This window comes from Emydura macquarii, unplaced genomic scaffold, assembly GCF_026122565.2.
Source record: "Emydura macquarii macquarii isolate MOO-44397 ecotype Brisbane River unplaced genomic scaffold, CSIRO-AGI_Emac_v2 contig_2676, whole genome shotgun sequence".
Lineage (NCBI taxonomy): Eukaryota > Metazoa > Chordata > Testudines > Chelidae > Emydura > Emydura macquarii.
Genome location: NW_027132813.1, coordinates 40,231,601 through 40,375,779, shown reverse-complemented (window position 1 = coordinate 40,375,779; position 144,179 = coordinate 40,231,601). Strand labels below are relative to the sequence as shown.

General features: G+C 39.5%; 1 long non-coding RNA gene across 1 annotated transcript; it reads left to right on the top strand.

Annotated features, from left to right (window-relative positions):
* Positions 1-68,013: 68,013 nt before the first annotated feature.
* On the top strand, positions 68,014-121,012 carry LOC137164366 (uncharacterized). Its single transcript, XR_010923012.1, has 3 exons — positions 68,014-68,045; positions 119,460-119,565; positions 120,878-121,012. It is a non-coding gene; the product is annotated as an uncharacterized lncRNA (long non-coding RNA).
* Positions 121,013-144,179: the final 23,167 nt, after the last annotated feature.

Here is a 144,179-nt window from a genome sequence, read left to right as displayed (position 1 = left end):
GGTACTGGATATGGCAAATGTAGACTGCCATCCAATAAGCCCACAGTGAATCACAGCCTACCAGGCCATGTCATTGCCCTTCCAGAAGTACTCTGGAAAGGCAGAGGAACCATGAGGGAACAGCAGCATTCACTAGGAGAAGAAACTCCAAACTTACACCTGCATCCACATTTGTTGCCCTACTCATTGGAGTTACTGCACCAATATGGCACATGGATTGAGAGGGAGACTAGAACTGCACATAACTTTCCTACTATAATCCAGTCACGGTACAGGTGATACAACAATGCAACACTGACTCTGTAACCCCTTAATCCAAGTCTTGTCGCAATGGAGGCATGGTGACGGAGACAGGCACAGGATGCTTCTGGAAGCATATTCACAGTCCTGCACACAGGTGGCCTGTGAGTGATGGTTGTTTGTCACAGACTGGAGCAGATGCCATGTTCATATCCTTCCTAGATCTCAGAGAAGCCTTATCTAGGAACAGTGCTGTTCTCCTTGAATAGTGAAGGGAATGGAAAAAGATCCCTAAAAAATGTTTATCCCATCCAAACCCGTCCAACTGCTGCAACTGACTAGTCATTCAGCTTTTTTTGTGGTCTAAATATAGGAAAACCCAAACACATTTGGAATGTTCATACACACTCCTCAACAGAGATGATGGACCAGAGCATAGAACCGTTACAGTTGGTAAAGTATCGGTGCTTTACAATACAGATATTGCTGTGCTGTGAAAGACAAGTTTTGCTGGTGAGTTACAGCTAGAAGAAGTGAGTTCCGGTTACAACTTTCACTGGACAGGCAAATCTGAGGATCAACACAGATGCGCTGGTGTGCGGTTTCCCATCTGCTCTTTGATTGCCTGCAAATTTGAATCACTGCTGATGCGAGTGTTAATGACAGACTTGTGCTCCTTCACATTGGCCTCGCTAAAGGTTGTTATGCTTCTGTCATCAGCACATATGCACCAACAATGATCAATCCAGACAAAGATAAGGAGGACTTCTATTAAACTCTTGATGTCATCATGAGATTGGTCCCATGTAATGATATCTTGATCATTTTAGGTGAAAGCTCATGGCAATTGGGGGAGATCCCTGATGAATGGAAAAAAGCAAATATAGTGCCCATCTTCAAGAAAGGGAGGAAAGAAGATCCAGGGAACTATAGACCGGTCAGCCTCACCTCAATCCCTGGAAAAATCATGGAGCAGGTCCTCAAGGAATCCATTTTAAGGCACTTAGAAGAGAGGAAGGTGATCAGGAACAGTCAACATGGATTCACCAAGGGAAAGTCATGCCTGACCAACATGGTTGCTTTCTATGAAGAAGTGACTGGCTTTGTGGATGTGGGGAAAGCGGTGGACGTAATATACCTTGACTTTAGCAAAGCTTTTGATACCGTCTCTCACAGTATTCTTATTAGCAAGTTAAAGAAGTATAGGTTGGATGAATGGACTATAAAATGGATAGAGAATTGGCTAGAGCATAGGGCTCAACAAGTAGTGATCAGTGGCTCCATGTCTAGCTGGCAGCCAGTCACAAGCGGAGTGCCCCAGGGGTCGATCCTGGGGCCGGTTTTGTTCAACATCTTCATTAATTATCTGGAGGATGGGGTAGATTGCACCCTCAGCATGTTTGCAGATGACACTAAGTTAGGGGGAGTGGTAGATACCCTGGAAGGTAGGGATAGGATACAGGTAGGGATAGGGATAGGTAGGGATAGGCTAAACAAACTGGAGGATTGGGCCAAAAGAAATCTGATGAGGTTCAACAAGGACAAGTGCAGAGTCCTGCACTTAGGATGGAAGAATCCCACGCACAGTTACAGACTGGGGACCGATGAGCTAGGCAGCAGTTCTGCAGAAAAGGACCTGGGGGTAACAGGGGATAAGAAGCTGGATATGAGTCAGCAGTGTGCCCTGGTTGCCAAGAAGGCTAATAGCATATTGGGCTGCATTAATAGGAGCATTGCCAGCAGATTGTGGGAAGTGATTATTCCCCTCTATTCGGCATTGGTGAGGCCGCATTTGGAGTATTGTGTCCAGTTTTGGGCCCCCCACTACAAAAAGGATGTGGAGAAGTTGGAGAGAGTCCAGCGGAGGGCAACAAAAATGATTGGGGGGCTGGAGCACAATACTTATGGGGCGAGGCTGAGGGAACTAGGGTTGTTTAGTCTGCAGAAGAGAAGAATGAGGGGGGATTTGATAGCAGCCTTTAACTACCTGAAAGGGGGTTCCATGGAGGCTGGAGCTAGGCTGTTCTTAGTGGTGGCAGATGACAGAACAAGGAGCAACGGTCTCAAGTTGCAGTGGGGGAGGTCTAGGTTGGACATTAGGAAAAAGTTTTTCACTAGAAGGGTGATGAAGCACTGGAATGGGTTACCTAGAGAGGTGGTGGAATCTCCATTTTTAGAGGTTTTTAAGCTGCGGCTTGACAAAGCCCTGGCTGGGATTATTTAGCTGAGGTTAGTCCTGGTTAGTCCTGCTGTGTGCAGGGGGTTGGACTAGATGACCTCCTGAGGTCCCTTCCAACTCTATGATTCTATGTTTTCAGTGTCCTGGTTGATCGTGACTACACATCATAGGGCAATGTGATAGGTCATCGTGGAGTCGATAATCTGAACGTGTACAGCTTGCTACTACTTTCCAAATAGCGAGTACAACCTAGTCATCACCAACAGTGTTTCAACAGGCCAAGAAGTATAAGATGACTTGGATGCACCCTCATTCAAGTCACTGGCACATGATCAATCGTATTATTGTACACCAAAGAGATCTCCATGATGTCAGACTCATTTTCATCATGAGAAGCTCCAACTGGTGGCCAGACCATAGACTTGTGAGAAGTCAGATATCCCTCCATAGTGTGCTCAAGCAACTTAGATGGCAACTCAAGCTAGTGAAGCAAATCAATATTTCAAGCCTATTAAACTGAGACAAACAGTTTGAATTGCAGCAGAAATGTATAAAAGCATTTTCCACAGTTCCAGAAGTCTCAGTGAATGTTTATGCAGCCTGGAAACTTTTGGGGACATGGCATGTAATATGGCTGCTGAAGTTCTTGGCTTTAAGAGGAAATATCAGGACTGGTTTGATGAGGATGACTCCAATATATGTTGGCTTTTGAACTCATTGCATGCTATCCATTGAGCCTACATAGTGGACAAAGATTCAGCATCTAGGAAGGCAGCATATTATCAAACAAAGCAGATGGTTCAGACCAGACTTTGGCAAAGGAAACACCAGTTGCAGGAAAAGAAAGTGGCGGAGTTACAGTGACAGCAGACTGCAAAGACACCAAAACCTGTTCTGTTGGCCTTCATGCTGTGTATGGACCTAGATTTAATGGGATAACCCCGATATGCACACTGAACGGCAATGAGCTCTTAACTGACAAAAAAGAAATTCTTGACTGATGATGGAGCATTTACTTTGCTTCTCAATCACACTTCCAACACTTCCAAAGAAGCTATTAATGCTCTTTCATAACACCCATTAAAAGAAGAATTTGCACTTGCTTATATGAGTGACATAGGCGAAACCATGCCAGCAGTCAAGCAGACATCACAAGGAAAAGCACCTAGGCTGAATGGCATTCCAACAGAGACCTAGAAGCAGGACAACACTGCAGGTAGCTCAGGTGGCTCTTCTGCATTATCTGGGAGCAAGAGTTGGTGCCACAGGATTTCAAGGATGCCACCTTGTTCATCTCTGTAAATGAACGAGCAATAGAGCAAACTGTGATAATCACCCTGGCATTTCCCTATTCTTTGTTGCTGAGGTAATTCTTTCATGCATCATATTGAATACATTTAATACCTACCTTGTGGAAACCATCCTCTTCAAGTCTCAGTGTGGATTTCGGTCTGAACAGGGCATTATAGACATCCTCTACAGCATAGTTTCTCAACTTGTGGTACACATACCCCTGGGGGTACGTGAGACACAGGTAGGGGGTACCCGGGGAAAAACAGAGTGAAGGAGAGGCGGGCGGCAGCTGCTGACTTCTGGGGAAGGCGGGCGGCAGCCCCCCGCTTCCCGCTCAGTCACACCTCCCAGCTGGGAGGCAGGTGGCAGCCGCCACAGTCCCAGGAAGCCAGGCTGCAGCCACCTGCTTCCCGTCCGGTCCCAGCTGAGAGGCAGGTGGCAGCTGCTAGCTTTTAGGAAAGGCGCATGGCAGCTGCCCACTTCCCGCCTGGTCACAGACCCCAGCTTCTGGGGAAGGTGGGCGGCAGCCCCCCGCTTCCTGCCCAGTCACAGCTCCCAGCTGGGAGGTAGGTGGCAGCTGCCAGCTTCTGGGGGAGGTGGGCAGCAGCACCCCACTTCCACCGGGTCCCAGCTCCCATATATAAATTTGCATACAATGTTTGTTGAATCCTCGTATGTTGACATCAACTTGAGACTCTTTAACCGTCTATATATATCAAAAGAGGAAATTTAAAAGCTGAGATTTTTCTCTTGGTCAAACCTCTACCTCCCTTCTTGGTGTTCTCTGTCATTTTTTTTTTTTTTAAAGAAAATATCTAGTACGTTTGTTTTTATATCACATACTTCCAATGAATCTCAATAATAGTGTGTGACTCAGAACATGAAGAACAGTTTTCTTTGTGGCCTGCCTGGACAGGACCCATCACTCTAGTTGGGATGAAAAGTGCCAAGTATTATTATTGCTATGATTCCATCTCTGTGCAGTGTCCTTTTAACAGTTGTGGCATCTCCTCCTGTGGTATCTGTATATTCACAGCTGCAGCACTCCTGAAAGTTCAGAGTCCCAAAAGTGCTACCTGGAAGCAGTTCTGATAGCCCCCCCAAAGCTTGTGTCTTAGTCCAAAAGTCTCAGGGTGGATAAGTATAACTTATGGACATTTTAGTGACAGAGGGGTGGGTTTGCTCATGTTCCATGAGTGGAGATGTGTCTCCCGAGGCAGGGATGTTCCAGTTCAAGTGGGGAAATGGTCCAAAAAGCTTAATCTCGTCTCTCCAAGAGGAGGCCACAATCCTAGAGGCATTGTGTTCACGCTGGGAGTATCCTTACATGCGGCCAGTAAGAGGATATAATGGAGAGCAGCTGCTTCTAATGAATAACCTCTTGAGCCTGCTGCACAAGTTTACAAAGTTTTAAGATTTTTTTCAGCATTTAAATCAGGTAGTAATTCTGTGAGTTAAAAAACATTTGTAAAAAGCAGTTCTAAAAGGTACCAATTGCATCATTTTTTAGAAGCCAAATCCTTGCAGTGGTTGTAAGTATTTTTAAATCGATCTAAGGTAATGTTTGCAGGTCTATTGTACATCACATTACACACCACTTTGAGCTTGACTGAGTGCACCCAGTAAGTTGAGCCTCAGAGAATAATTTAGGTCTGGAAGAACCAAAGGCACAACTTCTTTACAGCACCTTTTGGATTTGTAAATTATTCCTGATAGTTTGTACATCCTGTGTTAAAGTTTTTCCCTGAAGCTGGGGCCTTTTCATTTGTCGCTATTTGTTTATATGGGGTCTGATCCAAAGCCCACTGCAGTTAGTGAGAATCTTTTCATGACTTTCATTGGGCTTTTGGTCAGTACCTTAGGAATTTATTATGGCTTCTATTGCCTAGGCACCTGAGTACCTTAAGTAGAATAATTGAAGGCACAATTGTTTTCCATCACATAGCAGGGAAATATTTTATACATCTCAAACTTCTCAACTCTCACTTCAGGAAATCTTTCATTGCCACATTGTGGGCTCTCTGGTTTATATACCCTAATCTAGGGTAGCATTCCACAGATAAGAAATAGGAGGTGACCAGTGTAGAAAAAAGAGCCTTTTCCACTATGGAATAAATGGGAAGAGGAACTGCCTTACAGGGTATGATCACAGGAAAGTTATGTGTGTTGGTCAAAGAAAGAAGGATCTCCTTGCAGAAAAGAGGCATTGGGTAAAATTTTCAAAAACTCTTGAGTGGATTAGGAACCTAGGCCCTGATTCTTAAAGGTATTTTGGTACCTAACCCCATTGAAATAAATTTAAATCTGGCCCCTAACTCCCATTGACTTTCAATGAGACTTAGTCTTTTAAGTTCCTTAGCTACTTTTGAAAATGAGACTTAAACTCCTAAATAATAGGGTGCTTTTGACAAATTTACCCATTGACATCACAGGGTTTTTAAAGCGGTTCTAACTGCTGTGAAAGATTCAGAGTTGGGGGAAAAGGGCAGCTGATTCAGGCTAGATTCAGTAAAACCAGAGGACCACTAGCAGTTATAGGTATGAGTGTTTTGTTTTGCTTTTTAAAGTAGGAATTTTAAAAGAAGGACAATTTGTTCAGAGTAAAACAAAACATTAAACGGACTTTGTCCTTTTTAAGTCAATCTCGATGTTTTTGGTTGTACTAACATTAAGAAGTACTTTATTTATGAGGCTGTTAAACTGTTTCAAGATCCAAATGCTAAATTAATTTTGGAGGAAGAACAAACTATGGATACTTCATCTGTAATACAGGTTCAGTTACAGGATAATTTCTACCTTTGCCAGTTTATCCATCAACAAAATGCCTTTCACTGTTCTAGAGAGCCCCCTGAGGCTTGCATAAAACTGAGGAGATGTGATAATAACAAGTGAGATTATGAAGGTAATTAGGTACTCTTTATTTGTCTTTTCTCTTTCTATTTTTTTAAGTGTCTCCAAAGTAAATATTTAGTCAAAATAAAACAGACTCCACAGGTCAAATAACTTTTTGCAGGTGGTTTTTCGTCTGTTTGTTTTTGTGTTTTGGTTTGGTTTGGTTTTGATCACTTGTATAACAACATCCATCACCACAGGTGGTTTTAATGGCATTGATTGAAAAACATAGCAAAATATGAATGTTCATGTCCTCAGTCTGAACACAGATATTTTGTTTTTCTTGTTCCTCTGGAGACTGATCTAAAGCCCACTGAATTTCATGAGGGACTCATCAGCAACCTCAGGCAGTTTTGGATCAGGCCTATAGTTCCTTAATTTTGAAGGGCATGTGTGAGAAAGAGAGAGAGTTTCATAAGGATGACTTTTATAAAACCCTCCACAAAGTCATGCTGGATTATACCGTTCTCACAGAGGTTTTTTTTTACTCCCCTTTTTTTACCATAAGTTCACATCTTTAAGCATAGCGCCCCCACTGGGATACTGTAAATTAGTGACAGTTCATAAACTGGGGAACAAAGGCTAAGTTTACTTCAGGTGAAATAAACTGCCTCAGTCAGCAGGGGAGCACTTAGGTTTCCTGCTGGGCAAGCAGCTGCTCTTCTCCACAGGCTGTGACTTCATCGCTTGTGACACATAATGCAGTCCAGCCACAACACAGAACAGATAGAGAAGTTTAGATGACCCATATTCTGTCCATCCCAGTGGGAGGGACTGTGAAGTCAAAGCAGCTGAAAAAATCCAAACAAGGCAGCACGTTTGAGCTACTCTGCTTTTTGGTAACCCCCCCTCTGGGATTTACATATACTCTGGAGTGATAAATGACTGAGTTTGGGAGTAGAGGCGGTATAACTGGGGTAATAATCTTCCTTTGTGTAGGAAGTAGCTTGTGACAAAAAACAAAAACAAAAAAGGCCTTTGACTATGTAGAATTTTTGCTTTTTATCCATCTATGTCTCATCTGCTCTTTTGCCCACAAACCTTTATTTGGAGATTTTCTAGAGGCCCTGATTAAATCTTATTAGCGGTTGCACACAATACATGATAAAGATGAATCAGTTAATCTATGAAGACTTTAAAATAAAATCATAATAATCTTCCAAATTTTTTTTTAAAAAATGTTATTACGATCATAAATAAATACATTAGGCTTGTTCTCCCTATGAAATAGATACAGATCATTTATCTTGAGAAAGGACTAAGCACCAAAATATTGATCAGATTTCTTTTTCTAGGATCATTGGCACAGTGCAGTTGCCTTACTTCTCAGGCTTACAAAAGAAGCAAGGCCACATGAAGCCCATGAATAGGGTTATAATTCAACACGTATGATTAACAACTTTTATTTGCACTGCTTCAAAACTTTCCTTAGTTGTCACATTGTGTGTAGTGGGTATGGGCTTTTGTATAGCAATCTTTTATTGCATATAGCCTTATGTAAGTCACCTGTAGCTAAAAAAACTTCCACACTTCAGATGATTATGTTGATTTTGTAGCTTTTGTCATCACCCCAGCTTACACAGGCTTCCAGAAGTGTGAGCAATATGCTTTCTGTGTGTCAAAGCTGTTGCTGTTTTATGTCTCATTCCTTCTCCACACTCTGCTTTCTCTCGAAGTCCCTGTTAGTGCCGTCTTTTACCCTCTCCTCCTCAGATTCAGGATTCTGAGATTTCAGGTTCTGAACTGCCAGTGGGACAGTTGCTGTGAGTACCTCACAATAGAACACACCCTTGTTATCATTAAAAGAGCCCTTTCTGGCTCTTTCAGTAGATGCAGAGGATGGGATCCATTACTGTTGCTGTTGATCAGGGCTATTTGTCTCCATTTATTGTCTAGCATTAACATTGTGCCCTTCTCCAGGTGGTGTTCTTTTGATGGTTTAAAATCTCAGGGAAGCAGAGGTGCCAGTATGTGGTGTTTTATCTCAAGTTTGGTAAAAGGGGACCTGCAATTAAAAAAAATAAATTCTATTTCTTTCAGCAATATTCGTTGCATTTGCACACTAGCCTGCATAATGTCCACCAAATATCACTTGCTAAACAGGGTTGGACCAGTTCAGGTGTGCATAGGAAACTTCCAAAGAGCACTTAGGTGAGGCAGAAAGTGTCGTTCCTGTGTGAGTAGGTGGCATTCATACCCCTCTGAGTAAGTAATGAACCAATATCCTATTCCTGCATCATGGGACTCTGTGCTGCTGGAGCTGCTCTCTATAAAATGAGATGTAGATGAGATAAGCTCTTTGTCACTTTTGGTCATTAAAAATGTGAAGGAGCTTTCTGAAGAATAGGACACGTTACTTAAATTACCTGCATGTTTCAGTTGGAATTGACGGGCTCGCTTACGCTGTTGAATACGGTGTTGAGAGCTATAGAACAGACGTTGTATCTCAACCCAGAGGTGACTGCTCTTTTTAGTAATTTGTGACACACTTTGAAAGATTAAAATGTGTTATTGAACTGGAAAATATCATTGTGGTCCACCATTTTAAATAATAAATAAAAAGTTGTTTTTGTCTTGTTTAGGTCACTCAGAGGCCTGTCATATTCTGTCTCTGAAACTTTGAAAACTTTCTTCAGGCTGACTTTATCCTGGCACTGAGGCTCCTGGTTAATACTCTGATTTTCCAACATGGTGCTGGCTGAAACAAAATCAGAGCAGGAACCAACATAATTTCAAGAAAGATATGTTTTTAATTTTCCATTTGCTCAGCTCCTTCCTAGCCTCTTGGTTTGGAGTATTCAGAGATACTGCGGAAGCAAATTGCATTATCAGTGTTGTTTGCATGTGGAAATAGAACTAGGTTACAAATCTGCGCTTGGATCTAAAGTTTGGGGGTGTTTGAATCTGGACTTTTTTCGGTTTGGGCAAGTTTTCACTGTAGAGGATCTCCAGTTTACTCATCCTCGAATTGCCATGCATGTTAGCTAAGGACTGTGTGCCAAGAGTGCACAGCATCAGCTTTGTCATTTGTCTTTTTTCCTCGTGTTTGAGATTAAGATTGATCTTTGTTTCAATTATGATCATGTGCACATTGTAAGAAGGGAAACAAAGCCAAAAAAAAGTTAGTTAGTTATACTGAGAGACCTTCAAAGGCACAGAGGGCAGCTAGAGGCCTGGCTCTCACTGAGGGTCGATGGGAGTTGGGCCACTAACTGCCATTCATGCCTTTGAAAAACTACCCTATTGTGATTAGTCAACCAAGTCCGGACTACATCACCAGTCTGATAGGGTGTTGTTAGAGTACCCAGGTGGGTTCAACATGGGCAGGAGTTAATCATGTGATGGGTGAAATGATAAGCCTCCCCACTGTCACATGTCTCGGTAGCAGCTTGTCCCCCACAAGGAACTTGAGTGATATTTTGGCCTTGATTTTGCAAGCTTTTGTGGAGTGTGCAATTAGGAACACGAGCTTGTTACTCTCCCATACAAGTCTGAGCGGAGGCTACGCATCCGCACAAGAAAGCTAACCACTCGGAGAAGTCTGACATTAAGTGGAAATAAATCTTAGTCTCATGATGCACACAATTCTCTGCCCTCACATGTGCAGAGTAAAAAAGGGGCCCAGTATGGGTAGATAATGGGCACCACTGAGGCTATATCAGTTTAATATGACCTTCAGCATGCAAATTGGGTGCCTCGTTACTAATTCACTATTGTTCCTGGTTGTACGGAGAATATAGGCATTCCTCATGTCAGTCTGTCTGCACCCACCATGATGCAATTGAGGTTCTTTGTAGCAGTGTTACTACGATGGGCTCTACAAGACAGATAAGGAGTCAGCTTATTAAGAGAGCAGCAGCAGTTCAGTGAGTAGGCGATATGAGCTAGTTCTTAGTAATGATAGGACAACCATCAGTGCTTTGAAATTTGAGGTAGGCCTGAATAAATATCTAAAAATACAGATGATTGTTCAAAGTTTATCTAATTGGCCCAAAGCTTTGGAAAGAATTCCAGTGATCCCTTCTTCTGTGTGCTAGGCCTCCTTCCAGCAAACAGCCTTCGGTTTCCCCCAGCTAATTTTATTTTTGCAAGAGGTCTTGAGGATGCAGAATCCTCAATACAATTTTCAGAAGTCAGCAAGCAAGTTACACTCCTGGCTCTTCCGAAGATGTCTGGAAAGCCACTTCCTGGATTTTTGAGGGGGTCCAGCAAGCTAACTTTGCCCTTCTCCTTTGCTCCCTCCAGATTTCTTGCTTAGCATCTTCTGGGGGAATCAGAAGTGGAAACAAGGAGTGAACTGCCTGCTTCCCTAGCGTGGCCCAAAAACTCTCTGCTAGGTTCTGCTGCTTCACAACTGTGAACGTTTGAGCACTGCGTCATCCACTCACCAGGGTAAAATGGGGTATTCTTGAATTCTCTGATAAGATCAGAGAATTCTATATACCTTGTAACACTGGGAGGTGTCTTAGCTCAAGAGTGATTTAAATTTAAATGGACAGAAGTGGTGACATTCAGCAGAGAAGTTCTGGGTCATGTTCTTCTGCAATGAGGGAATGGGCAGCCAGCTATGACCGTTTACACATGGCATATTTGTAGTAGCAGATCCAGCAATAAGTGCACCCACCTGAAGAATCAGGATGACAAAGGTCAGTTTCTGAACATCCATAAAGAGGCCTGCTGGTCACCTTTTAAGAACTTTAACTTGGGAAGGACCCCATGTGGAAGAGGAAACAAATCTTCCAGTTATTTCTAACACCCTGGAAGGAGAGTAGCAGGCTGCTGTGCCTATACACAAATAGACCCATACATGTGCAAAGAAGACACTCCACCAAATCAGGAGTGAATGGGGGAAAACTGTAAGAACTCTTCTGTCTCCCTTCAGAGGGAAGGAAATGAAGGTCGCTTCACCAAACATTGCAGAACCTCTAATTAGTTCCTAGTTACACTCCACAGAGCGATGGAAGTCTTACTTTTTCTGATCTAGTTTACCTGTCTCTAGTTATTACATGCCAGTAAGAACATATACAGAGCATTAGGACTAGTAAAACATGGCCATGGACTGGAGAGTCGGCAGTTCACTGAGATGTGAAAGAGCATCATTCCAATCAAAAAATGTGCATTGAAATGGAAAGCTTCTAGCTCATTAGTTTTAAGGCAGGTTGGGTAATTTTAATGTAACTAGGCAAAATACCAAGTGTGACTTCATTTTTGGGATTTAGTTCTGAACTGCTTACACATTTTCAAGTCAGAGTTACACGAAAAGCACTGATAACTAAATAAACTGAGCAAGTGCATGATTAATGTTTTTAAAATAGTAAACTTCCCATTTGCAACATTTCTGTAACAGATTGGCTTGGCAAGTCTTATTTTTATTCCTGCTTTGCAAGGCCGTCTGTGTTTTATTTATTTACTACATACGTTCTTCTTATGTTCAATGCCTCTTTTCTGTTTAATTCACAGGAGAGTTTTGGTCACTGGCAAGATCATTAAATTACACTAATATATGTTTAATTAAATGCTAGTACAAAATATGTATGATAAATTATTGTGTATGAAATTAAAAGCAGCCAAAAGGCTGAGTAATGCTGAAACATGAAAATTAAATTACCTGGATGAGTAAGACCAAGTGTAATAATGATAAGGAAACATTCATAGCAGTTTTTTGTGCTTTCTGAGAAGATAGTTTCCTTTTTTTTTTTTTTTTTTTTTACTGTGCAGCACATTTATTCCATGAACAATGGTGTCAATTTTTTATTAGTTATTATTTGTTGGTGTCCACTCTATGCTAAGCACATTCCATATAGAAAAGAAATGCTATCCTTGCCCACAGGAGCTCCTGCTAGCTTTGGTCCTGACAGTTAAACAATTGACTGTAGCCACTGGTAATGAAACATGCCGTCTTTCACGTCTGGTTCACCACTTGGAATCTGATTCAGGCCAATAATGACTGAAAGTTGTTACTGTCTGATGAATGCTAAGTAGCCTATGTGTAAGGAGTAGGTGGCCTCAGTCCAGTTTCTAGTAGACATAAGACACCATGACAAAAATCACTGCTATTGGCACTGACTGACAATCTCAGCAGAGCAGCCAGAGACTTTGTTCCTGATTCAGCAGAGAACATAAATAAGCACATGCTTAAATCCTGCTCACAGAAGTTAAACACATGCTGATATGCAGTGATGAATCAGGGCTCTAATCAGTGTGAAGACTGCATGACCCTCCCAGCACTCATGGCTGTGAGTCCAGGTCAGAGTTGAGGCATGTTGGTAGGACATTCTGAGATGCTCATACTATACATGTTCTGGTGGCTAAATATCAGACCTCAGTCATTGCCTGTGCAGCACCATTCGTGTTCAATAAAAACACTGGAAGTTATTAAAATTGAAGACTTTTTAAATGTGGGTTCAATTTACTCATTTATAGATATTATTTTATTTCAATTGATATAAAAATTTGAAAGTTCCCTCCAGTGCTCTAGCTAATTTTGATAAATATTTAAAATAACAATTACTGCAACCTGTTGAACTTCCCATTGCTCTGTCAGATATGGAAGGCAGTATAGTCAAAGCATAAGTTATTGGACTTGTAATCTATTCCTGGCTCTGCCATTGGCCTGCTGGGTGACCTTGGGAAAGTCACTTAATGGATCAATGCCTCAGTTTCACCATCTATAAAATGGAGATAATGATCGGACCTCCTTTGGAAAACTCTTTACGATCTGCAGATGAAAAGTGCTATATAAGTGCGAGGTATTATTTATATAAAGATAGCATGTATTCTACAGTAATAGTTCAAAACATAATATCTTATAATAATGGTTAATATTAATGGTATAGGGCCGCAATGTACTGTTTTTATTAGGATAATAGCATATCTAATTCTGATCCTGTGATCCAATTACAGTAAAATAGTGCAGAAAAGAGAGCGAGACATTTCCTATCAATATTGTAAAACAGAGATGGGCATCCACATTTGGATCAGAATCTGTTCCCCTCAGTTACACCATTGTAAATCAAGAGTTACTACAAAAGCAAGATCCTAGATCTAAACACTTCTGAATTTGGGTGTTCTTAACCCAGTCTCAAATATCATTTTTCCCAAAGTTCAGGCTGTTTGGATCCAGTGTTTGAATACATCCCATTGCACAGAAGTTCAAGCCACAACACCCAGATTAAAGATATCTAAATGTCTTCTTAAAGCAGTGCCATATTTGGCAGTTGGGTTCAGATGGGGTTCTGTAGAACTTTCTTGGGGTAGTTTAGTTTGCATTCTGTGAGTTTTGCTCTGAGGTTCAGGTTCAATTAAATCTGAAACTCAAAGCAGTACTCGGTCCCAGCGAGTGAGTTTTGCGTGATTGGTGTCTGAAAGCATTCATCCTTCCTACGAGTGAGAAGGGCAATCTTCAGCCCTCATTCACCTGAAAGGTTGGCAGAATATTCCATGAAACTGGATTTAACCTTGGTTTGTAAGAACATTCCTTCTTATCTGAGAAATGTTCACACCACTCTAGGATGTAATTCCAGCCCCACTGAAGTCCGGGAAAGTTTTGCCATTGACTTCAATGGAGCCATGATTTCAACCAAAGTTCTGATTGATTAGTTACAGTGAGCTAAATCTTGAGAGCCTCACTCAGCTTTTACTCATTCCTTACTTAGGGCAAAACACCCACTGACTTCAAAACTGAGTTTCAAAATCTCAAGATTTGATTCCGTATTTAATGCCCTTCCCTTTCCTCTCTAATTCTAATACGACAGAAAGAGCTTAAAGTTGTCAAGTACACTAATGACCTTGTAGAGTTTGAAATTCAATTGAGAAGGTGTAGTTCACTGAGGGCATATCATTTTCTGTATTTATTCCCCCAGTGTACACTAAGGCCAATCAGATAATTCATTTTGTGCTTCACTTTCCGTTTTCATCACACAGTCTAAACACACACTTATCTGGGCATTTTCAGTGTTTAACAAAAGATTTTTGGATGCCTCAAAAAATCCAAATGCCCAGTATAGCAGCACTCACGGTGCCATCTGTACACACAGCACATCGGTACCCTTCTGATTAAAAGAGCATTGTGCTACTATCTAACCTGCAGCCTGCTGTACTAAGTAGCTGTAGTGAAAACCTTCTGTCTAATCGAACCTTATTTAATAAACAATGTTATCGATGCCTGTGAGACAGCTGTACAGTGCTTGACATAGGGACATCACAACATTCATTGGATTGCATTAATTGGCACACTCGTTCATCCCCTATGTGCATGGCAACGTTGAGTCTTTTTGGCCTGGCACACAAAACTGAAAATTGAATTTACAAAATCAAACTGTAGTTATCTACATTCCTTGATGTCCTCCCAGGTGAGCTACTGGGCTTCATGCTAATAACTTCTAAAGCAAGCAAACTTTAGCTAATTATGTGCTAGTTTATTCTCCCTTGCTAAATTTTGGCAGGTTGCTTCTGTAAATTATGAAAAATAAATGTGAAATATGCAGATGTCTTTTGTTTGAAGCAGATGTTTGGTCCTTCTTGCCAGAATCTAATCAGCTGTTTCCCCTGAGTTTCTTTCTTCCCCCCACTCTTAATATTGTCCAAGAGCGGTTGGAAAACATGAAAGTTTGTAGACTGTTGATCACAAAGAATAGAATTCTGTGGTTTCTAACTACCTCACTTAAATGTATTGGGAGAAATTCAGGCCAGTGTCTTCTCTGGCAGAAACCAAAGCAGACCCTGCCACTGTTCCCTCAAGACACAAAATTCCCTGGGGACTGTGAGAGAAAGTGCCACTCTCTCCCTGACACTGAGGGAGCATAGATAGCCAGCATAATTCAAACAGCGGGCAGCACTGCCTGGAAAGGCAGAGTGTCCGGCATAGCCAGGGCACACACTGATTCATTAGATCCTCACAGCAGGCTGTGCACTCAGGGCAGCTATAGAGTTCCAATATGGTTTTAAAGCAGCTCTGCTGCAGCAGAAAAGCCCGAGGGAGAGCAGCTAAAGCATCCATCTCCCTCCCCACTTCCCACCTCATCGCAAATCCCCCTTCTAAGATATGGAGCTGAGCTGGCACAGGGCAGGTATGCTTACTTCTCCCTTCCCCAGTTTTGGTGACTGTCCGTTACTGTGGCTCAGTGGTTAACAAGAGTAATTCAATAATAAACTAACTGCTGGTGTACTGTAGGATGGTTATGTCAGATTCAGAAGAAGAGGCTGGTCCATGCTGTAGTATGCTTTACTCTTACTTTTGGTACTGGCCCTCTGTGTGCACCTCCAAGTAACCTAAAATCCATAATTATGCCCAGTAGCAGCTTTATTAAACATACTTTATTTGCCATGTCCCAGTACAATCAATCCCTTTTCCAGGGCATGTTTCCATCTAACAGCATCATTACATTTAGAAAAATACTATACCATTTATGAAAGGATCCATATGAACAAGACTAGACATTGACGTTTCCTCTTTCATCACTTTACAGCTATAGTAGACTCCGCAGAGGTTCAATAATATTAATAATTATTACTATTTATTACTATTGTACTTAATACCAACCTAGCACCTTCAATCTAAGGATCTCAGAGCACCTGGCAATTGTGAATTAATTTAAACTTCCAGCACTCCAAAGGTGTAGGTATCATTAGCTGCACTTTATAGACGAAGAAGCTGAGACACAGATATAGGTTAAATAAGTTGATCAAGAAGAGGAAGGATGGTTTTGTGTTTAAAGCCTATACAAGGATTTGTGAGAGCCACATTCTGTCCCTGCCTCTCCCCCAGGCTTCCTGGGAATGTTGTTCCTGCCCCATATTATGATTCTATAATGCAAGTTTCTCCATGCTGCCTTGCCAATGTGCTTCTGTCTTATTCCACCTCTTCGGGAAAGGAGCGTAGTTCACTCTCCATATCCTTTCATTTATTTTCCCTTAAAAATTCACATTCTTGACTGTGTTTTGTGATGTGAACAGCTGTCTACTTGAACTAGACTAACAGCTCATTTCACATAGGATAGAATCATAGAATCATAGAATATTAGAGTTGGAAGAGACCTCAGGAGGTCATCTAGTCCAACCCCTTGCTCAAACCAGGACTAACCTCAGTTATATCATCCCAGCCAGGGCTTTGTTAAGCCTCAGCTTAAAAACCTCTAAAGATGGAGATTCCACCACCTCCCTAGGTAACCCATTCCAGTGCTTCACCACCCTCCTAGTGAAAAACTTTTTCCTAATGTCCAACCTAGACCTCCCCAACTGCAACTTGAGACTGTTGCTCCTTGTTCTGTTATCTGCCACCACTGAGAACAGCCTAGCTCCATCCTCCCTGGAACCCCCTTTCAGGTAGTTAAAGGCTGCTATCAAATCCCCCTCATTCTTCTCTTTTGCCGTCTAAACAAGCCCAGTTTCCTTAGCCTCTCCTCATAAGTCCTGTGCTCCAGCCCCCTAATCATTTTTGTTGCCCCCCGCTGTACTCTCTCCAACTTGTCTACATCCTTTTTGTAGTGGGGGGCCCAAAACTGGATGCTGAGAAGCTCCTTGAGTTGGTAACAACTTTCAGTTGCTACCACTCTTTTTGGGTTGGAGCATAGATACCTAAAGGTGCAAGCCTTTCTGGCCTATGAGCAACTGCTGAATGACCTGCACTTCAACAGTGTTGTTGTTGTTGCTAATTATATCGTAGTAGTGCCTGGAAACGTTGATCAGGGATTCAATGTGCTTGACACTATAAAACCAAGTAAAAGAGTCCTTGCTCCAGAAAGCTCACAATTGAGGATTATTACAAGAAATAACATTTGGATAAGTAGACAAATTAGTGGTAGGGTGAAGACAAGGCAACCATAAAGATGAGTGCATTTTAATTGTAAGTTCACCGTGGAATCTAGGGGTGATAATAGGGGGGATAATAGATTGACAGTTCTTTGCAAGCTTCAACCTAGAGTTAAAAACATACATTTTCAGACATTACAAAAGCATCTGTTTAATCTGCTTCATGAACAAATATTATTTTTAAAAAATGAAACCTCGTAGGGATTTATGAATATATAGACCTTTGATTATTCCAAAAAATGTGCAAATCAAAATAAATTTGCCTAAGCAATTTAAAATAATTAACCTCTGACAAACCTCCCTTTTTTGGTAATGGAATAGTAACTATATGAATAAAAGATAAGTCGTGACATTCAATGAATTACAATATTCATCCCATAAATTATGGGGTAAGATAGCAATATAATCTACATTTTTATAGCAATAAAATGTTCTGAACATTAGCCCACAGTACTTTTCATTTTCATTTTAAGTTTGGCTGCTGTGTTCAAACTTTACTTATGCTGTCTTTTTAGTTCCGTCAGAGTTTCAATTTTTTCTAATTCATCTAAATGATATTAAATGTTTGTACTATGATTATCATGCCTTTGGTGCAGACCTTCCCCCTTCCAAAAGGGAGTGTCTTCTGTAATGCAAATCCATGCTGCAAAGGGATTATCCTGAACTGTAACAATAAGTACAAATGAGGATCCTGGGAGTCTCCTGCTCTGCAACCAAGTACCATGCCAATAAACCAAGAGTGTAAACCACATGAGCATATGGACAAAAGATGGTCTGAATGGCATGATTATGTTTCTCAGGCCGTAATGAATTCATCCCAAGGTGCAACTGTACATCTGTTGTAGTAATGTTCGTGATAGCAAACGCTATAGTTAAGGTTGCAGTTCAGCGCATATTACAGCCCTTTTCTTTTCACTTATAACTTTCTCCAGAATGGTTCCTTTTGGACTGACTCTTCATATTAAACCAAAGATGATGATGATTTTTTTTTTTTAGGAAAATCTGTTCAACTATTTATAGATTAGGCCAGAAGAAAAATATTATTTTTCCTCTTTAAAATAATTCTTAAGAATTTCTTTGCTTACCGATAAATCAAATCCAGTTGCTTTTAAGGGACTAATCCAATGCTCCTTGAAGTCCATATAAAGACTCCCATTCAGTAGTGGAACTACTAGGGCAACTACTCCCCTTCCCAACAGTCTTTAGGTATAGGTCAGGTGCCTTTCCTATGGAGCTGGTGAGCGAGCCTGTCCTGCACTCACCTGACAGCAGCAACTCCTGTCCCAAGAGATTGGGTCTAGCTCCCTGCTCTGGGCATTGAAACATGGCGCACCAGTGCAATTGCCCTTGTGATTCCATGGGCCATGCTGCAATGCCACTCACTCAAATATGGTCCAGCTGCCCCTTCATCATGATGGAGGGGCAGCCTGGCCAAACCTGAATGGTGCTCTGACCCCATGCACCAGGGTGTAATGCCTGGAGTGGAGAGCTGGGCCCAGCCTCACAGGATAGGAGCCGCCACTGTGACATGAGTGTGGGGGCAGGCTCACTCTCTAGCTCACCACCAATTACCCATCACCCCTGCTGGTTGAAAACCTGGCTTGCCACAGCTCCCATTGACTTCAGTAGATATTTGATTGGACTTGAAGGAACTGATTCTCCCCTCTGCTGTAACAAAGTAGAGAAACAGCCTCTAAAACTTCAGCCACTGCATGGGGATAGACCTCAGTGAGGTATAGTCTGTTTGCTACAGAATCAGAGAAGATTAGGGTTGGAAGGGACCTCAGGAGGTCATCTAGTCCTACCCCCTGCTCAAATCAGGACCACCCCCAACTAAATCATCCCAGCCAGGGCTTTGTCAAGCTGCCCTTAAAAACCTCTAAGGATGGAGATTCCACCACTTCCCTAGATGATCTATTCCAGTCCTTCACCACCCTCCTTGTGAAATATTTTTTTCCTAATATCCAACCTAGACCTCCCCCACTGCAACTTAAGACCATTGCTCCTTGTTCTGTCATCTGCCACCACTGAGAACAGCCTAGCTCCAGCCTCCATGGAACCCCCCTTTAGGCAGTTAAAGGTTGCTATCAAATCCCCCCTCATTCTTCTCTTCTGCAGACTAAATAAACCCAGTTCCCTCAGTCTTTCCTGATAAGTCGTGCCCCAGCCCCCTAATAATTTTCATTGCCCTCTACTGGACTCTCTCCAATTTATCCATATCCTTTCTGTAGTGTATGGCCCAAAAATGGACACAATACTCCAGATGTGGACTCAGCAGTACAAATAGAGGGGAATAATCACTTCCCTGGATCTGCTGGAAATGCTCTTACTACTGCAGCCCAATATGCTGTTAGCCTTTTTGGCAACCAGGGCACACTGTTGACTCATATCCAGCTTCTTGTCCACTGTAACTCCGAAGTCCTTTTCTGCAGAACTGCTGCCTAGCCCGCCAATCCCCAGTCTGTAGCTGTGCATGGGATTCTTTTGTTCTAAGTGCAAGACTCTGCACTTGTCCTTGTTGAACCTCATCACATTTCTTTTGGCCCAATCCTTCAATTTGTCTCGGTCACTCTGTATCCTATCCCTACCCTCCATAATATCTACCACTCTCCCCAGCTTCGTGTCATCCGCGAACTTGCTGAGGATGCAATCCATCCCATCATCCAGATCATTAATGAGGTTGTTGAAAAAAACCAGGCACAGCACTGACCGCTGGGGCATTCCACTTGATACTGGCTGCCAACTAGACATCAAACTATTGATCACTACCTGTTGAGCCTGATGATCTAGCCAGCTTTCTATCCAACTTATAGTTCATTCATCCAACCCATACTTCTTTAACTTGCTGGCAAGAATACTTTGGGAGACTGTATCAGAAGCTTTGCTAAAGTCAAGGTATATCACCTCCACCATGTTCCCCACATCCACAGAGCCAGTCATCTCATCATAGAAGGCAATCAGGTAGGTCAGACATGACTTGCCTTTCATGAATCCATGCTGACTGTTCCTGATCACCTTCTTCTTCTCCAAGTGCTTCAAAATGGATTTCTTGAGGACCTACTCCATGATTTTTCCAGGGACTGAGATGAAGCTGACTGGTCTGTAGTTCCCTGGATCCTCCTTCTTCCCTTTTTTAAAGATGGGCACTATATTTGCCTTTTTCCAGTTGTCTGGGACCTCCCCCGAGTTTTCAAAGATAATGGCCAATGGCTCTGCAATCGCATCAGCGTGCTTGGATGCATTGCATCTGGCCCAGGGACTTGTGCGTGTCCAGCTTTTTTAAGTAGTCCTGAACCTGTTCTTTCTCCACTGAGGGCTGTTCACCTCCTCCTCATACTGTGCTGCCCAATGCAGTAGTCTGGGAGCTGACCTTACCTGTAAAGACAGAGTCTAAAAAAAAACATTGAGCATTTCAGCTTTTTCCATACCATCTATTACTAGGTTACCTCCCCCATTCAGTAAGGGGCTCATACTTTCCCTGACCTTCTTCTTGATGCTAACATACCTGCAGAAATCCTTCTTGTTACCCTTCATGTCCCTTGCTAGCTGCAACTGCAATTGTGCTTTGGCCTTCCTGATTTCACTCCTGCATACTTGAGCAATATTTGTATATTCCTCCCTAGTCATCTGTCCAAACTTCCACTTATTGTAAATTTCCTTTTTGTGTTTAAGCTCAGCAAAAATTTCTCTGTTAAGCCAAGCTGGTCACCTGCCATATTTGCTATTCTTTCTGAGTATCGAGATGGTTTGTTCCTGCACCCTCAATAAAGTTTCTTTCAAATACAGCCAGCTCTCCTGGGCTCCTTTCCCCCTCATATTAGCTTCCCAGGGGATCCTGTCCTTCAGTTCCCTCAGGGAGTCAAACTGCTTTTCTGAAGCCTAGGGTCTGTATTCTGCTGCTCTCCTCTCTTGCTTTTGTGGAATAAAACTCACAGTTTTATTTAACAGCAATGTTATAAGTAATTAAAAAATCCACATTTGTGTGTACAAATTATCACTTAAAACTTTCAATTACAATCATAGTTGAACAATTGTCTCAGCACTGTGGAGTTGGTGCTTTAATGCTGCAGTTCACTATTTACTATTCTCCCTCCCCCCCCTTGTCTTCCTCCAATAAATAAATAAATATAAAACGCCATAACTTATGTTAATGCAAAATTGAGTTTGCAAATTTAAATCCAAAAAAGTCAGGAAATGCTAATGTTAAGGAGGTTCTCATAGTTACATTAATTTGTCCATATGGCACATACTGAAACACTGTCAATTACTCTTACATTAATATGTTGTATGTGCAGTGTGAGCAAGCAAATGGGAAGTGGGAGAACTGCTAGGAGAGGCATGATTCTTTTGTGCTTACCTTTGCAACCTTGACTTTACACTTTTGCAGGTTAGGACGTTTAGTATATTATGATGCAGTTCCACTAAATAGATCAGAAATCTTTAAAAAGCAGTGCATGGATGTCTGTTATACATAAAGGTTTTTACATGCTAAAGAGGGTGTAGGTGATATCATACAGACGATGAACACTTCAAAAGGAGCTATATATTTCAGGTAGGCCTCTACTTTGCACCCACTGTTGAGCGCCTTTTGCAGCACTTTTTCCTGTGGGGAAGATGGTATGAGATCAAGTATACTGACATTGCAGTATAGTGTGTGCTGCACTGTTTAATGTGCTGTTCTTCAAAGGATATGTAAAACCCAATCCTCTTCTGCCTGTCTCTGGCAGCTGTCCAAGTGTAAGATAAAAATTACATGGGTCTTTTTGAAAAGAGTACCGGCTAACCCGCTGTGTCATGGTCAATTCCCTCTCAATGGGGCAAATGCTGTTCCCAGCACACAGCCTGAATAACCAGGCTATACCCCAGGGAGATCCACTGGCGTCAGGGAAAAATAAATCCTTCTTCCAGGATTTCAGAGTAGCAGCAGAGCTTCACTGCAGCCTTTTCTGTGGCCTCAGGGTTGCAGTAATTTCCACAGCTGCAGTACACCCAATCTGTGGGGGAAATAACCAAAGGATCAGCCTAGTGATAGATCCTTCACCTTTTGTTCCTGGTTGACCCACTGATAAAAACATCCTGAATACTGGCCCATAGGAAGACCTCCACAATGCACAGGGAGTACATTCCCCCCAGTGTTTGCCTCCACTACTCCTGCAGTAATGATAATATTACCTAGCTTTTATATCCCAGCTTCCATGTGTGTGCTGTACAAAGGAGATGAGTATCATTACCTCCTGGTGTTCCAAATGGGAGAACTGAGGCATCAAAGGCCTCTCAGTAGGCCAGTGACAGAGGCAGGAGGCAAACACACGTCTCCTGACTCCCACACCATTGCCTTAGCCACTGAGCCACACAGTACCTCTGGGCAGCAGTCCCTTTGCCATGAAGTTCTCTGCACCGTCAGTGGTGAGAGCAGCATTTTTACCAGCAATAGATTCTAATGAAACAGCTGTGCGAGAGCTATTGTTGAGTGCATAATGGCTGCTCCATTTGTCTGCAGAATGACATCATATTAGCATGTCTTCATGTTTTTCAGGAAGGACAGTAATCAGGTAGAAATGTTGAAAACCGCTGGAAGGGTTACGGAAACATTCCTGTATATTTCAGTTTCAAATTTAGAACTCACATAATCTTTCTTGTTTACTATAGAATTAGATTATTTCTTACCAAGCTGTCATTCTCTCAGGCAAGAAAGAGGAAGATGTTGGCAAAATGGGCAGATGGCTGGCAAGCTGCCACATGGCCTGGAGCATGCAGTCCACGTTTATCTAGACCCAGAGGGTTTAGCTTAGTACCTTTTGGAGCCTAAGGAAGTCAGTCAACTTTCAGTGACTTATTTTTAATAACCTTCTTTTCCCTTATCTCATGTACTTATTGCACTTATAGTTTGAATTGTACTACTCTGTAAAGATGCATCATTGTAATTATAAAAGGATTGCAGCAGATTATAGTTAAAGCTGCTGAACAGAATATTACTCTAAAAATTAGACTTTTTTAGAGTTTGGACAGAAATGAATAAAGAATCCTATTGTAGTGACATTGCTTTTAAAAATTAGGGCAGGGTATTTCTTTCTTTCCTGATGCCGCTTACTGGTAGCAACAGGAATTATGCGATTGAGAGAGAAGCAAAGTACAGAAAAGTGTGTTCTTCAAATGTACTTTGACTGGATAATAGTCCAGCCCACTTCATCAGCCTCACAATCATGAAATGGCTTGTCTCTTGAATTTGCTGCCATAGCAAATGTCTTACTTCCCAGCATAAGGACATTTTTATGCTTTACATACAGCTATTTCCCAGGAAAGTGTTATTTACATTGAGGAATTCATGTGAGGCCATGAAATAAGCCTCACTTTCTTTTTCTAGTGGCAATCTTGAATGAATATCCTTGTTTCCTATTGAAATAACAAGGGGGAAGGAGGGAGAAGATGGAACAATTGTTTTTCTCCCCCATTACATATTCTCTCTCCTTTCTTCACATACATAGAGGCCAGAGAAAGGATGGCCATGGGGCGGATTTATTTCAGTAGTTATATTTTTCTAGATCTGAATGGTATTGCTATTATGTTGATAATAATATAATTTTTACGTTATGTGGCTTTTTTATTTTTATTTTTGTGCGAGTATTTGTAAATTGTTTTTAAATAACTGGATAGCTTAGGGGATTGGTAATTAGATACAGAACCTTTCACCTCTAGGTCATTGGTTCAGATTTGTCACAGGTCAGTAGTGCCTGGAAGTTGTTATCATGTGACAGCTGTTCAATGGGTTTGTGAAATGAGTTGGTGGACTCAGTTCATTTCCTAGTGAGCAGGTGTCTTCATTACAGAGCAAACTTGAGAGGAGTATTGCAAATCCATTGTTGGTTGAAAAGAGGAGTCAAGCCACATTTTATAATTTCAAGAGGCAATAGTTTTCTCTGTATGAATTAAAAAATTAATTAGAGGAAATATATAAGGCCAGATCTCAAATTAATGTAAATTTGGTGAAACTGCACGGATTAACACCATTTGAGGGTCTCCAGACAAATTTATATCACCAAACAAAAACGACATTAACTCAGAGTTCAGATTGAGGGTACCATACATATCAATAATTTAAGGATAACTGCTATTACAGGAATATTTTAATTTACCCCAAATGAAAAATGATAAAACTGGGGAATTCAGAGTTAAGATTAAATTTAAAAGAAATCCAGACGTGTTAAAATTTTGAAATGGACAGTTAGGGCACACAAGCAACCTTAACTACCCTGTAGAGATGCCATGAAATAATCATACAGTTATCGTCAGTGTATTGTAGTGTTTGTGGTCCCAGAGTAGATAAAGCTGAAGAACCATTTGTCCCTGTGTCGCAATGGCTCTTCTGTAAAGGTTTCCCCTGTTCTCCTACCTCATCTTCTCTTGGCAGTGAAGCCAAGGGAGCAGTTCCATGAAGAGCCTTTCAAGCATGGATACCCAGGTAAGCATCCAGCCACTGAAACTTTAAGGAGCATTGATGGTTGGGGCCAGATTATCTGCCTATGACAACTCGTGATACCTAGGTCCAGTCTCTCTCATAGCACTGATTTATTAATCAGATTAGCTGTAAAGGAAGACTGAGGATTGGTTGAGTTACCTCTGATGTCACAATGGCCTCAGTTAAGTGTGATCTGAGCTGTTGAACTAGCCTGGCCCACAGACTTCATTAGCATAACAATTAGATAAAACAATAATTAATAACTTAGTTTAGATGCAACCTAATTTCTTCTGATGTAGCCTCTGCATAAGATTTCAATGAGTTTTACAATATGGAAAGTTTGAAGAGTCTGTATTAGTCCATTATTAATATCATTTGGGACAAAAAAGGGCAGATAGAATGCTGAATTGTTTCATTTTTCAAAATTAACTTGAATTCATAAACTAATTCATATATTTATTGTATTTTATGAGAACAATTAATTCTATATTTAAAGAGTAAGTGCTGTATATAACAAAGAGGTTGACTCTGTGCTGTACGTAATAAACTCAATTCACCATTATATGGCCGTGACTGGTGCCTCCATAATTTAAAAAATGGAAGGTGAGAGATAAGCAACCTCTTCCCAGCAATTGCTTTCCCCATAATTCCTGTCTTTCTTTTCTGCTTCATCAACCCAATTCCCTTGTCCCTTTTACTATTTTAGGAGCTGACATCTTGTTGTGGTCTGTCCCCATTCCTTATCACAAAACCACATCGCAAGAAAAAAATGGGAAAGGCAGAAAGAAAGTGGGGCAGAAGGGTGGCATGTCAGTGTTAGGCAGTTCTATCCAATGAGTTGTGTGGCTTTGGAGAAGTGACAAAGAGAATTTACTGGCATATATGTGCCCTAAAGGCACTGGTTATACATAGGCCAGCAGTAAAGAATATACCACTCTATGTGAAGTCCTGGAAGAGAGGTATAGACAACTAGGTGGCAGGCAAAATGGCATCCATTTTAAACAACTAACAGAAGATAAAACTGGATGGAGAGGGGAAGGAAGAGGAAACTGAACTGAAGGGTTTCTAACATAATATATTTGGATGGAGTGGGATCATGTGACCTTGCATGAACCAATTATAGATTATTACAATTATTACATTAATAAAAGCACAGCATGAATTAAAACTTTTTTTGTAAATTAAAGGGCCAGGTTTGATTTGCTATAATTCCTGCGGTTAGATTATTAATTAATCACTAGGATTTGGACAACTATTATGTATTTGTGACAATGTTCATTCCATAAGTTTCAAGAATTTCTAAAGAGCAGGTGATGCACCCAAAAAATTATACCACATTGAGCTGCTCAATATTTGCTGGGTTTTGTATGTTATTCTCCTGTTTTAAAAAGCTCATCAGCCAATCAATGTGCAGAAACAATGCTATGGGATGCCACACGAGACCAATCCCGGAATGCAGTAGTCAAAGCAGTCTGGCAATAACAGATTTTCTGAAAATTATTCGTGCAGTGTATCAGACCAATATTTACTAGTAATGAATGCATGTGAACGTAGTCAGAATCAGTTCACAAATGATTGTGAGCAAAAATGAGTCAAACATTAATTGTACACATAGTTCAACTAGGTTTAGGCTTAATAAGCTATATATATTATATATGGCGCAGAAAAAAGGAAAGTTTCTGATATGCAATTCAGCTGCATCCTTGTGTCTCACTGACATTTGGAGGTACAAGGGCATAGCTAAGTGTACCTTATTCACTCACCCAGAAAAAGACACCATTTGAATGCACTCCTTGAATAGAAGGCATAATAATAATATCATATAACAGAATGGCTACTGCCAAATCACTTTAGCTTTTTTACGTGATCATCAGGACCAACAATCTGTTAACCAGTCTATTCAATATTTTTTTGGTTCACAAGCATGTTTAGATTTAAAATTATTATTGCACCTAATGAGAGAAGAAACAGTTCTAGAGAGATTGTAGCATAACCAGAAAGATCAAATATGAAAAAAATAGGAAGAAATTGCCTGTTACCGAACTTCATTAAAGTCATTTATTAGCTTTGTAATGCCTAACAATCTGCTGGCTCTAGGATTTTTTTCTATATCGGGGCGGGGGCTGGAGGGGGAGAGGATAAGGGAGGTGTTTCACTTTAATTTGCATTTGTGATCCCCGCTGCTGTGTTTATAGCGTTGATGCTATTCATACAGTCTTTGCAATATTAATTTTTAATTTATGATGCTCATTAGGAGACACTTAAAACAGAACAATTATCATTTATCTTGATATATTATTTACTAAGGCTTGCTGTCATGGTTAGGGATCTGTGATTAGTGGGCGGGGAATAGAAAACAGCTCCAAAAGGTGCTAGGCTGAAGGGACTGGAGCTTAGAAAGTAGTTGTCACAACCAAAGGTCTGAAGTTCTGCTGTCTAAGCAAAAGATTTTCAGTGCCTAATCAAAACTCAGGAGGAACCTTCTAAGATGAGCCTGGAACAGTACTTAATGAACCTGCAGGATAATATTAATGGAACTCACTCTTAGGCCACCAGCTCATCAATTATTCATCTGGCTGTAGTCTTGATACTTTGCTGTCTTCTTTTTTTGTCTCAACATGCTTTACTTTTTTTTTTAAAAAATCCTCATTTTCCTTTTGTGGATTTGCTGACATGTTCCCCTTATAGCATTTCCTTCCTCGGAAATTGTATTTCTCAAAGCATCCAAACAGGTATTCATAGGATCAAGAAAAGGAATCTGAAGGTTCTGCCATTTGTGTTGCATGCAGATAAATGTGCCTGGATTATTAAGATTTAATAAACCAAATACCTGCTTGGACAGCCCCTGCTAATCATATTTGTTAACCAGTCATCTTGCAACTTCAGGTGATCTGCATATTTCTTGTTTAGTCTGTAAAATTCAGCAAGTTGCAATGACAAGTTGATTTTCCAGAGGTCTAAAATGCACATACAATTTCAACAACAAAAAAATGGCTGGAAATACAACAGCACCAGCAGAGTCTGCTGTTGTGGTGACTTTTTTTTTAATGTAAAAGCTTGTTCATGTTGGAGGATTAAATGTTGTTCACTCACCCTGGAGCTGAACAAAGCTACAGTAAATTGTTCCCAAAGATCTGAAGGCACAAGTTGTGGAGATCATCAAGGCTTTCTTACTTCACACAATATATCTTGTTGTCTCTGATAAAAGCCTTTACAGACTATAACCTAATAAAAACTTTTGAATTTTAGAAGTGAAGATCCATTCTTTTCATACAACGGGGTCCTTTTTTACAGGACAGGAAGGAGATGTGGGAAGTTTCAGTACTCAGTGTTTGTAGGTCTAAATTAGAATCCTCTTGTTTATCTAGTGTAGGAATTTTAAAATTCCCAGTCTTCAGAGATCTGCCTTGAAATTGCAGCTCACTGCACAGCAAACCAGAGACTGTGCATGTAAGACCTCAAAGATCAATGCCACCAAACACCTTTGCTGAGTCACCCCTGCTCTCCTTACCTGAAAACTCTGACAGTGTGACTACTCTGGCTGGAAACCACCATAGGTCTAAGGCTAGACATTTTGGGGTCAATGGGTCTCCAGTTCAATAGTGTTAATCTGTTAATTTTTTTGTTCATTTTCTTGCTGGTGGGGGTGGTTTTAAACTAATAATTGCAATTGAAAAGACACCCCCCCTCCCGATAGAAGTATGCAAGAACTGACACAATAGATTATGATCACTTTCAAAGAAGTGTAGTGGAAACAATGCATAGGACTATGACTAGCATTTATATTATGTACAGCTTCTAATTTTAAAACCACTTTACAAACACTGACTGGTTGATCTCTGCAGAACTCCCTTGAGAGAGGTTTGTAAGCATTATTGGCCTCTTTGTTGTGCTGCATCAGAACCTGATTATTAACTGGAATGTAAATGCAAAAGGCATGGGAGAAAACTTTCAGAACACAGATCATTTGCTTAAATTATTTCGCACCTTCTTGTAGATTTAGACCCTTTTACAAAGAAAACACTGCATACTGACACTGACTCCTGTGAACAGCCATGTAGAGAAATATACATTATTGCCGTACAATAACAACCCACATTTAGAGCTGGTCTTGCAATAATCCCAGTTTATTTGACAAGCCTTTTCCCTGTCAATTTACAAAAGCCGTTGGTCACAAATAGATTTTTTTTTTATTACTTGAGTGGGTTTGTGTGGAATTTTCAAAAGTGCCCAAGTGAATTAGTAGCCTGAGTCCATTTTAAAAAATGACCTAGGCACTCGGAAGCCTAAATCTCATTGACTCAGTGAAATTCAGGGTCACGTTTGAAAATGTGATTTGGACTCTTAAATCATTTACGCACTTTTGAAAACTTTCTCCTCTATAGATGGTCAAACAAGTATTATCAGACTATTTCTTTCATCACTGAATAAAAAAAAAAAGTCTTTTTGAATAAATTCTTGCATTATTAAACCAACTCTACCTTTGCTACTCCTGTAATCTAACAATTGAATCATGGTTTAGTGTAAACCTTCTTAACAGGCAGGTAATCAACTTAACCAAGTTGATTACGCATGCAGCTGTTCAGCAGTCTTATATTATAAAAAAACTTAAGTCTCTTATCTGCAGCCACACAACAGCATAAATCCAGAGAATCCTTGGTTTTTGTCCCTCAAATATCCTAATGTTTTCTGTGTTATCACTTTAGATGATCATGGTGCTATAGATTATGAACAATGTGAATTCAGCAAGATAACTTTGAATAAAATATTCTCTTTTCAGTTTCTTTGTGATCTTCAGCTTAATCACTTCTTAGTTGGTTTATGGTGTTTTAATGATTCTTCGGTAGAGTTCATCTATTGATATGGGTGGTTAACAAAATTGCTAACATTTCTAACATGATTGCTATAAACACTTGAGTTTATTTTTCCTTTTCAAATAGTGTACAGCAACAAGCTGAGATGAGTAGACACAGCTCTTCTATACATCAACTATGTCTGCAGCATGTCATTTCAGTAGCAATATCATGGTTTAAAACAATCCCATTTCCCCAAAGCTTTTTTCTTGACAACAGTCAGTGAAGCTTGTAAAGGGGAAATTCAATAGTGTCTGTGTTGTGGAGTATCATGGCATGGCACTTTTAATGCTGGCCCTTTATAATCTTTGTAAGGTCATCTGACTTTTCTGATTTTTGCCTAGGGATAACTTTTCCTTTATTTTAACGTATTTCCTTTTGTCTGGTTGGCCAGTAATTGACTTTGTCCTTTTTTCATTTATTTCCCTGCCTCCTGGTTGTAGCATCTTCTCCCTGGAGTCTCAGGTTAGAAGTTTTCCCTTTTGTGAAACCATGACAGGTGCCTAATTGAATGATGAATGTCCCTTTATTACTCTGTAATTGAACTGCCAGCTTTTTGATTGGTTTGTAGAGATGCTCCACTCCTCATCAAGCACTGCAGGGGGCTTGGTGGCTGGCAGCCTGGGCCTGCACTCCATCTGTCTAATCACATCTATTCCCCCACTCTTTTTTTGTGGGGAGAGGGTTATGGGGGAGGAAGTCATAATAAATTATGCTAATTTGGTGGTGTTCTGGCAATGAAACTATCTTATTGTTACGTGCATCTTGGTAGTAAATGCTAGAAGAAATTTTGTCGTCATGGCTGCCTGGCCTGACAGGCCCTCGATGAAGATTAATGGCCCTCACCTGAGTGACAGAGCAGAGGATTGTGGGGCAGAGAGGGTCATTCATCATACTCTGACAGGTGTCATTCAATTCGACAGCAGCTCCACTATTGCCCAGCTAGTGGTTCCATTTTTCTGCCAGTTAAGCAAGGAGTTTAATAACATCCCCAGAATTAAAACTCATTCTTTGTAGCAGGTCTGACAGCTGAAAATAAGAAAATCAATTCTTCACATGTTATAGCCCAGTTAACTGACTAGGGCTTTGACTTTAATTTAGTCTTTGGGCTGAATTTCAAGTAGTGTGCTTTTGTAAGACATCATCTATTAAAATTTACCAATAGCATTAACTTCACTGTTGTTATTGCTGGTGGATTAAAAATGCAGCCCTTAATGTTAGGTGTCATTTTTGTTTGGTGGAAGCTCAAGCCCATATCACTGTAGTTTGGGATATTCCACTTCATCCTCATTAGTGATGTTTACAACTTCTCTCTTCATTAATATTGATCCCCCAAACTACAGAGCAAAACAAAACAGACACTAATTTGAAGCATTTTGTATCATTAAACCATTTGGATTTCTTGGTTTCAGCTGTTCCAGCAAGCCGGATAAAAAATCTCAGAAATAAAAGAGGCAGCCAGACCTTTGGCAACACATTGCACTTCTGGCAGGAAAAGTTATGTTTATGAGCCAATCCTGGCTTCTAGGCATGGAGCTGCTGATGGCAAAGTGTATGGCAAAGGTGACACTCTCATTTTATAGGGTGCTTGCTGCACCTCTGACGTGATGCCACCTAAAGGACTGACTAATTTGGGAGCAGAATTGTAAATGGCTTCTAAGAAATTGAAACTGTAACCTTAACATGTGTTAACCCACTCATTTGTAAATTTCAGGGTAAACAGGACATAAACATTTGTTGCTGGTCTTATCTAACCGTAAGCTGCACTTGCTCAAATTGTTGCAGTCTAGAGTTAAACACAAGTAGTGACAAACATTTGTGTGTCTACACTATCATTCACAGTTGTGTTCGTTAACATGTGTTAACACAAGCTAAAAAATGACTAAAAATTCAAATGTAGACATGCCATTTGTTCTTGATAGAAAGGGTTGGGAACCTGCTGATGGGAACAGATAAAGGAAGAGATGCAAGCATAAGAGAAGACTCGAGACTCCTTCCTGTTTTATGTGATTCCTAATCCTCTGTGAATTGGTATAGCTATTGGTGGAGTGTCCCCAAAGATTTGAATGGGCTGAGGGGTTCCCTGAAGGAGGACTGGGGGTAATGAGTCCATTCAGGAAAAGCAGAAATTGGAATGTTATCAGCACTTTCTCAGAGAGCCTACTGAAATCAATGGAAAGATTCCCACTAACTTCAGTGGGCTTGACATCAGGCCCCCCATGAGCATTTCTCTTAATGTTTTGTCTAGATTTCCCTCCCTATTTGCCAGACTGTATTTGTTTTTCGCTTATTAAATCTTTTGTGTCTGTTTCTATGGTAAATGTCAGCACACCAAGAAAAAAAAAAAAAAAAAGACATTCCACAAGGATGACTTTTTTGCATCAACACATACATCGTTCTTTTAACAGATTTCTTTCCTTATCAGGATATTTGGTTAAGAGAGCTTCTCTGTTTTATTAAATATATTTTGATTTGCTAACCTCTCTCTTTCTTTGGAGTGAAATTCACTCCAGTGTAAAGGGCCCATTCAGAGCCCTATGTACTATTTAGACTCCTTTTAATCCTATCATTTGGATGTTGGCGATATTTATTTTTTTCTATTGACTTTTGCCTGTTAGTGGCTTGGAAGTTGAAGATGGGATTTTCAAGGCTTTCAGCATTGGTTTAAATCTGCTGCCATTTGAAGTTAATAGTAAAACCAGAATAAGACCTATGTCGAGCATTCTTGAAAATCCCACCATTACGCTTTTAATCAGTTCATTCCTTGGTTGGATATTCACTAGAAAGGTCTTCCTTGCATTTATGTATTTGTTTTATTTTTCATTACTGGAAAATATAGGGTTTTTTTTTTTACTTAAAGCTATTTTTTTAACAAGTAACATTTATTAACACTCACTTGTGTCTGTCAGGAAAATGGAATCCCCCTTTTACTCCTTTATAAGCCTATGGATATAGTATTGTATTATATAGTGCTATATAAGGTTCTGAATGGAAAGGCATCTGTGTTACTTGGCATTTAGCAACTGTACTTCTCTCCATCTCAATACTGAATTGAGAATGATGAAACAGATAGCAAAATGACGGCTAGATTCTGACACTGTTATTCATACTGAGGGTATGTCTACACTGCAATTAGACACTTGCGGCTGACCCATGCCAGCTGACTTGGACTCACGGGGCTCAGGCTAAGGAGCTGTTTAATTGTGGTGTAGATGCTCAGGCTTGGGCCGGAGCCCAGGCTCTGGGACCCTCCCACCTCTCGGGACCTTCCCATCTTAGCATGAGCCTCAGGACCCTGAGTCAGCTGGCACAGGCCAGCTATGGGCTTTTAATTGCAGTGTAGACTTGCCCTTTGTAGCATCTTATATCTTACAGACCTGAATGATTTCAGTGGTATTATTTGTGAAGTATGGTACTACTGAATGTGAATGAGGGTATCAGTCCTAATTTGTATTATGGAAAATAAAATCTCTTAGGACAAATTTTATGTCATCAATAGTCTAAATTCAATTCTTTGCTCAACATAATAAGGGCTAAATCCTGTCACTCTCACCATATGAAATCTCATCAGATGGTGTCACATTGGAGAGAAGACTTTGGCCCTACATATCATTAGTAGTGTTGTACATAATAATAATAATAATAATTATTGTTATTTATGGATCACCTTTAAACAAATAGTTTATAGAAGCAAATTGGGTACATGTGCATAGAAAAGAAAAAAGCAAGCTGGTTGTGCAAACTGATGGAGCTACATCGTGCAAAAGTCAAATGTTTGATTATATGGCTTTAGAAAAAAGATATTTTCAATACTATTTCACAGTAGCACATTGTAAAGACAGCACAGTGGAATTTACCAGTTTTCATGTATAGGACTGTATAGAACCAGTACCACCAAATCAGAATAGTGGTGTTCTGCACCCATAAATTACTATAAAGTGCACAGAGAATTAGGCCCATTGTTTTTTACCAGGGATTTCTCTCCTCCCTCCCTTCCTCCCCCTTTCTGAAAAAATGTATTTTTGGTAGTTCAAATAAATTAACCTTTTCTTTCTGAAATTGAAACCTTTTTTCTCCCCATTCAAAGGATCAGTTAATTTTTTTAATGTTTCTAGCTAAAAGGAAATCAGTGCTTGTAGTAAGAATAGAAGAGCCCCACTGTGTTTGTATGTGTGTGTTTCTGTCTGTCTTTGTATATATACATACACATTCACATACAAACATGCTATGCAATTCTTCCTGGCAGAGATACTTTTATTATACATATAATATACTGTTTACTCTTGTAGGTGGTAGAGGAACTGGCATGGATCAAGTATCAAATAGATGGGAATGATGGAGACCTGTGCTACTTATGAAAATCAAACAGTTCTTAAGACACTTTTAGGGTCATGTTTTCAAACCTGGTTGGCATATCCAATGCATCAACATCTGAAAAATTGACCTTAAAAACTCATTTATTGTACTTGTATTAGTTTAGTTAGTTAGTTTTGCATGTCAAAATAGGATAGATTTTGAATGCATCCAGATATGTTGTAAAATGCACTTCACAGGTATACATTGAAAAGAAAATGAAGAAGTGGAAGGAAATAGATATTTACTAGCATAATATTTAATATTTTATACTCATTTGTATAGGTCAAGGAAGTTAGACCAATTTTGAAAGAGTCTTAAGTCACTGGGTATTTTAAAAGATACTCTTTTTATTACTCCTAAGTTAGTCATAAAATATCGCTAAAGAAATCAGCATTAACTATGCACCCGGAAGAAAATGCCCCAGAATAAATATTAATTCCATTTAGTAGCAAAAATATTATTAAAACAGCCACAAGCCCTCACTATGGCAAATGCCACTTTGTTAAATGATTTTAATTTTCCATTCTGTGTGGCTGTAGTCAAGGACTTCGTTAAACTGGGTGGGTCCGTATTCAGGACAGTGAATCTCATTAAACTTACAGCTGCAACAAAGACTGAATTTGGCAGCTTGAAGTATATGCTTCTTTTTTTAATGGACAGTGTTTTCTCCCAAGTTACCATTATAAATTTAGACCCATCACAGAGCTTCTGACTCTCATCTTTATTCTGTGTCATTCTAATCTGATGACAAACAGCTTGCAATTTCGATATAAGATTATGTTAGTGCAGTTCATGTTCTCTAAGGAAGTATATGATTTGTCAGGATTACATTGTGGATTCTTACTGAATCCAATCTAGAACCTAAACTGATAACTTTGTTTTAGTGATCACTGAAGTACTTTATCATGAGAACAAGTTTTAAAAATGTGGTAAATACTCACATGCTTACAGTTGTGAGAAACACTATTCTATTACTGTATATATGAAGCAAGTATCAAGAACCAATGAATTACTCTGGGTTTGATAGCTGGCATCTGCCTTTTTAGTCCTGACTTTTCTGATCTTAGATTCTCTATAAGAGTGGTACGTGGGGAAAGATTTGATAGGATGAGCAGAGAGAGTTGGAAAAATCTATTCTGGGGGCCTCTGGTTTGGTGGATTTCATTATTTCAAAACCTTTTAAACAAAAGTTGGCCTCTTTTTTTATAGGAAATAGTGCAAAGGGTCGTAGTAGTGAGCACAGGAAGTATTTCTAGTTACCTTGGTATTTCAGGGGTGGCCCAGAGTTGTGTGAGGGGGACAAAAATAGATAGAGTCTCAAACCTTAATTGTTGCCTGAATCAGGGTGAAATTGGGGAACTGGAAGACCTGCAACATTTTGGGTTTTGAAGAACAAAACACCTAGAACAGTAGCTGAGCTTCATGTATTAATGGGTCTACTGAGCTAATAGAGACAGTATGCCAACAAATATTGTTAAAGTCCCTTTGTGACAGTTGAAGTCACCAGTTTGAACTGAAAATAAGATGCATATTTCAAGTGAAGATAATTAACCATTGGAACAGATTACCAAGGTATGTGATAAATTCTCCATCCTTAGAAACTTTAAAATGGAATGTCTTTCTAAATAATGACCAGCTGCAAAATGTTGTGCTAAGTATAGGAATCACTGGGTGAAATTCTGGGGCCTGTGTTATGCAGAAGCTCAGACAAGATGATCATAATGGTCCCATCTGGCCTTAAAAATGATGAATATATGATCCAGTAGCCAAAGAAACAAATGAAAGCATCATAGATGTAAAGAAAATATGAAAAAGTTTGTCAAAATAGCTTCTACATAGCTGACTTGATCAACTGCTTAAAGCACCAATGATGGGTTATCCTCGTTTTTCAGACATCTGTAGCTATATAGAAGGGTATGGGTACTGTATAATACCATGGAAAATTTTGGTGGTAGCTTTTGGATCAAGGACACTAAGACATCCAGAAAGAAACTCTCATTACCCATTCTGGGAAATCATACCAAGACTTTCAACTCTGAACCTTTACAAATAAGTTTAAAAACTACATATACTATGTACCAATATTGTAATATACCCTGGCAATGATACACCCTCCATTGACTTATGTTCTAACAACACAGTTAAATCACTGGATCTAGCTGAATTGGGCGATTTTAATTTTATCATTAAAGCAAGATTAACACTGATGCTGGATCTAGGATGCCTTTAGATATAGAGAAATTCATGAAAGAGTGCATAGGAGATGTATCACAAGGTAGAGGCAATGAGTGCAGTTAATACAGCAATGAGAGCATAACTTAGAGTTACATGGGAAGTAATGATTGCAGCAGATTTACTTACAGTAGAAAAGAATTTGATAGTGATAACTAGACCTACACTGAAACCAACTATCAGAATGGAGCTGAAGAACATATAACAAGGGGACTTGATTATAAGCAATGTACCTGGGTATACAAAATTGGAGCAGAAACCAAATAAAAATGAAATAAAAGGCTCTGGTCCAAAATCCATTGTCTTCTTGAGAAAATGTGACAACATCTAGGTAGATAAATATGATACTTATCACAAGGAACACTGGATCAAAATTCCTGTTAATGCTGCTGGAGAAATTTCATGAAGAGGAGCTGCATGAAGGAAAAGGTCATTTTGAAGTAGAGGAAAGTACTGGTCTAATATAAGATCAGATCTACTGGCCATACATGTATAAAGTCATAGAGCACTATATGACAGTGATCTGTTCCTGCAGGCAGTGTATGAGAACAAGTGGACCAATCAGTGCCTGTTCCTGAAATATAATGACCACTTACCCATTTGAAGTTGTATGTCTCAATTATGTCCACCTTGGGAAATGAAAGAAAGGCTACAGATGAATCCTATTCTATTGATCACTTGTCACTTCACTCGGTTTACCCGAGCACATGAGTTGCCAGTTGCAACTCCAAAACCCAGCAGCCATCAAAGAGGCACCAATATAACATGCCTCGTCAGGAAAAAATCTGAAGCTGAATAAAAATTTTTTGATAACGAAGGGACTCTGACAGGGAAGAAGACACATATTTATGCCACCCAGTAGTAATGAATGCTAAACTAGGTCTGGAACATACAACATTGGTAACAGAGCCAATAGACCAGCAAACAAGCTTGCTGCAGGTGAATAGATGGCAAAGGCCTTTCCAAGGTTAGGCAATACTTGTGATTCTGTCAGCCAGGGTTCAATGTATTACAACATGTGTTATCACAAGCTACAAGCCTTGGGCAGCAATTAGGTTCTAGCTATGAAAATGAAGGTGCCTCAATGCCCGATTTATGACTAGTTAAAAAACTAACATAACAATAAACCCCTTACAGAACTGGTGGTATCTTCAGTGTCATATAATGTGCTTCCCTTCTTTACAGTGTACAAGTCTTGTTGAAATGGGTCCATTTATGTTCTGGCAACTAGCATAGGATCAAGCAGTATAACAGCCATAATCCTGATACTGCAGTATATGTTCTAAAGCGCATATAGTATGAAGTACTTGACTGGTTGCTTCATATTAATTAATCCCTTCCTTTGCTCAACACCAATGCACCTCTGTGTGGGAAAGCTGTATAACATAAGTAGCCATACTGGATATGGTAAGTGCATTGTCAGTCTAATTATATTAATCAGAGATACTGGGAACAATTTCAATGGGTGTATGTCATGTAGGTACTTTAGAATCACACCTTTACCCCCAATGTTTCTTATATCAGTAACACATGTAAATCATGATCCATATGTAAAAATTAAAAACAATTGCTCATGTTAAAATATATTCATGTTATGACCATTAATGGAACAGTTGGTGGTTGTTCTTGACACATATTAATGAAGACTCTGGAAGTGCAGCTATTAAGCAAGGATGCTCTTGATGTCAAAGAGATATCATGAAATTGCTAAGAGGGCAGTAAGGAGCATGTACCAAGAACCAATCAGTCCCTGTGGATTCAATGGCTCTAAGAAATGCATGTCCCAATGATTGTACTAAATTAAATTGCTCTGTGAGAGTGGCACTTGGGAAATGGTTTCAACAAAATGTTGATGCAAAGAGACACAAATCTTCTCATATTTAGTGTTTTTAATATATTTCATAATGTGGAAAAAAGACCGAACCCTAAACTTGGCTTCTTTGCTTAAAAACAAAGGAGGAAAAGGAAGGGGTCATAACATATGCAGTGTGGATAAGGAAAAGGGGTGCAAAGAGCCGTCCTTACCCTTTATTGTTATAATTTATTATTTGTATTATGGTAGTACCTGGACCTTATTGTGCTAGATGCGGCCAGTTCATAGGTGCATAAGATTTAAGTCCAGAAGGGACCATTCTGATCATCTAGTATGACCTCCTGCACTATACAGGAAATAAAACCTCATTAAGTAATTTCTACATCAAGCCCAAACTTTCTGTTTGAACTATATCCTGTCTTTTAGACACACATCAAATTTTGATTTAAAGACAAGTGATGAGAAATCCACCATGTCCCAAGGTAAATTGTTCCAATCATTAGTTACTCTTACTGTTAAAAATTTGCACCTTATTTCTTATTTCTAATCTGAATTTGTCCAGCTTCAGTGTCTAACCTTTAGAGTTCACTATGCCTTTTTCGTGAGATTAAAGAACTGTTTACTATTCAATATCTCTTCACCATGTGGGTACTTGTAGACAATGAACAAGTTACCTTCCCTTCAAGAAAAATAATAGATTGAGCTTTCTTGAGGCTTGAGACATATTTTACAGACCTTGAGGCATGTTTTACTGAGGCATGTTTTACAGGCCTTGAATCATTCTCATAGACCTTTTCTGAACCCCTTCTGATCTGTGAACATTCTTTTGGATGTATGGGCAACAGAACTGGACATGGTATTCCAGTAACGTTCTCACCACTGATGTATGCAGAGGTAGTACTACCTCCTTATTCCTACTTGATATTCCCATGTTTATACATCAAAGGATTGTGTTTGCCCTGTTAGGATTGCACTGTGAGCTTATGTTCAATAGGTTATCTGCCATTGCTCCCAAGTCCTTTTCAGTGTTACTGCATTCCAGACTTGTCTCTTATTATGATGATGATTATTTATTATTAGTATTACCGTAGGGGCTAGGAGCCCTAGTCATGGACCAGGACCCCATTGTGCTAGAGCCTGTATACACACAGACCAAAATCTTGTAAGTGTGACTACAATCTCTGTTCCTAGATGTAACATTTAGTATTGGGCTAAATTACAACACATTGTTCAAACAAGTCTACTTTATCAAGCATTCCAGTTCAGTTTGTTTAACTGACCTCTTCCTTCATTATTTACCACTCCTCCAATTTTTGTATCATCAGCAAATGTTGCCAGTAATGATTTTGTTTTCTTCTAAATTATTGAAAAAGATGTTAAATAGCATTGAGCTATGAATAGCCTAGCAGTACCCACTAGAAACAGCCTCATAACCTGATGATTCCCCATTTACAGTTTCTTTTAGAGATCTATCAGATAATCTCTTTCTAATCCATTGAATGTGAGTTTAATAGATTTTGTGCAATGCTAATTTTCATGTGAGACTAACTCAAATGCCTGACAGAAATCTAACAATGCCGTGTCAATAGTTACTTTTATCAACCAAACCTATAATATCATCAACGGTATCCAATCTGTTTGACAAGATCTGTTTTCTGTAAAACCCTATTGACTGGCATTCATTAAGAATACTATCTTTTAATTCTTAACTGATTGCTTTCAATGTCAGCCTTACGATATTTCCCAGATCAATGTCAATGTCAGATAACTTGCCTATTTTTACCTTTTTAAATACTGGTGCAATATTAGCTTTTTCTCAATCCTCTGGAACTTATTCTGGGTTCCAAGATTTGTTAAAAATCAACATTAATGGTTCAGAGATCTCCTTGGCCAATTCTTTTCTTATTCTTGGATGAAATTTAATATGTCTTGCCAATTTTAAAATGTTTTTGTCTTTAATAGCTGTTTTTACCATCCTCCTTAGTTGCTTAGCAGATAGAAATAATTTCCTTATCACTGGAACATGAGAATACATTATCTTGTTTCTTTCCAAATACAAAACATGAACATGTACTGAATATTTTTGCCTTTTCTGTGTCATGATTTAGATTTTTACAATAATTATTTAGTATCATTCGTACACCATTCTTAGGAGTTTGTTTGTTTCTGAATTAGTTAAAGAATTCCTTTTATTGTCCTTAATCGTACTGGCCATAAGTTTTCATTGATACCTTTAACTTCCCTTATCAATTGCCTGAATTTCTGAACTACCAAACTCATGACTATCTCATATACACATAAGAGACAGTCCCTGCCCTGAAGTGGTCACAATTTAAATAAACAAGATAGACAAAAGGTGGGAGGGGAAACAGAGTCACAAAGATGGGAAATGACTTGCTCAAGTTCACATAGCCAGTCAATGGCAAAATCAGAAAAAGCACCAATGTCTCTTGAGTCTCAGTCCAGTGCTCTATCCAGTAAACGACATTATCTTGAACATCTGAACTAATCTGTAATTCAGGTGTAAATAAGAGTCTTGTGCTTTAGGAGGCGTGATGGTGTCAAGTGTAGGAGGGAAGCAGCCATAGACAGGCAACTTCCATACCGGCTGGCAAATGCAAGCTAGTTATTATTTATTATTTATGTTATGGTAGTTCCTAGATTACAACAAATATCTGGGCCCCATTGTGCTAGGTGCTGTGCATACACACAGGGAGAGACAATCCCAACTTTAGAGAGTTTACAATCTTGATAGACAAGACAAGCACAAGGTGGAAGAAAGAGATATAATGGTGAATACTCCTCCAAAAGAAGCCACTTCTGTGTCCATTTCCCCTCCATCACCACAGACATTCTGTTTTCCTGTATCTTCTACAGGCAGAGTGTCTTCTGGAGGTGCCATTGGCATGGTAGGTCCCCATCCCTAGCAAGTCTATGGCTTGTAAAATCATTATATAATCCAATATGTGTTACCATGAGAGGATTTACTAATTAAGATCCTAACTGGCTATTTGTTTATCACACTGTTATAGCAATGACACTGCACACCAAAAAGGCTGTCACCAGTTACCTGAGTAATATGTGGGGTGGCCAGATTAACTGTCTAGTCTAGTCTGGAATTTGGATATAAACAGGAGCCTTGCGCAATGAGTTATTTAAGGGAATTCCATTTTTCTTTTCAATTTTAAGGACTTTCCACAGTCTGCAGATAGCACAAATATCCAGCCACCTCCTGGGAGAGGTGAAGAGAGAGAGAGAGAAAGAGAGAGAGAGAGTTCTATGTGAAAATGAGAGGTAAATAAATTCCTATCCTTGCTTAATCTGAAGATTGGGTTTTTTTTTAGTGAGCACAAATCATGCAGAAAATTTTGCCAGATTACTTACGGTTTATGACTATATCTCCCAGGAGACTGAGTTTAATCCTCTTATGGTTAGGGACTCCAGTTTGGATTGAGGTGGCAAGGCTAAAGCGCAAGACATTGGAATGAACTCCTTTCCTTCCTGGTTTTGCTTTTCTTTCTTTTTTTTTTTTTAAATGTCAACAAGAAGATCTGTCTCTGACAGCTGCGGAGTTATTTGCAGTGCTTTATGGGTATTCTTCAAGTGCTTGTGTGACTAACCTTTTTATCTTGGCTGAGATAAACCAGACCAGAAAAGTCACATGGTATTACTCAAGGTAAAACCCTTGTAAACTCAGATATTCCTTCAGCATAATGTGCAGTTTACAACTTCCTGTTATTTTTGCCAGAATGAAGGAGGAGATTTCAGACCAACTCTCCTCCTCCATCTCTCTCCCCACTGAAAAAATTGCTTGCCAATCCTATTAGACTAATTTAAGACTCTGCTTGAAAGGAAACAGTAGTGAACAGTTTGGCCTTTATTCATGGCAGACTAGACTCTGTTCACTTCATCATGTATAACAGGCAGATGTCAAGTTATTGCGTTATTCTTTCCTGAACCTTCGACTACATGCCCATTTATTTAAGGATTTCAAGCCAGTGAAATAATCTGAATCCCATGGGGGAATGGTACACTTTCCAAGAGGTGTATACACAATATTATCCTATTGGGTTTGTCATTTCTACATAAGAGAGCAAAAAAAAAAAAAAAAAATGTTACTTTAATCGCAGTTTTAAATAATCCTGAAGGATTGTGCAGGGGCCACTTCAAAACTAGTATACCCAGAAAAATTCTCAGGGGATTTGGTTTGGGTATTAATAGCGAATATTCTGACATTTTTATAAAATTTGTAATGAAGAATAGGTTAGTTCTCATGATGTGAACATAGGAGTGGGAACCAGGGACTTGAGTTCTAGTGTTATCTTTGATATTGGCTTTTGGCAAGTCACAACCTTTCTGACTCAATTTATCCTTTTGTAAAGTGGTGGTGGTGTGATATTTAGATCCTGATTCAGCAAAGCACTGAGGAATATGCTTAAGATTAAGCATGTGCTTAAGTGCTTTGCTGAAGTAGGGCCTAAATACATTACATTTCTTTGTGCCCCTGCATTTACACAGAAGTCAATGAAAAGTCTGGATATACAAAGAAAGCAAGATCAGACCCAGCATTTGCAAAGTGCTCCAGAGACAAAGAGCAATTTATATGATTTAAGTATGATTATTTGTTAAGGAAAAATCAAAGGAGAAATTTTAAAATGCATTATCCCAGTTACTGAAATGTAGTAAATATTTGCTGCAAAGTTTGGCTTCAGATATTGTATAGTTAAAGATTAGTACTTGCCCACAGTATATAATTAAAAAAAAAAAACAGATAAAAATACATGACTTAGGCTATCATGCTCATAAAGTTGGTTGTGATTGTGACAGGCCATCCAGACGGTGGTTGAAACCAGACAAATAGTTACATCATGGTTTGATAAAACCCATGCTTTTTCATAAAACTCTTTCCCTCCCAGATAGTTTAGCTATGTGTAAAGAAAGCGTTTATATCTACATAACAGATTGATTTCCAAAGATGGGTGGCATGGAGTATATTTAAAACTAATTAAATTGATTAAAAATTGGCATTGGGACAGGGAATGGAGGGCAACGAGGGCGGGGGAGGGGGGAACAATTGAGGAGGGAGAGGTAAGGAGTTGCCAAAAAAGTCAGGTTACGTACCTTTTATTTAAAAAAAAAATTCTTATATATAAATGGCCTTGGAGAGGGAATCGTTATAAAAATGACTAAACTAGTTGAAGACAAATATTAAACAATAAGAAAGGATAAATAATAATCTACAGTAAAAAGTATATAGAAAACTGGATTATTCAAAGGTGTAGAAATTTTCATCGTAGCACAACACAAGGCAAGTATCACCAGGTCATAGAATGCACAATATTTATGATAACGAATGATTGTACTACCCTTCCTCAAGTTGAGTAGGCCCTTACTGCACAATTAGTTTAGTTAAAATAAAGGGAGCCACTTGCAGAGCAAACTGCAGAGTAAAAATACTACTCAGTGTGTGAGTAAGGGTTGCGAAATCGAACCCATGATGAGCACAAAAGGAAGGGTTAGTGAAAGGTTGAATTAATCAAGGTAATTTATATATAAGCTTTAACAACAGAAAGGTTTGCAAACTGACTCTCTCAGCAACTCAATTACTATGATGTCCCTTGCCCTCTTGAATTGCTACTGTTCACTAGCTCATGCTTTTATACTCATAACAGTATCTGTAACTGCCTCATTTTCACAAATATTGACTATTCTGTTTTCTGGCAACACTTACCTTATGCTATCTTGCATTGTATATTTTATATCGTTGTATAACCCAGGTTTCTGTGAACTACTTATTGTATTTTTGATACTAAAGTACTAGAAAAATGTGGGGTCAAAATCTAGGCCACTTCACCCCATGGGTTAGAGATATATTAGGTTAGATTCACTGATGCACTCCTGGTGCTTTGTGCTGCTCTAGCTATGCGAAGTCGGCATAAACCCTTGATATCTTAACTGGTTGATTAAGCTAGGTTTAAGGTAGCTTTGTATCCCCAGAGCAGCTGAAGTGAAGAATCTGCGTGCCCTTTCCCCCCTCAGTTTTTAAAAATCTAAGAATCCTGAAGTTGTGACCCACTGGCCTTGGAAAATGGCTACTGTAGAGATTGTAAGTTCTTTAGAGCAATCACTGTTGTTATTGTGTGTTTGTACAGCATGTAGCACAATGCAGCCTCAGTCTGAGGTCTCTAGACAGGACCGCTATGCAAACGTTACATAAAGATAATAGGGAAAGGATTTGACCGTTTATTTGTGGTTCTGTGGACATCACAATAAGCAATGTTCTAGGCCAGGTCTACACTTAACTGGAAATTTGGTGGCAGTCGATGGGAGTTACACAAGCTACGCAAAGCTTTCCCGTCGACTTCATAACTCCTCGTCTACGCGGTGTCTTCACTGCGCTGTGCCACTTGAGGAGATGGTTTTATTGCATCGACTTCCAGATTGATTAAGCGAGTCTTCACTGACTGCTCAATCGATCTGGATAGATCGATCTGACGGTGGCGAATTTGCCACCGTCAATGAAGATGCACCCCTAGCGTCACCACTCTCGAACAGTATCTTGTGTGTCTAAGCAGTCACCACACCTCTTCAAAATGAGGCTGGCATACCATGCGGTGACTGGACTTGTCAGTCTGCACCCAGGCTGCTTTTAGATACCTTCTTTTTCTCTCCTTCCACCTCAGTCTTTGCACTGCAGTCACAGGCTTCGTATACCTTATCTTCTGCCAAGTTATGTTGCCGTGCTCATGTGTTGTATAGATGTAGAAAGCAAGTAAGTAAATCTTCAACAGTTAACAATGTTGTTATCTTTGTCAGCAGGACTGGCTGACATTATGAATCCCTATTCATTCAGTAAGTGTATCAGTCAAACAAATCAAAGAATATATTAGTTATGATCATTACTTTATCGTTCCAATACAAAATATACCAAAGTTGGACAAGAAAGGTAGCTCAAATTGATTGAATTGGGATTTTGCTATTGAGCTGCTTTATGTACCGTAGGAAATAAACTGTATCAAACAAACTACAGAAGCAGCCACCATGTGACTAATCTCAGCAATAACAATTCTGAGTATTCCCAGCACACTTGGAACAGAGGGATCAATGTTACACTTGCCTCGTCAAAATAGATTTGTGATCTATGATGTGTGAATACCAGCAGGTAAAGGGACAGATCCTGCTCCAGTTGGAAGTCAGTGGCAGTTTTGCCAGTGATTTCAATTGGGGCAGGATCAGTCCAGAGACTGATGTGAATGTGAAGTTTCAGACATGAGCACTGGCTCTGGAAACACTTACACACATACACACATGCTTAACTCTAAGCACTCTAGCTAATTTGCTTCTCTCCCTTTCACCTCCTTCAAATGATGCACTAGTTTGTCTGGGCTCAGCCTAGACAAGCCAAATGTTTAACAGACTCCCTCATGACTGGGGATCATCCATGTTAAGAAATAGTCTTACCACAACTGCAGACCCAAAATGACCATGGGAGCGCAGGTGTTTTTTGGGAAATCTTTCAGTTAAAGGTAGGTCATTTGACAAGGAAGCATCCTCTCATAGTGTCCACTTCCTAAAAGTAAGGCTGACTCCTGCATTTTTGATTTCAGGATGCAGAAAAGCCAGTGTTTGTGGCTATGATGCACCTCAAGAAGTAATGTAGGAAAGAAGAGCTCTAGTTCTCACTCTTTTAGGAAGATAATGTATTTGCTATGGTAAGCTGAGAGGATTTTTGCCTCTCAGATAAAGGCTCATTAGGTCAGCAGCTCTGTCTCTTGCCACTGCAAGATAATTCCCTATGGTCTATTCACACTTGCTTTGTCCATGCCAGTTTTACGTGTTTCAAGTGATGGGGCTTCCACTACTACATTTAGGATATTAGTCCTCCCTGATCTCAACCACTGAGAAGATTTTCCTGATATTTAGGCTACATTTTTCTTTGCTTAAATAATGTCAGCTCATTATTCCTAGGTTTGGTACCAGCTCTGAGATTAAGTATTCAGAGTTCTTGTCAGGAAAATGAGTTGTTCTTACAGCCCTAAAGCCCTATACAAGAATTCACCAGCATGTCCAGGGTGTCCTTTATTTTATTTTTTTTCCTGTTGTTCCTTTTTGGATAAGGATAAAAATCGTAATCCGTTAACTGTTTGATTTAGGTCTTCACCTGTTTTGTCCGAAGAAAGAGCGTGGATTATTTATAATCAGAGGAGACTGGGCTTTCATCACTGCAGATTGATGCATATTTTAGAGCACTCACCTTTAAAATATCCAGAATGCAAGATGCTTGATCCTCTGTGGATTGCAAATTTCTAGAGTTGGGCTTTGTTCTTCTTGCCTGTTGAGGAATGCTTTATGATCACTATCACATTATCTCACAGAACAGGGACCCTTTTTCCTGTCTGGCTGCTTTTCTTTATTTTCATACCAATAAAGGGGTTCTTAGACCATGGTTCATCCTAATAAGCATCTTGAGAATTGCACCTGAACTAAGAAATATTTTTTCCCTTTGTGTGCCTGAAACTTCAGAATATCAAGCAGCCTACATGCTTTGAATCTAAGCCAGAGTTTACAGTCTAACAGCTTTTTTATCACCTTCCATCAAGCAAAAAAGCCTCCAGGTGGATTAAGATGTGTATGTAAGAAGCTTAGAAGGTAGCAGGTGTCACGTTTCAGTAAAGGTCATTCTATTAGGGCTATTCTCTTCCCAGATTCAGCTTTCCTTGTGGACTTCTATAAGAGTGCCACATAGAGGTTGATATGCTGCTACATAGAGCATGAATGTTCTGCAAAATTCAGAGGTGTGTATGATGTATTTGCACTGGGATTACAGGCTCTAACCTATCTTTAAAATGTGTCATAGTGGAAAGGCCATCAGGGTCGATTGGGAATGGGAACAGGTTAGGGGAAGTGCCTTTCAACTCTACAGAATGCATCTATCTTAAAAGGTGATGTTTTCCAGATAGGACAAAGATATACATGGGCAACTGGCCACAAAACTTCAATATAATGACAATTTCCAGTGTTAACAAAGACTTCTTATTGCAGCAGAATGATAATCCAGAAATTCAAGCTATACCTCGTGCATCAAGACATCCATTGCTCCCAGATCAAAGGAGAATGAGCTTACTAAAAACCCTCATTCATTTCAAAATAACATCATGAAGTCATCCGAGGGAAGCTTTATATTTAAGACTTTGCTTCAGATTTGCTTTTCATCTTCCTGTGTGTTCATAATTTTGCAAGCCTCACTTTCACTGATTGATATCACATGCTTGCTAGGTTTCACACATTTGTTTACAAAAACTTGAAAAGAAAGCACACAGAAAATTAAAACTAGTAAAGAAACATTGCATCTCTGTGGCCATAGTCAGGTTGTGGAAACTGGGATATTCAGAGCACAGCCCCATGGGTTTTTTTTTTTTGGTTCTATTGTGCCAATTATTTTTTGAAAGTTTGCCAATACCAGGGCCAAGGTATATGTTGCATGGAATATCAGGAATTTCTTTCCTGTATTAGTAAAAAACATCAATGAAAAAACAAGTATTGATTCAAAGGAAGGAGGTTGCCCCAAATCTTGGACTTGTGAACATGTTTTTTTAATAAAAGCCAGTGGAGAAACATAAGACCCCTTCCCCCAAAAGGCTCATTTGGCTTTCTTAAGACCTGAAAAGTTCCAGAGCTCAAGCCCAGTCCAGTCGCAACAAGTAAACGATCCAGTATTTTTTTGTGGCCGCCATCTTCTTCTATAGAATCTCGTCTTTCATATCTAGCCCTTAGCGTTATGAAGAAAACTTTCAAAATGTGAACTAAGTGTAAACCAAAGCAGTGTTGTCTCCCTGAGTTAGCTGAGAGCCTAAAACATGTAAAATTGCCCCTGTTCATCTCCGTGTTAAATCAGATGCCAAATGATGGTAAATCACATCTCAACAGTGTTAATTATTTCATTGCTGATCTAAGCATGTGAGAAAGGAGAGGGAGCCTCCCAGTAGACAGATCCTGCACAAGCTGCTCAGCGTGACGCCTCATTTTGGTGCTACACGTGGATAGTGCTTGGGAGATTTTCACAGTTTCCCACCCTACTCTGACTCATGGAGCTAGAAGAGACGATTAGAATTTAAAGAAGCATCTGAGTCTCCTCAAGGTGCAGCCAGTTATCCAGTGTAGAATGGAAAATCCCAGATTCCCTCTGATCAGTATTGGCCCTCCTACCTTCCCAGGGTGATCTGCTGTCATAGTGGGTGTGAGGTAAGGCAGCTTCTGTCCCTGGCTGTAGTGGCTGCTGCTTCTCCTTTCTGCCGGTGGCTGTCTGCAGATTCTGTCTTACATCACTGAATCAGTTATACCCAGGTCACTTGTTCAATCTTTTTTCACAACTTCAAAGACCAGAAATATAATTTCCATTATTTTAAGGCAAGTTGAGATTCTGGTGTAATTTCCATTTTACCATCTCCTATAATTTATGCTGCTTTCTGTTTGAAATCTCTAGGACTGGACTTCCATTTCCAGAAGAATACCAGTTTGGCTCAAATAGCCTTAACTTTTATCTATACCTTTTTTACCCTTTGCCTCTCTGCTTCTTTTTTTGCTTCGGGGAAGAGTTAAACATTGACACAACATTTTGAAGCGTTTATGTTCTTTCTCACAAATAGTCAGAGATTGATAGAGGGGGAGAGGAAAAGGTGGATCAAACTTTTAAACAGACCTTGAAGATTTTTGGAAATTGGAAGAAAAGAAGGGGGGGGAGGAGCACTTTTACTAAAAGTAATCACGTCACCAAGAATGATTAAATATAACATATTTTGACATAGTCAGGGCTTGAATTGGAAAAAAATGTACTGATGCTCTCCAAAGTTCTGCCCATAATCTGAGATCTGCCTCTCTGAGATGCCAAAATGAAATGTCACTCACAGTAGCTTGTACCAATGTTGAAAATATGATCATGGTGGGCTCTGGTGGGCTCCTCAAACTTAATACCCCTGTCTGGGGTTTAGATACAGCCACAGGCAGAGCCAGATTAAATCCAAGGCTCAATAAGCACCTAGGGCTCCTGCTCCTGGAGTCATATGAATTTTATATTTTTATCATGGAAAACTAAGATCCCTGGAAGGACATACAGAGTCACATTAGATAAGGTTAAAACATTGTTGAAGGCATATTAACCTTTCTACTTCAGGGCATAAATGAAGTTATGACAGGTGCAAGGAACTTTTCCAAAGGAGAAGGTTATACTATAATTGTTCACTACACGGTTTCTTGTACTTCTTTGAAGCTTTTGGCACTGGCCACTGTCAGAAACAGTTTATTGGGCTATATGGACTACTGGTCTCATCTAATATGGCAATTCCTGTGTTTCCTCCCTGTGTGATAGGATCACTATTGGTTGGATTACACATTAGGTCACAGTACCACAAATAACTTGCTTTCACTGTTACTGATCTTGACATTTCAGCAGTTTCATTGGCTCCTACACTTGCTAGATTTTGAATTCCCAGCTGGTTCGGTGGTGCAATTTTCCATGTTCCTTATAATCACACTCTTCATCTTGATCCTACTTGGCAAATGGTAGCGAGTTTGTGAGCTTTGAAAGGCTGGCTTGAAAACTGTGAGCTTAGAGGATATTTTGCCTGTTTTGTTTTAAATATTTTATTTTCTAGTCTGGAATTATTCAGTAGTTTAATGTATGAGCTGCTCCCTTTGGAAAGAGGCTGGCTGTGAGAGAACTTTTCCTGTGTTTCTTTCTGAAAGGAGAGAGTTTTTGCTAGGAGATGGCGGCGGGGGGTGGCATGGGGGGGTCGCCCTGGTCTTGCAGCATGACTGGTTTTGAGAGAGCGTTTTCTCCTGAGACACACTCTTTGGATGGGAGCAGCTGCTTCTGGCAAGCCCAGCTATACGAGATCTTGTCCTGAGTGTTTTTGACTGAGAGGGGACCTTGTTGCTGGGAACTGCTGCCTCTGGAACAGAGCCAGATCAGAGAGAGAGACTCTTTCAGTGTGTGCAGCTTCTGTTGCTGCTGGCTGGCTGATGGAGAGCCCATCCCAAGTGTCTTTAATTGAGTAGGACTCCTTTGCTGGGAGCTTATGCTCCTAGAGAGAGTGTGGCCAATGGCATCTCTCTGGAGAGGGATTTAATTGCTGGGATTTGCAATAAAGGCTTTGTGTGGCTTTGTGTGTGTTGAGTGTTTGTTTACACTGTCTAATGATGATTTGTATCGCACTTACATTATGTTTGATGTAGTTTAGCCTCTGTTATTGTGTTTAATATTTTAGTGTGTATTTAACAAACACAATGAAAACTGCATTACAGGCTACCTCCATTAGATAGCCCTCTGGCTTAAGGAACCACTTTAAGGTATCCCTAAGGTTTGCCATGCAGTTTTGTTTGACCTTCAGTTAAAGACCATCTCAGCTAGACTAGGCTTTTGCTGGTCCCTTGGGTGGGTTACTTAAGACAGGTTTCAGTCTGTTTCACTGGTAATCGTGTGTCAGTGGTTTGTTTCCAATTTACTTCTGTTTGTGTATATTGCCTTGCTATTTGAAGACATTTATTTTTCCTTGCTCATGTTATGTAGTTGATTTGGGGGCACGCTGTCCTTTGTTTTGTTTTCTGTTCTATTTAGTGACCTTTGCTAAGGCTGCCAGAGACCTTTGTGTTTCTGTCAATGATAAATCAAAATTTATTACCAATTCTTATTAGGCTCATCACTCCCCTAAAACCCTTTGTGCATTACCATGTTAGCACATACACATTTTATTTATGATCATTGCTACAATTGTTAATTACATCAGCTTCATTTTTAGTCCTTGTAATTTTGGCTCTCATTGAAGATTTTGTATGATTGTGCTGATGCAAATATTGGCATTCCCACTGGTGCTTTACAAATGTCTTCTTTGCTTCCAATACAATAGGCTTCCTTCACATTTTATTTTTATCATGGGGTGCCTAGAGACTCTGACTGAAATCAGGGCCCTATTATGCTAGTGTGAAAAAATTCTTTTCCCTGTGCATCTTGCAATCTAAATAGACAAGAAAGAAAGGAGTTATTATTCCCATCTAATAGATAGGAAAACTGAGGCACAGAGAAATTAATGGACTTGCCTTGAGTCACACAGTGCGTTTGTGGCAGAGCTAGGATGTGAACTTAGTTCACCTCAATGCCAGGGCAGGGCCTTAACTATAAGACCATAACCCTTTTTTTTTTTTCTGTGTTGGTTAACCAGCTTCACACTAAAAGTTTGTTTTAATTTTGTTCTTGGTGTCTGTTCCTGGCAGTTTAGTTGTTTTCAAGAGTCATTATCGATTTGTTATCTAGAAACAAAGAGAAAAAGTGAAAATAATATTCAGACAGGAATGTTTCACACATGTACACATTCAAAGGTGTTGCATAAGGTACAGTATATAATAATATATCAAATATTTCACAATCTCTCATTCCATTTAGTTAAAGTAATTCATTGGACTCCAGATGTTGAGAAAAATCTTCCTCTTGTTACGTTTTTAAGCATTAATCTCCTCTGATTTCTACATTTGCTTATTTATATTTATCCTACGGGTACCATGGTACTCATCACAGGGGTATGATCTGAGCAGCCACTCTCCAATTGAAGACAATGGGAGCTGTGGGTGTTCGGCTCTTTGGAAAACCAGGCCACTTACTTAGGTGCTGAAATATGTACTTAGGCATTTTTTAAAATCTTGACTGTAACCTCTGTGAGTCACGTTATGGCTACAAAATACTGAAAACAACAAGCTAGAAAACCTGGCATAAGGTTTGAATGATGAAATTCAGCCACCTGCATCTTCTTCTTTTGGAAAGTCCTGGTATAACCACTTGATAGGTCCTCCACATAGAAAAATAATGGGGCACAGGCAGGCAGAAATGGTTGTGCTCTCCATGTGCATATACTTCCCCATGGATGGAGCAATGGCTCTTAGATTAGGTTAGATTAAGAACGGGTTCAGATATATTACATATCAGAACCAGTTCACGTGGGAACATGGGAGCTGAACGTAGAAAAGGATAGGTATCAAGTAAATTCATTTTTCCCTGGGGGTGAATTTCATTGTAAACCTAGGGTCAGGGTTTGGGTTTTGCTGATTTGCTAGCGTGGGAAGTGGAACTAGTATGTCCTGTGTGACTTTAATATATGACCTATGGTATCCAAATAAAGGAATGAACTGCAGATGCAACCTCCAAAAGCTTGTGAATATCCACATAGAGCAAGGAAGTTGCAAAGAACTTACATGCAGAATTCTTAGATGCTAAAAAAGTCCTATGAACCACTGCTGGTTCATGACAGAGGTCAGACTGAAACTAAGACTGATTTTGTGTGTATTCAAGGTTCAAGTCAAACTTTTGACACATCTGTAGTATCTATGCACAACACATCAACACATGCATAAAGTATTCCTACTCTTAGAAGGAATAGAATGCAAAAGGGGCTGTCTCAGGCAAAATGTGACTTTCATTTTCTCTGCATTGCTATTTCCTCTGCTGTAGCCTGAATTTAGTCACATGCTGCGTTTATTGTTTGTGTATCTTAATCTTCTTAATAAAATCTAATTTATAAACAAAAAATTGGTACTTGAGGCAAACTCTTCGAAAGTGAGCCCAACTTGAGACAACATAAAATAGAAAATGCTGAGCAGCCCATTGCTCAAGGTGTCTCAAACTGGACACCTGATGAAAATCTTACTCTTGGTTTTTTTGTTTTTTTAAATTATTCACTTGCAAATGTCTTTGTATGCTCTAAAACCAGTGGGGAGTAAAGGGATATTAAATTAATCCTTAATTATTAAATGCTGTTAGTTTGTGTTCCTAAAGCAACACTCTGCCCTGTGTTGGTGTTCTGGTGGGGGAGTGGTGCAGGGAACTACCTTAACCTTAGTACAGACACATGCCATAGGAGCAGTTTAGGATTCCAATCCAGAACTCTCTTGAGCATTAAACTGGGGGCGTGGCTAAGGCCTCTGATGGCACTTCATGGCTCCAAGTTGGTGTGGTCTGCTGGTTTGAGATTTGACCAAGCCTCCAGCCTTCCAGCACCTATGATGTGTTTAGCAGTAGGTACCAGAGGGAAGTGGATGCTGCTTCTTTGTGAAGGAACAGCAAGGGGCACTGCGAGAGCCCTCTTCTCATTTTCCCCATAGCCATTTAGCACTGTGTCAACAGGATGGGTCCTGGTCATGCCACACGGTCCCCTCCCCAATGCTTTACCTTTAAAGATGTCCATATAATTTCCTTTTAGAATATAATAAAAAAATAAAGCTTCCAGTCTGAGACCTAGTAAGGGGCACCCCAGAATGAATGGTTATAGTAAAGTTTATAAATCACTTAAAATCAGGGATAATAATAAAAATGTGGACCCAACCCTAACTATTTTATCATGGCCGGTGACACTACAATAATAAAAAGCATAAGAAGTCATCAGAAATTCCCTCCTTTTCCCCCTCCTAACACATGTTAAATTAACCAATAGGCCTTGAACCTATGCATACCTGATGATTAATTTATGTTATTTTGTTCTTTTTTTCAAAGGTTCTATCATGCTAGATTTACAGCGCTGCAGAGTTTCACAATGTTGCAATGCTGTCTTCAATTCAGCTGCTTCATATTGAAATTTCACACACAATAATTGGCTGACCTTCACAGCTATGGCAGAAACTAATTAAAGCTGTAAGGGTTTGCTAGCTATGCTTTTGTGTGAAATGTGAAGTTTGGTGATAATGAAATATGGGGTACAGATGTTATTGTCTCAGATAGACTATGCCCTTGGTTCACACTAATGAAGAACAGCAATTATTAAACAAAAAGTATTTTTAACCATTAATTATTTGTGTTGTGACAGAGTAAAAACACATCAGCATCTCTTTCACCCCCCACTTCTTCAAAAAAGTAATTTAATGTCATTTTACAAGGTGATTGTAGAGTCCCCAGGATGTTACCTGACACTTTAACTTTATTTGTAGGACTGGTCTTAGACTGAGTTTAGGGTGCCTTGCACAATTTACCATGCCAAAGAGAGGGGAGTTTTTAGATGGGAGGAAATTAAAGCTTTGGGCTTTCTCTTCACTGGAAAGAAAATATGTTAGTAGAAACATATCCTGTTGCTGTTACAATATGCAGGGAGGATATTAGCATTAGTAAGTAAGGATTGAAAGCAAGACTGAAGTTGACACTGATTTTCACCCTGTGAATTTAGCCCTCTGTTTTCTGCCTTTATGAGGTTAACAGTATAGAGCGGGGTCTCAAAACCATTCCTTGAAGAGGGTAACATTCAGTTTTGAATTATGGTCAATGGGCCAGGATATAAATTTAAGTCTATATATTCTCCTCAATCCACAGCAAAATGCCTCTTTAGGTTTATGGGAACTTTTCACAGAGATCAAGGAAGGAATATGACCTTTAGGTAATACCTAAACTTCCCATTACTATTATTTATTTGTTCAGTACTTTATTGCCATATTCAGTGTTACTTAGCGGGTTGTTCCTCTTAAAAGCCAACACTGTTTCTGTTCTTTGTTTCTTTTTCTTCCCCATCCTCCTTCCTCTGTTTCTCTCCCTTTCCTCTTTCTTTGTGTCTTTTCTCCCCTTGGCATTTCCTTCTCTGCAGCAATTCCCAATTCCCGTCCTCTGTGGGGCTTCATACCCACTCCTTTCCCATTCCAGGGAAGGAATGATCTGCAATGAAATCAATAATACTGATATTTAAAGTATCATGATTTTATTTTAGAGTTAACACCCATTGAGATGAATTGGGTGAAGGACTTTACACTACTCAGAGCCATCATATCAGACTGTCTGCAGACTTGGGAAGATGACATTACATTGGTTTACAGTTGCTTCACATTTTCCAGGTTTTCTTTGCAACTGTGAGATCTAGAAATTTACGTTTTTTTAAAAAAAGCCAAGAATCTGCAGAATCTGATTGTGCCACATGGGTCCCCAAAATACACTGAACGGGCTGGATGTTTGACACCTGTGATACTACTTTGCATACGTCTGGTACGTATATTTGGTGATTTATTCTCCACTCACTGGAGATGTATAATTCCCAGAATTGTTAATGGGAGCAGTGATGTGGAAAGTGGAACATGCTGGACAATATTCTGCCTGTGAATCTAGTGTATCCATAAATTGAGATGAGCATGCCATAATACACAGTATAGTAATTAAGCTAGTGAGTGCAGTAAAACATAGAGATTTCCTGTATTAATGCATTAATAAAAGGCATGGGAACAATGAAAATCTGAGAACTGCCATAAAAAGTTTGCCCCCAAGATATTGATTATGGTGGACAGAATTTTCAAAAGCAGCTCACGGGAGTTAAAAGTGTCCAACTCCCAATAGGGATTTGGGTGCCTCACTTGCTGAGGCTCCTGTAAAAATCCCAGCCTGGGTGTTTTGCTGAACAAAGCATAGCCCTGTATGTCACAGCAAGTACTATCTAGTGTTTAAAGTTTGGAAGGGAAAGTTAGGCGGTCTGCATTCTGTATCTGGCTCAGTCACTGACTTGCACGTGACTTTGGGTAAGCCCCTTAACCTTTCTGTCTCCCAGTTTCCCTATATATGGCAGGAGGATAGTGAGACAATTTGTAAAGGGTTGTGAAAGGATCTGAGATCTTAAGACTGAAGCCATTATAGAAAGACAAAGGATTATTGAAAAAATAACACACACCCTTTAAGGCAGCATCACTGAGCCAGAGGAGACTCAGGCTAAAGAAGCACAGAAGAGATTAGTGATGTGTTTTGCTGGAGACAAATGACCTACAGCAGTGATTTTCAACTTTTTTTCCTTTGCGGACCCCTACAAAATTTCAAATAGGGGTGCAGACTCCTTTGGAAATCTTAGACATAGTCTGCGGACCCCCAGGAGGCCACAGACCACAGGTTGAAAACCATTGACCTAGAGCATGCTTGCCTTTTACACCTTGGTACCTTCTGTGTTCATGTGTTTTCAGTATCTCGGAGTTCAGCTCAAGAGTGATGAAACAGTTCTGAAACACGAGTGTATAAATATTTTCTGCATTAATAACAAGAGGTTAGAAGTTTACAGTGAAACACTGAGATAATGCGCATTCTCCGGATTTGGTATCATGCACGTATGTTTCTGCTTTGCATGACTGTTTTTGACAATAATGATTCTTTGTCCCTTGCTGTGAAACAATCTGCGTTGCTTTTGTGCGGGCAACACAAGATAAATTGCATAGTACTGATTGTATTGCATTTGTGTGCATTTTTAAATGGATAGTGTAGTCTGGATCTCAAAAGAAAAAGCCAAAACAACCCTCCTCCCCCAAATGTTTGAGACTGCTCAACTTTCTTCACTTGGTTGATCAGTATGAGCAACTTTGAGAGGTATGTTGCCAGAATAAGACTTTGAGTAGATTTTGGTATGTACATAAGTGGGACTTCGGTTTGATTTTAGTTTTGTTTGTAAGGAAATATAGAGACCCTGAGAGAAACTGCCATGTGTTATTTTTCTTATCCAAATGCAGCATCAACTAAGGATTCTGAATAAGGTAATCCAACAGGCATATCTCGTGTTAAGAAAATTAGAACTAACACTAGAGAACATTCAAAAACACAATGAGCCTAATTCAAAGCCCACTGATGTCAAAGGGAAAGTTTCAACTGACATCAGAATCAGATCTTTTATGCATGTATTAATGCATTTAGTTAGACCTTTAAGTGTTTAGGCTAAGAAATACAAAGAATTTCATTAGCCAATTGCTACCATTAAAAGGACAAAAGGTGGGTACAGCAGGATTCCATGTAGTATTGTTAATTATGTTTACCAGATTTTTTGCAGTCATGTCTCTTTTAGACACCTGTTGCCTTGGGTGGCCTCTTAAGCACAATAATCTACACTCTAAATGTGTAGAACAAACAAAAGTGTAGAAGTACAAGGTTACATATATAGCGGAGGGGAAATGACACCAAAAGATAGTTTCCTGTAATCCTTACTTTACAGCTTCTGTTGCATGTAACAAATTTCAGTTGACTAAACTGAAGGACAGTAGCAGGTATGTGTGGGGAGAAGGGAGTTTGTATGCTAATTTGTGAGGTCAATTGTGTGACATTAGCTTACTGAATAAGTTTAAGAGATTCCAATTTAGACTGGTTATAATGGAATAAAGAAAATGAGTGACCTGTTGCTCCTTTTAAGAGAAACGTTTGTGCAATCAGAATTATGTAAAGCCTTTAGATTGACATGAAGAGTATTAGAAAGATAGTGATGGGGGTGGGAGCAGCGAATCATATTCTGTACTTGTGATGCGATCTGACAAGCACATGGAATACTGCTGCTTATGGTAGCAGTGTTTGCAAGGTGCAAAGATAGCAGAGCATAGGGAAAAAAGTTTTGAGTTAATCAAAAAGTGTCTTCATTGTGACATCAAGAGATGAGCAAAGCATCATTTTAATAATATAAGAAGTTTATAGAAGACCAACTGAAAAATAATATTTTAATTCTGGTAAATTGCCATCTAAGTAAATACATAACCAAACCTTTCCAAAATAGGAGATTTCAGCTTCAGTGTAGATATTTCCAGTTGTCTGGCAGACACGATACTTTTCTGTATTTTCAAGGTGATCTTATCATTTAGACTATATGTGAATATACATGTGTATGTATACACATACACACACAAACACCTCCCCCCCCTACACACGCACAGACAGATTAATAATATATAAACATGTGTATCTCAACGTATATTGTAATTTTAAAAAATGTGTCAGTTTGGTTGTATGTTGGATAGTCCATGTTCATCTATGGAGCAGTGTCTGATCTTAGGTTTGAAACCTGCTGATTATCTCTATTAGTTCAACTGTTTCAGTCACTTAATCTCTAAAATTCACAGCCTCTCTTTCTTAAAGAGTTTTAACAGTTCAGGAGTTAAGTTATAGTATCTTCAGAAAGCTCTCTTGTGATGCTGAATTTTAGTAATTGACACCAATAACATAACGTTAAATCATCCACATTTTTTATAGTGCATAAGCCAGTCTGCTTGTAAATATGTTAAAGGATAGCATATAGGTGGCGGAAGAATTATGCTACAATTTTAACAGCTAATAAATCTTTATTTAAACAAGGGACCGCTAAAATTTAATTAGGCATATAAAAGCAGAGATCATTCTGAGGGTAAAAATATGCCAGTTCTCACAAGAAAAGACATCTGCTTCATGGAAAAATTTTAAGTTAAAATTTACTCTTCTGTACTGCGTCAATAGGAAAGTTTTCCTTGAGGGATTGCAAATGTCTAACTTAAAAAAAAAAGTTCATGGCATACACATGGGTATAAAATAGCAGTATGCTGTTTGTGAGCCCTAACCTTAATTGCCTAGCTAAAGCAGTAATCATCACAGCCTCATTCTGTCTCCTGAAGGAGAAATGTTGATCCAAAACCAAAATGGGACTGCTTGTTGTCAGTGGGTGAGGCCTCCCGGATTCTGTTTTAATGAGATTTAGGATGACGATAATGGTAATAATGTTAGCCGTGCAATTACATGTCCCGTAAAGGGGGGCCCTGCTAATTTAAAACCTAGTGTACTAAAATGTGTACGACTTCAAAACTTATATGAGCTAATTTAAAAGATGAAAATGGTGTCTGACCACACATTTCTGATGGAAAGTTGGGATATATTTTGCTGAGGCCCACCCAGACATCTGAGGATCCTAAGAAAGCATGGGATCACCATTTCTGCAGGACCACATGACATAAGATTGTCCTTTGGTTAGTGCCATTTCAACCGTCTTGTATAAAGTCAGAGATCTTCTTGCTGGCTCACCATCGCCCAGTTCTCTTTGAAAAACTATGAAGATGTTATGTTGTTAATCACTCATTTATGTTTGAAAACTAACTTTAATTGTTCACAAACTTTATAAGGAAGGTGGAAGGTACTATGGAGAGGTAATGTGGCCCAGTGTGTAATCTTTGGCAAGTTTTTTTGCCTTCCATTTATCCTCCCATTATTTGTCTGTCTTGCCTGTTTAGACTGAAAGCTCTTGGAGTTACTGTCTCTGTCTTACTATGTGTATGCATAGCATCTAGCACAATGAACCCCTAATCTCCACTGAGGCATCTAGAAACCATCCTAATATAATTACTAAATAATAATAATATCTTGTGTTGCCCAACTAGGGAGGATTTTTATTTGTCTTTCTCTACTCTTTCCATCATACTGACTCTGAAGCCCCGTTGACTTTATTTTAGATAATACAAGATATGCCATAAAGTTCAAATACAATGAGTCTTGGAATGTCATGAAGTGATGTACAAGATACAATAGGTAGCCAAAAATCTATGTCTTAAGAGAAAATATATCAAGATTGTTTTGCAGAGTGATAGATACCATAGCATATAATCCATGTCACTTAAAAGTCCTCCTTCTCCGCAGTGGACATGTTTGTATCTTTTTATTGTTTTCAGGAATCCAATGGAATTCAACAGAATTCAGCCTGAAGGGCTGAAATTTATATGTGTTATGCTAGATGTGTAATAACTTGGCCCAGGAAGGCAACTTTTATTTTTGTACTTTCATCATCAATATGCTTTTTTGACAATAATGCTACATAGTGTCTTGTGTTGTTCTTTCCCCCCATTTCCCAAACTTTTATCATTCTGGGATCTGCCCTGTCTGTGGCTAAACAGATGTGGAACAATTTCACATACGTGATGCTTCCAGTATTCTGGGATAAGACAAAAGTTTTATTAGTGATACTTGTAAGATTCAAGCTTATTACATGTAGTAAGAACAGTTCTTTCATGCATCCATCTTTGCTGTCTTTTTTATAAAATTTGTGCAGAGCTTCAAGGACTCTGCTGATTGTTCTGATTGTCAACATATAGATTTAAATAAATTGGTAATAGTGGAACTTTGTTCCATCAAGTTTGTAATTTACTCATGAAGACTTGTGAGTAGTATAGGCTATCTGTGATGGTAGACAAAAGGAGATATCACAAACAAAACATACTAGTTATAATGGGCCAAATTCTACCTTCAGTTCCACCTGCACAACCCCATACTGGCCCACTCGACAGATGGTTTGGTTCTGACATGGTGGATTTCAAAGATTCTTGTTCTTATAAAGCAATTGTTTTTATATATCACAAGATTTAAATGCGTAAAATGCTGGCCAGATGTTGGCTCCAGAAATGGATCATGTTACTGGGAGCCATTGATTCAACTGGGAACAATAACTACATCTATAATGACTTGCAGTGGGACATATTAATGGGAGCTCTATTATCTAACACTGTGACACCTGTATTGTTGTTAATGTAACACCATCCCTGGTAGATTCGTCTGCAGGAACTGAAATCGAGCTGGATCTAAAAGCATGAGACTGCTACGTTAAGAAGCCAGATATATCTTCTTTTTAGCTCCACCTTATTTTTCTATCCACTTCAGTTCTTCCATACTTGCTCCTTTTATATCTCTTCTCTGTTCCTCCTCTCTGTATATTTACCATTGGGGATTACACTTTCATGTATACTGGAACTCTCTCATCTATCTGGAACTCTCCCATTTTCCCCTTACTGCCAAGCCACTATGTCATTCCATTCTTTAAATATCAACTTTTTCTCTTTAACTCGCAATTGGCTTACCTCGCAATTGGTAGAGCTGGATGAACAGGACAGAAACCAATTATTACTGTTTACTAGAGAATCCACAGAGGAACAGTTGACTCTTCTTCAGCAAGAACAAATGGCATACAGACACTTCCTTGCAAATGATGATAGGTAGGACAAGATTTCCAAGTCCTCTGGCAGAAGAAGTCTGCAGGATAACTAGGGCAGAATCAGAAGGAAAATTCTAGGAGGGTCAGCAGGGAGGAATCTAGGATTAGAGTCAGTTAGTCAGATAAGAATTTTCAAGGTTTGGGGTTCTGACAGGATGGTCACACCATATGTGCTTGTAGTTATGTTATTCAAAAACTAGATGTCCCAGTGTGCAGTGTGCGGTATAATGTTTCTGACAGAATTTGGTCAATGGTAAACAACAGAAACAAAGCTGGAGCTTGAACAGTGTGGAAAGTTATTTGTAGTTTATAGACATATTCTTTAATAAACACCTTCAATTTTAAAATATACAGTGATTCTACGTACCATAGCATCATAGGTTATGGGGCAAAGACCTTTTTTTTAGTTGTTGTGGTGGAAAAGTTTCCCTTTTCCTTGTCCAAGAGGTTTGATATGCTATCATTGGGTTTGGGGTTTACTTTTTACACTCCACTCCCTTCAACAGTGACTTTTCTTTAAAAGGTTGCATGTCTTGATAGCAAACCAGAATCTAAATGTAGTGAAAAGGAATTATATTAGTAGGGTAAATTTTAAGTAACAAAATTATACCACATTCCCCTTTTGCTGACAGCCCCTGCTGACTAACAGACAAGCAAAATGTCCTGTATGCCCTCCCTCCATGAGGTCTGTCTCTTCCGTCACGGATGACAGCGGACATAAAGGACAAAAGTTGAGAGAAGTGGTATGACTCTAGTCCAGTAATGTGATCCTTTTACAACTGTGTTTAATGAAAACTCCATTCCTTTTCCTTCTCTGACATAACGGAAAAGTTTATGTTTGCTACACATGTTGTGTTTAGATAAAGGAATAAGGGTTGACAGCGTCTTTTCTGGCACCTAAAATATAAGAGGCTAGAGGCTAATTCAACCTTTGATTAATTTGTTGGTAAATATAATTTTACTATTCAACTAACACTAATAAATGTTTTGAGGGATGAAGATTTGACATTGTTTCTTTATCCTTGTGCTACATATAAACAATAATTGCCTAACTGGCAGCCCAATGACTGGATATAAAGTCCTTGTTTATATAGTTCAAATGTCAATTTCTTTTCTGCTTTGTCTGCAAAATAAACAGAATGAAAAAATGTGTCAGTAACAAAATTTTGCAACTCTGAAAAAGCAATTTGACCACGGGACAAACTGAAAAAAACCCAAGCCCTTCAGTTTGTATGTTTCTGGCCTTTGTCGTGTACAGCTGTGTTATAGCTTATAACAACTAATCCTCTTTGTGGTTATAAAGGAAATTTTAAGTTGTTTGGACACATTTTTCAGAAAATTTTTCTGTTTTTAATTTCTCTACACATTACATAAATTTACAGTTTTCTACAGGGACTATCTACTCTGTATTTTACTGAAGAAGTGCTTTCCAGAGCAAATTGTGTACAAAGCACTTAATATATGTTCACCAGATTTACAGAATTTATAAAATTAGAAGCTAAATTTGCTGTCTCACAGTTCTATACTTACCAGGAAATCATTTGTTTTTCTGCATTTTTATGATACTATGTTTGCTTTGTTTTAAATGTGGTTACCAACTGCACATAAACACATCATGGCCCCTTTGAAATGTGTGTCCTTGATTATGAGCTTTGGGGAGCTTTTAACAAACCAATGGATTATCTAAATAAATTGATACTGATAGTTTGATAACCATTTGTTTAATCTCAAATGGCCAGCCTATGTCAATTTTCAATATTTAACTCCATTAAGTGCTCAGAACCCCATCTCATTTAGAAAACTTGTGTAATAATTTGCTTTATATGTTCTGTGCTGCCTTGGAGTTTATGCCTAATGGTTTACAAAGGTCTGGGATTTCACAGCCCAGCAGGGGGTAGCCAAGCACTGGCAACTAAGATATGAACCAAACTTCATAGTATCCTTCATTATAAGGACAGCTATATAAAGCACAGGCTCTGTCAACAGATTTTACTTCCTGATGGCTTGGATTATTTACCCTATTGTAGATATATTGTGCTTCATTTACTAAGAAGAACTCATGGCATGTGAATTCTCAGTAAAGAATATTGCAGTCGCTTTTCTTTTAAGGTTTTAGAAAGAGCTCAGGTGATTGATTCACAACTTACAAAACATTTATGCCCACAGCTAAAGCCTTGTAAGGACAAGGGAAGGAAAAATGGGCGTCTCATGAGAAACTGCAGTATTTTTTAAAATTCTCAACTAGTTTGGCCTGCTTTCTGAAATGCTTTGTGCAATTTGTATATACAAATTGCCATGGTCATGCATGTAGATCACATAGTGGCACACACAAATTACAGTCATTTTGATTACCAGATGGGCACCTCTTGGCATACACAAAATACCCTATTTGTAGTACAGTCACACAAAAATTGGGCATATCCCTTTGAAAATCATGAACCAGATCCTTAGCTTGTTTAAATCAATGCAGCTTGGATCGAGGCTTATTTACATCAGTTGAGGATTTAGACTCATGTTCTTAGTGCTTTGTGGCTTGAGGGACAGTGACATCCATCCATATATATATACATATATATATGGTAAGATTATTGATGGGAAACATGAAGCACAGATTCAGCTATCTTTGCTGTGTTGGAAAGATGTTGGAAAACATTCACCAAGAAAATTAATTGAAGTAAACATGGAGCTTGGAAAATAATATTATAATTCATAGTTTATATATATAACAGTAGCACCTAGAGATGCCTGCTGAGATCAGGGCCCCATTGTGCTAGGCACTGAACAAGCACATAATAAGAGACCAGACCCTTCTCTGAAGACCTTACAGTCTAAATAAACACAGACAGATTATTATCCTTATTTTTTGGATGCGAGACTGAGATTAAGTGACTTGCATATGGTCACAAAGGAAGTCTGTGTGAGCGAGGAATTGTACATGAATCTCTATAGTTCCAGCCCAGTGCCCAGTAGCTTCTTCCTCTAGTAAAATTAGAATGTTCTTGACTGAGAAATGTCAAGCAGTACATCCCCTCCATCCTTATTTTTTTTAAAGACGACAAAGATACCCACTAAACATACTCTTCAAAGGAAACAGCCATTGTCAATGCCAGTTTATAAGGTTGTTACTGAAAAAAACAGCGGTTCACTTCTCTTTGTACCTACTCAACTTGTTGCCATCCTACCTGTGCCAGTTTGGTTTCACACTGCTTTTCTTTGTTCTGTTTTCTTCAGTGCAATGAACCCATATGTTAGGAGTTTCTACTGTAATTTTAACCTCTAATATACAATCATTACAGCTTATCTCATCTCCTAAATTACTCTAAAATCCAATTATAAACTCTTCTTTCATTCAATAGCTCACACCTTGTCACATTATTGAAATTCTGGGTAGCTTCTTTGTTTTTCTAAATTAATAATAACTACCATTATCCATCCGCTCTTAGCATGGAAGCCTTTTGTATTGCCGCACTGCTTTCCCATGATACATATTATGGTTCTTTTTATATCTTGGTTGTGTTAGAAAAGAGACAAGAAAGATTAGACAGTCAAGTTTTATGTATTAAAACATCTGAAACGATGAAAATCCTTTGTGGAAAGATTTAAAACTTAGCAGATCAAATCATTGGGAATCTACTATAGTAAAATGGCAACTCATCATTTTCAGGTATTAATAGACCTTTTGTTGGGGGTGTTGTTCCTACTTTAAAATATAACTTACTGATTTCAAAATAGAGTCCTAGTATAACATAGTCTACAAGGAAAACACTAGTGTAAATCAATGTAGTTCCACTGAAGTCAAAAGAGCTACACTGATTTACAAAAGCTGAAGATCTGCCCAAAACTCTTGTTAAAGAAGTACCAGAATGTCTTACCATAATGGTCATCAAATCTCTAGCTGTCTTGTATCATCTCTGTTTAATTGAATGATAAAAATAGGCATTGAGTGGTTCAGAAGTTTATAAAATATGTATGCTTATTTACCAGAATTTCCTGATTCCCTTTTCAAAATGCCATGGCGTTCAAGTTAAAGTTTCATATGCTAATTGTGCCCTGACGCTAAATCTTCTGCTGCTGGAATATTAATTATGCTGACAAAACTGCTAGCCTGTTTTTAATAAACTCTCTAGTACTGTAAGCATTTTCTGAAACCCAGTGTGAAGATCCAGTGATAAAAGGGATGCAGTGCAACTGATGATGCGCCATGTAGCTTGAGTGAGATACACCAGAAAGGCACACTAATATGTAAATAACATAATCACACGCACAGAAAACCTTCCACCCCATAATCACAATCATGTGCAACAAATCAGCCAAGAAAGGAGCCCACACAAATGAAAGAAGGCTCATAGGATTAAGAGGTGTTTTTCTCTATAATAGTCATCACCAGGATAACAACAACAGATGAGACTATATATTAAAAAAAATCTGATTATGATTATGAGGTAAATGATAGTCCCCTATTTTAAAACTATGTGCTCACATTAAAGAGCAAGCTGGAGATGTGTGGCCAGATCAGATTCCATAGAAGCAGAGCTCTTGGCAGATATTCCTGGGAGTTTCAAAACTTGTGAAGAACTCGGATACAACAGTGATAGGCCCAGGATAAGAACCTAGAGAGACAGATCTTTGAACTACATATACTGTATGGTCCCACTCTTCAGTCCCTACCTATGAAACTCCCTTTGACTTTCATGGATTTACATGCATAGAAAGATTGGAGCACTGGGCCCATAGGGTCTGATCTGGCTCCCGTATAACTGAGTGGCAAACATTCCATTGACTTCAGTGGTGCAGGCTTTAGCTCACAGAGCAGAATTTCCAAAGGAGGACATTTGGATGTCACAAGCTGGCCCTGTGCAAGGATCCTTGGTTGGACGGGGTCATGTTAGGATTTCAAAGGACAGAATGGGCAGTAAAATAACTCTGAAAATATTACTGATAGTGGACCCTCCCTCTGAACCACTGAAGTCAATGGCAAAATGCTCATTAACTTCAGCAACACAGCATCATACCCTAATTCAGGTCAATTTTTTTTGTATACCACATCTAATGCCATCCTCCTTAAGCCTGTAATGCTGATACAGTTGCAGAGTTTTTGGTTAATAATTTGTACTTCTAATACATTTAGAAAGCGTGGTTTTTGTTTAGTTTTAAATTTTACCTGCTCCTTAAATGATTGCTTCTTTGAGTCTGAGAAATATTTTAGCCTATTAACCGAGGGCTAAAATAAATGAACCTGTATTAGTACATATCTAGGAAACATTGAAGAGATTATCTATCTATCTATCTATCTATCTATCTATCTATCTATCTATCTATCTATCTATCTATCATTAAAGTTTAAGGTAACGTTTAAATAAATATTTACCATTTTGTTAAATGCTGACTTGTATGACAGCAATCGTGTAATAGTACAAATGCTTTCTGTTTTGAATGCCTCATTAGTTGCTTTTTAGGGCTATCCTGGTTTTAAGATTCAGATTCAAAATCTCTTCTGATTTTTGCTGTTCAATTTTTGGCAGTGGGCCAGCTGCAGATATGCATAATATTTCACTGTTAGACCTTGCAAACAGAATATCCTGCTGTGCTAAAGAAAACATTGTGTTTCTTACCACATGAAAATAATCCATCACTTTTCAATCAGCAGAAAAAAAACAAAAAGAACCCCAACCCAATGCTCTACCTGTTTTTTCCATCAGACTAAAGAAAAATTAATGGCTACAATGTGAAAGGTGGACTCTTCGTACATGATCCATTAAAGTACAAACTAATCAAAATATATCTTGCATCTGATTTGCTAAACAATCTGGACCCAAAGAAGCATGCTACAGAAGTAGACCATCCTACAACCTTTATGACCTCATTCTATCCACATTAACTTTTTTATTTTAAATATTACACATAGCTAGAGAACATAAATAAAAGACCATCTAGAAGATCAAGAGAATAGGCGCAACTCACAATTACAATTATATACAGTGCATTATATATAAAATACGTATATAAGATATATATATATAGAGAGAGAGAGAGATTTAGATACAAAATGCAAAATTTGAGCTGCCCAATCTCATTATGAAGCAAATAGGAAAGAGTCACCTCCCTATTAACAAATTGCTGAATTAGACAGCCAGCATTAGGGTAGGCTCACTCTTTGTGGTCCCAGGCCAGCACAACATACACCCCAGTTTCCACTCTGTGCAAGCAGGCTGGGTGGAATAATGGAAGACATATAGTTTTGTTGAATTCGGTCATGTATTACTATGCATTTATGAATTTTATGAATTTTCACTATGCACTATCCATTAAAATCTGGACATTTACCAGACAATAATTAAATTTTCTTTGGTGTCTGAGGTGTTTCCCCTTCTAAGTATAGGAAATACATAACCTGCTTGTGCCTACTGTACTGAATTGTACAGTATATACTTGCACTGATTTCTCTGGTATATATATGCATGCGTAGATGCATAGATACAAACATACTGAACATCTTAATATATACCAATATTTTTTTTTCATTTTCTGGGGCTGAAAAACTATTCCAGGAAGCTACTGCCCTTTGGGCTGTCAACATGATCACCAAAGGGGTTACTTATAGTCATTATGTCCCAGCATTATTCACTTTTTCAACCCATGGGGAACTAGCTTTCCACTATAATCCTCAACTCCAGCCAATATTTTATATAATGTTGGTGAACAAGTAAATACAACAGATGTAGAGTATGATCCTTATTTATGTTTTTAATCTAAGTGTAATATTTAAAACAAATAAAAAGGTTAATGCAGATACGTAAGGTCATATGTGTCTCTTGTGATCTATTTTTTCTTAGTAAGGTCTTACATCTTGTACCTGCAGTGCATGTATGCAAGTAAACTTGAATAGAGGGTGTCAGGCCTAGTAGCTGAAAGGGCAGGTCTGGAAGCATGTGTGAAAAATGGTGTTGGCAGTGTAAATTTGAGCAGAAAATCTGGGAACGATGGAATCATTAAACCTGGCAGGACAGTCAGGCTCTTCGTTTTTAATTGCTGAATATTCTTCATTGTTCCCCTTTGAAGAATTTTATTTAATGCATTTTGAGACCATCGATTTTTGAATTTCTTTTTCCCCCCTTTTTTCCAGTTGTGAAGACAAGAGCTTGTCAGTGGAAGAAGGTGTTCTGAGCAAAGCTGTCGGAAGGTGATGTGTGACGTGTCAGAAATGAGAGCTCTACTACATTGCGTGATAGCTTTCAATGAGGATGGCTTGCCAATCCACAAGTACAGCGGGCGTTTTGTCACCTACTTATATTCCTTTTTCAATCTAATTTTTTTTAAAGCAGGCTGGGGGTGTGGTAATTGGATGTTACACATCTCATAAAAACTGCCCCTTCCTCCCAATGTTTTGGTATAGCATGAGAGGAAGGTCAAACTTTGGCCAGCTTTCAGGTCATCATGTTTTGAAGGAATCGTCTTCCTTTAGAGTCACATGTCTATTATCTTCCTGTTAGCCTGTCTCTGTTTTTCAAACACAGAGCACTAAGAGAGAAAACAAAAGGGGGAAAAAAAGGAAAATGTGCAGTCTAGTGGTTGGAACAGGAAAGAGTTTATTCTCAACTCTGCGATTGACTCATTCACTGATGTTGAGTAAGTGTACCCTGCCCTGTGTACTTATCAGTTTACTCATATGTGAAATGGGTAAAATAATTTGGTAGATATTGACTGGTTGAGATTAACGTAAAATACGTATCAATCTAAAAGATCAATGATGTTGGTCAACACACAAACAGTAAGTCTCATTCATTGAAAAAGAAAGTCCATTGATCTGATCTTATAGCCCACAACCCATCTGAAGCTGTGGGCACTCAGCTGTTTGGAAAATCAGCTTCATTTTATGGACACACCATTGGCAATTCTTTAATTAAGGATGAATAGAGTTGTGCACTTAAAGCTGGGATCCAGCTTGTATGAAAAATATCATATCCTCCCCAAAATTATTGTATGTATCTTTGAGTAGTTTGGATTTTCTGAGAATTAACAATTAAATACATTAATTCGTTTAGGAGTTAAAATAATTCTAACTTGGTCCTTTCAGAAATTTAGTAGATGGTGTCAAAACTTTTCTTTGTCTCTAAAAATCTCAGTAACATAATATAGACTCTTCAAACTTGCCATTTGTTGAAATTCACTGAAATCTTGTACACAGGCTACATTTGAAAGGAATGTTTCAGGATATAAGGTTATTTTTGCCACTGTCCTTCATAACTGAAAGTTTTTCCTTCAGCAGAGGCTGAAAAATAATGGTCCACATCAGAGAATCCCAGGAAGAACTCTTTCAAAATGGCTGACATCTCCCATTGTACTCTCTGGGACTGAAGCTACTTAGTGCAGTGACTGAGGGTATGTCTATACTGACAGTGACAAAGTCTCCGCCATCAGATCGCTCTATCTGGATCTATTGAGCGGTCAGTGAAGACCCGCTAAATCAATCCAGAAGTCGATGCTGGCAAACCAGCCCCTCAAGTGGCATAGCACTGCGTGACTCTGTCGACTGCCGCCGGATCGCCAGGTCAGTGTAGACCAGGGCTGAGTGGATGCTTTTCTGGGCCAGATTCCTTTCTTCTCCTCTTCCCCTGCATATTTCCCTGCCATTTGGATCCCTTCTCCATCTCACCCCTGAACATGCTCCTGGGCAACTTCATTCCTCACTCCCCAGTCTGCTAGACATATTAATCTTGCTGGTTGTTGGCAGCTAGTCACGCTGGCCCTATGGTCGTCCTATCTTTTATCTCCTGCTCTAATATACCAGAGATCCCTAATAGAGGCAGTTCATCTCAAAAAAGCACTTACAGATGAAATTCTTACCCTGTTAACTCAATAAAAGGCAAAACACAAGAAAATGTAAGGCACTGTGTGAATAAAATATCAGCCAGCCTGGTTGTCTGGTTCGAGCGCCATGTCATACCACACATAGGATTCAGTTAAAAGACTAACATGGTCCCTCACTTTCAGGAAGCCTTGGGCTCAGAACACTGCAGAAACAGCTTGCTTAGCCCCTAGCAGAGCGTGCCACGTGCCACTGTGTAACAGCCCCTTTCGCTGATTCAGCATCAGCACGGGCAGTCTCCAGAGGGAGTTCTCTCCAGCTCATCTTCTCCAAAACAACAGTTAACATGACACAAAGGCCTGTGAGGTCAGTGAGGAGGGAAGTCGAGAAATCTGTGAGGACCCGTGGGAATTATAGACACACACATAGAAAAAAGAAAGAAAGAAAAGAAAAAAGGTAAGAAAAAGAGAATCCAAGATTAGATTTATTGAGAAAAGAGATAAGGACATCTCTGGTGAAATGAAAAAGACTCTGATAAAGCATAATGAGGTGAAGAAAAGGCAGTAGCACCCATTGAGACTAACGGAGCCCTCAGAGGAGTTTAAGAAACAGTTGGAAGGCAGAGAGATGAGCCAAACATAACCAACATTAAAGCAAAATGCAGGCTTGTCAAAGCACTACCAACAGTAAAAGGGAAAGAGCCAAGCACAGTCAGCTAACTATTCCAAACATCTAAAAGTGCCAGCTGGCATCCTCTGAAGGAAGCATCCATCAGTAGTATGATAGGTTTTTTGTTTTTTCCTTCTTCATTGACCATAGCAATATTTGTCCAGGTATTTGCAATGTCTGCTACACGAACATTAGTCAAGAAGAGGGAGGCAAACATATTTGAAAGTCTGTTCTAAATTGCCTCATTCAAAGACACTCACAGCAGTGGCCTCAAGGAAAGGAAAAAAAAAGAGTAACCAGAGAAGGATTTCTAATCAGAAGAAGTTGAGTTACCAAAAAGCTGTGGATAATGAGGAAGGAGTTGAGAAAGGAAAATAATTGTAAGGGATGCCTCCAGCACGGTTCAAGATTAATCTTCATCCTACATTATCTCATATTTCTTTCATGGATGTTGTTACTGCTCATTCATATGGTAAAACTGCTGAGTAAGAAACTTGTGAAGCAAAAAGGAACTCCACACAGTTTGTTGAAGCATTGTTGTCACTGTTTCAGGAGAGAAAAAAAGGCAATAGTGCTCCACTCATGCCAGTATATATTGGGAGGAACTCTGTTAAGTAGATGGAGTTACACCAAAGTGAAAGAAGCAAGAGTGAGATCAGAATCAGGCCTAAAGGACAGCACAGAGCTAGAGGGCCAAATTCTATTCTAAGTGAAGCTGATGTAACATGTAAATCCAGAATAATGTTATTAAAATATATGGAGTTATGCCAGACTTAATATTGAGTAAATGAGATCAGGATTTGGCCCAGAGAGACTAAAGTGAGTCCAGGTATTGAACCGGTTTAAATAATAATAAATTATATATATTATATACACAAGACATTTATCCTCATGCATGAAGAGACTGATAACTTACAAATGGTATAACCACAGGCCACTAATCAGAAGTTTGATGCTTTGATATACTCAAGTATATTTCAAATTACCCAATTGGCTAGACTGCCAATAACTTCCTTGCAGTGTTTATATCTGAGCTGATGATGCTCTAGATAGTTGTCTTACCCAAACCTTTAAGAAAAATGGATGGCTAGAATTAACCTGTGATAACATACAACTATCCTGATTTGATTTAAAAAAATAGTTGTTACTCAGTTGCATAAATACAATTGCAAAATTTGTGAACAAATGTAATTCTACCTTTCTAAAGCAGAGGGTTTGCATGGGGGTCAAATATTTATCCATTTGTCCACATGCTTATCGGAGACAATGCTATATAGATGTAGCACAGTGTGTCGGATGTTAAGTCTGATATCATGTACTGAACAGTGTTAATCATGATTTGTGTAGTTTCCTTTGCCTACCAAAGACTCTAGCAAGGGCAGGAACTGAAAAGCCATAGTAGCTCTTGCAGGAAATGGCTTTTGATTGGTATGGAGGCTGTGAAGATTCTCACAGAGTGGCTTTCACTTAGTGATCCTTGGGAACAATTTGGTGATGCCTTGCCACAGCAAGTGTTTCTGGAGTTACAGTCTGTTCTGGAGCTGCCTGGCTTACCCACTGCGCCCACTTGGGAGGATGAAGCATGAGACTTCCTGTACAGCCATCCAATTCCCATCCCTTCTATCTTTGGGCTGGTTGGTTTGTGCCCTAGGGAGCACTAGAAGAGACTGTAATTCTGCATGCACCCTTTCCCCCTTGAGCACCTATGCAGAGGCATAACAGTGTAGCCAATAGAGATTTATCCACCAAAGGCACTCTCCCCCCCCCCCCCAGCATTATCCATCTAAAAGATTTTCTTTTACAGCCTTATAAGTCTACAGGAGATAACTCAGTTTTAACTACTGTACAGAAAAACTCTTGGAGATACTTTTTGTGTTATGCTAGGAAAATGTTCACAAATGAAATATTGATGATGACCGTTTCACCAGTAGCTGCAAGTAGTTTTTGAGAGGGGCCACCTATCATGTCTTCTTGTGTTTTCAACTTGTGCCTTATGCTTTAGGATGAGAGAGACTTCATCTTCTGAGACACATTTCCAGGAGCTGCAATCATTGCTTTATGGTCCTCTAGGATATTTCCCTAGTTGGGGACCTAGGGCTTTACGAGGAAGTGTCAATGACACTGACAGTAAAGAAAGGAAGATCAACATACAGCCGGACATGTAGTATCCCTAGCTTCACCATGCCCTTTCATCCTGTTCTGTTCTGTTATCCCCACACTCTGTTTGCAAGTGGCCAGAATATTCCTTCTCCATCCATCTTCATCTCTAACTCTTACATCATTTTCAGGCTTCTGAATGATCAAATTAAGGGTCTAGGATGTTCCCTGGGAATTCAGGGTCTAAATAGTAATCAGTATTATTTGTACATGTGCCACTACCAGATACATATCATGCTTTCTGTGTCTAAAAAATGTATGAACATTTGAAGGGTATTGGCTGCTTGCTACAGCTTCACTCAGTGTCAAACACACTTCATAGACTTATTTTATGTTTTGCAATGGAGAAGTTGGTGTATGATGCTTTTTTCTTTCTGTGTTTTATCTTTCTAGCTGCAATATTAGAAGAAGTGATTTCTCTCTCTGCTGTTTACTGTTCAGATTCCTTTCTTTTTGTCTGCATGGAGGGGAGGGTAAAATATTTTTTCCTGCAGGTTGTCTTGTTTCCTCAGCTGTGAATCTGATAAAAATTAGGCCACTGCTGATCTCCATCACTTTTCATCCTACTTCTTTGATTTGTTGCTATTTTGAGTTTGGATTTGGACCTTTTTGCCTCTCCTGTATTGACTAATGTCTCATCAACCTACCACAAAGGTTAATGTATTAGTTTACTTGTCCGTATACATTATTCATACTGCATAAATACTAAACTACAATAATTGAGGCTGTGAGGGTGAAAATTACCCACATAAAGAAACCAGCAAAAGGTAGTCTAGCATCCCATTTAGTCTAAAGTCCCACTTAAGCCTTTAGGATTGCTGAGATTGACACTGATGTAAGTGAGAGGAAAATCAGATCCCTAATGTTCTGATGATTTGAGTTTTTCCACTGAGCCACATTGCCACAAGACTGAGACACGTAATAGTGAAAATAATTTTATACAAGAATGATAAGTGCTTCCATTTTCTCTCTCTCTCTCTCTCTTTTTTGATGGCTGCAAGTTGCCCATGGGTTACAGTTACTTCCAAGTGGTTTATCTGGCCCATAGATTAATATGTCATTGACATCAGTGTTTTATTTACTGAAATGAGTCTGCTATTGAGCCACACTGTCTCTAAAATATTGTTAAAAGTCTTTCCTACATCAGAGCCTGATGACACTAGTAACCTCTTCTTCTTTCTCTTTCCATAAAGAATTTCATGACGTGCTGATATATTAGGAAATTTACTTGTAAAGTCTGTGGGAGAGGGAAATGCCAATAATTTAAGACTTTTGATGATACAGTGCAAACTTTACATTCTGAGCCATCACATCCTCTTTTCATCCACCTGTTGTTTTTATGACCTAGAAATCACAATATTTTGTTTATAATGGTAATTTATTATATGGCAATAATGCAGCAAAAAGATTTTCAAACCACTGAACTCAAATGTTGAAGACTGTGCTCAGGACTCAGAGATGGTGGAATGCAATTCCCCTGATGAAATAATGCAATTAGATTCATAAATAAAAATGGCAGCAATAAGGTTTAATAAATTAAGGGGATCCCCATCTTAAATGGCTGCTTCTTATCAGCTCTTGTTTCTGAGTATGATTTGGGCAGGAATAGCAGGGACCTTTGCAATATGGATTAGCATGATTCTTGGCTTGAAAACATTTCATTCCATTCTCTAACAGCATTCCAATTTGAATATAGGAAAAAGCTAACGTAAATTTCAAATAAATATTTTAACTTGCTGTGTTACTAGATTTACTAGTACACTGGCACATTGCAGTGAGGCTCCACGGTGCTTTTTAGTGAAGGCATTTTCTTATCTCTGAGGATAAAATATTCTGATAACAATTAAAATGCACAAGATCACTTTGTCTAATATATTGACATGCAGTGGGCCAAATTCACCTTTACTGATGTAGGGCGGTGCAGCCCTTATATTTCAGTTAAATTCATGAACGGTTTTTTGTTTGTTTTCTTATGGGCTGTGCATACCCTATATACAGGGGACGCATTGTTACTTACATTGGTTAGCATTAACTCACAAGAATAGTCCCATTGGTCTGCTGTGGAGTGCTGACTGTTCCCATGGTGCTAGCCTCTTCCAATTTCCTCCTGAAATAAATTGAACGTGTGAAAGTGTGAGATGGAATGTAAAGTAAAAATAGACAGTGTGATTAATTTCAAATCAATGTGACTGACTACCTTTGTGAATAAGTACTCACCATTGTGACTGGGGGGCTTGATGATCTGGCTCATGGAGATTGAGTCCAGGAAACTCAGTTAAGTCCTTGTCCATAATCCACAATATAGTTTGAGGGCTGCATGTTTCAGGGGACTGAAATGGAACCCTTCATCTCTAGGAAAGTAGTTAGAATACATCCAAGATCAGCAGTGACCAAAAGTACTCATCATGTCATGCTGTTCAGTGACCTGGGTGAAATTAATGGTTATTCTCTGGCCAGTTTTGAGTGGTCAGGTACCCCTATCATAAAAAATACCATCAAAGATGGCAGACTAGTTTGCAGACTCAGCTGAGAGGCCAAGAACTCCGTTAGTTGTAGATCTTCCTTCTCTTTCTGTAGGGGTCCCTTAGATCAACATTCTGGCGTAATGAAGAATGAGAAAGAAAACTGCTTCATCACCACACAGACTGTTATTGTGAGGATAACTAAAAATTTTCCATCTCCATTTCTGTCAGTTTGGAGCCTTTCTCCACCACTAATGTGAAAAGCCATCAAAGACACCAGTCAAGTTTTCTTCCTTGGAAAAGTGGGGTCCCTGCTATTAGAATGTGGAGGAAGGAGAGAATTTTAGTGCACATGTAACACTGGATCCAATAAGTACAAGTCTGGTCTGCTGTCTGTGTTGGCAAAGTAGTCGTCTCCGTGAAATATTAAGCTGCAAGTTTCCATCACTATCTTTCTCCCGGCAAAATTCTGCTCTCAGTTAACCTGTGCAAATCAAGAGAGATTCAACTGAAGTCGGTGGAGTTGCACCAATGTAAAAATCATGTTAAGTGAGCTCAGAATCAAGTACATTATTTCTACATTTAAAAATAATTGCTTTTTTCTTTTTAATTATATTCTTATTTATTTTTGTGTTTTAAGTACACTCAGTGTATGAGCAAGGTAACAAAAGGCTCACCTTGAAGGAATAATTTACAACAAAAATATCACTGTAGCATAATGTATGTATACCAATATATACACACACACACACACACATACGTTCAATATACACACATTTAAACATGATATTTTTAATATAATCCAATTTTTTTACAATACACAAAATATAAAAAATTACAATTTTTGATCTTCAAAATAAGATTTAATACAAAAATTAAGTATTTAGCACTATTTTGCATCATGTTTGTATTACATAACTGAAAAGAACATACGAAATAATAGACTTTGATAACATTTGCTTGATTCATTATTAATAAATAACTCCCAAATACACAATTGTCCCATGTTCCTGTATCACAGACGTTCTCCGTCGGTGGTCTGTGGGCCAACCGCTCACAGTCTGTGGAGAGTTGGACAGTCACATGGTGCTGGCTCTCCTCCTTGTTTCCATCTGAGAGAAACTGCACAAGTGAGAGTGTGAGATGAAATGAAGAGCAACACTACACAGTGTGAATGTGACTTTCCAAAATGGTCAAAATACTTCTCTTGCTAAAGACGTGCTCATTCATCTATCTTTCATACAATCAGGGCTCTATAAATAAATAAATAATATGAACTGGCCCGAAATCACCCATTTATGGTGTATAACTGCTAACACATCACATGGTAATGACTTTCAATCTTTACCAGCCTGGGCAGAATTTGAACTGATAACCCCAACCTGTATGGCTTTGTATCCTGCTACCAGTGCTATGAGTAAACACATTCCTCTGATTTCAACCCGTTTTATTGAACTTAACATGTCTACAATAGCCCTACTTATTCCTCATCCTAACTTGCTACTGAGTTGGCACATCAGCACCTGTAAGTAAATGGGCATTGGAATATGAAGTTGCATGATTGCTGTCCAATGTTTCATCTGTAAAAATGTGAAGCCAATGTGGTGATTCAGAGACACGCTCCGTATTTATTTTTTATAGAGAAAATATAGAATTAAATAAAATGTAGTTGTAGCTTGAAGAGCATAGATACATATTGTAGCAATGTGGTTGCTGTAATAACCATTATCTTTTAACACACAATAGTACGTCGTCAAATAGAACAGTAATTTTAATGAAAAATCATTGGAACTCTTATACTGGATAAGGATACAGCAACACACAGACTAATGCATATAGCAACATCCTCTGAAACAGAACTGCATTATGTCTTTACTATTTTGCAATGATATGCAAACTATAATAAAGCTTTTACTGTTATTCAATATTGTGAATTGTATTAGTGGTATGATCAGAGTTGCTAGCTGGAGTGGAAAACAAAACAAAGACTATAGATGGTGAATTTTAAGTTCTCAGCGAGGCTCAATTTTTGTTTATGTTCTTTGTTTATTCCTAGATAGGGTGATAACTAGAAGAAAGAAATGACAGAAAAAGAGTAGAGAAGAAAATGAGATCAAGCTTTTATATTTGCTTGTTGCATAAAGTAGTTTGAATATTTCTGAAGGTAATTAAGATGTGCCCAATTATATTCACAACTAACATAGTACAAGAAGACAACAATATGTAATCTGCAGTCAGCATTTGGCCTTTTAAAATATGCTTTATTATAAGGGTCTAGAGAATCTATAGAAATTCACGTGTGGTTGCTTTAGCTGCTAGGATTAATTTCTGAATCCAGGGATATTGTTAAACATAAAATGGTTTTCTTTTTCTTTGGCTGAATACTGTATATTACACTTCTGTCGTGAAAAACTTCCCATAATTTCTAGGGCAGCATGTCCCTATTTCCCCATAGATAGTTTGATCACTGACCTCTACAGTAAAATGGTCCAATTGTTTGGCACATGGACCATGTGTTATCTTCAATGCTAAAGAATCGTTGCCTTGTTCTAATCAGAATTTGCATGGCAAAACTTATATTGAAAGGGATGCTGTAAAACAGTGATACTCAATAGGTGGCCTGCAGGCCAAATGTGGTCCAGCAAGGCTTTTAGTGTGGCCTGTCAGCTCACCTTAAAAAACATTTATAATTAAATTCACGAACAGTGATGCGCTGCCTATCATTTGCCAATGACTTCCTTAGTATGTAACTTACTGGCAGTGCTTAATTTCAGCCCCAACATGCCCTGGCAGAAATTAAACACTGGCTGGGTGGCTGCAGAGCAGTGGCTGCTGGCCCAGTGCGCAGCTCTGAAAGCAGCCCAGAAATAAGGGTGGCATGGTATGGTCTTGCCACCCTTACTTCTGCACTGCTACTGGCGGCGGCACGGCCTTCAGAGCTGGGTTGCTGGAGAGCAACGGCGCTGGCTGGAGCCCAGAGGTGCTGGGGCTATGGACTGCCAGGCCTAGAGCAAACCCTGACACAAGTTAAGCACTGGTTACTGGATCTTAAGTTCTCACGACAGCATCAGCTACGATTGAGCTAGGACGCCTTCCATTTTTTTCATTAGTGATGGACACGGAGCCAAAAATGAATGCAAGTGGGAGTAAACGTTGCAAAGTCGATAGTGAAAAGCCAGCTTTTAACCCAAACCGGGCAGCGGCTTTTCTTTTTGCTATGCCATCTCTTACATGCAAAACCTTTGTGTTTAATATGCCACACCATTATATCCGTCGGTAAGGTTGTCAGCGTGAGGCACCACTTTGAATCAAAGCACAGTAACCGCAGCATGGCCTATCCTCCTGGCAGTGTTGCAAGATGTGCCAAAATTGAAAATCTGAAGTCTTTGTATCACACTTCAAATGTCATTCTTACAACATCAGTGACTGCAGGAAAAAGCAACAGCTCCTTCTCTTCAGATAATGTGGGTATGAGCTCTCAACCCACATCTGCCTGTCTCCTACCCAGCAATGAATCCATTCCCCCAGCCCCGCATCAGTTCTGCCTCCATCTAACCCCCATCAATTCAGCCCCCCCACAGTTCAGTTCCCTAGGTCCCATCATCACCACCCCATCAGTTCAGCCCCCCTCTCCCATTGATCCCCACCACCCTCAGTTCACCTTCCCAGCATTCACCCCATCTGCTCAAAATGCAGCATCAATACAGCCCTCCCACCCCATCAGTCCCCACCCTCCTCATTTCAGTCCCCCTGCAGCCACCAGGCCATAGTTCAGCCCTCCCTGCCTCACCTCTGTTCCTCTTAGGGTTCTTCATCCTCACCAGGCCTGCAAGATCCCCTCTCCCACTTCCCAGGCCTGCAGCAGGAGCCCCACCTCCTGGGGCTGGCAGTGGGAGTCCCGCCACCTGGGGCTGACAGTGATTTCTAAGTAAAATTAAGCCTCACTCATGATCTCGGGATACAACTCTCAAATGTCAGGATTTTGTTTAGCCACAGCTGAAAAAAGAATTCTCATATTTAAGAGTTTTATTGCGAGATCATGAGCGAAGCTTAACTTTACTTAGAAATCACGTCTCTTGAGATAAATTCATGAGCGTTAGCATGTCTGGATCTATCAGAAGTTTCCAGAAGCAGTCATTAGGGCAGTCCTTCAGGTTGTTATTCATACAAGTAGTTTAGTCACGCAAGTATTCTCAGTCAAGTTAGTAGAACTGCTTGCATAATTAAGTATTGGCAAGACTAGGCACATTGTTTAGATTACCTATTTATCTCTTTGCCTACCACCATACATCTAGGGATAAAATAGCGCAAATGAATGTGCAGGCCACAACAACAAAAATTACATCCATGGTCTCTAAGAAATATGAAATGTTTGTGCTTTGTTTAATGTGGGTTTCTGAGTTAGTCCTACAGCATACATCTGTAATGCTAATTAATGTATAATTGTGAACTTTTTTAAAAGGCTTTTGCCTACAGGGCAAGCATGAGCTCATGGGTAAAAGCTGGTACTTGGGATGAGTTTTATGATTTTTTGCTGAAGTTCTAAAGTTGCTTGTAGAATTAAACTGCATTCACACACCCTGAAACATTTTCTAATTGGTCACATTTACATTTACAATTTTGAAATAAGAAATTAAAAATAAGTAAATAATACAAAAATGGACCATTCCTAAATTATTCCATTAATAGGCTTACCAGTAATAACATTGTTTTGCCTATATAAAATGTAGCAATCAATAATCTGAGCTGAGAGGTCAAGAAAAATATGTAAAAGACTTCACTCAACACAGTACAAAAGAATGCTGTATAAAAATCAAAAGAGCTTAAGAGTTTCCTAAAAAATTAGGCCATAATGCAAAATGCTGAGCTCCTCCATGCTTGATTTTTAATGGGAGTTCTGAGCACTCAGTACTGCATTCACAACCTTAGAGAATCAGACCCTAAATTCTCCCCAAGGGATATGTTTTAAGAGGAAATCTGTTTTGAAAGCAGAAGGCATTTACAAACAAGAGTAAGACCAAGGTCATTGTAAGTTTAGCTCCCTTCTACCCCAAAACTGCCCACAGTCATAGATAGATTTGCTAGCTTTATTGTCATCTGGTCCATGAGTAATAAAAATTTCTGCCCATAATGCAATCATGAAAATTGTTATAGCCCTAAAGAATGCTGTTTAAAGCAAATAAGTGCTGTAGTTTCCAGATTCCATCCCTAATTAGTGAAAGGGTCAAATGTCAGGTCTATCAATGAGCTGTAGTATTTCAAAGTTTTCCATCAGAGGAGGCCATTCATACGACATTTTAGAAGACAAAGAGTCTGAGAATTTTCTTCCTGGTATTGTTCTGGTTTAGTTACTTTCTCATATTGTTCCTATTCTTTTCCTTGATAGTTTACTTTGTATTTTAGGAATATCTGGATAGTACTTTAGTAGCCCCTTAAATTATTGGCTTTTTTGTTTGCTTATCAATAGTGTACCTCCCTTCCCATTAATGCCTGATTAACCCAAGACTCTGCATGCAATTTGTATGAATTTTCTCATTTAGTGAAATCTGTTTCTAACATCTCATTCAATTTTTTCTCTCATTTGACGCGTGTGGCACTGTTTAAAATAGTTTTTGCCCTCTTCATCGGGATTCTTTTTCTTAAATGTAAATTAAGACCCCTGGTTATGGTCAGATTTAATCTCAGAGGGGAATAATTAAATTGTTATAGTCCTATGGTTTGTAATGACTTTACAGGTGTGTGGGACTGCAGTCCATGATGCAGTTCCATGCAAGTGATCAGAAGAGGCCAAACCAACCTTTAAAGTGGGACACTTTATTAAAAAATGTGGTATACTGTACCAAATCTTTGTTTGCAGTTAACTATGCCCTTTCTGCATAACTATAACTCTTCATGTTGTTCTTGCTTTAGCTAAATTTACTACCAAATCTACGTTTCAACCGACCAGCATAAAATATTTTAATTCCAACCACATATTGATTCATCTAATTTCATAGCTGAATAGTCATAATTTATCAGATTTATAGAGTTCTAGTGTTCAATTTATATGGTCTATTTGTTTTATTAGTAAGGATTTTTCTTCTTCTCTCTTTTTCTCTCTCTCTTTGCTACGAATAGTGTAACCAGCTAAAATTGTGCCTAATGCGTTCCGATGTTTTCATAGGACTTGGTATGACATGGCTTTATATGGTTTTGATTTAATCAAGAGGAAGATGAAAGTGGGTGTGCGATACTTTCAACTCCTTAGCCATTTTGCCATCCATCTTAGTCAATGTGTGGTTGCCCAGGACACAGCATTAATGATAGCTGTCAAAATAATAGTCTGAGGGTTAGAGGTCAAGAAAAATATGTAAAATACTTCAGGGTGAACCAGATGATAAAGTAACTCATTTAAGCCATTAAATGCTAGAATAGTATGGACTTGATGGGTTCAGGGGTTACTAGAAGCAAGAAGAGTAAATGGGGACATCTTCAAGTAGTTTACTCTTGTTAAAAGATGATAATAGCATTACCAAACAAGCACACTAAAGGCAATTTTCTTAATTACAGTGCTGACCCAGCGGTGCACAGAGAGTAGTCTTGCTATTGGAATGAGAGCTTCTACTTTCAAACAATATTAACCCTTCTTGGTACTGTATGTCTTAATTAAGAGTATCCTGAAAATTCTGCAGCTGTTAACATTTTTACATTTCTGTCTGTGTGTGAAAAGCAGTGTTTTGGAAACAAGCTGTTGCAAATGACTGCATAGTTTAAGTGATTTTTCTTTCATTTTAGGTATTTTTCCAATAAGGCCTTTAGAACTCTTCAACCTCATGACTGTGAAAAAGACAAACTTCAACAGTTAATACACCTTATGCTACCTGTATTCTTAGGAAATATCAATATTCAGGAGAGAAGTCAGATACCTAAACTTTATTCACAAGAGTGTTTTTGGTAACAAAATCAATGTTATCTGACCCCATGCTGGTCAGAAAAGGACCATCAAAATGACATTTTGATAAAAAGTGTTTCATGAAAATGTTTATTTCTCATTTTCTAAGCAGTTCTAATTCATTACTGAAAAGATGAAATAAAGTATAAATGTACTGGTTACAGATTAACATATAGCACCTATTCACTATGGAAATAATAATAATAACAATAATTAATAATTTAATTAATATGGTTGGTAAGAATAACACAGTATGGTAGTTATTGTAACTTTAAGAACAAATGACCTTTCATATAAACCTTTGAAAAATAATTATATTTAGAAATAAGGGGTGAAGTCTCCTAGCAGGGAAATTTCCAAAGCTGCCTAAGGGTGTGAGAAGCACAAGTCTCATTGTGCAAGTCAGTAGGGATTGCCCATCTCACTTTCTCAAGTTCTTTTTGAAAATTCCACCAAGCATAAATGAAGGCAGAAGAAGACATTTCTTGATGTTATCGTCACCTGACTGTCCTGGGTTAGTAAGAGATCCTGCAGGACTCCAAGGTTTCTTTATACTTTGACAAATGGAGGCCAGATGCCCTCTGTGAAAAGAGAAGCTAATGACTCGACTGGATTCTTGAAATGTTATCCCCTTATTGGTAACACTATTTCGGTCTTGCCTGCATTTAGTTTGACTGGCTGGTCTTCAGGCCAGGTTGTTTTCTTGCAATCATTTGCAGTGGCTTTGGGGGCATTTGTTGAAATGAGAATATAAAGCTGGGTGACATCAGTGTGTTACTGGCAGCAGAGCCCTTGGCCTCCCATAATCTCTCCAAGTGAACTCACATAGATACTGATGAGGAGGGGAACAAGAAGGGCTTTGGGAGAAGAGAAGCTGTGCTCCATTGCTATCCTCTGGGGCGTGTTTGAGAGGAATGACTGGAGTCATTTTAATTCTGTGCCATCTACTTTAGCTCTATTATGTGAGTAGGACAACAGTATCTTAAAGTCAACTGTGTCGAAAGCAGCAGGGAGGTCAAGTAATCTTAACATGGCTTCCATCCATTGCCACAAGAAGGTCATTTATTAGGGTTACTAAATCTGTCTCCAGGGGAAAACAAAAGATGAATGTGGCCCTCATACCCATCTCAAGAGAATTAGTTCTGTGCGAGGCAACTCTGGGATCTCTTCTTAAATATCTTCCTTTCTTTTTTTATCTCTTCCTCGCCGCCTCCACTTTTAATGGCTCATGTCTCACTCAGTAGAAATGTTTCAGGAATCCCCTGATTGACCTGGCTCAGGGTACCAGCTAAACTAGTTGGACAATGAATAAAGAGGAGAAAGCTAGACACCAAGTTGCTGGTGTATTTTCAGTGTGGAACTAAGAAATTTTTAGGGTATTACTACTATTTATTATGTGCATTACAGTAGCCCTTAAATACCCCTGCCAGTATCAGGGCCCCCATTGTTCTTGGCACTGAACACACACATACTAATATGCAAAGTCCCTGCCCTCGAAAACTTAAAATCTAAATAGTTGAGACAGACAAAGACTGAGTGTAAGGGAACGTAATATTAATATCCCTTCTTTTCAAGTGGAGAAACCAATCACAGGGAAACTAAATGAATTGACCAAGGTCACACCAAAAGCCACTAGTAAAGCCAGGATTTGAACCCACATTGACTGAGTGCTAGCTTACTGCCTTAACCACAAGACTAAATTTCATCTTTTGTGGCTATGACACCCTATTCAGATTATTTTGTATTATGTGAAAAGGAAAACTATTTTAACTCTAACCTGAACCAAACAGCGCATGTATATATACACAAACACACATATTCACACTCACACTATAGTTGCATATCAGCATGGCCTAGTCCAACATTGTCAGTTTAAAATCGTACATGTTCTGATGTCTGGTTTGCAAAAATTGCTAGCAGACCAGGCAAAGAACATCACAATGGCTAATGGAAACTTCCTCTTCAGTCTAAATGGTGCAGTTGTCTAATTTGTTTAGCTAAACTACATTAGCCTTACCGAAAGTTTTATTATCATAGTCAAAAGCAGGAAACAGGGAGCAGACATGCTGTATTTTTAAAATTAAAGCAATTTTAAAAAACAAACTCATGCTCTTATTGATTAGCTTACTTGTTAAATTAGAGGCTCATTACTTTTAATAATAGGATCCTACTAGCTAGAGATAGCAAAGACCGGTTAGATGACTGAGTCCATCCCCATTACAACGGCAGGATAGAGACATATATAAGTATGGATGTATCAAATATTAAACTGCTACTACACAGTACATTTTTCTGTTTCTTTCACAGAGTGCTGATGCTAAGGACTTTGACACTGAGTAGTTCACTCTTAAAAGCAACTTTAGGGCTAGATTCCAGCCAGCCTTTATGCAGATGTATAGTGGAAAGGAGTAGCACAGTGACCCAAAGAGGGCAATGAGAGATGGGGAGTAGCTGGATCCATGACTCTGCATTTCCCCCATCCCCAAGCTGATCAGCTGCATAGAGCAGAATGCTGCACCACTTAGAGTATGTCTACACCACAAGCTGGGGGTGTAATTTCCAGCATGAGTAAACATACCTCCGCTAGCTCTCATTGAACTAGCATGTGTAAAAACAGAGTGTGAGTGGCTGGAGGGGCTAACTGCCCTGAGTACGTACCTAGTGTCTTGGATGGGTATGTACTTGGGGCAGCTAATCCCTCACGTCGCCACAGCTACTCTCTATTTTTAACGCACTATTTTGATCAGATGTAGCATGGGTATATCTCCTCAGGATAGGAATTTCACCCCCAGCTCGAAGTACAGACATACCCTTAGCGAGGTATGGCAGTTTGCGTATCCCCTGTACACTGGATTAGTAGGGGAGCTTTTCTGACTCACTGAAGCTTACTGCCTCTTATATAGGGTTGTACCTACAAGGCACAGTCTAGCCTTAAGTTCTAGTTGAAGGGTGAGAAGGCAGTTGTGTGTGTAGGTAATTCTCACTGTAAACTTGTGAGGCTAGGTTTCCTTTACTCAGCTGAGATACACTAGTTAGGAGCGAATGTTTGCTGCATGTTTCGAGGTTTCTTCTTTTAGTGTTGTTTAAGGAATCCCAGAGTGGGCAGTCGCTCCCTCAATTGAACTCCCACGTTCTTCACCACACCTAACTCTACAGACTGCCCTGGAGAGCTTTTATTTGTAGTTTAGCAGGTGGGAGACCACGAGGCCTTCCCCAAGAACTCAACCAGTACCATTAGAACGTCTTTCCCAAGAGTGCTAAGAAAGGGCCAATTAAGAAAGGGCATAGGGGCGGGATGCAGCAGGCAATTTCTGCACAACTCGGCCAAAACCCTATTTCGTTTAAGGCCCCGATCCTGCCCTAGGAATAATTAAGGATGAGATGTGCATATGTACAAGGAAATGTGCCAGAGGAAGTGGTATCAGGATTCCCCATCCTGTATTCCACCCGCTGTCTTAAGGTTTGTTTACACTGCCAAAAAAAACCCATGGAGGCAAGTCTCAGAGCTCAGGTCAACTGATTCAGGCTTACGGGGCTCCAGCATATACTTTCAGGCTCAGTCTTGAGCCAGGGCTCCAAGACCCTCCCTCCTCACCAGGCTTCAGAGCCCGGGTTCCAGCCCAGGCTGAGCATCCACATTGCTATTTTTAGCACTGTAGCGTAAGCCCTGTAAGCCCAAGTCAGTTGACCCACGCTCTTAGACTTGCTTCCACAGGGTTTTTGTTTTTGTTTTTTTTTGTTTTTGTTTTTTGCTGCATGCAGACATACCCTCTGGTAACTGACTTTACATCAGATGACTGCTGTGCACCTGAGTTTTGCACCAACGAGGCCAGTTGTAACCACATACAGTGCTTTCCTCAATAAAATCCATTTACTTTTATGTTCCAGGGCACTCGCTAGGGAAACACAAGCACCTTGTGTGTGCCATGTGCAAATAGAAACAGAATAGAAGACCCATCTTATGCACTCACAGTTTAGTTTCTGTGCAGCCTGGCAGTTGAGGAAACATGCGGACAGGTCTGACTCCTCCAGAGTAAACAAATAACCCCTCCATGACAGTTTGCCTTTAAGGCAGTCAACTAGATATACTTGCTCATGTTGGTTTATCATGGTTGTCTCCATTGATTCTGAATTATACAACTCTGAGGGTTGATAAAGGCAAGGCCTTTCAACCTTTCTCACACTGTCAAACCTAAAAAAGCTATATACATTGCACACATGAAGGGTCATATTTTAAGAGAGCGGTGGGAAGCAGGGGCAGTGGTGATTGATTTTAAAAAGTTTGATAGCAAACTATAGTGCCCAATCCTGCAACTCTGACTCACATCAGTAATCCTTACTTCTGCAATTAGTCCCATTAACCTCAATAGGCCTACTCATACGAATAAGGAAGGATGATTACTCGGACAACTCAAATGAGCGAGTGAGGAACATTAACTTCAGTAGGTCGAGTCTTGTGAGTAAAGACTTTCTTTCCTTGTCAGTAAGCATTTTCAAGACTTAACAAGAAAGTCATCCTTTTTTATTCTGTCCTACTATCGATTCTAGTAAATTGCTAAATTTAGAGAAATTCAATACATTGAAAGTAATTAAATGCAAAAGTGCTATAGCAATTAAAATGGAAGTCTGAGCCACATGTAGAATGGTTCAAACACTAGAGTGCTTCTGGATTTTTAAAACGGCAAGAGTTTTTCCAGACTGATTCTTTCTGGAATTATACGATCCCCACGTGGTTCTTTAAAATTGTTCCATTGTCCCCTCAAAGGTTTCCATTATAAAATGAAATCTGCTTAAAAAAATCAGGTAAGGGCTTAATAATTTTAACTCACCACGCACTGCACATGCCCAGACGAACCTTGATCACTTCCAAATTCAAGGACTAATAAAAATTGGAAGCACTCCAGTAATTTTAAATTACTCTGCACACTGAAGAGTGATTTAAAATCATTGAAGTGATTCAATTTTTTTATATATGCACTTCAATTTGGAAGTGAGTCAGAGAGACAGCATCACATCTTAGATGTTCAAGATACATTGAACTAATTTAAACATTTTTAATTCAGAAAGAAAAAGAAAAAAAGAAAGAAGAGTGATGAGGATGCTTTCTTTTCTAACTGAAAGCTGGAGAACAACCAGGCTTATCATGACTGGTCAAGCAGAGGCCCGTTACCATTTGGAAAGAAAAACAGTGGATGGGCATGCCAATGTAATCAATGCTCCCTAATGTCATAGCAGTGATCAAGATAAAGGACCACCAGAGTTGGTGGGGTCAGGGCAAAGCACTATGATTATGCTGATTTTTTTCAAAGGCTACACAAGAGCTACATTTGTTTTTTTTCCTTTTCATCATCTAGTCTGGCTCAGTGGCAGAGCTGACAAACAGAGGATTGGTTAGTTTGAGGGGAAAACAACACCACACAGACACACACACAACACGTTTATGTAGGCAATATGTAGCTTGGCTGCATAACATATTCTACCTGAGAGATGAAAGAAAAAGCTGGCATATGGATCTTCCTGGCAACATGTGAGCATGATATCAACATCTATGTATTTACGCACAAAATTCAAATATGGACATGAGAAAAGGCTTCCCCTCCCCTCCTCACAAGACAAAGACATGGATCATTTCTACAGTAAACCTTGCTTACGTTCCACCATTAACATATAAATGTCCTTATGCACAAATAACAAAAAGAGATGAAGTTTTTCCATCAAAGAGTCTGGTGAGAAGTTACCATGTTCCTGCACAGTCTATCCAGTGAGAATAGGTGATAGTCATTCAGTTAAACAAGATTTTTTAAATAAGTGACAAGCTAAAGCCTCCACCTAGCAAGTTTGTATATAGACAACAAGAACAAAAAATACTATAGTGTGGAGGACTTGTCTGAAAAAGGGATGGTTTTTACTTGACTTTGAAGAAAGAAAAAAATCATGTTTCCATGTCACAGGACCCAGAGCGAAATGTCAAGACAGAAATGTTCACTGGAGACTCAGGTTTGAACACAAAATCACCATCGCTGGGTAGGATTTTATTGCAGGGGCTCTGGTTTAATCCAGTCTAACATCAGACTGGCAACAATCTCAAGCTGCATTCCTTCCATGCAGCAATGCAGGCAGTGAACTCAGCACTACAGCCAAAACAACGAAAGGGCAGGATTTTCAAAATCACGTAATTACCCAACTCTGCCTCGAGGGAAGGGTTTTCACGACCGACTTCAGTGAGAGCAGTTAAGTCAGTGCTGAGTGCTTTGGAATATCCCACCCCCAAAGTGCAAAACATACAAGGTATCTCCTGTGTTTCCACCGAGCTTCTTCCTCTGGCTTCTAGTCAGCACAACCTGGGTTTCTCTCCCTTCTCTGGGCTTATCTTCACCAGAGTGTTCGGATGCATTAGAACACAGCCTCAAAGAGTCTGGTTAACTAATGCAATAGTAAAGATGTCTTAGCAGTCAGTGTAGACAGAGACCATCATGTTTAGCATGGTGTCAGATGGTCTTGGATAAACCTTAATGGAATCATAGGTTTAACCATGACCAGCTGGCACGATATGACACATGACTTATCTCTGCCTACAATAACTGCTAAGTTGTATTTAACATTGTGTTAGATTACACCTCTCCTTAAGGCTATGTTCCAGTATAACCCAATTTTCTAGAGAAGACAATCCGCGAGAAAAACATCCTTCTTTAGAGTATTGAGTCTTTGACTGCACTTAATTGACTCCCAGCAGGTAGCCTCAGGTCATTGGCTATCCTAGTTACTGCAATGAGGTGCAGCTAGGTTTGTGGTCAAAAGACCTCTTTGCTCCATCACAAACAAGAACTGAGATGACAGTTTTGATGGTTGAGGATGGTGGATCTGACCAGAATGTGTGTTCCTGGAAGATAGGGAGAGTATTTAGTTGTGCAGCGTTCAGAAGGAGCATGCTGGAACTGCATAGTACTCACACACAGATGCTACTGAAAGCTGGCACATGTGGCATGAATCTTTTATATGAGAAGTAGGACCTAGGGACTGGCTGAGATTGACAGATGTGAAAAATTCCTCGAAGGTTTACTTGTGTGCTAAAAGATAGGGGACCATTATTGTGCTGCAGTAGGAATGTTAGCTTGCTGATGAAGAAGCAAGATTTCTGAAGTCTACACAAGTGCTCGCTATGATGAGAGCATAATAGGGCCTGAAGGCGAGGGCCCGGTCAGGCCAGAGAGAAAGCAAGATGATGGAGCTTGTGGAGCGGTGGTACAGGAGCAGGGGGTCTACTGCAGCCTCAGGGCGTCAGCAGAATGCACAGAGGGAGGATTCCTTCCCCCTGATTCCTCTTCTCCATGTTCTTTCCTCTGCAGAAAGCCCCGGGATGAGGCCATACCCCTGGGCTTGTTATTACCCAGGTTAGGCGTTCTCTCTTTTTAGTGTGTCTTCCATTAATGGAGAGGTGTCCTCCATATCAGCTTCCAAGCAGCTCCACAACCCCTCCCTCTTCCCTGGAGGAAGGACAGGAAGACCCTCTGGTCCTCAAATAATCCCCTTCGCAATCCTCAAATAATCCCCTTCGCAATCCTCCTCATGCCCTTCCTTGAAAAAACCATGCTTGTTCTGCTACTATGGGTCCTTTTGCACCCACAAAAGAGGGTGATGGGTTTCCCCTCTTCATAAAATATCCTCCATTTTGTGTCTTGCATCTAGTATCCTTGCCATGGAGGTCAGAGATCCAGAACATTGTTATGTCATACACGTAGTGCTCTTTCTATGTACATTCGTTACTTTCAGCTATAAAATGCCTGGCAGCCAGCCTTTCAAGGATGGAATAAAGCCCTCCCTCCGTCTCCACATTCTCTAGTCCCAGCACCTACTCATAATAATTTTGTTTTCCTTGGTCAGCCTGTGATTACAAGCTCTGTGGATCTCACTTCGTTTTTACGCTCTTTGCAGGTTGTCTCAGTCATAGAAATGTGAGTGCCCATCTATTCCTGGTTAGGAACTAATCAGATTTATTGTCCAGACCACTAATGGCAAACCTGAGTCTCCTCTGTAGATTGCTTTATTTCCTTTAACAGGGCAGGGCATTCTGTTCTTGGGGGATGGAGAGCCACAGCTTCTCCTTGCCACATGCGTCATATTGGGCCCACCCACATCTTCTCAGGCAGAGAGATCAGAGCACCACTAGCTAGATATTCTTTCTTCTGCTGGCTGGGAATAGGCACAAACAGGGAAATCCAGGAAGGATAGTTCACATACAGGGAATCAGTGCAGAATGGGCAATATGCATATAGGCAGTCGTGAATATCTTTCACTTCTTTGCACGACAACTTACATTCGTTCGAAGATGGCTTCAGAAATCTATGGTGCTGTTGTGCATCCTATTTTAATTCCCCAAATGTGCTGTTTTTGATCTTTTATCTTTTGTGGGGGCGATTTCTAGGTCTGTATCCCGTTTTTGAGTCTCGAGGACTTTGGTGATATGTTTTTGCATTTATATCACATAGTAATAGGATAGTTTCTCAGACACTACCATAATTATTGACTTCTATAATGGCCACTTTACTTCAGGCCATTTGGGAATTTTGCAGTCCGATGCAATACAAAAGAATGACCCACTGGCAGGCCTCGAATATGAAACATTTAATGAGGGGAATATCCTTTTCTTTTGTCATCCCTCTTGTAGATATATTATCCACATACACAACAACCACTTCCTTGGCTTTTATAGAAGGTATTCCTATAGCACTTCTTTGGCAAAATTATTCTATGACTTTGTTCACAATAAACAAGTATCACCACTTTAGAACAAAGTATATCTTAAAATTTGCATAGACTTTCCCAAACATTGTTATAAAAGTCAGAGCATTAGTACCTGTATATTTGCTAGAGTGAACTTTTTCCTTACTGTTTTGCAAGCAAACAATCACTTTTTTAAAAAAATGGCTTTGGGTTTCTTTAAGGAGGTGATCTTTGTTGCAGAGACAGCAAAACAATGCAGTTGATACAGCAACTATTCATTTTCATTTAGTGGATAAATCAATACTCACATAAAGGCTGAGTAACTTGTTGGCACTAACCTATGCTACCCTATTTTCATCTAAATTTGTCAAGATTCAAGTTTATGATCTTTTTCATTTTTTAAAAAGAGAGATATTTTCATGCAGCTTCACATCAAATCAATACTAATAATAATCTGTAATAATCACATTATTAGCATTCTCCCTATTTTCTTGAGGATTTTAAAAATATCAGTAAAATCAAAGCAAAAAACCTTTGTGTGCTATTGAGAGAGGGAGTTTTCCCCCTCCACACTTTATGTGTATGCTGTACACACCGTCTGTAAGCACTTTAGAAAATCCTGAATGCTTAGTGTAGTCTTAAATCAGGCATATTGCCAATTGTGGATTTAAGTAGAGGATAGCTAGATCATTTTCCTAGGAGTTCCTTTACAGTTCAGTCTCTTTTCTTGGTGTTAATGTTTTTACCGCCATTGGGTGAAGGGAGGGAGGCTTGGAATACCCTGCCCGTGGGCCTCCTAAACTGTACATCTGTCATGGATCATGTCATGGAACAGAAATGTTTGTTTTTGCTCCCATTCATTTCAACTGGCAGCCAGTTATTATTAAAATGAAAAATTAAGCTATTATGTAGTAGAAGCCTTACTGACTCTATCAAATTTATGGAGTTAATACAACAAAATTATCCTCTATAGCTGGTATAAGCAGCTGTACATATAATGCAGGCCCCTTCTTGATCAGTCTAAATACAAAATGGCAGCGTTGTTTGCATTATCATTGTTAAAACTTTCAGAGATTTCAAGGGGGAAGTTATTGAGTTAAGATCAACATTAGTGAGTTGGTCAACCATACAACACAGTAGACTATTTTGAGTTTACTGACCTTAGTCGTCTTAGAATATTTTCAGAGAGAGAAAAGCTAGAGTTTCTCATTATTTTACAAATGTATATTCATCTCTATTCAGGCGCACTATATCAACATCAACCTCCACCCCACACCCGTCCTTTTTTTTTTTTTTTTTTTTTTGCTTAGTGCATGAATCAGTTAACTGACTCCTCTATAAAAATTGGTGGTGGCTGAACAAATTTTATTGTGTTTCAAATCCACTTGGGCATCTTGGAGTTTGAAAGTTTGACTCCAATTCATATGCTTGTAGATTTGCACTCTGCTTAAGGAAGAGGGGCAGAGAGAGGAGATTAGTGAAATCTTAAATGAGCCATTGAGTCAGTACTAAGTCGAGGAAAATGTCACCCACTGAATTACTGACATCACTTTTGACATTATATAAAAGTTTCTCGGAGGTGTCCCATCCAAACACTCATACAGCTTGTCCCTGTATAGATAGTGAGAGCCAAGGGGATCACACAGCATAATTTCTCTTATCTGTTGAATGCAATCCAGAATTTGGATATTTAATTAGTTGAGTGGAAGTTAAAATTTCATTAATAAATTTAGATAAATCTTAAAATTGGGAATTAGTGAAACTCAGAGAGGAATGCCAGTCTTATGAATTTTTGGAAATACATAAATCCTAGGAATTATGTTACTTCTAGTCAAACATTTTTCAGCTTCATGTCTTGGTGGGATATGTTTTCATTTCAACCTATTAATCTCAGTTTATCTTCTTCTTTTTTTTTTTTTTTTACACAAATCTATTAGAGTTTTAGGGACTACAAGATAGACTCCAGATGCTAGGTATTCCTTCATCTTTGTGGTACTCAGTTTAATCCATAACAACCAACACATTTATTTTATGAGCTTTCACAATCAAGATAGTATTAATATCCTTCCTGGCAGTTTTTTAGAGCTTTGATTTCATATTGTGTGGGGGGTGGTTACTTTGAACATAGTTTTGAAAGCCTTAGAAATAACTTACTTTTTAGTCATTTCCTCACATCTATAGGGTCTATCCTACACTGTGTGCATTTCAAAAGAAACACACGAGCACAACTATGAAGGTTACAGCCTTGCGGTACACTGGGTGGTAAAAAATGACATTTATGTGGTGAGGGCCTAACTACTATAATCCTGACTTTTACATAGAGTGCATACCCAGGCTCCTTTATAAATAGCTATTAGGCAGAGTTTCCCCTCCTAGTTACATAACCCTTCCAGTATTCAACAATGAACTATAACACATTGATCAAATCATTACCTCGTCCTGCGTATCTGTTTGGTGCCTGCAATACACCTCCCTTTTGAAACAATTCCTTCATTACAATCTCCTTTCATGGTAATTACCAATAGGTTCTGTTCTATTTTCTGGGATTTTGAACTACCTTTGTTTTGATTCTCTGAGCAAAATACTTGTCAAATTCTACTCTCATTTACATTGGAGTACCACAGTTGATATTGCCCCAAATTTACATTGGTGCAATTGAGAACAGAATTTAGATTTGGCATGTAGGAAGCTTTTTCCTGCCTCCCTCCCCCCACTGACTTTTGTGTCTTCTCTGTAATATGCAACTGTTGTAATTTGTGGACTCTGCCTGTGTGAATGACATACACAAAGAAAAGCAAACATGTTTAGCCATCCCTAAACTGAACACGCATCTTTAGGTCAGAGATTCCAAAAAAACCTCAATGTGCTTCTTGCTCACTCCCCCACCTCCAGCCCATCTGATGCTGAAGTGAAATACATTTCCAAAGGCACAGTCAAGCCATAAATTGAGCAATGAATATCTTATCCAGTAAAGCGGAGATCCCTGCTGGGGTTTTCAGCAGCAGCAGCTTGAGCAGCGTTTCTGATGGGAAGACCTTTGTAAAGCAACATTAAGGAGAGCCTTGCTTCAGCAGACCTTATTCTTTTCCCATACAGTGACAGAAATAATGCCACTGCCTGGCTTCTGGCACTCATAGGCAAGTAGAAGGAAAGGGGCAGCTGGATTCTTGATGCTTGTGGTCTCACTACAAGCACGTTGAGAGGGAAAGAGCATTACAAGGCCCCACCCCTTCGACACCAGCTAGCAGACCAGAATCATTCTACCCGGGGAGTGTACAAAGGCTGACCATTGCTACAACTTAAGTGTAAATGTTACAGGGACTGCATAGTGAGCCCTGACCCAGGCTGTAGCAGCAATCACCCCAGTGTGCACTCACCAGACAGAATGCGTCCCGGAAGTCCAGCTGGCATGAGGCAATCCATCGGCAGCTGTCGCTTTGAAAGCCACAATCTCTCCCTGGCTAGTAAGTGTATTAGAATCAGTACAGGTCTGTGTGTTCATTACAGTTAGGCTTATATCCAGGGATATGACATACTAAGCTGTCAAGAAATGCCACTCAAGGTGCAACCTTCTGCTGCAGTGGGAACTCTTCATTGTTGCTGCTAAATAACTGGAATCTTCGTCTATATTTGTGCCACTAGAGTATATAAAATGGGTTCGGCTGAACATTACTGCCTAAAAGAACCTGCTTTGCTGAGGCAGCTCGTCCATGTGTATCATTCCACAATATCTTTTTAATTAGTGAAATGGTTCCTCTTTATCATTTATCACCCTGATCCTTCTCCTTTTGAAATCAGTTGGTTTCAATGAAAGCAGGATTGAGCTTTCTGGATCCTTTTGAAGAAATAAAAAAAAGGAAAAAATATAGTTACAGGCATGTAAGATAACACCAACTGGCTGAAAGATTGTTTCAGGTCTTGAGGGATACTGGGAAAATACCTTTCCTTCTCTGACTCTACACCTCTCAGGTAATTGTCATATCAGATACACACTAGAATTCACTGTGGGATTGTGACGGATTAAGACTTCACATTTTTTATGCAATATGGTGACAGTACGGGAACTAGAATCTGTTGTGCTGATCTAAAAGGAAGCAAACACTTGAACACTGCAGGGCTGATTCTCCTCTCACTTGTCCCAATTTTACTCCATTATAATTCAGTGGATTTGACTGGATTTACAATCAGTGTATGAGAAAGGAGATCAAGCCCCTCAGGACCAGCAGTCCTTCGAAAGCCCGGTTTAGGCATCAGGCAGAGAGAAAACAGTGATACCACTAATTAGTGCCCCATCTATACTATATTTCCCCCAAGCTAAGACATTTAGGGATGGTTCCTAGAGATGGCTCCTGCTACCACAGAGGCTGTATTTGGGACTGCTTTTGAGTGTAGCTGTTTTAAAAAACAAAACAAAATAGTGCTCTGTTCACTTCAGCCGGCACAATTGTGTTACTAGAAATTGGTTCTAAAACCCATCTTTAACCTTTGTTTCTTAAGGTGAGGGAAATAGAAATTTTTCAGGACCTTTCCGTACTACAATATCTGCCTGCTGCTCATCCCAGCTTCAGCACTATGAGCTAGTTTTATAACAATTAATGGTACTTAAGGTGATGCAGCAAGCATGCTGCCAGTGGTGTTGAATAAATAGAGAAGGTCCTGAGAAGTATGGCAAACAGCAGCTTCAACGACTTTTGTTCTGAAGCTACCTCCCCATGCCAGAATTTACCCTCAGGGCACAGTGGCAGGGCAAGGCTTCCACCTGCTATCTCTCAGAGCTGTGGGATTACTTCTTTCTGTTTAAGTTAGGTTAAATAGTTCTCCTTTTCTCAGGATACAGAGTTCATCAGCCCAGCTGTGGTGCACAGTCTCAAAACACAAAACAGCTGGAGCTAAGATGTGAACAAAGTTCACCTTTTCTTGTTTACATTTTAAAGCTGCTGCACTGTTTACTGGACGATGAATTTGTTTAAATGAATGTCCAGCTATTATTGATTTTCCTCTACACTTTTTCTGGCTATGTCACTACTGCAGAGCGTTCTAGCTGAAGCACACCTGCGCCCACAAGGACAGGATTAAAAATGAGGTGAAGCTCTGCCTTCAGGTACATTGGTGAGACCCCAGCCAATTGCAGAACTTCTACTAGTGTAACGAAGGGAAAATTTGAACCTAAAACCTCCAAATTTTAAAAAAAATTTGGAGAACTCATGGCTTCATAGATTTTAAGGCCAGAAAGAATCTTTATGATCATGTACTGCAGGGGTTCTCAATCTGTGGGGCCACTTGCGGCCCAATCAGCACACAGCAGTGGCCCATGTGACATCCTCAGGGCCATATAAGTATTGTATATATTATGTGGATGCAGTCCATGTAACAGAGAGAGCTGCATATGTGGCTCACAATGGTAAATAGGTAAATGGTAAACTGATCTGTTGTCACCTCCTGCATAACACAGCCATAGAATTTCACTCAGTAATTCCTTCATCAAGCCCAATAATTGGCTGTTGAACTACAGTCTATCCTTTAGAAAAATATCCACAGATTTAAACACGTCAAGTGACTGAAAATCTACTACTACACTCTTCCTAAGCTGCTTCAATGGTTAATTACCCCAACTGTTCAAAATGTGTGTCTTAGTTCCAGTTTGAATGTGTTTAGCTTCAACTTCAAGCCCAATTAGGTTATTATATTTCCTAGGAGTACAGCAGACCCATATCATGCTCTCAAAATTGAATTTATTTTAATATCTATGTAAAAGCAGAGTTGTATGAACCTCTAAAGTTTTCAGATTTGGTTTGAATAACGTAACAGCTCAGACCATTGATCCATCTAGGCCAGTCTCCAACAATGGCCAACACCAGATACTTCAGAAGAAGGTGCAAGAAGTCCCAGAATAGACATTTATATAATAATTTTCTCAGAAGGGAAGTTTCTTCCTAAATTCATCAGTTGGAAATTGGCTTATGCCTTGAAGCATGGGGGCTTATATCATTTCCAAAACATTGATGTTTTTTAACAAATTCTATCTAGTGTAACTATGGATGGTCTCCATTTCCATATAAATGCCCAATCATTTTGTGAATCATGTCAAGCTCTTGGACTCAGCAATCTCTTGTGTTCAAGAGTTCCATAGGCTAATTGTACTTGATACAGGGTATAAATTCAGTAGAGGTGAAACTCACATCTGTCTAAGGGGTTTAATGATATAAAGTCCCTTGTGCAGGGCTCCTGGCCTAGGTAAAGTTTACACTCAACAAGTTATTTATATACTTGACCTGTCTCAAGTTTTGTTTTTGAGGATGAATTCTGCTCACCCTACTCATCCTTTAATTTTTGTGTGAAAGCCTATTCTTATGTGAATTCCCATCTTATTCACAAGTAGACTCGTGGGGCTCAGGAGGTTTGTATTTGCTTCACATGAGGATCCAACATTAGGACTCATTCAAACAAAACCTCCAGACCTTTAGAGGTTCACACAACACTATTTTCTATATAGACATTAAAGGAAATCAAAAGGTTATAATTCTTAGAGAGAAAATGAGGCATCATACACTATCTGATAATGTTACTTGATTGATCTTTCTTAATCTGATGAATGAAATGTCGTTAAAAATTCCTTAGAAGTTTATTATTCATTACAACTGTACTATACGTTCCTTAGGAACGCAGATAAAAACAAAGAAATCAGTATGTGTTTTGGTATCTATGTTTCTCACAGGCTTTTTATGCTTCTGGGAACCTTCTATGGGCTGAAATAAGGCAACTTCTGGACTTTTCACTATGTTTTTACCACTCAGGATTTGAAGTATTGTGAGAGGCCCACATCTTTTATTATTCTGGCTGCATAAATGGTTCCCTGAGGTATTAAGGGGGGAGGCGGGGAAGTCTATGGGGAAAAAATACACAAATGCTTGAAGCATACATACAAGTATGAAGTCGCAGATACACTCTTTAGTTTCACATTGCATTAGTCATGAAAAACTAGATTCCTATAGCTAAGATCAAAATACATTCTCCAATAAAAGAAGTAATATTCATTTGGGGTTATAAGGCCATTTTCAGATTTCAGTTACAGTTACTCCGGATTTACAATGGTGTATTAACTACATTTAATTTACATGTATTGACATGGGTGTGGCTGAGACTGGCATTTGGCCAATTGTTATGTACACTGTGAAATCATGAGGTCACATAATCTTATTGGTTCAAAATCCATGTGAAATTGCACCCCTCCAAAAAATGGTAACTTGTCATTTCATAGCTCATGTCTGTAATTTATCTGCTATTGCCTTGCAGGGAACAGGGTAGATTCTAGTCAGCAGAATTCTCAAAGAGCAGCACTAGTAGGTTAATAAATTATTTCCTGAAAAAGAAGTCTGATTCTTCTTCCTCTAGTGTTTAAAATTGAAAAAGAAAAAAAGTGTTACTAAAAATATATATTTTAAAAGTTGCATCTCTCCTCTCCCTCAACCCACTCCTCCCAAAAAACCCTATAGGACTGAAAGTATCATTGTTTTAAAAAAAGTTTTTTTTTTCAATTTTTGTTTAAAAGCACTTTCATATGATATATTTTCTAGTAATGTTTCAACTTTTGTGTTATTTTTTCCCTCAAGACAGCATTTAAAGGGAATACTTTTATAAGGAGAATCTTATGAATGAACATAGTTAGTTTCATAGAACTGGAAAAAAATCAGTAACCTATCCCTGTACTCCTACTGAAGGCTCAAAATCATTAAATAATAGTGAAAACATTTGGGACAAAGTTCCATATATTTTAAATGTGTCCATAAGGGCAAATAAATGCACAGTGAGCATGTTTTGGGAGTGCACTTCTTTTCTACAGGTCACACGATGCATTTCCAATGGGAGTAAATTCATGTAGAACTAGGTTAGCTTCATATATAGAAAATAGTGATTTTGTATATCTGAAAGTATATGGAGTCACAAACCAAAATCTATGAGCTTACCCCAATTTTTCTTTGAAGTTCTGCCCTTATAGAAAGACCATTGAGAAAGGGCACTGAGTAAGGATGGTAATAGTTTGTTAGGAGAAGCATATTTGGGAGAAGTGTGTTATTAATTCTCTTACAGATTTATGAAGTCCATTCATGAGATTTCTTTCTCTACATGCTTAATAGTAATATGGTCTTCTGTGAAAGGATCTGGAAACATTAAATGAGATTTTTTAAAGCTTGGTTGACTTATTGACAATATTTTAGGGAAAAAAAATCCATTTTATCCGTTTTTTTAAAACATAAGGTCTGGATCTTGCAAACCTTTATGGACACAAGTAATTGTGTTGTGAATAAGTGTTTGCAGGATCAAGGTCTAATCTGGGATAGTTCATAGTAGTATTGATACGCTCATGCTATCATTTCTATTCTAAAAGTAGTTTTCGTATATACCGATTGTCAGATGTTGATAGATATAAATTGGTGATGCATGCCACTTGCTAGATTAGATTTTTCATTCTAAATCCATATGTCAAGTGCATTTTTCTCTTGCCATATTAATAAATATTGTCAAATAGAATATATATGCAGTGTTGTTGTAGCCATGTGGGACCCGAAGAAGAGCTGTGTAAGTTCGAAAGCTTGTCTCTCTCACCACAGAAGTTGGTCCAATAAAAGATATTACCTAACCCATCTTGTCTCCTTTATAAAATAAAATGGTAATTTAAGGAGTTGTACATTTATTGTTAGATGCTTGTAATTTCATTTTTTAATTTATTTTCAGTTGACATGCTAATTTGAGATTCATTAGGCCATAGTGATCCTCTTTTGCTTTTTCAAGCAGTACTAGGGAGGCAATGACAAATAATAATAGACTGTTTTTAGTTTTACCATCCTATACCGGATATTTTTCATTATTCTGAAATATGCTTATGATTTGGTCACATTATCTGAAATAGATATATTATAATAGTTTAAGGGGGATATTTCTAGTGACATTATTGTGTTGAAATGTAATTTATTTTTAATATTTCTAGCATTGCAGGCCTTTATTATTGTATTACTGGTAGCGTTTTCAAAAAATGCTCAGAATTGAACTAACTCAGTTCCCACTGAAGTCAGTGGGAGTGTTGAACTTAAATGGGAGGAGAGTTAGGACAACAGAACTTTTGAAAATCCCACCCCAGGGAATAAAAATACAAGAGGATCGATTTTCGACACATAATGCTTTTGGTGGGGTACATTTTTGTTATAATTACATACAAAACATACATTAAAAGAACGTTAAGGTTTCAAGGTCAAGCAATGGAATAAGTTAGGAAATCCCAGAATTAAGGTGCAACCTTAATTCAGCCCCTGAATATATACATTATGATACAATCTTTAATCACATGATATACTATTTTTTCTACAGGACACCTTTCTCATGCAGTGCGTACCAAATAAATCAGGGTTGTGTAGTGAAAAAGGCTGTTGTGTGCAGAGCCACTGGCTTTATTTATTGCCTAGGCTGGAAGCTGTGTAGTGATTGGGAAGAGGGCACTGAGAGCACAAGAAGGAAGTGCCTATGTCTGACACCACCTCCAATAAAAGATATTATCTCACCCACCTTGTCTCTCTGCCATCACCTTTGGCAGTCATGAGGAGCAATTAAAGGGAAAATTCTGCTGAACCCCTATATTTCTGGGCTGGAACATGTTCAGTGCAGATGCAACCTTCAGTGAATTTAGCGTCAAACTCTACTGAGTCTTCACTTGTGCGGACTGCAATTTTTAAAAAATTTTGTAAATTGGACAAATTTGGGCAGACTTTCTGAGGATGGCAAAAGGGTGTCTCCTGGCCAAATTTCAAATCTCTGCTCCGAAGCATGAAAGTGCTGGAGCTTCTCAGGGAAATAGTTGAGAGAACTTTTTTTTTAACATTGGCAAAACAATGTATTTTTCCCTAATCTTGTTTTGAGAATTGGTTGAATTGTTTTTGGAGAATTTTTCCACAAAACTCAGCCTGAGGCAGAAACCTGACATGGAAAATTTCAGCTCAAATAACAACTGAAAAACCAGATTTTCTAATGGAAAGTGTCAAGCAACCTTAGCTATATGTATTACTACCTGTACCATTTAGATTCAGGGTTCTAGTCAAGCCAGAATGCTATTCTAGCACATTTTTGAGGCATTCTGGCATTTTCTGAGGGAGCCGAAATAATGTTGCATCACTTGCGGCACTATCGCTCATGAATGATGGTACCATACTACCAGAAGTGCATTCTGGTACTTTTTTTTTTAGGACTTGAGCACTGTTTATAATAGGAGGGTTAAACTAAAAATACTATTGAACAGACCTTTAAACCGTGTTTAAGGGCTCACTAACACGGATCTTTACAGCTGTGTGGAGTCAAATTGATTTCAATAGAATGTTGTGTGGGATTAAGGATCCTCACTAGCAAATCTAAGTGCAGGACTGAAGACAAAATGTTTGTCTCCTCCACGCCCAATCACTTCTATTTGGCACCATTGGTAGATAGTTTACCATCCATGATATTTCACAGACATTATGGTCCCGGATCCTGCAAACTCTTATACATGTACTTAATTTTAAGCACCTGAGTAATCCCATTTACTTTAATGGGAGAACTCATGAGTGTAAAATTAAGCAAATGAATAAGTGTTTGCAGGATTAGCCCCTACATTTTCAAAATCCCCAGTGAATTTGGGTGCTTCAAGTTTTAGGAGTCTGACTTTAGACATGTTAAAGGAATTGTTTTCAAAAAGAGCTGAGTACCTGCATTCTGGAAATCAGGCCCGTTAAGGAGTCATCAAGGTGAGCACTGAAAACCTGAGGCACCCCAAATCACTATTCACTTTCGAAACTGTAGGCCTTACAAACATAGCTTTTCTCTAAGCATGCTGACTGATTTTTTTTTTTTTTAAATAGGGACCAGGCACTGCAGTAAAGGGTTGACATTTGCCTAAAGATTCAAGCTATATGTTTTCTGTTCTAAGGGTGGCGGGGGAAGAAAGGAAGTTCATCTGATAAGGTGACCTTGGAAGGTTTTTGATTACTTGCTGATGCTGGGCCTACTCAAGCCATCCCCATCTTATGAGCATAAACTTCTAAACTAACTATATTCCCATAATCAATATTAAGGATAATAGAATAATTTATTTTTAGAAACATTTAAAATCTGTATCTCCAAGTGATGTGATTACACAGGTTCCATTCCCGTGTTCACTTTAAAATCAATCAATATTAGTTAGCAGAATTTGTTCAAAGGATAGCAATGGGGCTGGGGGTTGTAAAATTGCTTACAAAACATATCTATAGAGTAATCTAATAGCTGCCTACTGCATGTTATGCAGACATGACCATCGAACTAAAAAACATCAGTATTAAAACAATGGACTGTTTATGTCGTAAATCAGGCAGGAAACATACAAAATAAAATGATGCCACTGCTAACAGAGGCTTATATATATTGATAAGAATTGGCTGCTTTCTGGGTAACAGCTGATCTTTGAAGCAGTCCTTGTTTAGGTCTGCTTGGACTCTGGAGAGAGTGTTCCAGTTGTAGCCAATAATTACTTATAAGCCACAAACTGAAAATTCTCATATAGTATCATGGAGATTTGTACCTTGATCATATTAGATGAGAAAAAAGTAGAATGAAGATTGGTTTATGTTGATTCTTTTGAACAGATTTATTTTAGTGGCTCAATACTATATAAAATATAGGAGGAATGTATTAGTAGTTGATGAGTTCAGTGAGACATAGAGTTCAAGTGGTTACCTCATTACCATATTTAAAGTTAAAATCACATCTCCTTTACATACCGTTACTTGGTAATGTATTTTACTACAAACGTTGGTATATCTGAGTACTAAATACCCTCATGTTAGGTAGGAAACACTCTTCTTAATGCAAGATGTGCAACCATAAATCCAGAGCATCGATTAGAAGAGCAGCCACAAAATGAGAATACTGTCCGAATTCCTTTAACTATCAATTATTAGTACACATCAATAATATACTAAGGAAAAAAGGCAAGAGAGTATAGTTTTATATTTGTGGCAATTCTGCTGTAATCTACACTCTTTGCAATCTCATTGAAGTCCATGAATAGTCTCAGCAGCAGCTCCTCATATCTGGATAGCTAAGAGATGAAATATCTCTAGTTTTAAGTAGTTGGACAGCAGTTTGATTACTCTTTTATATAGGCGAATGATCTCATGGGTGAGTGCAAGTCTCATCATTTTTCCTTTGGGTTCTCATTGCTTTAACTGTATATATTACACATCTGGACTATAACTGAAACTTGCTTACTCCGCTGAAACATTTGCTGCACCCAGCTGTAGAGAAGGCCAGCTTATCTACCATTCCTTCCAAATAACGTTATTTTATCAAACTTTCCTTTACAAACCTTCGGTCCTATTACCATCTATTAAATCCTGTAGGAAAATAATAGTTATTTTCTGAAACAAAATGTTGGGGTTTGGGGGCTGGGCGGGGGGGGGGGCGGGGGGAGTGGAATATCCAGATGTTTTGGCATAAGTTTTCAGGTTTTCAATGAACAATCCAAAAATAGTTCATATGTTTGTTGCAAACACCAAAAAATTTCAAAAGAAACAAAAAATTTCAATTAGAAAAAAAAGGCCATTTTTTTTTCCTAATGAACATTTTCAAACTAGCTGTGCTGTCTATTCAGCAAAGAGCCTCCACAGGTCACATTCATTGATATTTTGCCTGCAGATTAGAAGAGAGGAAAGAGATGTTCATTGGGGACCAGGTGAAGAATTCTTCCTAAGTCTTCCTCTGCTGCTGCTGTCCCTGCACCTCAGGTGCATGCTCTTGAGGTCATTGTCATTGTCAGCTCGGTTCTTTTGGTGGAGCGTGTGTGTGTGAGAGGGGGAGGGGAGGTTGGTTACTCAGCTGCAGTGCAGGGTACATGTGTGTTGGTGTTCTTGAAGTGTATCCACATTGCTGTAGTCATGGTGCATGATCCAGTTAGCTTCCTCACCACATGCAGCATAAGACTGCAAGTCTTGGTGAATAGCCTCAAACTTTGTCAGACTGCACTTCTGGCCAATAACATCATATGCATCTGTGACCCCTCTCCCCATCACTTTCCTCCTCCCTTCTTCTATTCTTGGCCATCCCTTCAGGACCCCATCTGGATTCAAGCCGGGACATGGGAACTGAAATCGCTTTAGAGGCACTGATGAAATGATATTCTGCTGTCAGTGGTTAGCAGGCAGACATCCATTCTCATCCTTCTAGACCACTCTGCAGCATTTGACATTGTCAACAATGAGGTATTGCTGTTGTGCCTGAGGTGGCAGGGGTTCAAGGTAATCTACTTAACTGGTTTGAGTCCGTCCTGGATGGATGCACCCAATTAGTAGTGAAGGGAAACTGCACCTCCACCACTAGTTACCTTACTTGTGGGGTCTCAAAAGGATTGGTTCTGTCTCCACCTCTATTCAATACCTACATGCAACCACCAGGTGAACTAGTCGGACAACATGGAGTCAGGAGCCAACGATGTACAGGTGACACAGAGCTCTACTTTATCCTTTGCCACCGATGGCCATATCACTAGGATAAGCCTAGCCTGATGAACCCTCTCAGGACTAATTGGGGAAAAGGGCCCAGCTGAAGGAGAAGCTGGCCAAGGCTTTCTGGTTGTTCTTAACTACAGCCATACTCCAGGAGAATTGGGGCACTCCTGTCTTAAGGCAAAAGAAGGTTTAAAATACTAGCCCGATCCAAGGAGAGCAGGAGACTCCTCTGTCAGGGAGAGAGACTGCTGGAAATATAACCCAGTATCAGGAGGAGAGCTGGGGCCCCCTGAACAGGAGCAAGAAAACCTACTGGTACTCTTATATGGACCCTGAGTGGGCATCAACTTGAGCAACTAAGAAGTGAGTTACACTTTGTAGAAAGGTTAGTAAGTCAGACCCCCACAAAGGGGTATATGTTTTGAACTAACCACTCCTCTGGCAAAACGGAACTCCCTTTGATAAGGGTATAGTCATCTGTGCAGGAGAGAGAGGTCTGTCTCAAGCAGGAGCAGCCCTGCCCATTTTGCCAGCCAGGGCAGAAAACATTTTTTGTGCGCCCCCTGCACCTGGCCCTCACCCCACCATATCCTGAGGGGTTGATCAAAAAAAAAAAAAAAAAAAAAGCCAAGTGGTAGAGTGGGGCACTTCAGTCTCCCTGGAAGTTGATGCCCATGATAATTGCCCTGCCCCTGTTCTCAGAGACTGGCCCGAGACTGCGGAATGAACTCCGCCAAGAACTAAGGGCCATCACAGATCTCACCATCTTCCACTCCAAGTGCACGGTGCATTTCTTTGACCTTGCTTTCTCTAACAAAGAGATAGCAACTGGATATATATATATATATAGATAGATAGATATAGATATTTAAAAAGTCTACTGCCACTCCACTGCACTCACTTTCCCCCCTCGATAGAGGATGAGAGAACAAACAACACATGACAGATGTTAGCTACATTATTTAATGAACAACTGGAAAGTGTTCAGATACTACAGTGATGAGTGCAGTGCAAGAACCTATATAGTACAGAGTAAAACGACAAGAATGTGTGTTCCCTATTTGGCATTGCTAAAAGGGGAAGGAACAAAATAAATAAATAAATTTAAGAAAAAAATCCATGCTGCAGAAGATTAAGGACTGGATTCTGCTATCCTTTCTCACAATGAATAGTACCTTAGTGAATGAATAGTTCTGTTGACTTCAACATGAGTAAGGGTATCAGAATCTGGCCTTAAGAACCTTTAACTGTCTGAGGTTCCAGCTCTGTAGCCCAACAGTTTGCAAGAGTAATTCAACCGAACTAGAGAAAAAAAGAGAACAGCTCCATGACTCACTAGAAAAGTGTGACTGGTCATACAAAAAATAATGAAAATTTATATTTCATCTTTTATTCTTATGCATACTTCACTCCATACCAATGGGTTGAAAACCTCCCTCCCCAGACAGTGAATAATCATCCTTATACTTCACAGGGCCAGTAAACAAAACATAGGATCTTTGCTGAAAGCACAATAGCTTTCCTGTATTCCTTCAAACTGATATCTCCCTTTCAGTTCTCACTATTTTAGCCTGATGTTTTGTATGGGCCAGATGCAAAACAATTGCTATTACTCAAAAATTATTGGCAAAAATTTTTGGGAGTGCAGAATAATCTAAAACAGACTGTAGGCCTTTTGTTTTTTTGTTTATATGTTTGTTTTATTTTTGGCATGAATATTCAGGAAGGAACAATGTCCTAACTTTTGTATGGCTATCTGATCCAATAAGGTTTGCTCTCCTACTCAGACACAGAGATCAGCAGGCAATGGGAAAGTCTTCCTGACAAGAGGATAAGATTGTGGGGCTGGGGTCTTGTTTGCCATTTACCTACTTTTCTTTGTTTTGTTGTTGTCTTTAAACAGCTATCAAACATGCACAGAGAAATTACCATTTTTTATGGCAGATAATTTACTAAAGCTAGAGAGAGAAAGAGAAAGAGAGAGAGAGAGAGAACAAATGCTATATTTTACAAATATCCAACTTGTGCTATCAGTTCCATTAAATATTTATCAGCGAGCGTCTGCCCATTGAGTACTTTGGTATATTTAATTTTTTTTTTAGTGTTATTGTCTGTCTGGACTTGGAATTATCTCCTTGGCCAAAGATAAAAGATGATTTGTATCATGAATGTACAGAATGTAGGACAGCAGTAGCTCCTTTCTGAAATTCACTTAATGGAGTAAGAAAAGGGCGTGGGTGTAGAAGGAGACTTGCTTATCTGCATTTTAATTTTGCTCTATGTTCAAAATGTAGCCATAATAGAAGCTGTTTTGTTATGAAGGGTATGCTCTGTCATATCAGCACAAGGAGCAGTTGTTCAGGGTAGGAAAATATTAGGGGCAGAAAAATGTTTAGTGACTATTTATTGAATGAATGGCAGTGGGCTCTGGGAGGTGTATGTTTTCCAGTTTGCCGAGGGCAGCAGAAACCATGGAGCTCGCACTGATAACAGGCAAATGATAACACTAATGCACTTTCACTTTTCTGTAAACTATTAAAGCTGGCAAGCTGCAGACTCTTTGTGACACATGGTAATTTGTTGAAAATCACTATTTGCTAAAAATGAGAGCCATTATATTAACAGAACTGACAAGAAAATAAATGTTTTTGAAAAGAAAGCACTTGGAACTAGGGAAGATAGATGCCATGTTGGCTATTATTCACCAAATCAAACTTATTTAAATGCACTGTCTTTGATACTTAATAAATGTTATAGTGTGGCTTTTCGTGGCTAATAAAACTTGGTTTACATTACACCCCTTGTCTGCTATGATTTGCCTCCTAGGTCTCACTTAGAGTGCATTAAGAAGCTGCACACAAGATCAGGGCGATTTGCTGCAAAACTTAAATAATTCATTTATGCACCACTGCTTTCAGACAGTGTTTTTACAAATGCTATAATGAGACAAGCTGTGAAATGTTTTACATGGGGAAAACGCAGGCTGCTGCTGAAGGAAAGCCTTCCTCATGGTTTTTAGTCCTTAAATTTCGCAATAGAACTTTCAGAGCATACTCTGCTGCTACTAAGGCTATTTACCCTACCATGATATTAATAATATTTTCCACTTCTATGCGCTTTCATCTGATGAACTGAAATGACTGGTGGGATGATTGGGAGGACTGATGGGGAGAATTAGAGTTTGCTGGGATGAATAATGTTGTTGGGAGTTGGAATGTCTTATAGACTTTTTTTCCCTGTAATTGTAACAAGCTGGTTTGGTGTGGTAATATCTTTGTGTGCTCTGTTGACCTATTGCATTGTGTTACTTTTTAAAAAAAGGCGCAGAGGAGCACTTTCTACATAATAACTATGTACAAGAATCCTACATTAAAAGAATATAACTAAGGTCACTGTGTTGCCTACTCCCATGATTTTTATTCCAAGTCTTGTGATATTTGGTTTTTCTCTTAAAAGCCTTAGCTCCTGGAGTCATGTTATTTGGTGAAACTCTCACCGTTCATTTAGAAAAAAGGTACAGTTTTAGCTGTCATGATTTTGGAACAAAGCTTGAAAATGTGACCCAAATACGCCCTGAAGACTCAAAAACCAGAAGGCAAAATATATATTTTTTTAATTTTCATGATTGACTTAAAAAACTCATAATTTTGGGGAGGCCTGACTCATGATTTTTGAATGCTTGGGGTTGATGATACTGTGTAACCGTAACTCTGTCCCCTTTGTGTACTATTTATGATAAAATGTTGTTCATTCTACAGGATCTGTGCCTCATTCAGTACGCAGAATAAAACCAGTAAAAGAAGACTCTTGATATAGGTAGATAGGGAAGAATTAAACTAACCTCACAATGCTCCTTGGAGTTAGGGACTAGTGATCTGTCTGTAGTATGTGTCTGACTCTACCCAGGAACAATATATAACAGTTTAAAACTGCCAATTCTGCAATGAGTTGCTCTTTCACAGACCCTCACTGATTTCATTAAGACTCTGTGCAGGAGCAGGGAATCCACCCATGTGCATCTCATTGCAGACTTGAATTTTAAGACAAGATTACTATGCCTAATTGAAATTGCAGGATAGATTTGGATAGGCAGAATGTAATTTCTTGAACTAGAACATGGTCAGGACACTAGCATCACTACTTCCTACTCTTCAATTGTTTGGGGCCAAACAATTGCTAATGGACACAAGTGATCGGAACCTTCATTTAAGGTCTCATTCAAAAATGTAGCCAGAATTTTTCCAGCATTTTTTTCGTTGATATGTAACCTTTTTTAAAAACAGATTTTTTTTCATGAAAACCTTATGATATTTTCAAAAGGTTTCATTTTTTAACTTTCTTTTTTTTTAAAAAAATTGTGGAATCTTTCAATAGAAAAATAGAATTTGTTGTTTGTTTTGGTTTTCTGACTTTTGGTTTTTGTATTACCAGTCCATAAACTTGGATTGGTCACTCCGGCCAGAGGTGGGGGTTTTGTGAAAATCTGTAAATTAAGAAAAAAATAATTCTGTGGAAAAGTCTGAAAACCAAACCTCTAGGCTCTTATCAAATGAAAACTCTCTTGAATTTGCTTAAATTTCTGTGAACATTTCGCCTTCCCCATTTCTTAACCAATTTTAAATTGGAGGGAATTGAGATCTGTACTTAGACTAGACATCCAGCAAGCAAAAAGAAAGACTAAATTCATCAAGTGAACATTTTGATATGAAATATTTGCACAGCTCAACTACTACTACTGCTACACACACGCGCGCGCCTAGGATTTTCCTCTTCTGTTTCCCACGTGCAACCTTATATAATATTAGTGTCAAAAGGGAAGAAAGAGTGACTCACACTAAGCTCAACTTGTCCTTATTCTCTAGGAAGCAGTACTCCTCCATTCTGTTCAGCACATAGTGAGCAGCTCTATGTTTCAGTCAGTCTGATCAAGAGACTGAGCATCTCCCCTTCCACCTCCTTTTCCCATTAAAGTGTGCCTTGACATGCAACCATATACTGCATACAAGTAGTCTGATTCAAATGCCATTCAAGTCCTTGAAAGGACTCCCATTGAATTCCATGGGGCCATAGGGTTAGCCTCAAAGTCCGGAGGTCATTCACACCCACTAGACTTCAGCTATGTTTTTAAGAACAAACCCATGACAATACACAATTATGTCTTGGGTGAGGGTTGGGAGAAGAACATATTCCTGTCAGCTCCCAAGTGTTTGTGACTGGATACCAGTCAGTAACCACACAGGTCAACTGTTTCAACTAAGCAGTGTTTCTAAATCATCCGTTTTCTAATAGGCAAATACATATAATCTGAGATTCCTAAACATGTTAATCTATATTTCCTCCATCTGGTTTATAGATTATTTTTTTTAATTCAGTGCAAGCTACCAAATGGTAAAGCCGGTCAAGTTCTTGTTCTCACAGAAAGAGGCTGTAGCAGAATTATGTGCAATAAAATTGTGTTGGCTCTTTCAAAGCATTTAATAGCTAAAGTAACTTTAAGTAAATTAGAAGCTCTTACAGTATTGAATCAAAATGTTGTGACCTAAAATATATCCTGGTCTTTGGCAGGCTGTTCTGTAGGTGTGGGAGAAAATTACCATTGCCACCCATTGCAGGAAAGGCGATACTCTGGAATGTTTACTGTTCTGCATATCCTGATTGGGAAGGAGTTTCTTTTGCCTGAGGGTCACCACAACTAATACAGGCCCGAAACTAGGGAGAGTCCTTCAAACAGAAGCTAACTAGAGGGGTTCCTTCATAGGGCTTTCCTCACATGGCTTTAGAGGCAGTACCTATAGAGAGGGAAAGTTGGACCAGACCAGAGATGTCTTGAAAGGATTCAAATCAGATTAGAGATAATTTGGAAAGAAAAGAACATAGACCATAGTGGAGCTATCTTTGGAGGTGTGGGAGTGTGTTTGTGAGAGGGAAAATGAGAGAGAGAAACATGAAGAGCAACATAGTTGCATGTTTTTTGCGTGACTGGTGTGGTAGTGTAAATGCTGCATTTGGGATGTGTTTGCAGTTAAATTGTAGTGTTTTTCTTTTGTTCTTTTAAAGCTGTTTATACAATAAAATGACATGATTTGTCATTAAACTTATTGAGTAATTAGCAGTATTTTAGAGAGGTTTCAGGAATTCTTGCTCTGCCTGAGGAGAGGGTAAGCCATGCATATAAAATTAACACACAAGAAACTGAACAATGGCAAACAAATGTAAGAAATAAAGGCACTATACTGTAAGTCAAATATTGAGTCTACCAACCTTTAGACATTCAATATTTTATTATAGCATCTATGAAATCTTGTACTATGCTTGTTCTAGTGTTACTGGAGGGGTGAGGAAGGAGAATAAGTTTGAAAATGCACTTTTTAAAATAAACCTCTCACCCCAATCAAATTTTTTTTAAAAAATGAGTCTTCCTTCCAGCAAATCAAATAGAGTTGAACAGATATAAAAGAATTACATTGGTTTTGCCTATAAGAAGGGTTGGTTTGTTTTTTTAAAAACGAGGCTGGACTATTTATTCCTTTCCTGCTAGGGAAAGTCATCAGATATGCAGTTAATTATCATATTTACATATGCTAAATCAAAGGGAGCTATATTCAATATTTTCTTTTTTAATTGTGGTTGAGCAGGAAGCTGGAAATCCAAATTAATGACTATTCCCTGGTGACATACATTCTGAAAGGCATTTGTAACTTGTGTACTTTGTTATAATGGTCAAGATAGACTGATAATTGTTATCCTTTCTAATGGTGCAGTACATACAGTAGTGGCAAGTAGACCAGAAAATGTGTGGAGAACCTGAACTGCGACTAAGAATTTGGGCTATTATTGTCATTAATAACTTTACTTTAAAGCTATAAGGAATTATTTTTTAACAGCCATTCGTACTTATTGTCCCTTATTTTTCTGATTCTAAGGTGGTAGCCAAGATAATGCACCATATTCACTACAGTTGGTGCAGGGAAGAGTAAAATGCCTCTGTGTGGTATATCATGTGCCAGCAAAGTCCTTTGTACTAAAGAAAAGATCCACTGCTCTGGAGGGCATATGGTGCTACCAGCCCTGTCCTGCCTACACACGGAGGACAGTATTAACGTGCACTTGGACTTCAGACTAAATTCACTGCAGCCTCTTGGAGCCTCTGTGGGTCTGTCTATACTGCAGTCAGGGATATATGGATTGCAACATGTATAGACATACCCAAGCTGGCTTGAGTATGATTAGCAGTGAAGCAGAACAAGCTTCGGCATGGCTTAGCCTCTCAAGTAAGTAGCCTGGCTGCACTGTTATTGGGAGTTGCACTTGGTCAGCTATGTCTACATGTGCAGCAGTCACACCTTCAATTGCAGTGTAAGCATACCCTAAGTTAGTGCATGTTCTGGCTACCCTGATCACCTCCCCTTTTGCTCTCCTCATATCTACCAGTTGCACCCTACCCCCCAAAAGGGCAGACACAAAACAACCTTTAACCAAAGAACAGTTTGGCATGATCTGCAATAACTCAGTCGAGGCTACTGTACTTAGAAGTCATGAAGTCATCACAAAGTTTTTATATACCACATCATGCATTCCCTGGTTACTATTTGCAAAGTACCAATATGCTCAGAGCTGCAGAAAACACAAACACAAACATACCCCAATGAACTGACAGTGTAAAAGATAGACACAGATGAGACAAGATGCAGTGGGGGACCCATAGGATGCTGTTAACTTAATTTTTATTTTTTCCCTTTTAATCTTCCTCTCTATTCTCTTGTATGGCATTGGGTGGAGAATGGATTTGTCTCATGTAAGCTAGTATTTGTGGGCCTCACAGGAGCTGCTAAGTGATAAGCATTCTGACTCTGGTTATTAGGATGTTTTCTGTAACATCTAAATTCAATTTCCTCCAACTTGATCAAAATGCCATGCCTTAAATGAGCATTAGACATCATGTCAAGCAAGGCCTCAGGAATGTGTGACTGAGAAAGTGAGGTATAGTGCTTACACTTTCCTACACAACTACTCTGCTTTTGAATAAATGCTGTATAAAATGCTGTTCATACAGTTGCAAAAATGAACATGGTAACAGTTGGCTAAAATGTTTGCTCTTGGAGCCAATGAAAATGAAATCTATGGATTAGCTAGAGCTTTGCACATTTTCCATTAGAAAAATCAGAAATAGTTTCACGAAGATACAGGCAAAAGCTGTGGGCTAGTTTTTGTTTTGCACAACTTTGTCATTAGGTTTTTGTTTTTTTCAAAACCATAGCAGGTACTGCTTGGATTCAGGTCCCATTTTCGCCATATCCCCCAGATTTCATAGCTGGAAGGATGAAGGAAAAAGAGGGCTAGAAAAACAGATTGAGTTTGGCTCCATCTCTAGTTTTAATAGAAAGAGATTTACTTCACCAGCTCTTTTTTCATCAATACAGAGATGGATCTGAATATCCTGAACTTTGAAATCTGCACTTTGATCCAGATTTAAATTGTCAAATTATCATTATAAAGGGCCAAACCGAATGTGCGGTTCAGATAACTCCTGAACGTTGGCAGGTTCAGACTCCTACATTGTGACTTGGGCCTCTCTTTAATAAATAGATTCTGTTATCAGTTGTTTATATATTCTCTTTAAAGAGGAACAGGTTATTTGCAGGAAAAAGAACAACAGAAATAGCTGAGGAGACTGCTCTTTGTATGTTCTTAGGAGCTGTGCAAACTGAGTAGCTCTACGGACTTTAGTTCCTTTGAATAAGTATCTGGTTCCTTCCAATAAACACTGTACATTTGAGGTTAAAGTGACTACTAGTAACTAAAGTGATAGTTACTCAACTGCTAGCAACAAAAGGAAGCTTGTTAAACCTGAAGATGTCACATCATTTTCATAACAGTCTTTCCCAGTTCTAAGTGGGTGGAGTGCCATATTTTCTAGACAGAAACAGGTAGTCAACTAGGGTGTTTATTCACTGAAGGTCAGGCTTTTGTATTATGAAACTTCTAGCAGATGTGATAAGCAGTAAATTGCAGATCTATCACTTTTTTTCCCAGTGAGCGTGTATGTGAAATCAGCAGAATACTGCCTGTTTTTGATTTATGGCCCACTTTTGACCAACTCTTATCAGGTTCCCACAAGCCCTTTTCTGATGCAGCTCATGTCTGAATGACAATAGACAACCAGTGCTATTATGCTCCAAAATCCCTCTCTGCATTCTAGACACCTAAGATTACATCTGGGCTATTGATTTATTACTGCCTCCCCTCCACCCCCCAGAGACCAGTTTGTTCAGCCTGAACAAGATAGACTATTATTAAACTGAGCAAACAACTCCATGTGAACTTGGTAAAGAAATAATCATTTGCAACTGCCTTTCTAACAACCTGGGTACATAACAAAACATAGGTGTTGAAATATTAAGACTATTTATATATGTGGCCCACCATTCATGTTTGTTCAGATTATATATAATTTATATACAGGAAATGAGATACAACAGACATTTTGTTGCACTGGCCATTATAAACCTATCGCATAGAGCATTCTGGCATTACAACCAAGGTACCTTACTTAGTTTTGAATAAAACCCAAATTATGACAAATGTCTGTTCCAGTATGTATTTCTATAACACCTACTGTATCTGTAGCAATGAGGTTTTATGACACCTTTTAGAGTCTCAGCAAAATTTATTCATTTTACCACTAGATTTTTTTTTCTTTTGAGGGTGGGTGGAGAAGAGGAAGCTATAAATTTTACAGTACATTAGATTTTTATATCTCCTAAAAATGTACTGTGCAAGATTCACATTAAATATCCCTCAGTTATCGTCATCTGTATACTTAAGTTTCTAAGTGAAAATGTACAGAGATGGCTTCTAGTTACAATAATATTTTTTTCCTCCTCTTCTGCTTTAGGAAAATGTTTCCTGATTTTGGGTGCCCAACTTGATATACCCTAGGACTGAGTTGAGCACCAATAACTCCCAGGGAAGTCAATGGGTGCTGCAGGTGCTCAGCACATCTGGAAAATCCAACACGTGGCATCTCAAGTGGGGCACCCCAAAATCAGCATCTAAACATCAGTACCACCTTTGAATATGTTTGCTGTCATGTTGTCCATCTGCTATGTGCAGCACCAGGTACTCTGAAAGAAGTGTTAAAGCTCCCATAGAAGAAATTCTGTAATAACCTTCCTATGGAGATGATTCTTCCTAGCCCTAGCAGACTGTGTTTAATTTATGCCCTGCATCATAAGGGTTAATATTCCTTATAGATTTTATTCTGTCTAGTGTTTGATTATTCCTGTGTGAATGTCTAATCTTTATTTGAACCCTATTAGATTCTTTGCCTCAGTAACATCATGTGGCAATGAGTGCCAGAGGTTAATTTAGGTCTGGGGTAAAAAGGGTATTTCCTTTTACACATTTAGTTTGTTGCTTTTTAATTACCTGGGGCATTTCTTTGATCTTGTGTTATGGGCAATATCGTAAGGCAGATCCTCAGCTGGTGTAGATTGTCATAGCTCCATGCATGATCAATGTACATGAGCTGAGGCTCCACCCTCATACACTGGGAGAATGCCCAATTGACTTGTGTCTGTTTCATGCACTGTTCAGTTTCTCACCATCATGTCATCAGTTAGTCAATAATCCTCCTGCTAGGGACTCCACATTTGCAGCTCTTTTGGCTTCTTGGAGGACCTTTCCTCTGCCATGGCAATGCACTGCTCATTTATTGCAGTTGACTTAAAATCTTGATTTATCTGTCTAAAGGCGTTTCCCGGTTTAGGTTTGTTTCAGAGCAGAAACCCGTTTTCTTGCTTTAGCTCCTGGGATGGTCTTAGCCCAGAATACAGAATGGCCTGAGCAAGCATTGAATTGCATAATGTGACTTCAAATAAAGGTCATAAATACAATCTATTTGGAAATTAATTCAAATAAAAAACGAACATGCCAAATTCAACTCTCCGCTAGGCATGGTAATAATGTCACTTGTTTAGAGAGTGTAAGATCATTGCCAGAGGACATCCTGAAGCGTCTTCAGTTGCCCCCAATGTCTGGCCTTGGCTCTCCCTTATTATGTGGGGATGGAGAGCCCAGCGGTCAGAAAGAGTCTGCTGGAACATCACTGCCTGAAGATAGCTATTCATCTTCTTAAATTCTGGGCTAACTCTTTGAAAGACGGATGCTGTTAGGATTCAAATGTTAAAAAAAAAAATACAAAGGACTTGGTCTTCACTGTGCCTTACTCTCTTGTGTGGGTGCAGAGTGTAAGGGAAATAAGAACTCCACTCCTGCCCCTCGGGTTAAGGTGTCCAGGAACAAGCAGGGCTACTCCTTCCCAGAGCTGGTAGCAGTAAGGGGCAGAGAATGGATAGGGCCAAGGCCCTACTCCTTGTGCTCACTTGCCAGAATAGCTGAATGGCATGATGGGGGCAGGGAGAAATAGTTGTTTATTAACAGTATAGGCCAGCTGCACATTACTAACTTTTGAGAATCAGGGGGCAGTGGGGAATGAACTGTCACTAAGAGGGGTGTCTCTAAGTCACAATGCCTCCTGCAGCTATTGCAGCATTTCATGAACCTTCTCTTGCTCAGGGCTAAGCTTGAAGTTACAACCATGCCCTTTGTAGCTAAAGCCTGGATCCAAATGAGAAGCCATACTGCTTTGCATATCTGCAAACCTGAATCATTTCCCCAGTGCTACAGCTTGCACTGTTCATCCTGAAGAACCACATTGAAAAGTGCTTGATATATATTTCCAAGCTCTTTCTCTTAACCTCAGAAACAGAGATAATAATAAAAAAAACCTTCAGGAGGAAAGAGCCAATTTGTTTGGATCACAAACATATGGCAGATTGGTGCTCTAATTCCATAATTAGCAGCAACACAGTCCATTGCTAATAATTGCCTTTTTTTTTTTTTTTTAATTTGTGGAGTTGGTGGAAAATGTTGTGTGTACAAAAGATATTTTAAATTGTCACATTTTCTAAGGATTTAAAAATATTTCTGGATAGTTCAATAGGATCGGGTGTATAGGCTTCATACGTGAAATAAATTCCAATCTGAGTCCAACCAGCATGTAGGCAGAGGGTATCTTGACAAGAAATGCACTTGCATCCTGAGGAAAAGACTCTATATTTCACTTACTTACGGTGAATAAGGAGCAGTGGCTATTCAGTTATTTTGTCAAGGTCGCCTGGGTTTAGTTATGGATAGAAAGTCGCATTTGTGCTCCATTTTGTATGCTTGTCAACAGCTCCTTGAATCAGATTCTTTTTTTAATACAAGTTGTCCTCAAGAAAGTAATGAAAAGGAGTGAACATAGCCTTAGCTGCCATAAAGTGTTACATTCACTTTAGTATAAATCATCATTCTGAAGTTCATTAACCTTAATTCAGTTTAGTCTTGATGTGTCATCACTTGAGCCCAAGCCTGCTGGATGAGTCAGTCATTATATATTGAATTTGTGGGAGCAAGCTAACTTTTGCATAAAATAAGCATTAGCTGGCACAAGCCTTGCTACTTTTTTCCTCCCTTCAACAAATTGGTATTGCTTTTATTGAAATAAGCATGTGTTACAGGAGAAATAGGGCTGTGACAATCTAAAGAAATACGAAAAAACTATGACTCTGGAGAAGTTGCTTGTAGATTTGATAGCAGCATTACAAGGATTCTGCTAAAGGATTTATTCAAGAATGGGCCTGTGCAAGTTAGGAATAATTCTGCTAAAGCCAATCTAGTCACAAAAGTGTAAAACTTTTGAGTTCAGGATCAGGCCCTATATCAATGTTCCGTTCAATATTCAATAATTGATTTTATTCCAGCTAATTCGTAACCTAAAACAGGTTGGTTTTGCATTAGAGAGATGGGCCTAAACTAACCCCTGGATGCTAACAAACACAAGCAATGGGGTAGTTTAGATTTGGATCAGAATGTCTATGAATTAGGCCCATCTCTAACTATGTGAGTGTAACATCATAGTCAATATAAAACATGTAGCTGACTTTCAGTATTTCTCCTTCCCTAGGTTGTAGGACTTACGGTGACTGTAAAGCCAACTGGGTGGAAGGGATCACAATAATCAGCCAAAACTAAATCAATAGCAGGAATACGCTTGAAGGGGGAGGAAAGTGGGAAATGGATAAAGGAAAGGGAAGGATAGGAGAATAAAAAAGAGAACATACATATCAAAGAAGATAATCCAGCTTTGGCAAATGTCATCATTTTATGGCTTAGCACAGTGGTTCCATTCTATCCTGTCTGATCAGTTTCATGAGGTGGTGACGAGTGGCATCTCCTCCTGTTCCATGTCTTTTAACTTTGGAGTTCAACAATGGGGAACTGCCCTGACCATATGGACTACAGTATCATCAGCATGCTCATGGTGCCCAGCTGCACATTTGGTCTTCTTTTCATCTAACCCAACACAGCAGTCTCCACCTAATGTCTGGTAGGAATTGATATTGGTATGAAAGCCAGCTGGCTATATCTCCGACTAAGACAGAGGCAGTTCTGATTAGCAAGAAAAGCGCCTGGAGAAATCGTTAAAACAGCTGGCAGTGTCTGATCATTCATCGTCAAAGTGGCCCATAATCTCACTGCTAGATTAGACTCATCTCTGTCCCATGACTGAAGATGCCAATCTTTCCTCTACAGCTCCCAAAGAGACTGCACCTTTTCCAGTGCAATGTGGAGCTAATTTCAATCATCCATGCTTTTGTGACCACTTGGACTGACTTGCAGCTAGCCGTAGGGCAAACCATAAAAGCCATCTCAAAAATCCAGCTGGTCCAAAACACAGATGCCCACATTCCAAGTAGGGTGGGCTGACAACAATATAATACTTGTATTATATAATAATGTGCTTCACTCTCTGGAGTGACCTCCCGTGCAATGAAATTCAGGATGGTGGGGACTATTTACAATGCGGCTCAGTATTAAGCCTAGGTCACCTTAAAGAATACCCTAATTCAACATTCCAAGCTTGTGAGAAATGGAGGCAGGGCATTTTAAGTACAAAGTTCATGTCTCTGAACTATAGAAAATATGCTTAAGAGCTAACCTTGATATATTGAGAAAGAATGGAAAGATACCCCTCTTTGTCCAGACCTTTGCCATTGACTGAACTGTTAAGTCCAGGAAACTCAGCTTAGCTAGTGACTGAGGGAGAAATTTTCACAGGCACAAATTGGAGTTAAGTGGCCAAATCTCATTCCTTTCTATGGGAATTGAATGTCAAACTGCACTTTGAGCCTTTGAAAATCTCCTAGCTGATTTTTGGCCTCTGTCTTAGAGATGACATGATTTGTGCCATGGAGAATCCATCCAGATGCTACCATGATTGCTGTCTTATAAGTGCATGTATCAATATAGTGTAAATAACATCCCTTTCCTGCTTATTTACTTTTGCAAATGTGAAAAAGGCAACTTACCAGGGGCCATATCCAGTTCTGGCCTGAGAATGGACATCTTCACTGATCACAATGAGATTGGGCCCTTCTCATGCCGGGCTGAATTTGGCCCACAGCTTGGATAATTTTTCTCCCAGTTACTTGATATCTCAATGTATGTCTTAGAATGCATCACAGCCATCACTGTAAAAGCAATTATTCATTGACAGCGGTTGGAAAACTAATGCTTCAGCCACTTTACCATTGACTTCAGATTTGGCCCACTGAAATGTATATAACTGAATTTGTGCTTCTCTTCATCTGTCATGGAGATGGAGCCCCAACCCTGAGCAATAAATTTATTATTATTATTATGTATTATTGTCACATTTGGAGGCCACCAACCAAGGATCAGTTCCCCATTGTGCTTGATACTGCACATATATATGACAAAAAGACAGCCCCTTCCCTGAAGAGCTTATACTTAAATATAGGATGAGAGGCAACAAGTAGGGGAATGTAAGGTAACAGAGAGACAATTGTGATTAGTGTAGAGAGCAGTGGTAACTGTACACCAGCTGTCTAACCATTGCCCTGTGTTTTGTAGGCATCACAGCAAAGGTGGGTTTTAAGGAGGGATTTGAAGGAGGCTAGGATAGTAAGTGGTCCTCGTAGATTTGTACAGGGAGCTCATCCAGTGCATAAGGGGCGGCGAGACAGAAAAGCACTTATTGGAAAATTTGACGGATGGGTAATCAAAGCTGGCATCATTTATGGAGTGAGGCAGGGGTGAAGGTATCAATAGTGTATAAGAGATCACAGATACAGCTGGGATAGATCAAGAAGAATATTGGACGTTGTTTTCTACTGTCCAAATTCAGATAATCAGTTTTCTGTCTCCTCCAGCAAATGTAGGCTACTATGTCTCAGATCTGTGTTTTTAAGCATCACTAAATATTTTCACCATTTAACAGGTTAAAAACTCCTGCAAAGTCCTCGGGTCATTGTTCCTTTGGCCCCATGAAGCCTACAAGATGACAGAAATGAGCTACCTCCAGCTGATTGTCCTTCCTAGCCAAGGTCTGAAAATCTGTCACCTCCTTCCCTGATCTGTCTTAGAAACATTACACACCATGTTAACCTAATGGTTAGCAAGATTTGTAGCATGTCTGCCAGATCCTCTTTTGCCACTTAAGACAGTTCTCTCCCACCGTACTATAGGTTAAGGGCACAGTCAGGGTCTTAATTTATCTCATGCCTCCAGTAATCTGCATGGAGTGCACCCCGGAATCCCACTGACTGCATCAAAAGTGCTTGAGTCAGACACTGCTAAGCTCAAGGCTCAATAAAGGCATGAGTTGATCTAAACACATACATCTTTTTCTGTGCCAAGAAAAATCAATGCTGTCTCTGGCTAAATTCCTAGTTGTGTTTCAAATGTCTGCTTCTTGGCTCACCTCTCCACCCCTAAACATTGCTGAATAGCCACACTACACTCCCTCTGCACCAGGGTGCCTGTGTCCTTCCAAATGAAAATGGATTGGGTTTTTTCCTTCTTGATTCTCTCTCTCTCTCTCTCTCTTCTTCTTCTTCTTCTTCTTCCTCTTTTTTTTTCTTCTTTTTTTCTTTTTCACTCTCACTGGACTGTAACACACTGTGTCTTTGATGTTGTGTCCCGGTTGATTGGATGCCTTCCTCTTCAACACTCAGTGTGGGTGATGTGGCTGCACTGATTCAGAAAAAAAATGAGAGCTGCAATATCCTGTTCTTATCCCCAGAAGAAGATGGTTCATATAGATTCCCCTCCTCCCCCCGCACTGGTGATAGACCTTATTTGCATGAGCAAAAAATTACAGCCACAGACTGTAGGTGAGATTTAAAGACACACCGTCAGATTTAGACAAAGTTGACTTATATGTTTATATTTTCTTATATATTTTTGAACTGTCCACAGGCTCCACTAGGGCCCCAGTTTAGCAACACTCTTAAGCATGTTTGACTACTTGCAGACTTAAAGCTAGAAATGTGCTTAAACCGATTCTCTGTGTGTAGGTTTTTCTTTTAAAGCAAATGCTTAATACTCTCTTTCTGGAAAAAAAAATATTGTAAACCTCTGTCATGTAAGTGTGGGTCATAGTATAAACAAGTAGAAGTCAATATTATCAGCCCGGGATTCATAAACAACCCTCCAATAACAAATCAATGTGCACATGTGATGGGGAGAGAAGGAGAATCTGTTGGAAAGGAATACAATTCTGAGCTTCCAAAGAATTCTTATAAACCACAATGCCTTGTGCTGTCACAGCATCATTTAACTAGCTGAGCAAATCGATCACAATTTCTACTGTATTGATACCGTTTCATTTACTAACTTTGTCTCATTCCTGATTAGGTGGAGGCACATAAGGCACCGGATCCTGTTACCAGCTTCTTTAGTGGGAGTAAAATTGGGACCATAAGATGTCTGAAAGATTTTCTTTTATTTGTTGAACAAATGTTTTCACAGTGCACTCTAACAATGTGGGAGAAACATAACAGTGTCCCTGTCTATTTATCTACAATTTTATAAGGTCACTCCTCATCATGAATATGAGTGACTTTCTTCTTTTCAGAGCAGGAATTGGATTTAAGGAGTAGAGAGGAAGAAACACACAAAGAAAAAGGCATATCAAAAGCAAAAATAAAAAGAAGCGGAGGTGAAACTATACAGTCAGAATAGTTTGCCTTGAGGAGCAAGAACTCTTGAGAGCTATGCGCAAACCAGAGTAAAAAAACCAGAATCTGTGAAAAAAAGATAGATTACAGAAATGGCTATGGATGTGACATGCTCTGACAAGATTATAAGATTTAAGATTAAAATCACACCTTCAAAAATACTTCACTTATAATGAGTGTTCCTCAGGTAACCTGGGTTTCAAGAGAAGTTTCACAAAGACAACATGTCACAATTCTTAGTAGCAAACACAAATCTTCTGCTAAATTTATGTTCATGTCTGTTCTCGAAGAAAATTCTCTACAACTCAACAGCTCTAAACAGGGTCTCTAAACAGTGTTGCTTTCATGTAAAAATAGCATGATGCAAAATTAGATGACTGTAGTTGAGTAGATTTTTTTTTTTAAACGTGATTATATTTTTGGATGATTTTTCTGTGACACAATAAACAATAAACCTCCGCTTCCACAAAATCAAATGATTACCAACTAGATCTGATTAAAAACGAGAAAAAATTGCACAATTGGAATTCTCCTTTCCCTTTTTTCTTCAAAATATAAATGAAATTTTTCATTGAAATTCTGAATTTTGAAATTATTCCACCGGCTTTTCCGAAAACCCCAAGTCCTTTTAGCCACAAAGTAAGCTAAGCAAAGTGGCGTTGACAGAAAAGGGAGTGGGAGCTCCTAACTCACCTTTACATTAATCTGCCAATAGATCGCCACCCTGGGTTGTTTGTTTTTTAGATTTAGGGGGAAAGAGATATTCCAGTTGTATACCCATTACATATATGACCTATGTTGAGATGGCCAAGAGAGGTGCTAATTGTGAGTTTGTTTATTGAAGAGGACATACATATTTGGCAACTCCAATTAGCATTCTCAGCACTGAATGCCAGACTCTGAGAAGGGGTAAGGAATAGAGCAAATTGGGAATCTTTTGACAATATGTTTTTCTGTTGGAAATGAACCAAATAGAAACTTTTTGTGGAAATGTAGCTGTTTTGATTTCCAGGGTGGAATTTCTGGTCAAAACAAGAAAGAAAGCCACTCCAGAACAGCCAGGGGGTTAGGGCTGAGGAAGATCTGGGCTTAAGTCATTGCTCTGCCTGCTTCAAAGGAGTGGTTTGAATCTGGGTCTTGCATATGCCGGCTGAGTGCACTAACCCCGGGCTATTGGCTGTTCTAGGGTGGCTCTTGTTGCCTGGTCTTTCATCAAAAATAACAAAAGGTCTGGTTTTCAGCCCAATGCAGAAGAAAAACAAATGTTGAGTCTAAAGATTTTTCATGAAAAGGCATTCTTGTTTTCTGGCCTGCCCTAGTAGGAAGGGGAGAGAACAGTCTGGCATGGTAGAGAAGTGGAGAGGAAGATCAATAGCTAAGTTTCCTGGTCTAAATTCATGCAAGTGGGAATTCTAGTTCTGTATAGTGAGGAGGCCTAAAGCAAGGGATCTCTGAAGAGGACACTTCCAATGTGGAATTAAATATTTGTTATTCTGGTTTATTTTGTTAGTGTTTTATTCAAGATAAATACTTCAGAATATCAGAGATTTGTATGCTAATCACATGCCCCTAACAAACCTAAGCCAATAAGAAAACTCCTTTTTACATACTACTGAGGTGTAAAGAATTCCTGACTGCAGTATGCATGCATGAAGTGTATAAAAGGAGAAAAACTGCTCAGTCTACAGTCGATGACACTCCTTTAAGCAGCAATTTCCTCATCCCAGAGATCCTCCTTGAGGTTTGCAGATGACCACATATAATGATGTGGTTTCTTGTCACTAGCAATAGGTTTGTCAAGTAGCAAGATGTGCTGAAAGATGTTACTACTTAGTAAGTGGAATTTAACTGACCTGGTTACCCAAATGCTAATTTGCTGGGCTATATATATCACCACACCTACCAGCAATCTGAAGTGCCATAGACCTCAACGAAATTTAAACCCAAACGGCCAAATTCATCCCTGGAAAAACCCCATTGAAGTCAAAGGGGCTTAACCCAGGGATGAATGTAGGTTGAAAAGCTATACTTTCAACAATGAGCTGTAAGCTTTGGCAATTCTTCATGCAAATTCCTTGTCAATGCACACAGGCCCTGATTCAGCACAATACTTAAGCATGTGGCTGACTTTAAACATGCAAGTCATTCCATTGAAATCAATGGGACAATTCACATTCTTCAAGTTGGCACATAGCTTCTTCAATTTGGGCCTTCCCTGCCCAGTTAACGAGTGAAAATGCCTGACTGCAGGTGCTGATTGTCTTTGTGGAGAAATGGTCAATATTACAGGTTCACTTATAGAGGCCAGCTTGGAAAGTTGGGAACTTTCCTGATTTTTCTGTCACCGTACAATATACAGCCAATAATTTAATATTCTTTAATATATAACTCTCCCCTCCTTCTCCAAGCTTAACAAATAGTATAAAAAAGCACCAGGAGACAAAGTTCAGAAAGGAGCCCCCTCAGACAGGAAATGACAAAATGTTGATCCACTGTTTTTAAATATTTTTTTTCATTCATTGTTATGCATTTCCCTCTTTTGAACAATTAACTCCAACAGCAAATTATATTGTTCATCTTGATTGTGCATCTCATACCTGAATAAGTATTCAGAACTTTCCTCAAGCCCATTAATTATGGAATCATAAAAATTAGAGATGGAAGCGTTCTTCTGTATTAGGTCATCTCATTCATCGCCCTGCCAATGTAGGATTTTTTCCCCCTACAGTATATTCTCAGGTGCTTTGTTCAGTCTAGTTTAAAATAGATTAAATATGGTACTTTCTCACTGGCCTGTCAGAAGCTGTCAAAGATGCTCCAAGGTAATTGACACTGGCACCTTTGGGGTGCATTGTGGACCTAAGCCCACTTGTCATTTGGATCTAAATACAGCACTTTCCTCTGGCTGTCATGAGCAAGGAGTAGTATTATTGTGCAGTCTTAACACTTTTCCATAATGCAATCATACTAGTCTCTTGCAACAAATGACCTTTTCAGTTATCACCAATGCTGAACCAAAGAAATAAAAATATATTTTGTAGACAGGTGTACACAAGGTCAATTTCCAACAGTGGCCCAGAGTTGAAATTCTGGGATGTAGTTTTCCAGAACACAGTTGATGAAAACTGGGATGATGTGATGGAAGGGTTTTGTTTATTTGCATGTTTTTCAATAATAGTGCTGGATTCTAAAAGTAGGCATAGTTCCTGCAAAGATATCGTACATCTGCATATCCATACACATTGATAGGCACCCAACACGTATAAGATGGGTTTTTCAAAAGCACTCAGTATTGGTCTGACATTGCTGCTACTGAAGTTTGGAGTTAGGCCAACAGTGAGTGCTTTTCCAATATAATCAAAGTAATAATAATAATGAATTGTGTTTATATGGTACTTTTTATCTCAAAGAATCCTAAAATGCTTCTCTTACTTTACTAGATACACTGCAATCGCTTCTCCCAAGAGCAAGGTGTAGCCGCCTCTGGGGTGAAATATGACAGCTGTTTAACAGAGTACAGCAACACTACACAGTCTAGGAGAGGAAGTGAAGAATAAAAATATAAAGTACTGGGTGAATTTCTTTAAATTCAAATTCTTAAAAGGTTTTTCCCCCAGTAGATGTTGACACACAGCATATACAGAAATGAAAAGGTATTTGTAAATATCTTGGCATGTCTTCCTTCTCTTTATCTTTTCATTGCCACCAGAATCCTGATTTCTAATCTAACCAACAATAGTCCTTTAAAACTATGAATCTTTGAATGCAATTCACTTTTCAGATCCCTATCATTATTCATTTCTACCACCTTAAAGATAGGAGAATACTCTCCCTGAATGCAGCTTTGTTACTACTTTTACTGTACCAGTGAACTCTCGCTGAAGATTCCTGGGGCAGATATTATTCATAACACTCTAACTTGATGGCATCACTGCCTCTGAGTTCACAAATCCCAAACAGAGATTACTTCATGTAACACAGCATTCCTTGGACGTTTAGCACCACATTAAAATGTCATTGAAAGCAATTAATATTTTATTTATAAATACTTATAAATATTTATTATAAATGAGTATTTAAACAGCAGTTCATGAGAAAACAATCTATTACATTTGTATTAAAACATGTTCAAATGTTTAATTATAAAAGAGAATATTTAGACGAACCATAAAAAATGCATGCCAGCTGAATGTTCTTGGCCATCTGATCTCAGGTTGCCACGGTGAGCTGAGAATGTGGACTTAGTGGTGTTCCATAGCAAACCTGAAGAAACAAACTGTGCTGTTGAGGTCACAGCTGTAACTCAGAGCAGGATTTGACCCAGTGGGAATTTTGCCTTGATATGGAGCATTGATTGTTCCCCTAAACTAGTGATGGAAGGTTTCTTGAAAAGCTCTTTGATGATAATGGGAGTCTTTCCACTGATTTCAGTGGTCTGTGTATCAGGCCCTGAATGGACAGTATCCTGCTTCGCCCAAGAGGCTGACCTCAGAAATCTGATTCTTAAATGAATCATCTTGGATTTGATAGGATTCGTCCATGTCTCTTTCCAAACACACCACATTCATAAAGCATTCCCACTACACAAGCCAAATCCCACTCTGAATATGAGCTGCGTTGGAATGTACTACTGTATATTCCTTGTGCCTTTAGCTTTGAAGCTCTTTGGGGCAGGGCTATATTTGGCACAGATCAACCACTGCATAGCACCATGTTGCAAATAGGGAACTGTATAAAATCATAAAATATCACCACCATAGTTCTGGTAACTGGTATTTTTTACCAGGAACCAAAATGAACAAACAACTCAAATTAAGCATCCTACAAAACCATTTACATTCGGCAATTTTAATAGGTCTTAACAAATGCCATTGATAATATAATTTTTTTACTGGGTAAAAAATGGTTATTGCTGACATTGCTTTCCAGTATATCATGTCACCAATGTAATTAAAACCCTCTGTTTTGATAATGGTGATTTACAAAAGTGTAGGAACTGGTGTTTATTTTTTCTCTTTTTATTGCTCCTAAGTTTGGTATGAAAAGAAAGTTAATGCAACTGAATTACCTTAAATGGCTGCAACTGATTTATTTCTGTCTAGGAGTGTTGCAATTTACATAGGTCAGAATATTTTTTGGCTCGATTACCTTGCCATTTGATTGGCCTCTCCCTTCTTTTTATTTTTCTCATCTTCATGATTCTGCATGAAATCCACAGCTCAAGCATCTTCAAAGGACTGAAGTATTGTTTTGTTTTTCTCTCCACATTTGAACATAACAAATAATACAGCATCACTACCTAACTAAATGAATGAGTTTGCAGCAGTATATTTCTGAGAACGATTGTTCATAATATTTTTTGGTGTTGTGGTAACATGTTCCTCCTCTCCATTTAGTTTAATAGCTGCTTTTGGAATATTGCAAGCTAGTTCTGTGTATTATCAAGTGGTTCTGGATGACATCATAACCTATGATTGTCATCTCTTGGGGGTTATAAAATCCTTCCAAGTCCTCCATTTGTATTAATGTCCTGTAATATAATTTTAAACCAGGTATTCTAGTTTATGGTAGAGGATAAAAGTCTGGCCTGCCTTGAGCAGTTGCACCAGAGGAAGAAGTGGGCTCAGAGAAACTCTTTCCCATCACAGTTATGCAGGAGAACGAAGGCATATGGACATAGAGTTCCTTTGATGATGCTCAACAGTCTCAAAGGAGCAATTTTAGTCTGACTCTACACCCTGATATCAGCAACCAGCAGTGGTAGAACACATGCTCCTCCTTCTTGGGACAGAGGGAAGTGCTGCAGAATGCATTGCCCTGAGGCCTTCATGAGCCATCCTACCTTATGCCAGTAGGATGGCTGGCTCAAGAATCCACTGTATCTCTCATGTGCAAAGAGACTTGAGAAAGTTACTTATCTCAGGATGTGGTGGATTCTCAATCATTTTAAGTGTTTAAACCAGATCAGATGCCTTTCCAAAAAAAGATCCTTTAGCTCTACTTATGGGCTGGATGCAGGAATTGCTTGGTGAAATTCCATCTCTTGTGTCAGACTAGAAGATCATGGTAGTTCCTTCTGGCCTTAGAGTCTAGGGGTGAAACCCTGGTCCACATTGAAATCAGTGGCAAAACTCTATTGACTTCCATGATTTCACCCTACCGATCTATGAAAGTTATAGTGCAGACACATCACTGGACACAGATAAAATCCTGTAGGTCTCTCTAGTTTGTCTAATTCTCAGAATAATTAAACACAGCATGTGCTGCGCAGTATCATCACAGTAGGTCTTCCTACATCCTGTCATGAAATGGACTGCTGACATCATTACTGACCCCTCCATATAGCTCTACAGTCCACTCCTGACCTCCAAATCCCGCCGCCTCATAAGGTTATAATGTTTCTCTGTGCTAAAATGGAAAGTAGGATATGTTGAATATGGGTGTATTTCAGTTTAATAAAAACAAAATAGCTGTCATCATGGCAGAAGAATACAGTACCTTGTAACAAGGCAGGAAAAATATAAATTAACAAACTGTACACTATAGAATTTTCTTATTCCAGAGCACCAAAGTAAATTGTGAAACTTAGCCGTAGAAAAATGTTGATGTCTCTAATGTACATTAAGGCTCAAAAGCAATGCTCCTCCTGTTTATAGCAAAAGATTGACCAGTATATAATTATTTTTTGCAAAATTATTTGACCTGGTCCCTGTGTAAATTTGGAAGCCTGTTTGTTTGTTTTTAAAAAATTGTTTCCACATGTATATCATTTTCTTTCATCCCTGAGATGTTTGCCATAAATAGTTTATCTGCTGTAACATTCTGCCACTAAAAATGATCAATAAAATGTTATTAAAATGTACAATCCATGCATATCTAATTCTCCTGACCCACATGTTACCTAATTATACATTTTAATCACTTTCCCTCTACAGCCCAAAAAAATTGCTTAGTGCTGTAAGTGTATTGAAAATGTGTGAAGAAATTCACCTTTGTTTAAAAAAATAAATAAATAAATTAGGTGTAATGTACCTGAAAGGTTAAATTTATCATGCTGGGAAAAGGATTCTGTATCAAAAAAGCTCTGGATATTTTTGGTATTCAACTTCTCTCTCACCCACCTTTAATCACACCCAGAATTCAGTGCTTGTAAACTGTACTGATATGTCAACTATCCTCTATTTATTACATCTTACGCTTTAAATATCACCTCTGACAAACAAAAGAAAAGCAAATGTTCCTAAATTTCCTGAAGGGCTGAAACATCAAGCCCGGATTATTATTGTTTATGTCTCAGCTTTAGCAGCTCCAATGTCTCCATGGTCTGCTGTGCGCTGTGGCTGGCAATGATGGATGACCATTACGGCAGCTTATTGGAAATGGCTTGATTTATAACCTGTTCTCCCGCCTCAGTCTAATGGCTTCATTTCTTTCCTCTAGTGCGTGATGCCACAGCCAAGGTCATTGCGCCAATGGCCTTTTGTTGTTAGTTTGCTGATGACCAGTGTGCCCGAGAGTCGGCTCGGGAAAAAAAAAAGAGCCAACCTTTACATTTTATTTTTTTCCCCTCTCAGCCCTTGATAACTGCAGCAGAACAGTAGATTAAATGCTGTCTTCTATTTGCTTCCCGTGGTTGCCAGACAAGGGGCTGCTTTATGATCCTCACTGGGAAAGTCTATTACTCACATCTACTTTAAATGACCAACATCAAATATATACAGCTCCCATTAAAGCTGAGATCAATAAAAATGCCATTAAGATAGTAAAAGTTGCTGATATTAGTGAAGCCCCCAAACAAAATATTTGATTTTCTTTCAGGTTGTTAGTGAGATGGAATACGAACATATAAGAGAAAGGAGAGAGGGCCATGCCTGTGGTCAATAATTTATCTCTGAGATTCATTCAGCCTCTCACCCAATATTTCCCTCCTGTCTATTGATTCCTCATCATTATTTGTCATAAGCTGTCCTAACTCAAGGAGAAAATATGCCCTGCATGTCCAAGGGGAGTCATACCTGAAGAAATAGAAAGGAATTTCATTAAAAGCAAGAAAGGACTGCCTTGGCTTTGAGAAACAACAGCAGAAACTTAGAAAACCCCACACATAACAAAAGTCTGTATAAGTACCAGTTGTAGCTGATTAGACAGCAGCACAACAGAAAATGCATGAACTTTGAGGAAAGTCGCTTTGATTACATTTTTGCTGTTGAGGAGACACATAAAAATGGTCCTTTTAAACACACACACATACTTCCAGTGTTGCTCTCCTGAGCCAGTGCAAGTCTGGAGTGGTAGGGAAATATGTCTACTTCAGCAGGTCCCTACTCCTTGGCACAAGCAAAACCAAGTACATATTATTGTGAGATTGTTACAAACTGTAGCCCAAATGGTAAAAGCACAAGTCTCAAAATGGAATTACATTTTTTAAGCATGGCTATTTGCTAATAGGCAGTTTAAAATAGGTCATATTTTAAATTAATGAAATCCATATGTTTTATGGTATGTCATTCCACTGCTTCCTTTGGAAATGGTTTGGAACAATAGCTCTCATGCTTACTTTGTGAAATCCAGAAAGGATAGTGAGTAGGGCATATTTGTGTGAAAGAAATCCAAAAACCGTAGTGACGCATGTGGATGGCGTGTCGTCTGTACACTGGTATATTGTTACCTTGAGAAATGATCTTAATATCTGGTAGAGACATCTCTAAGTGCTGGCAGTAGAGCACTTTTCTTCTCAGAGGGGTGGGAAGCTGTTATTAAAAAAAAAGCACATTATTTTAAAGGATGGGTTTGCCTAATGGAAGCTTTGCAAACCTCTCAAATGATATTTGTGTGTTCACAAAAGCTATGCATCTCAGGCATTGACTCCTCCTTCTAAAGCGAGGGTAGCACAAATGGGGTGCTTCCAGGAGTACTTGCACCAGTGATGGTTGAGAAATGGGGGAGGGGGTTTCCACTGAAAATTCAGACACAAAAAATATCAGTTGAATATTGAAAAAAAAAAGAATAATGTTCAGTTTTGGCTGAAATCTTCTGTTTCTCAGGTTTTCAGTTTTCTGACCAAAAAAAAAAAAAAGAAAAAAGATCTCTCCCCTCACTACCGGAAAGTCCACGCTCTCTGTGAAAAAGTTTGTTTAGTGAAAAATCCAATTTCACATGGCAAAAAGTTTTGATGAAAAATTTCATCCCACTCTATTCAGCACCATGAAGAACAGAAAACTAAACTAAACAGAAAACAGTTTATTTTTTCGTGACAGTTGTTCTCTCCCCCTCCATTCTTTTTGCACCGTGTCTCCTAATGGAATGCAGACCTTATATCCTGTTGAGGTTAAGCCACTATGTTTGAGTAATTCTAAAGTTAGGTAAAACACCTCACTCATCAACAATTTTAAAGGCTATCTGAACCTATTACATTTGGTCTCTCCAGTTAGATCTCCATCATTTATGCTGCTACATATCTTAGCATAGCACCATGCTCTGTCTTGAGAGTCGGTTTCAAAAATAATTGTTTTTTCTTTTATCTGAAATGGCTAGATTTTTTTTTTTTTGTAATTTTTATCATTAACGAAGATACATTATTGCTGTTGCAAGTGTCTATTTTCACATAAATACTCACCTGCGACTCCCATTAATGCTTATCAATCTGAAATACTGACAAAAACATATGAACTGGGAATAATGAATCAAAATGGTAATTTAGCTGGTTCTTTTAATGACATGTTCTGCACAACATCATATAACTGGTGAAAGAAGTAATACAATTCATATTCACTTTAAATAGTGATTCCATGGTACTTTGGATGGTTGGAAGACTTAAGTAAAAGACTAAGGGTTTGGTGGTTTCTTTGTCTCTAATTTTTCACCTGCAGTTTTGCACCCATGGTCAACTAAACACATAAAAAATTGTGGGTGCAGATGATAGAGTGCAAACATCTAACTATTTCTGTGAGCACAGTTTAGGTAGCGAAATATCTACATTTTGTTATTTTCAACCACACTTGATGGAAGGTGCAAATTTATACATACAAGATTAGTAGCTGGGTGAGGCTTCTTTGAGAATATTTAACACATACTGTGGTTTTCCTGTGAGCTGGATCCTGTGTGTTGAGTTAGACCAACATTCTGCATTAGGACCCCTTGATTTTTGTCACTTATTATAATTGATATCTGACACACTGTCATTTCCATAGCAGGGTGAAGGGCTTGAACAGATATTTAAAAACAGGGAGTTAGATATTTGGTTGGGGTAAGGGGTTTCATAGATTAATAGATTCCAAGACCAGAAGGGACCATTGTGGTCATCTAGTCCCATGGTTCCCAACTTTTTTGGCTCGAGGGCCACAAATATCAGTTTTACAACCTTGAAGGGCCATCCATCTATCAACTCATAAATCACTACATATTTAAAGTAAACATTTTGATGTTACTGTGCTCATATTTACACTCACTATTTTACACCAACAAACTACTCACAGTATGTCACACACTCACAGACAAAGCACTAGTGTGGATGAGTGTCTCTACACACTGAAGCACATGGCCTGGCAGCAAAGACAAGGTGGGTGGCCTGCCAAGTGCAGGTCAAACCGGAAGGCACTAATATTTAGAGTCCTGCCCCTCCTCAAGTATGGTGGGTCCTGGCTGCTCCGCCAGCAGGCCCCTCCCCCCTGCAGCCGGACAGAAGGAGTTCAGCAAGGAGGCTGCCTCATTGCTAATCTCCCGTCCCCCTGGCTGCAGCAGGGAAACCGCACACATCCTGTAGCCCCTTGCGGTCCAGCTGGGTCCCTAGGCAGCAGCTCCCTGCTACAGCCAGAGGGCCTCCCCTTGGGTGCAGCTAGGAGCCTGCACTGGTCTTGTAGCCCCTCAGCAATGTGCTCCGCCTGGGTCCTTAGGCAGCAGCTCCGTTCTGGAGTCAGCAGGAGGGGAGCAGCAGGCCACTTTGAAAGACCCCGTGGGCCACTTTTGGCCCCTGGGCCACGGGTTGGGAACCACTAATCTAGTCTGACCTCCTGTACAGCACAGGCCATAGAACTTGCCTGGAATAATTCCTAGAGAAGGTCTTTTAGAAAAAACATCCAATCTTGATTTTAAAAGTTGCCAGTGATGGAGAATCCACCATGACCTGTGGTAAATTGTTCCAATTGTTTTACAACAGCTGAGGATCTAGCCCAGAGGGAATATTATTAAATTGCATCTTAAAGTAAATAATACCCAAGAGTGATAGTTTGCCACCTAGGAGAGTGACTTGGGCTTGTGTGACCAGTGGAGGTTTTCATACCTGAGAAGAAGTCAGATCAGACCATTTGTAGGGAAGATTGAAAGTCCTGGTACTACAAGTGAGATGGGTGGGGGAACCCTGAAGGTTTAGTCGCTGAGGCGAACTTTTGTGGCTCTTTTCTCTGTGTTGAGTAAGTTTCATGGGTAAGAGGAGGCAAAATGGGGGGTGTCACAAAAAGCTTGTAGTATTGGCACTGTGGGGTGATATAGACATCAGCGGAGCGTTTGGGACTTTTGCTACTTTGTGTGTGGCAAGGGAAGGAGGTGATTTAGCATCTGGGAGGGGGAACGCCCAGAGCTCGGTCTGATTTTGTTGCAGCAGGTTCAAATGAGAAATACCGTTTAAACTATAAAACATATTGTTTCCAAATTTTTGTACTCTATGCTGCATGGTCCTGTATATACCTGGATTTCCCCCTCGTTTTGTGGAGAGCCCTCCTTGACTGCATAAGCAGAAATGGGCAGATTCAGAGATCAGCTGTTTCCCTAATGAAGTCAAAGAGACTCACGTGGAAATGCTGATTCTCAAGGCACATTTTCCATAAATGTGGATAGTACATGAGCTCTGACCATATAAAGGTAAAAGCAGGTGTTTCTCCTTGGTTGTATTTGGCTTCTTTGGGACTTACACGTGCAGAAAGCATCTCAGGATCATTCTCTATGTAATGTATTATCAAAGTTCTCTACATTGTAAATCTATTGCCTTGTAAAAATGAGAAAATAAAATGTGAAGTGTACACTGAAAAGATTGGAGACAGCGGCTGATGTTAGCAGAGCTGTGTGTTAACTGTAGCGTATTCCCTTGCACTTCTCCCACTTTCTCTCATTATCTTGTTTGCTATGTGTAGCTGAATAAGCGTATAACCTTTAAGGCCGTGAAGCAGATCATTAGGAGTTACTGATTAACGCCACCTTTCAGTAGCAGATCCTGCATCCTTCTTTTTACAAACTGAAGGGGTCTGGTTTTATGATATTTTAATTAGAGTGTAAATATTGCAGCTCCATAAACTGCTTGATTTATTGCTGACGGGAAAGTTTGTACTTTGGAAAAGACGTAAGACGCCTCAGGTCTGCACTTCTCAGTGCTCCTGTTTTCCTGTGCAGTTCCACAGTTCTTTTACCTTTTCACCAGTCCAGCTTTCCTAGTGATAGTTTTGTGGATGATAATTGCACATAGGTTTTGAAATTGACAAAACTTCTGACATTTCTTTTATTAATAATGGAAATGATTTTCATATTGCTCATTCTTACTAGCAATGGGCCCAATCCTGCTCCGTTTGAAGTCAGTTGGAGCTTGGTCCAAATCCAGAGGCCAGCACTTAGCCTGAGGTGCTGAAAACTGGGCAGCTGAGATTTGGAGGCACGTCTCTCTGGCCAGGGCCCTATGCAGAGGATTAGCTGTCTACCCCGGCCTCACTATACTGCTTCTCTCTCCCCTGTAGGGTTACTTCCTACCCTTGCTGTGCCACAGGCCCTTTTCCCAAATTCTCTCTTAGCCCCAGGAACCCTGTGCTGGGATTACTCAGACCCTGGATATCTTTATGGCTAGCAAATCACCAGGGCTTCTCCCTCATACTGAGCATACGAAGCTTCTATATCCTGCTTCTCCCAGTGGGCCTTGCCTGTCCCCACCATATGCTCCCTCTGGCAGCTTTCCAGCATTGCCAGCCCTGGTAACGTTATTAAATTGTGATTTTGGGCTGTTTTCAGGGAGGGCTCTCGTGATATGCAGTGCCAGCTCAGGAATTTTGCCTAAGCCCCTTCAGCTTCCCCCTATTGTCACTAGAGGCCTCTGCGTCACACATACTGGCCTGTAATACTGTGGTGACCCTCTGGGCTCTAAGCAGAGGCCTGGAACAGGCACATCACAGAGGAGCTGCCCCTCCTCTGAGCTAGGCATCAGGGACCTCATCCCACCAGACTGCAGGAGGTGGGAATCAGTGGAGGTTGGAGCCCAGCTGAAGTCCCCTCCTCCGCAGGCTGGAGGCAGCTACTGGAGATGTAAGGGTGAAGAGTCAAGTTAGGGGAAATGGGGGCCTGCGGTAGCCTGCTGGGGGCATCTGGGTGAAGGGAAAGTTCTAGGATGAGAGAGGGCAGTGGGCAGTGGGCAGTGGTGGGGAGGGAGCAGGTATACAGGAGATTGAGGTGGGAGGGAAAGTGGGGAGCCAGGGCCCGCATATTTGTGTGCACATTTTGTATGTGTTTATGGTTGAATTTCTAATCCCTAATCGCCCCCCACACACACTTTGGGGGAGGGAGGGGAGCTCAAGAACCAGAAGACAGATCAAAACACCATGATTTAGTCTTTTTAAAGACTCATGAATTTTTGGTTTCTGTCTTAGGCTTTTTTTTTTTTTTTTTTTTTTTAAACTCTTGGGGTTGATAGTATCATTGCATCATAGAATCATAGAAGATTAGCCAGGGACCTCAGGAGGTCATCTAGTCCAACCACCTGCTCAAAGCAGGACGAACCTCAACTAAATCATCCCAGCCAGGGCTTTGTCAAGCTGCACTTTAAAGACCCCTAAGGATGGAGATTCCACCACCTCCCTAGGTAATATATTCCAGTGCTTCACCACCCTCCTAGTGAAAAGGTTTTTCCTAATATCCAACCTAGACCTCCCCCACTGCAATTTGAGACCATTGCTCCTAGTTCTGTCATCTACTACCACTGGGAACAGCCTAGCTCCATCCTCCCTGGAACCCCCTTTTAGGTAGTTAAAGACTTATCTAATCCCCCCTCATTTTTCTCTTCTGCAGACTAAACGAACCTAGTTCCGTCAGCCTCTCCTCATAAGTCATGTGCTCCAACCCCCTAATCATTTTTGTTGCACTCCTCTGGACTGTCTCCATTTTGTCCACAACTTTTCTTTAGTGGGGGGCCCAAAACTGGACACAATACTCCAAGTGAGGCCTTACCAGTGCCGAATAGAGGGGACTAATCACTTCCCTCAATCTGCTGGCAATGCTCTTACACCTACAACAACTGTGAATGGCTGCCCTTAAAGGGCCATCATCCTGTTATAAGGCAGAATGCTTCTCCTAACCCTTCTTACCTCCCCTTAGCTGTGGAGGAATTGCAGAGCTGCTTCAAACAGGTAACATCATTTCATTGCTGGAATAGCCTCCAGGGGTCCTTATGTGGCTCATCTCCTTCCAGATTGAAAGGAAGATACATACAGTACTGGATCTTGTTGCTCTGCCCTAGGTTATCCATGCCCTATACCAGGGATAGTCAATTATTTTTTGTCAAGGTCCAAATTTCTTGATCAAAGTATAGTCAAGGTCCACATTCCAGAGAAAATAATAATAATATAAGTAAATAAAAAAGATTTCAGGGTCCACTCAAAAGTTTGATGGTCTGATTTTGGCCTGTGGTCTGCCTATAGACTACCTCTGCCTTACACCATCCTGCCCCCAGTACACCACCACACTAGGGGCCTCTTCCATTACCCATTCCCATCTCTTGAATATCTGAACTATACTGGTTCTCCTACCAATGGGGTGCTTCAGAGCTGTGGAATAGAGACCTGGATTTGTCTCTGTAGGCTGAAATTCACATCTATTGCAATAAATGACAAAATGCCTACTGAGGGATGAAGTTCTAAGAGTACAGTGTTGGTTCACCTGCCTAACGAATGACATACCTCAGAGATTTGAATTCCTTGACAACAAAGGTATGAATGTGTTTTAATTTATGATCAGTTCTGGAGTTTTGAAAGTTTTTGTGACTGGTAGTGCAAGGCCTTCACCTGCAAAATGGATGTCAATGGGGATTGCACGTGTGCACAAACTATCGTGTTAGTCCCATTCTGGTGAACATTTCTCTGTTTGTTTGGTTTAATTTGTGTGTCTAATTGACCATAGCGTAAAATGAGAGCTATTGGGAAGACTGCAATGATTGACTTGTCTCTTTTGTGAGGTGCCTAACAGAGTACCAACTCAGATTGAAGTCTTGTTCTGTCTAATTTTGAGTCCACCTATACCCTTTGAATTCGAAAGTTTGACTCGCACTTGATTGTTATTGGGTTTGGATTTAATTTAGGAGAGACTATGACTAAAGGATCAGAGAGGGGTCAGAAGGCAGTAATATGGTGGAAAATATAAGGTGATAAATGGAGCAGGTAGAGTGAAAAAAACAGGGGGCCAAAGTGGGGGGGGAGGGGAAATGAATAGCATAGAGCAGTGTTTCTCAACCTTTTAAGTAGCAAGTACCCCCTAACTTCTGAAAATTTTAATAAGTACCCAATACTCAATTTTCCACTCTGAGAAATACAATCTTTTTCCCCTTTACTGATGGACAACTCTATTTCTCATAAAGCAGGAGAGTTCTGAGTTCTGCAATGCTGTGTGGCTGAGGCAGATCACAAACCCCCTGCTGTTTCTCCCCTCCTTCCTCCTCCTCTTCCTCCATATAGGAGCAAAGGTCAATGCCAGCCAATCACTATGGCCTGATGGTGGGCTCACCTGGTGTTCTCCTCACACAGGTGGAAACTTGTGAGGTATGAGCAGGTTCTAGTGGCCCACCAGAGTGGATAGCAGCGCTCCCCATGGCCATCCCTAGAGGGGTGTGGGCCTGGGGCAAATCACACTGTGTGGGCCCCTCTTAAGATTTTTATACTGGTAAAATCTGGGGCTGCCCTAGTTGTCAGTTTCACTGCTCAGCTAGAGCAGTGTAATTGACAAGTAAGCCTGCGGGTAGAGCCCGACTCCAGGACGGGCAAGCCACTGGGCTCACTGCCTGGCTTTCTGGGCACTGGGCTTTGAGCTGGGGAGGGGAGCTGCCACCGGGGCAAGTTGCAGGCAGCTGCCACCTGCTCTGAGCTGGGGCGGAGGTGGCTTCCATGAAGGCTGGGACCCGGGGATGCGGACAGGTGGCAGGCAGCTGCTGCCCATCTTCAAGCCAGGATGCGGGAGGCAGTCTCTCGGCTCAGAGCCGGGGCACGGGTGGCAGCCACCCAGCTCTGAGCCCAGCTCTCAAGGTGTGATAGGCTGCCACCAGGCTCCCACCTGGGAGCTGGGACCGGGCAGGACGTGGGCGGCTGCTGCCCGGCATCCCAAGAAGCCAGCGGCTTCCCAGGACTGAGGCAGCTGCCGTCTACCTCCCAGCGAGGCGGTGGGGCCAGGCAGGAAGTCGGCGGCTGCCACCCGCCTCCCCCAGAAGCCGGTGGCTGCCTCCTGCCTCCCTTCACTGGATTTTTCACCACATACCCCCTGCCTGTGTCTCACGTACCCCCAGGTTGAGAAACTATGGCATAGACCACATAGGGGATGAAATCCTGGCCCCTTTAAAGTCAGTGGAGCCAGGATTTCATCCATCTGACCCAAAACCCATTGAGCTCAACAAGAGTTTTTTCAGTTGACTTCATTGGGCATTAGACAAGGTTTATAAAGAGCACTGACTTGTATCTTTAACACACACTGTAGTACAAGCTTCCTTTCAGCTAAAAGAATCCCTCTGGCTGTTTTGTTTTCAATGTAATCACTCTCAGGGCGATAACTGGGTTGAATTTACCAAAAGGAAAAGTTTGCAAACTCTCAACTAGTTTCACAAGCTCCTCCTTTGCCACCCCCCAAAAAAATCATTCTTGTTTCTGCAACCCTGTTTGAGGATTCTGTGCATTATCCCCAGGACTGAACCTCCAAGTGGTCAATAATTTGATTCCTGTGCAGTGCATGGGCCTTTCAGAGGAAATCTTAAAAACAAAGCCCTGTCTGCTGTGTATGGACATTCAAATCCCCTGCACTTTATAAGAGGGAGGGAGCTTTCCTCAGTGTCCTTGCCATCTAAGGCACAGGTGGGTGCATCTCACCGATTACAGGAGTTACAGGGAACCAGCTGTAAGTGGGTGTAGCTCCATTGACTTCAGAGAAGCTATGCTGATGGACACTAACTCAGGATGTGTCCACTAGTTTACTAAGTACTTTGATACCACCTTTTTGGGATGAAATGCATGTTTATAAATGTATTCCTGCAAAACCTCTTGAGGTCCTAATATCCCCCATTTTTACCTTTCGCTCACCCACCCACCATCAAGGCCTCGTATTGTACACATTTGCCACTTTCCTTCCAGCGGAGTAGGACCAGACAGGAGTCCATAAGGAGTCCAGTGATACTCCCATCCATAACTGGTCAAGAGAGTGAGTCACTGACTAAAATTTATGTCATCCCCCCTTTATTTGAGGGGTTGGACAGGCTGCCAGCGCTACGAGCCCATTGCCTGCTCTTGTGGAGACTCAAGGGTACAAGTTCAGCAAACTGATGTGGGTTTCCCACTACATGTCAGTGTCAAACATTACCACTAGGTCGATGAACTTGCCTCCACAACATATTATACAGAACAAGTTCTAGCTTTAATTCTGTACTGTTTATTTTACCAGAAATCAGTCAGCATCCTGGAACTGAGCCTCATGGCTATGAACATTCTTTGAAATTGGAATATACTGACCCTTTTTAAAAAAAATCTGATTTTCATTGTTAACATAAAGAAATGGTAAACAATTTGAGGGCTGGTGTGGAGACCTTACATGATTTGTTTCAACATGTGCATGGAATTTAATGATTTCTCTGTAGTTTACATCCACACTAACAAGTTGTAATTACCCCGGTTATTAATGACTAAGCAACAAAATCATATTTACTTCTAGGACAAGGAAAACAGTCCTGTATCGTCTGGTAATATTGAAAATTAACCTAGAGAAAGACAGGCCAGTAGTTTGTATTCTACCAAAAGGCCAATCTTGAGTGGTGCTGAGCACTCAGATAACTTGAATGAGGCACTCAGAATCTTGCAGAACTGGTCTCAAGGTTTAAAGAGGGAGAGACATATCTGAAATGCAGATCTGAACCCCAGATCTGAATTTTTCCACTCAGCCACATGTCTAATAGTCAATAAAGTGAAAATGGAAAAAACTTTGAGGGGGGAAACTTAGCAGTCTTTGAATAAGGTTATTTCTGAGCACAGAAATCCGCTATCCCATTTATTCATGGTTTATTTCCTTGGCGTTCAATATTTTGAGAGAGAGTCATTTAGCACAAGGTAATATCACTGCCCTGAAAGCCAAATCGCTCATTTAAACTTTTCGGAGGCAATTTTTCCATTTACTTCTTTTCTGCCACTCAAGCAGAGAGCAGAAATCATAGGCTAACTCTTACCAGTTCACCTCTTCAATTAAAGAAGGGACGGGACTTGCTTCCAGATGAACAGCAGATGCAGAAGAGGAAAAATATGCTGGAAAAATAAAAATAGTTTGCCTCTAGTAACTTTAGGACAACGGTCCAAACCAAAAGTGCAAACACCCCCAAACTAGAAATGTTGAGATTTGGACCTGAATACCAGATCAGATTTGTCATACAACTGCAGAATAGCATAATTAATTCATTAGAGAAAGACATGAAGAGACATGAGCAGGCATGTTGCCTTGTTAAAATAAATAAATACCTATATATTGAAATAAAAAAGCTTTAATCACTTGTCTGCTGCCAGGAGTGCTACTTGATACTATACAATTGCTATTGGTACCAAGATTTTGGATGATAATTCCCTACATTGGCACAGATGGAGATACAAATACAGAGCAAAAAACATTTTTAAAAAGTCACCTTTGGCAGCTGAAAGATTCTACAGTATTAAAATAAAACTTTAGTGGAGCAGAGTGAAGAGCTGCGCCAGTTCCCAGATTTCTGGTAAAAAGGTTTTCGTGTTTAATGAATTGATTCTCAAAATCCGGTAATTGGAGAAAATTGTGGTGTATTCCTCAATAGAAACAGTATGTTTCATATGAAAGAGAGGAAAAACTTTTTTAAAAATTCCATCATGGATACAACTTTTCCTTTTTTCATATCAGGTTTGCAAGGTTTTTGGATGGAGTTAGAATGGATCACTGTATATTCAAAATGTAGTTTGCCAAGCCAGTCTATAGATTTACTAAATTGAAAGCACCGTATCATGCCATCCCACAGAAAAAGTTCTCTTGAGGCCAGGAAGATGATATTCTGGATCATTCCAGTGTGGGCTTTGTTACTCTGGGGAGTGGGGTAGAGTTTTTATCCTCCCTAACCAAAATGCATACAGCCAGCAAGAGTGGGATGGGACCACACACAAGAAAGATTCCATACCTGGGGGAGGGGAGAATGGTCAGTATATGTGTTGGCTTCTCTGGGGATGGTATGAGTTATGCTGGAATGAGGAGAAAGAAATGTCTGTCTGTAGCAAATCCAAAGTTTTGGAGGGTCAAGGGGCAGCCATAATCTCCCCCTGCCACCAGCTATCACCTGAAACCACAGAACTGAAACACATGGACTTCTGCAGAACTGGAGATGTAAGAAGGTGATACCGTTTAGGCACAACCCCCCCCTCCCCCCCCCCCCCCCCCCGCCCAAAGGGAGTTTGGCCAAAGGAGCAAACATTTCAATTCTTTCATTCCCTCTGTGGCTAAAAGCAGAGAGGATGATATGAACCTACATTTTCATGGTAAGTTATCTTGGATATAATGCTACTTTTCTTCCCCTTCAACACATGGCAGAGCAACTCAGTGAATGAAATTTTCGATCATATAAAAATTTAACATACTTTCATACTGCTAATTTTAAATGACTATTGGAGAATATTCATGTAAAGTGAATCTTGAATTCAACATCAGGAACGTTCATGCTAGGAATCTGATTCTAAGAGCTCAGGAAAGCACAGAACAGAAATGCAACATGTGGTTTATAAGCCAGCTCCTTTGCCCCATTCTGGCTGCTTTGTACTGCTCTGATGGTGCAAAGCAGCTGCAAACATGCTTGGATCCAATCCTGGGTGGTATACCGCTGCTATGCTGATGCTACGAAAGCCACCACTTGCAACCCCTGGCATAGGGGCATTGCGTGGGGAAAAAGGGATGAGTGATGGCTGCTGTCAGCCCTGAGGTAAAATCTGTCCTTTCCGATCCCCAGCTGCACTTAATCTGTTGCTTAATCTCTCTGAGCCTTAATTGTCTGTCTACAAAATGGCAGTAATAGTGATTCCCTACTGCATGGGGCAGTGGTGAGAATAAATAATTTCAAGTTTCTGAGGTGCTCAGCTACTATGGTGAAGAGGGTAGGATAAGTACCTCAGAAGGACAGATTAGCTCTCCAGAACTTGTCAGATAATGAAAAAAGGTATTCACAAAGAATTTATTTGAAGAAAATGAACGACATTTGCTGGAAAATGTATTCCAAAGAAATAATTCCATCAACTCTTTTAAAGACATGATAACAGACAGAGTGGACAACCTTCACTCACTGAGCAGCACAGCTGAACTGATGTGAGTGTCATGATTTCCTGGTGATATATACAACCCAAAAACCACTACCTCTCCAGAGTGAGGAGAAAGCAGGAAAGGTTGTAACTCAGAAGTGTGTCTTTGATCACATTGCCTCCTGGGGCTACTCCTGGGGGTGTGAAGCATATGCTCCTTCCCTTGCTCAGGGCTGTGGCTAGTCACTGGCTAGGTTAAAAGGATCTGCAAAGGAAAAAAATGTTTCCAACTTCAAAACTGAAACTCAGCTATCTATATAAGAGCAATGTATTTATTATTATTATTATTATTATTATTGTTCTGTAGCCTGAAATAAAAAATCTATGTCTTTTCCAGAGCAAGAAAGGTAGTGATCTTGCATAACTCTATACTCACAGTGGGCTGTATTAATGAAGCACAACAGATAGGAATGTAGTAATTGAAAGATTTCGTGTTCTTCAGTTGTAAACCCTTCTTTCTCAAGATAAATTGTTTTACAGCGATATCCTATTTTGTTATACTGTACTTTGCTTGTAATATTTGGTTTAACTATGGTTCACTTTCTGCAGTTCATCTACTCTGTGATTTTCACATACTTAGTTTATCGTACGTGCACAGATTAATGCAGGTTGTTATATAAAATGTACTGTGGTCTGCTGTATTAATTAAATGTGAAATAATGTGCTGACAATAAAATACTGTGTGATAACATACACAAACAAAAGGAATAAGGTTAGAGTTTCATGTGACAGCTTAACGTTTGCATTTCCTGCCTTTTGAGTGCTTAATTGTGCACCCTTGATGTTGCAATATCATAGGGCCAGATTCTCAGCTTGTGTAGATTAGCACAGTTTCATTGATATCAAAGCAGAAGATCTGGTTCATAGTCTTTTGCATGTACTGTAATGATGTGTTCAGTAACCTTAAGTTTTGAGCTGATATATTGAAGAGGGGATCCTCCCCACCACCACCAATAACAGCTTATGCCAAGTGCTTAGAAGATTACTTTTGCAGACGTTAAACTTGCCAACTTGTCAGGTATTTTCTAGAATTAGCTGCAGTCTTTTAAGTGCAGCAGATCTGTTTTGTGTTAAGCCACAACACTGAAACATTACTTATCCAGTTCTAATAGACTTAGCATCTCCATGTAGTATGTACAGCATCTCTGCTTTGTGCAGCATTTGCATTATCTAAAGATCACAATATATGCTATGGCCCATTCACCTTTGCAAATACTGTTTAAATATAGCATCCATAAATAAATGTTAAATAATTCATGAACATAATTTTGTAAATTCTGCTAGGCCACACCTCTCCGGGGGCATATTTATGAACATGCGTCAGCCTAGAATCAGTGCGTCTGCCAAGCTCCCTCCCTCTGAGGCAGAATTCCCACATCTAGCCCAAAATGCTGCAAACGACTCCGATTCCACTTCAGCGGTCATCCATCATACTGTCACTTTAATTCAGATGCTGCTACTTGTTTTAATAACATACATCTTACACAAAGAATATTGCTAACACAAGAATCTTGAGGTAGATTTTTACAACCTCATAAAATGATATTAACCCTTTGATCCCTGATATTCTTTTCATGCTGCTTTTTTTATGCTTATCAATAACTTGTGTTCCTGGGGCCCATTCATGCTGCAGAATCTGACATCAATCACTGCAGTAAAAATATTATTCCTCCAGAATTGCCCTAAAGAATTATGGAAAGAATAAAAGTGTTATTGCGGGAATTATTTAGCAAACAATAGATGGATAAAGTGTATTATGGTAAGTGTTAAATTATATCACCTCATTACCAGGAAACTACCTGCGATAGCACAGAAGGTAGTTCAGTGCTTTTTCTAAGTAGTTCAAGGAGAACAATAGAAAAATCCCACAAAAGATTTTACTGTGAAACTGAAGACTGACAAGGTAAATGATGTATTACCAAATAAAATCGGAGCTTAGAAAAAAAGAAAATCTTTACCTGCATATTTCTGATGTTGCACTTGGGGATTTGGGGGTAACTCATGATAATTTACAGTTAGCTATTTAACATTAGACTATTTAAGGATTCCATGGTTTACATTTCTTACATGGCTTGATAAAAATATCTACCTATTTGTGAGGAAGTTAAATGTGGAATTTGCCTTGAGTTTATTTTGTTTCTGTTTTAAATGGGGGGGGGGGAGGGTTGTGAACACCAGCAGTTGGAAATAGTGCTGCTGAAATGCCAGATAAAGCCGTTTACTATAGTCACACCCGTATTTTGAATATTATTAAGGCTACCTAAACGAGGTTGGGAACCATGATTTCACTATGATTTCTTATCAGTTAATGCAGGCTCATGGGATTCATTTGATCAACATGATTAAATTATTTCCTTACTCAGCTAGAAGGAAATTACTAGTAACCAGACATTATGTGTCTGTTAATTATGTGCAATA